Consider the following 144,179-nt stretch of genomic DNA (forward strand, 5'->3'; position numbering starts at 1 on the left):
GAAAAGAACCCGAACTCTGTAAAATAATTTAAAGAGGCCTATTCTGAGCCAAGTGTGAGTGACCGTGGCCCAGAGCCACACCCAGGAAGCCTTGAGCGAGTGGACTCGCTGTGGTTAGTTTGGTTTTACACATTTTAGGGAGACGGGAATTCACGTAAAGTCATAAATCAATCCATGGAAGTCAGACCCTGGTTTGGCTCAAAAAGATGGGACATCTTGAAGGGGAGAATTACAGATTATAGGAGGGTTTAAAGATTCTTTGATTTGAAATTGGTTAAAGAAACGAAGTTTTGTCTAAATGCTTGGAATGCTTTAAGTTTAGATAAAGAAGTCTGCTAATCAGAGCCAAGTCAGAGGACACAGACCCACAAGGTCTTTTGGGTAAATTGAGGGCTGCAGGTGTGGTTTGAGCCTTGTCTTGCATAGCCGTAGGCCTGTTAATGAGTGACAAAGGACATCCCCAAGAAGGGACGGGGCATGATGAGGCATGTCTGACCTCCCTTCTCAGGGCCAACAGCTCGGCTTTAGGGTGTTTCTGGGGTCCCCTTGGCCACGAGGGGGTCCACTGTGCTGCCACACGTGAATGTGCAATGAGTTTGCACGTGCGAGTGTGCGGGAGCGAGCATGCGCGTGTGCGCCAGCGTGTGCGGGAGCGAGCATGCGCGTGTGCGCCAGCGTGTGCGGGAGCGAGCATGCGCGTGTTCGCCAGCGTGCGCGCGCGCGCGTGCATGTGTGTTTTAGAAGACGAGGACTCTCACCAGCCTGGGTCGGGGAGTATGCGCTAGTCTGAATCCCTAAAGGCCAAACATGTGCTCTGTCCTCTCCCCAGCTCGGGGCCTCAGGCTAAAGTAGCCTATTTTATGGATGAGAAAAAAAGCCGGACGCAAATTTAAGAGGCCACCTGGAGAGTTGATTATGATTTTTAAGAGCTAATGCCGCCACCCACGACTCACTGTTTACGAACGGCCTTTGCTCGCCCTCACTGTCGTAAACTGTGTGTAGGACACTGTGCATTCACGGGCCACCCAGAGCACTGGCCGGCAGGGGCCGGCGGCACTGATCAAGGTGCGGGGAGCGGCGAGGGCCCCACGGCTCCGCTGGATGAGATGAGAGCTGAGGCCAAACAAAGGCAGAGAAGGCAGCTGCTCCCGCGCGCAGCTGTGCGGCGGCTATTGAAGGGGACAGATCCCGTTAAGTTATGCAGCCAGGCGCGCACAAGGAGCCAGGCCCCCCCGTAAATCAACAAGAGGCCCACATCTTTGGGAAGGTTCCCGCAGGCCTGGGGACCGGAACAGGCCCACAGGCTGGATGGAGAGGAAGGAAAAGGAGGAGGGGGGTGTGCGGTTATGCTACAAGGAAACACTGACAGCCACGCTCTGAGCGGCAGGTGTGGGGCAGGAACCCCAGGGACCCCCCACTTCCCCCTCTAGAGCCCCTGGGAGAACTTCTGGACCCCGAGGGCTGCCTGACTTGAGCCCAGCCTGGAGCGGGCAGCCCCGCCCCGCGCAGACTTGGCCCCACTGTCCTGTCCCGGCAGCCTGGAGGGAGGCAGGGGTGGGGCTCCCGCTCGCTGAGCGCCACCGTGGACTCATCTGTAAAATGGGGGCACCAGGTGAGCTCCCTCAGGTCCTTCCAGCTCGCCCGGTTCTCCGGTTCCAAAACCGTGCAGTGTGGACGTGAGATTCCTCCTGGGCAGAAGGGAGACAGGAAGGGCCCTCCACTCTGGGGCGGGAAGACAGCAGGCAGGGCGCGCCTCCTCCAGGCTGCAGACGGGGTTTCCGACAAGGCCCGGCCTGCCCAGGCTCACGATGAAGCTGAAAGCAGAGCCCAGGTCACCAGGCGCCCGCCCCGTGCCCGATGCGCAAGGCGACCAGGTCAGGTCCCCGCTTGGTGGCTGCAGAGTTTCTGAAATGGCACTTGCTCTCTGAAATGATGAGGGCAAAATAAAGCCTAACAGGTTCATAGCTTAAGACAGTGGTGGTTGGGTGAAAAAGAAAAAAGAAAATCAGGCCGTCAGCTGCAGCGCTTGAGGTTTGCCTTGGCCTCCCGCCCCCGCCCCCAGCACCCCTGCGCACAAAAGCAGGAATAATCACGCCATTCAGGAGCGGGCGCCTCCCCCGCCAGGACAGGCGACGCCCCCGCGCGAGGCGAACTCCGGGCTCTGGAAACGCGGCGGGGGGTGGAGGGGGGCGGGGACAGCGGCCTGGACGACCCGCCGCCTTTGCAATGCGGTGTCGACGCACGGAAGCCCTGGGAGCAGTCTGCTTCCTTGGGGTCAAAGTGGTTTTACTATTTAGAAAGGCAAATTCTCTTCTGACCGTAAATAAAGATCTTTGCAGAACTAACGGGACAGTCGCCCGACTGTGCGGACGCACTCACGCCACTGCGCTGTGTGGACACCTAAAAACGGTCAGTTTGATGTGATGTATATTTGAGTACAGTTTTTTTTAAAAAAGGAAAATTAAAACTAAAGGGAATAAAGAAAGAACTGTTCGATTGTTCCCAGAGGTGGCCCCTGGCGCCCACAGAGCGTGGGAAAGCGCTCGGCCCAGAGAGGGAGTCCCCCGAGTCCCCGCGCCCGAGTCCCCGCGCCCGAGTCCCCGCGCCGGCTCGCCTCGGCCCCGCCCCGCCCTCCGCCGTCCCTGGGCTCCGGGCAGCCCCGGACACGAGCTCCGCGGGGCCGGACACAGCTGAGCCCGGGCACTGAGGCCAGGCTGCTCCTGCACTGAGTCTTGTCGAAGAAGACACTGAGTCTCAGAAGCCACGTCTCGTGGCCACAAGCCCTGTAAGGACAAAGAGTAAAACGGCCATGCAAGCAAATGCAGCAAATGTCTACAGAGGCCTGCCTGCCGGGCCGCACCCTGCCGGCACCCCAGGGAGCTGCAGGCAGCAGGTCCGTGTGGTCGCGGGGTCGACCCGAGGGCACCCAGGAGGGACACTGTCTCAGGGCATCGGGTGTGAGTACCTCTGCCGAGAGGCGCCTGCGGCATACAGTGCATGCCCAAACGCGTTATTTCAAAACAATACATGGTGGGTTCTTCAGAAAGTTAACCACAGGACCACGTGACCCGGCGATCCCACCCCCAGATGCAAACGCACACTCGTGCGCCGATGCTGGTGGCCGCGGTATTCACAGTCGCCAAAAGGCAGAGGCGGCGCAGTGTCCATCGACAGACCAATGGGTGGACAAGGTGTGGCGTGTACACGCAATAGCGTATTATTTAGCCATAAAATAGAGTGAAACTTGGATACAATCTACAACATGGACGCACCCTGAACACATTACAGCGGGTGAAATAAGCCAGGCACTAAAGGACAGACGTGTGGTCGCGCTCACCCGAGGTGCCCAGAGCAGGCAAACGTACAGAGCAGACAGTGGACTAGAGGTCGCCAAGGGTGGGGACGAGGGGAGGGGAGTTATTGTTTGATGGGCACTGAGCCTCTGTTTGGGATGATGGAAAGTTCTGGAAATGGATGGTGGTGACGTTGCACAACATTGTGAATGTACTTAGTGCCACCGAAGTGTACACTTGAAAATAGTTAAAATGGCAAGTTCTATGTTATGTATATTTGATCACAATAAAAACATTCCTCCATTACTTAACTGCTCAGGGGGAGAAATACACATAATTTGTGTCCGTTTCCTCAGTCCCAGGTGAATGTGAGAAGACTGCCACAGGCTGGCAGAGGCGCGGTGAGCAAGCAGTTGGTGGCCTTTGGATTTCCGCCACGGCGTGCCAGACTCCCGGCCCAGGCCGCTCACTGAAAATAAACTCTTTCGAAGCACCAGTAAGCCGACTAGATAGCAGCCACCGGCTGGAATCTGCGGGGAAGGAGGAGCCCGGAGAGGGAGCGGGACCCCAAAGCACCCACGCTGCCGCGAGCCTGAGCGCTGCTGCGGAGGCGGGCGGGCTCGGGCTGCGGGTTTACCAGTCTCTCGGGTGAGAGACCGAGACCCAGGCCCGGGCCGAGACAGAGAACCTACCAAGACCCGCTCCCCACTGGAGGCCTATGTGTGCACGGATGAATCACAAGCAAACCCACTGGGAAGACCCCCTTGGCAGCAAGCAAGGCAGGGAAAAAGGAGAGGGACCACCACGTGCCTGGCCACCGGCCCTCCAAGGGACCAGCAACTTAGATTCACTGGCAAACTCAGGCTAAGCCCCTGGTCCGAGGCGGCCCCAGATGGGCCCAGCCCATTTGGCAAGCACTGCATCACGTGGTACTAGCAGCTGCCACCAAGATCGTCACCCCACCCACCACCGCCACGCTGCCTGCTTCCTTCTGTCCTGCCCGCCACTCTCCCTCGTGTCCCCCTGGGTCCTGAAGGAGCTGGGTCTGCCACCCTGGGCCTTTCCCAGGGGCTCTACGTTCCTCCGCGACCAGACAATTCCCACTCAGGCTTTGATCTCCGCCCCAGCGCATTTTCCCAGGGAAGCTTGCTCTGACCCCAGGTCTAAACCAGGTCCCTTTGTAAATTGACCTTTATAAACCTATATTCCTTGCTTTCAGAGTGCTTAAATCAGTTTTGAATTATACATTTATAAGTAGAACAACTTGATTAATATCTCTGTCCCGCACTTGACTATAAACCTCCTAATCACAGGAAATGATAATATATGTGGTCGTAGTACTTTGCCACTTATCTTGTGCTTTTTGGCAGGCGCTGAGCTTTCTGAAATTTAGTTATCTCTCTTGTGTAATAAAATAATAAGACCTATCCCAACTAACTCACAGGATTCTTATAAGAACCAGCTGAAACCCAATATATAAAAAATGTAAGGAGTTTTATTATAGGATTGTAGCTGCAGCAATATCAAATTTTGCTATGTGGTTAACCCTTATTGGGTACTTGCTATAAACCAGGCACCGTGCAAAGTGCTTAAAATACGTTTATCTCATTTCATCCTTATTAAGGGAGGGAACAGCAGACGTCCTCTTCTTTCCTTCCCAAATGCACTAGAATGAATTTAGAGTTCACCAGCACACAGCCTTCCCTAGTTCGAAGGCAGCTTGGCAAGAGCGTGGGTCTGCCGAGGAAGCCAGCTCTGCGAAGCACCCTCAGCCGCCGCGCAGGGCTTGTCCCCGCACCTTGGTGACGGCGCCTCTTGCCCCATCTGGCCCGAGATCTGCTTCGGTTCATGGTGGCCTCCACTCACAGGCACGCAGCGAAGCAGTCCTTGAGTGTCTCAAGGTCAGAGAAGGAGAAGCTGATACTAAAGGAAGTTCTTTTTCAATTAATGAAGCAATTTTTAGATGATCCATTAACCTTAAGACCAAAATCAGATTTAAAATTTTCACCACTGCCTCCAGATCCAAAAGTATTTGTTTCTTAAGTTTTTCAATAGAACTACACTGCTACTACGCTGGTAGTTATTTTGTCTTCTGTTTTGGGGGGGGTGCGGTTTGAGACAGGGTCTCAATGTGTCGTCCAGGCTAGAGTGCAGTAGCGTGTCATAGCTCACAGCAACCTCAAACTCCTGGACTCAAGCGATCCTCCTGCCTCAGCCTCCCGAGTAGCTGGGACTACAGGCGTGCGCCATGACGCCTGGCTAATTTTTTATTTTTTGTAAAGACAGGGTCCTTCTATTGCCCAGGCTGGTCTCAAACTCCTGGGCTCAAGGGGTGCTCCCATCTCAGCTTCCCAAGTAAGTGAGACTTACAGGCATGAGCCACCGTGCCCACATCACTTTGCTCTTTGAAAGGCCTGCGTGTGTTTATGGCGAAGTGGTTCTCAATTTCAGTCACCATGGAGCAGGTGTTCAGCCATACCAGTGATGCACGTAGGACGCCTCTAACATTCCTTCAGATGCTACAGAAGAAGAGTGACAATTAGAAGGGTTTTCACTATTGTCTTCTAGGACCCTAAGATTAATTACTATAAATAAGAAAAGTCAAACCAGAAAGAATTTGATGATTATTTTTGGAACATTTGACTAGGTTGTGAGTGGGTAGCTATTTTGTTTTGAATATATGCATACTAAGTTTACTTGCTGCAAAAGAGGCATTTCTACTCTTATCTTAAGCTCGAAAAAATCACAATTCACACACACAGACACGCACACACAACTGTCTTGGGGTCCTTTCACCAACGATAATGAACAGAGCAGACAAATCAATCTGACAGGTAATTTACCATCACGGCTTGATTTCATCAGTCTAGCTGCAATGCATTATGAAGCAGGAAAATTAGACAAGTCAAGAGGACGATAGTATCAGTGTTTAATGTTTATTTTCCATTACCTGGCAGCACAATTATTCTCAATGAAATATAACCATTCTCTAAGAGAAAAACTTGCAGCAGGTGAGCTAATAAAAACAGTGGTATTGAAGTTTCAAGCAGATTCAGCAACTTGGAGAAAAAGACCAGGTGCCTGTTGCTGATGATCGGTGTGAGCGCTGGGAAACCACTGCATTCAGGAGAAATAGGAGACAGGGCATCTCTGGACAGACAACTTCTGCATTTCCTAAATGAAAGATTTTTTTTCCTCCTTCCCTTTTGAATGTCATGCAAAATGTAGTCCTTTTAAACCGAGTTGACAGTTCTGGGTTGGTAATCCCAACCCAACACAGCGCAGGACAAAGCTGTGGAAAATCTCAGGTCAGTAGGGAATGTGTCAATAAATGTCACACGTACTCCGACGCCCTAAACCCAGAAACGAGTTTATCCAAAGACAACTGGGACAGAGTTTAATGGGTCCCACCAATCTCAGACTTTGCAGAAATTTAGTTTTCAAACACATGCAAGTTGTTTGACGTAAGCCTCAGATACAAATATTTCTTTCATACTGGGAAGTTTTTCTTCCCAGCGATCTGTTCTGAACGAATAGGAGAATATAACTCGGAGAAACAATTTAGATTCCTTATACTTCCAATGTGATTCGAATGTTCCTCAGTTTACCGTTCACCCAGCTACACACAAACCAGCTTCAGGTTTAAGATGCTTTCTCAGAAGTGGAAAAATAGTAAAGAAGGGGGTAAAATGCAGGTTCCCTGGCTTTCTGAGGTCGGTTCTGGCTCAGCCCGCCCGGAGGAGGCGAGGACGAGCTGAGGCGACCAGCGCGACCAGCAGCGACCGCAGTGCCAGTGACAAGGCCCCAGGGAGGGCCCAGTCCGCGGAAGCAAAGCCCCTCCGGGACGTGTCTTCATTCCGTGCTGTTGCCGGTGACACTCACTGAAGCACATTTAATTTCTCATCATACCCAGAGTCTGGGAACAATTTAGCTGAAACCAAAGCTTAACTACTCCAAATCTTCAAAAAATAGAGCTCGGCATTTGTATACACCGTGATCATCCGCAGGGCACCCGGGTGACAGAACGTCCCGGTCCCGAGAGCGGCCACCCGTGGGCAGAGCAGCGGCCAAACGGAGAACCGGGCCCTGCCAAGGAGCGGAGGACTCGGGCTTGTAGAATTTTTACATGGAATCGCATTGAATCCAAATTATAATAAACACTGCATTCCACTAATTTTACCCTCTGCTGCCGGATAGAAACAAATCACACAAGAACACACCCGCTGGCTGCCCGGGCCGCTGGCAGGAGCCGACGGGCCCTCCCTCCGCGCGCACGGCTGGTCGCAGCCCGGACGGGTGACCGCCCTTCTCTGCAGCCGCGCGGCCAGCAGCAAGGCCCGGCCTAGGAGCGAGGCCCAGGGACTAGGACAAAAGCCGGAGACGCTGATCCATAGGTGACCCTGAGTTCACATGAAAAAATGAACCAGTAAATCAAGAAAGTTATTAAAAGAATGAGTAATGGGAGAGAGGGAAAGACAAGCTCTACGAGCTGGTAAAACATACCACGAGGCCCCAGTAAACAGCCCAGCAAGAGCACACGCATGGGTAGGACAATGGTGTAATTAGAGAGTTCGAAGACGAACCAAAATACATATGGAAATTCAATTTATGATAAAGGTGTCATCTCAAGCCAAATGGAGTAAAAATGATTTTATGTTGGGATAAGAGGTAGGACAAATATTATATATACATATATATTCAGAAACATACAAAGTAAAAGATAAAATCATAAGAAAACACAGGGAAATTCCTTTATAACCTTGGAGTGGGGAAAGATCTAACTGTAAGTCAAGATGCAGAAATTTAAAAAAAAATAATAATAAATTCAACTATATAAAAATCAAAAATGTTTATATGACAAAAAGAAAAAGCAACAGACAAACGAAAAACTGGCAAAAAAAAAAAAAAAAATCTACAACTTGTATCATGGACCAGCAGTTCTCAAACATTTTCCTCTCAGGAACTGTTTGTACTCTTAAAAATTATTGAGGATTTTGAAAAATTTTGTTTATGTGGATTTTATCTATTGCTATTTACCATATTAGTAATTAAAAATGAGTATCAAAATTTTATTAATTAAAATAAATCTATTTTGTATTAACATAAATAACATTTTGTGAAAAATAGCTACATTTTTCAAGGCAAAAATATGTCTATTGTTTTATACTTTTTGCAAATTTCTTTAATAACTGGATTAATAGAAGATAGCAGGATTCTCCTGTTTCCATGTTCGATCTGTTGCTTTGGTTGAAGAATATGTGGGAAAATCCAGCTTCACAGGGATGTGTGGCTGGAAAAGGGAGGCGTAGGCCGGGCCTGGTGGCTCACACCTGTAATCCCAGCACTCTGGGAGGACCACTTGAGCTCAGGAGTTCAAGACCAGCCTGAGCAAGAGTGAGACCTCGTCTCTACTAAAAATATGAAAAATTAGCCAGGTGTGGTGGTGCATACCTGTAGTCCTGGCTACTGGGGAGGCTGAGGCAGGAGGATCACTTGAGCCCAGGAGTGTGAGGCTGCTGTGAGCTGTGATGTCTCCACTGCACTCCAGCTCCTGTGATAGAGACCCAGTCTCAAAACAATAAAATAAAATTCTAGTTTTCTCTTGAAAGCTTGAATTTTGCCACTAACAACAAATACTATTAGTCATTTTCTTTGAGGTGACAGAATCACTTCATTTGTTTTTGAGAAAGTGTCTGCCAAATATCCAAGACTGAACAACCACGGATTGTCGGTAGTTATTTCAAATAAAAATGAGGTTCCCTGAAAAAAGTGGCTGGTTCAGTTTGCAACTCAAAAAGTGTTTTTCCTCATGACAACTATCATACTATGGTAAAAATGTTCTCTGTGTATTTCACATTTCAGCACCCAGTCAAAATTTAACGAAATTAATAATTTTGTTGCTTCATCACGGACATTTTTAAATGAAATTGGTGCTTTTTTCCCCACAAGTGCATGGTGGTGAAGAAGACAATGACTGTTAATTTGATGCCATTTCTGCAACTCATGAAGGCACCAGCAGTTTTACCTACCGTTGCTTCTTTTATACCATCAGTGTCAATCTTAATTCAGCGAAAGGTAAATAATGTCTTACCTTTATTATGAAAGTAGTTTTCATCTTGTGGATGCTTTAAAAGGATCTTAGGAACCCTGAAAGGTCCACAGACAACATCTGGGGAGAGCCTGTCACAGACAAAGAGCTAATTGCCCTAAGACATAAAGATCCCTTAGGAATGAAGAAGTAAAAGGTCACCCAGTAGAAAAATGAACAAAGGAAGAAAGGGAATAGTGATCATCAGAATAATAAGTGATTTGGGCAAAAAAAAAAAAATCAATGGATGCTAAACTCATGAAAGTTGAGAAATGAGGTAGTTACATAGTCTCAAAGTATCTCCCCCTAAATTATTAGTGTGTCTGCTGTAGATCTTATTTTAATGTTCTATATATGATTAGGAAGTCCCATTCTGTTATTAGGCTGCTAAGAGTTTTTATGATGTCTGGTGTTTGATTATATTAAAAGTTATTTCTGCATCTACTAAGATGGTATGATTTATCTCTTTAATTATGTTAGTGTGGTAAGTTATATTCATTGGTTTTCAAAGATTAAGCCAAACATTATTTCTTAAATAAACCTAGCTTGGTTATGGTACATGATGCTTCTGATAAACAATGAGATTTGATTTGCTAATATTTTGTTTAGGATTATACCTATGTTTATGACAGAGACTGGACTATAATTTTCCCTTCTTGTAGTGTTTGTGTTGGGTGTCAAGTTTTGCTGGCCTCAAAAAATGAGCAACTGTTCCCTCTTTTTTAATTCTCTGCAAAAGTTTGTTCACAATTGGTGTTATTTCTTCCTTAAATGTTTGAAAGAATTCACCAGTGAAGCCGTCTGGGCCTGGAATTCTCTTTGTGAAAAATTGTTTAATTATGAAGCTGATTTTTATGATAAATATTGGTCAGATTTTCTATTTCTTTTGTGTCAGTCTTGCTAAGTGTTTTCCTGGAATTTTTTCATTTTATCTAAATTTTCATATTTATTGGCATAACTATTTCCATAAAGTCCTCTCACTACCTTTTAGATGTCTCTAGAGTTTGTGATGATATTCAGTCCTGTGTTTTCATTCTTAATATTGAATATTTGATATTTGTTCTCTCCCTCTCCAGAGATTTATCAATTTTATTATTATTTTTTTAATTTCAAAGCACCATCTTTGGCTTTACCAACCCCTTCTATTGTACATTTATTTTCTATTTAATTGTTTTTCTTTTTTAAACTTCATTATTTCCTTTCTTTCATTTATTTGGGTTTAATTTGCTGTTTATTTTCATGAGATAAACTGTCATATTTTTAATAACATTCATTTAAAATATTTTCTAATTTCCATTACAATTTCTTCTTGGACCTATGGGTTATTTAAAAGTGTGTTGCCTAATTTCCAAGCATTCGTGACCTTTATCGTTTTGACGCTGATTTCTTGCTGAGTCCCACCGCGACATGCTTCGGAGAGCACACTGCAGCCACTGAGATTGACCCAACATATGATCAGTTGGGTGAATGTCTCTTGTGCACTTAAATAAATAAATGAACATGTACTCTAATATTGCTGGGTGCAGTGTTCCACACATGTCAATTAGGGCAAATTAATCAGGTGGGTGGTGTTCAAATTTTTTATATCCTTGCTGATTTTTTTTCCAGTGCATTCAATTAATTATGTAGAGTGGTGTGTTAAAATTTGCCACCACGATTGTGCATTTGTCTATTTCTTCTTCTAGTTGGGTCATTTTTAGCTCTCATATTTTGAGGTTATGTAAATAAGTGCATATAATTTTTTTATTATTTAAAAAAAATTTTTTTGAGACAGCGTCTCACTCTGTTGCCCAGGCTAGAGTGCCGTGGCATCAGCACAGCTCACAGCAACCTCAAACTCCCGGGTTCAAGGGATCCTCTTGCCCCAGCCTCCCGAGTAGTTGGGACTACAGGTGCTTGCCACCAGGCCCAGCTAATGTTTCTATTTTTAGTACAGATGGGGTCTTGCTTTTGCTCAGGCTGGTCTCAAACTCCTGAGCTCAAGTAATTCTCCCACCTCAGCCTCCCAGAGTGCTAGGATTATAGACCTGAGTCACCACACCTGGCCCATACAATTTATTAATATTAATAGAAATTTTGTATCTTCCTGGTAGACTGGCCCTTTTATCAATATGAAATGTCCTTCTTTATCTCTTGCAACGCTTTTTGCCTTAAAGTCTAATTTGTAACTCCAACAGCTTCCTTTTGCCAAGGTTTACATGATTCATCTTTGCCATTCTTTTACTTTAAACCTTTCTGTATTTTGATATTTAGGGCATGATTCTTATAAGTCATGATTTTGTTTTGTCCAGTATGATAAACTTTTAAGTATTTAGCTTGTTTATATTTCATGTAGTTGTTTTAATGTTTGAACTTCTCACCTTACTATTTGTTTTCCTTTTTTCTCACCTATCATACATTACTGTTTTTCTTCCTCTTATTTTTTTGCCTTTTAATCTAGTGCTTTTTCAATATTTCATTCTTTAGTTTGTTAGCTATATGTTGTTTTATGATTGCCCTAGAGGTTATGTTTCTTGACTTACTAAATCTGATAGAAACCAGTGCTTTCATGACTCCCTATACAATGCCAGTACCTCGGAACATTTTGACTCTGCTTTCCTCTCGTCACGTGAATTGTTATTGTGACATATTGTAGCCACTGAGCGCACACACACGCATGCACATGCACACACACTCCATGGTTCTTACATATATACCCTCTTCAGTACTTCTCAGGTTTTCCTTGACTCCTCAGGCTTCCATCTAAGATCACTTTCCTTTTGCTTAATGAACTACAAATATTATTTCATTTATCAAGAAACTGCTAACTGGCATTTACATTGTATATCAGAAGAAAACTGCTAGTGATAACTTCTCTCCATTTTTATTCTGAAAATCATCTTTATTTTTTCTTACTCTGTGAAGGTTATTGTTGTTGAGTATAGAATTCTAAGTTGGCAGTTTACTTACAGCACTTTACTGTTTTTGCTGAAAAGGCAGTTGTGAATTTATTTTTTTGCTCATTTGAAAGTAACATGGCCTTTTTTTGGTCTTTATTTTTTGGGAGTTTCCCTGTGATGTGCCTAAGATGTGGTTTTCTCTGTCTTTATCCTGCTTTGGTTTGTAGAGCTTCCTCGATCTATGGCTTAATGCTTTTTGATCTATTTTGGAAAATTTTCAGCCAGTATCCTTCCAACAGTGCTTCTGTCGTATTCTCTCACCTTCCCAGAGCTGCCACCACACGTGCACTCAATTCTTTGTCACCATGTCCCGTATAACTCATGCTCATGTTTTCATTTGTATCCTTTCATCTCTGAGTTCAGGCTGGCTGTTTTCTTTTGCGTATCTTCTGGTTTAATTGTCTCTTTAGTTGTGTCTAATCTGCAAACTCATCTGTTGAGTTCTTAATTTCAGTCACTGTTTTTCAGTCTCAGAATTTCTATTTGAACCTTATAGTAATTTCTAGTTCTCTGCTGAAATTCTCAATATTTTCATTTAGTTTATTGAACATGTTAATCACAGCTTTTGCAAAGCCTGGTAACTCCAATACTTGGATCTCATGTGTAACTGTTTCTATTGCCTGTTTTTTCTCTTGCTTTTGGTTGATTATTGCTTTATTCTATGCGTGATTATTTTTCATTGCATGCAAACATTGTGTATGAAAAACTAAGTTGGTTTAGTGTTCTAGATAATGTGATAGTCCTCCAGAGAGGATAAACTTTAAAAAATTTTACATATATCTTCCCTTCTCTTTATTGTGGCCTAATTTACATCAGAGAAATGCACAGATCTGAAGTGTGTAATCTGACAAATGCATGTCCCACATCCCTCTCAAAATATGACATGTCTCACCAATCCGTGTCTTGTTCCAAATACATTCTCTACCCCGATGACGTAAGTATCAACTGATGAATGTGCAAACAGTTGTGGTGTAGACACACAGCGGACTACTACTCAGGGATTAAAAGGAAGAGACCATGATACAAATACCTGGATGAATCACAAAATGTTGTGCTGAGTCAAAGAGACTGCACAGAAGCTGTGCAAGCTGTGTGGTTACATTTCTATGAAACTCTAGAAAAGTCTACTCTAATCTGTACTTAAAGAAAGTCCATCAGTGGTTGTTTGGGACCAGGGACGGAGGATGGATATTGACTGAAAAGGGGCACGTGGGAGCTTTCGGGGGTGATGGAACGTCCTATGTAATCACGGTGGTTGTGGTTTACACAGACATACACATTTGTCAAAACCAATTGAACTGTAAAGTGGGTATATTTTATTGTATATAAGTTGTACCTCAGTAAAATTCATTTAAAAATGTTATCCAGCTTTTCTGCTCCTCAGTTGGAGGATCCATCTGATACAAGGTAATCTGCCACAGCCAGAAACATAAGTCTGTTATTATAATTTTGCATATTGATTATCAGGCATATTGCTTAATCCTCCCAGTTCTGTGTCATCTGCAGATTGGATGCTTTAAGTCACTAACAAAAACTTTTGAACAACATGGTATTAAGACAAAGTCTTGGGTCACTCGATTATTCTTGTAGTATAGTTTACCACCAAGCCACTTAACACTCTCAGTAGTTCTTAAACAGCTGCATATTTCTCCAAAAGTACCGGAAGCTAACTTATTTTTATGTCCTTATCCAAAGGACATTATGTGCAATTTCACCAAAGGCTTTGCTGAATCTAAGATTGTATTTACAGCATTCCTTTCACTGACCAACCTTGTTTTCCCCCTCAAATTGGGGGGAAAAATTGTTCATGTTGAGCCTAGTGAACATTTCTCTATTATTTAGCCAACATCATTGGCACATGTTCTGGGATTCCATTTACAAGTTCTTCAAAAATCAGAAGGATGCTGGAACACAGCGGGTCTAGTTTTAGTGATGGATTCGTTTAAAATGTTCATTTCTTTCCGTGGCTTTTCATGCTTTGTCGTCACATCTCTGCATTGTTTATTTCATCCCTGTTTGAAGCTGACTCTGCTTGCTGCGGATGCAGGTCTTTCCTATACTTCTTGATCTGAATATAGTTTAAAGGCACTTTTTGTTGACCAGCATGTTCTTAAATTCACTAGGAATTTTAACGTTCCTAATATTTTTATAAACTTGTAGTATTATCCGATTGTTTTGATTGTAAGCTTCACATAATCGACCTCAGTTCATCCTTTAGAACCTTAGTTCCTCAGAGGTCTTCCTGGGCAAGGAAGCTTATTTAGTTACCACTCTTCCCACCTGCCTCTCACTAACTGGATACAGTCATCCCTCAATACCTGTGGGGACTGGTTCCAGGCCCCGCTGGATACCAAAATCCGAAGATGCCCAAGGCCCTGATATAAAGTGGCACAGTATTTGCATATAATCTACGCACATCCTCCCATACATCTTAAATTATCTCTAGATCACTTATATTATGCATATAATAGTAAATGCTAATGGTTGTTATACTGTTTTTGCTTCCTTTTTTTAATGTTGTATTATGTTTTGAACATTTTCAATCCATGATTGGCTGAATTTGCAGATGCAGAACCCATGGCTACAAGGGGGTTATCTTTACTTTCCATATGCTCCCCAAGAATTCACAGGACTATTCGTTCTTAAACTCTCAAGCTTTAAGACCTCTCAAGCAGTCTCTCAGTTTGCTGAAATCAGACTCAGAGCATGGTTCACCAAACCCAGTATTCCGTTTCCTTGCTATTATGCACAGGGACAAAGGGGTCACTGTCTCCCGAGTGTCCTACCATTCCCAGACCACCAACTTGCTCTTCCTTATTTATTAAGATTATCCAAATTGCTGCTCCCTTCAAAAAGCGTCGGCAAGGTGGGACTCGATTCCAGACCTCTACCTGTAGCAGGTGTCAGGATGGTTGAAGGCCGTGACTTCTACAGGTCACTTCTGTGTATGTCGTATAATCTACATTAAGTAGACATGACCCAAACCTTCTAAATAGTTGAGTGGCATCATGTAATTATCCTAAACTAGCACATACTGCTTTCAGCATCACTTCAATGCTCATGATGCTTCCAACCCTTAGGCTCATGTATTTCTTTACAAGTGAACGTCTCATTTAGGTTATCACACAATCTGTCTTTCTTATTCAATCTAGTCCATTTGGACCTAATGCACCTATAACCATTTTATGGTTTTGAACTCTGCAAATCCTTTGTAAGCCTCTGCAATGTCTACAGGATATTTAGCTTATGACAAAACATGAAGTTTATTTGATTTTTTTGATGCTCTGTGTATCGTAAATACCTGAAAGCAAAATATTGGGCCAAACAGCCTTTATTGTAAAGATTATTTCTGTGTTTTGCTGCCACCGTGGTGCTTCTGTTACATGAATTCTTCCAACTTTCAATTCAGAGATTATAGATGGCTTTTCTTGTCATATATAATTTAATTTAAGTCATCTTGAAGTTTAAGTCATCTTTATCAGTTCAGTTTCTTGCCAAACATTCCTTCTGGTCTTTAAGAGAATCGGCCCCTCCCACGAACCATCATTGTGTTATTGCCACACTAACAATGACAACTAACACTCTTTACACACTTACCGTGGTCCCAGGGTTGTGCTGGTAAATGTTTAGTAACTGGCACAAAGTACACACACGTAAGTTTATAATAAATTTTACTAATATAAATAAAATATATAATACTCCTATTGCAAATTCTACATAACCAATTTATTCTCAAAGAATCTTTTTATTTTTTCCAAAGTTTTGTATATACAGCCTATGACTGCAATTAATGAGTGTAATCTGCCATGAATGTTGGCTGATGATTTTATTTACACTAATAAGACAAAAGAGAACAATCAACACATATGTCAGAATTTTCCTCATTTGTCAACGATGTATCTGGCTTCTCTGCTGAGTCAGATAATAGTTTCTGAATACTGGAAGCCTATTTCTCCATTTTTTGTGTGTTAGTCACAATATAATGGCTACCGACACATTTTTAATTTTCATCTGCATTAACAATTTTTCTGATCACTCTCTTAAGTCTAGACAAATCAACAAAACAATAAACCAATCCTTGATTTGGTTTAAACACTGCCACCATAAAACGGCCAGTTTCAAACTGCCATGTCGTCACTGAATGTAGAACTGAGAAAAGATGTGTAACATACACCATTGTACAGTACTTGTACCACACCAATACCAAGTAAGTTTAAGAGCACAGATAACCGTAAAAGGTAAAAAACAAAAAAAGGAAAATCTAAGTTTTGACTGTTGCCTTTGTCTTTAAACGATGCCCAAGTCTCAACTGAAACATAAAATGATAGGCAAATTTACAGGGTCCCGCTCCATCCCTTTCTTTTCCTTACAATGTTATTTGTTGAAGAAGCCAGATCCTTTGACCTATAGAGTTTCTCACAGTCTATTTTCTTGGTTTCATACTCATGATGGAGTTCTCTCTCCTTTATATTTCCTGGAAGCCAGATTCAGAGGCTGATTCAGGTTTGAGGTTCAAATCCTTTGACGAGACCACAGAGGTCTCGTTTTCCTCCACTTGGAAGCACGAAATGCCAAGTTCCCCTTTGATGATGCTAGTAGCCATTGACGCTTAACGCCTGCATTTATTAATTCAATGGGGTGGTATAAAATGGGTGATAATTATCACTTCTTTTTCAATTATTACTTGGGAACTTTTTCTTTTTTTTTTTGAGACAGAGTCTAGCTCTGTTGCCTGGGCTAGAGTGCCATGGTGCCAGCCTAGCTCACAGCAACCTCAGACTCCTGGGCTCAAGCAATCCTCCTGCCTCAGCCTCCCAAGTAGCTGGGACTACAGGCATGTGCCACTATGCCCGGCTAATTTTTTCTATATATTTTTAGTCGTACAGCTAATTTCTTTCTATTTTTAGTAGAGGCAGGGTCTCGCTCTTGCTCAGGCTGGCCTCAAACTCCTGAGCAATAACGATCCTCCTGCCTCGGCCTCCCAGAGTGCTAGGATTACAGACATGAGCCACCGCGTTGGCCGGAAACTTATCTATAGAGATACTTTCACACATCTGTCATTCCGTTACCACGTGGTCAAGTGCATACAGGAAAGGAAAGATAAAGGTTTGACTTGATTTACCAGGTTTCAAGAAGATATGAATTCCTTCCCTCTCATTCTCCTAAGGTAACCAATTCTCTTTTCAAATATCATTATGAATTCAGGGGTTTAAACATATTAATGGGTTTCAATTCATTGGAATTATTATTGAAGCTCAAACTATCCCATTTTTTGGCCAGCGGGATCCTCTACAAGTTGCCTCTAGAACCCTTTTGACAAGATTCTGGTAACGTTTGGTTGTTTCCTTGCTGTGCGAGATCTTCCAGGATTATCTTGTACATTTCCTGTCCCACACCTGGAATCAGTCGTATCTCTAAAAAGCCTTGGTTTCTTTTAATGAGAAATTGTATTTCAGGGTCAAAAAATAGGGTGCCAGGGATGGTCCCTCGGTTGGTCATTTTTTCTAGGTCTTTTTAGTGAACAAAGTTAATAAAAAAATTATATATATGAACACATAGATACATAGATAAAATGCCTCAAGTCACATTGATACTCCCAATTCAAATTAAAGACCACAAAAGTTTTACTTTCTCACAGCTCTAACTCTTGTCCCAGACTCAGATCCTGTTTGTCAAGGACTCAGGGGGTGATAATAACCCGCAAGTACTAATTTATTTGCATATTACACACACGCCAGGCAGACCACCACCAATACGATTGCTGGAAACATTAAATTTTTGCCTATGTTCTCATTTTTTCATTGTAAAAACAGTACTAAATCTTCATTTTTAAAGTATGCAGTCGTTATGGACTATGTTTTCTCCCTGGTGGGCCTCACTTCATGTTATTTCCATACGCAATTAAATAGTTAATGCTCAACCAGCAGATCCTATGTTGATCTCTAAGACATGTGGGGTCTGAAACTCTCCCTGTGATAGATTCTTAAAGAAGAGCTAACGGGAAGAGTCTTTCTTACACGCTGCTCAGGTGTTTGGGATAGACCCCAAATCCTCGGCTGATTCTTTCCTCGAGAATTTTAAATCCACTGCTCCATTTTCACTTTGTATAATGTGTTGCTGTTGAAAATTCTGGTGATAATCTAATATTTCTCCTTACAAATCACATGTCCTTTTCTAATAGATGGCCGAAAGATTCACTTCTATTTCTTTACAGTCCAGTAATTGTACTAGAATATGTCTTGGTACTGGCAAAGTCAATGTTGGTTATTTGGTGCTTTCAAAGTATAACTCTGTTAACTTCAGGAAAGTTTTCTTGAAGTATAGTTTTTAATATTTCTTTTGCTTGCTTTGTATTTTTAAAAAGCAATCCTATTTTCTTTGCTTTTCGTCAATGTCACTTTTTAATCTTTTAAATAAATATTAAATCTTTCAGTTTTGATTTTTAAACTTTTTGCACCATTTCTTTCAAAGCTTTATCTATTGTATTTATCTGCTCTTATGTTTTCTAGTCTACAATTCTGAAATATTCTTACTTCTCATAATTTCCTGAGGTCTGTCATCTTATTTCTTAGTTCTCTTAATTCTGATTTATGTTGTTCTTTCATGTCTCCTATCATTTCTTAAAGACTTTGAGGTCATTTTGTAATAGTACATTGAAATTGCAATTTTGTGTTCTTTTGTGGACATGTGTTTCTGACATTCTTCCCTTTTCCATAGGGATGCTATTCTGTTTCTTATTTTTTTAATATATGCTTTACATGGGATTTTACTTCAATATTATTTTGTTCGTTTTTATGTGCAATTAATTTTCCCACACTTTTGGAATGAGAAAGGGTTCAGGAAAGCATCATTAACTTCGCAGAACTCGTGCTTGTGCTGTGTGTTCACTGTGTTGAAAACTACGGCAGCTTGCTCTCTGGGCTTTCCTCGCTCTACTTCCCCTCCCAGTTTGATCTAGAGAGCCCCGTTCGTCTAGAGCCCGTATCCGCTTCGATTTTTATTTCACTCTCAGCAACTTTGCTTCCATGGAGGCCTCCTCCTGGGTGGGAGCTCTGGCAAGTGGGTTTGAGAATTCCCGGGCAAAGCTGTTGCAGCCACTTCAGACCTGATGGTCAGGCACTGAGGTCCCCCTGTTCTTGGGTGCGACCCCAACGCCGCCTTCTTCCTCTGCCCCAGAAACCAGTGCCGTGCAGATCTCAGAGCCGCCAGTGCTTTGCTCCCATTTGCTTGTATTGTGGGGTTTGTGAGGAGACCGTGTACCTGGCTTTGCCGTCAGGGCCATTCCGTTGCTGTTTTAACGTGGGAACTGAATAGTCACGCTGTCACCACCACCTTCCCAGACCCCTTCCCACGTACTTCGTTTGAACACAGCAAGCGTGGTGTGAATGACAGCGTGACCGCTGCTACCGTTAAAGCCCCCTTGCCTGACACCAGTGCAGAACGCACCACTTCACATCCGACTGTCCCGCCAGGTTGATGCGTCTGCTGCTTAGACCCAGGCCTCAACGACCGAACCTGCCTCACCAAAGCCTTCGACGTGTCTTGTATTTATCTGACAAACTTGTCTTCAACTCAGCAAGTACTCAAAAATTGTTACTCTCAACACGTTGCCCAACTGTGTAGCAATAAACCTTCGCTCAATCTCAGCACACTTGGCAAGACCACAACACTCGTATCTGATTTGGAAGGCAGCTAAACAACTGCGGAGACTGACCATTTTCAGTTCACCTACTTGTGTGTCCGAATTAAAGATACACCTTCCCAGTCTCTTACTCAGTGTGAGATGTTTCAATACTACCCGTTATTTAAAATCGCAATCTCATATTGTGTGATGCTCAGTACGAGCGGATAAGGAGGTCCACTCACAATCGATCTGGCCAGTAGCCACAGGTCAAGAGACAGGGACATGACCAGAAAGAGCTGTCACAGATGTTGCCATGTGTCAGAAATGTTACATCAGATCTGGCTCCCTAACATGAGGGCTGAATCCGGGAAATGTCATAGAACCACGTCATCCAAGGCTATCAGGATCCCCCTTACGACGGAAAAGGGTAGTTTCCTTCTCAGCATAGTGTTGGCTTCCCTGGAGGACTCTGATTCCTCTCAAGTCAATCCTCTCCAAGAAAACTGGACACTGTGGACACAGGGCCTCACTAGGTCCTGCCACAGATGCTGTGAGTAGCCACCCAACAGCTGTCTAAGGCCAACAGCAACTGCTGAAATGGGGGCAGAGGGAAAGGGACGGAGGAAGACAAGACAGAACGTGTTATGTTTCAATGAACTTACTGAGACCACGGGAGGAAGTTTGGTGAGTCGGTTTTACTAGAAGGTGAAGCTTCTACTCGCTATGATTTGCGTAAGTCTGAGCCCAAGCATTTTGTCAATGAGTTGGATGAGTCAGGGTAACTAACAAACTATTATGCTCCCTCCCTAGAAAGTTTAAGATGCTTATAATAGCAGCCCTTTACAAAAGGCTTGAAAATGTATCAGTAGCAGCTTTAAAGACAGCATTGTAAGTGTCTCCTATGTGTGAGTACCACCTCTGAAAGAGTTTGGCCTGGGACCCTTAAATCAAATAATCACTTCGATAAAAGCAAAAACAAAAAAATGCCAATTCACGTCTGTTCTATGGGATCTACATACCAAGTCATCTTCCACACTTTAGCAAGCATCTGGTGAAATCAAGTGTAGACTTCCTGAGCTACTTCCAAACTACCAACAGTTTCCTTGTATCCATGGCTAGATTTCAGCTCCAATTTAAAGAGAAGTTTTGTTATGTAGGTTCTTCAAGATCTTCATTACTTCATAAAGGGATTATTAAAAATCACAAGTAAATACAAGGGGAAGTAGCTTGAATCCCAAGGGAAAGCCCCAATTAGAACCATTTCTTTCATTCATTTAGAGATAATTTCTAAAATAAAGTTTTAGAAAATCTTTCACATAAATGTAAAAATTTCTAAAATTTAAATGTAAAACTACTGTGGCACAAACTCCTGAAATGTTAATTATCTCATAGCATTCCTAAATTTCCCAAAGAGAACAATGTCAATTGAGACTTCTAATTCATGGCTTCACACTGGTCTTCCCCAAACTGCAAGCATTTTGATGGCATTGTATTCAAAGTTAAATCACATTCACCTCCCTTTCAGCCCCAATATGAGAGAGAGCATATAATGGGACAAATATTCAAGTTTGGCAGACCTATGACAAAAATGCATTTCTCTCCTTAAACTTTTCTAGTGTCATGTACTTAAGAAACAAGCATGAGAACTATGAAATATTATATGCTTTAGATCATGTACTTTTGAAGGAATTTTGCAGAATGGGCACTTTGCAATTGCTTATCCGGCAACAACCAACCTTCCGGAACAGCACTGCCCAGCAGACTTTTCTGTGGGGGTGGGCATGTTCTCCATCTGCACCGTCCAATGCGGCGGCCACTTAACTCCACGTCATTACTGACCATTTGAAGTGTAGACATTGTGACTAAGTAACTAAATTTTTAAGTTCTACTTAATTTTAATTAAATTCTTTTGGGTATTTACCAAGAAGTGGAATTACTGCATCATATGGTAACTCTGATTTTAATTTTTTCTGTTTCTAATTTTTTTTTAATTTGTGGTAATTGTGTTAATTTTTTCTGTTTTTGTTTTTAATTTTTTGAGAAACTGTTTTCCACAGTGGTTGACCATTTTTACATTCCCACCAACAGTGGACAAGGTCTCCAATTTCTCCACATCCTCGCCAACATTTGTTATTTTCTGTTTTTTTGAACGTAGCCATCCTAACGGGTATGAGGTGATCCCTTAGCTTTGATATGAATTTCTGTAATAATCAGTGATGTTCGCACATTTTCACATGCTGGCAATTTGTCCAACTTCATTGGAGAAACATGTATCCAAGTCTTTCATCCACTTTTGAATCAGGCTTTTGCTGCTGAGTTGTAGTAGTTCCCTCTATATTCTGGACGTCATTCCCATACCACGTATGCGATTTGCAATATTTTCTCCCATTCTGTGGTTTGCCTTTTTATACTGTTGAGAATGTCTTTTGATATACAAATTTTTAAAATTTTCATGAAGTCCAATTTGTCTTTTGTTGTTGCCTTGCATTCAGTGTCATGCCCAATCCAACAGATCTCCGAGACGTGCGCGCACGCTCACAGCAGAATCATCACAGCAGCTGCAACATGGAGGCAACTCACCGTGCAGCAGCTGAGGAGCTGACGAGCAAAATGTGGGATGTTCATATCATATAATGGAGTGTCATTCAGCCTTAAAAAGGAAGGAAATTCTGCAATGTTTTCAACATAAGTGAACCACAGGACATTATGTTAAGTGAAATAAGCCAGTCACAAAGAGACAAATGCTGTCTGACTCCATTTGTATGAGGCAGTCAGAGCAGTCGACATCATAGAGACAGGAAGTAGAGCCGTGGTGTGTGGCTGTCAGGGGCTGGGAGGAATGGAGATTTAGTGTTTAATGGGCAGAGAGTTTGAGTTTTGCGAGATGAAAAGCGTCCTGAGGACGGATGGTGGTGGTGATTGCACAACAATATGAACGTACCTGATGCCACTGTTCACCTAAAAATGGTTAAGATGGCAAATTTTATGTATGCGGATTTCACCACAATAAAAAAAAATGTAATCGCCGTGCGTGGCTGGTGGCCGCGGTAATCACGCTGCTCTAGAACGTCCGCGGAAGCAGACATTCCTATCAAAAGAGATTAAGGGACACAACGGCCTGCCTGTCCGCGAGTGCCAGTGGGTAGGAGCAGACCCACTGCGTCCGCTCACTCGCCGGGGAGGGAGCGGGGTGCTGGTTTACTTTCTACACAACCAGGAGTAGGAGAGACCAGCAGAGAACAGAAGCCACTCTCTGCCACCTCTATACTCATAAGAGATGTCCATAATATATAAAAGGAGGAAAACAGGAGTTTTAATATGTCACATAAACAAAACTTAGCTTGAAAATAGATTACCCCAACAGCAAAGTTACTTGTTTCTTCCTCAAATGGTATCACTGGACATGCCAGAATGTGCTTCACATAAATGGATCACAAAGTTTAAATGGAAACAACATAACTAATCGAAACGTTACTTCCCTTCAGGCCTAGGCTTGTCATTCTGTGCCACTGGCTGAGCAGGACTTTAGACACGCACAATCTGGGCCTCGGCTCTTTAATCCATAAAATAATAAACTATGAATGAAAGGTCCCCACTGGTACTTTCCTGCTTTAGCAATTGATGAGACTGAGTTTTACCTGAGCATCTAAGAGTCCCGTTTTTCTTCTCTAAATACAGTCACGCACTGCATAGCGATGTTTCGGTTAAGGACAGACCGAATATACAATGGTGGTCCCGTAAGATTGTAACACCGTATTTTTCCTGTGCGTTTTCTATGCTTAGATACACAAATACTGATACTTCCCACCGTGTTACAAAGCTGCACCGCGCAGCCGAGGTGTGATGCCGGCTCCACCATCTGGGTTTGTGTGAGTGCACACTCCACGGTGCTCACGCAGCAATGAAACCACCTAAGGACTGTTTCTCAGAATGCACCCGTCATTAGTGACACAGGACTACATAAACAATCTCTCGGAATGCCCAGGAGGAAAGGGAGGCCTTGACCACTATGCTGAGTCTTCACGGGTCACCCTACCATGGCTTTATAGTGGCTTTTGTTTTTGTTGTTTGAGGCAGGGCCTTGCTCTGTCGCCCAGGCAGGAGCGCAGGGGCAAGATCACAGCTCACAGCAAATTCAAACTCCTGGGCTCAAGCAATTTTCCTGCCTCAGCCCCCCAAGTAGCTACGACTACTGGTGCGCACCGCCACGCCTGGCTAACTTTTTAAGAATTTATTTTGTAGAGATGAGGTCTCACTATGTTGACCGGGTTGGTCTCAAACTCCTGGACTCAAGTGATCCTCCCACCTCAGCCTCCCAAAGTGCTTAGGATTATAGGCGTGAGCCACCACATCCAGCCTGCAGTGGTTTTGATTTCAACCTCTGCAAAGACCCTGTTTATAATGGCCTCAACGGCATCATTTATCATTCGGATTTCACTATGGACTTCATCAACATTATAAGGTTTATGACAACATTGTAAGTTTCAAAGCTACTAGGCGCATAAGCCACAACTATCAGAACTACCTGAAAGATTTGGCTACTAGCATCAATAATTGAAATCTTTACCAAGGACTGTTTTTCTGAAAACGTTAAAAGAGAGGAAGTAAAATAAAGGGAGGGGAGGGTTGATGAGAAAAAGTAAGAAGCCAGACTTTTGCAAATACGTATTGTAGTGGTTTGTTAAACAGTTACCTTGTTCTACAAGTGCTCTGTTGATGAGAGCACTATGAAAGTGCTTTTTTCTTTCCTTTTTTTTCCTGTGGGAGAAGGGAAGCAATGAAGGAAATGAAAGAGTTCATTTAGGAGCCACAGTCACATAAGGCTAATTTGCAAAAGCTCAATCCAGCTGAATATACTTACAGCCACCACTGGTCCACAAGACTTCAGTTGAGCAGACTAATTGAGATTCTCCAGGAGAACGCCCTTGTCTTTAGCAGCTACAGAATGACTAATTAGGCATTCCGTACCTCCCCTTCTCCAGAATACGAGGTCTGACTCTGCTTGGCCTGCGTATGCAGCTTGTAAATTTCCAACAGATTCCAACGCACCATTATTGTAAGACTGTTGATTTTGTTTTGCACTCGTTTCTGCTTTTTTTTTTTTTGGTCTCAAACTGAAGTTGCAATTAATAGGACTATATGAGCTGTATTATAATACTGTTTAAAAAAATAAAAACAAAAAACTATGCCCCACCTCCAAGACTGTAACATACATGCTAAAGTCCCTATTAAACACCACCTCTAGTCTCACACTAGAGAAGTGCTTTCTATAAAAGAGGATCATTAGAGCTGATGGCTGGAGTTCAGAGAGAACAGGAAACTCCATAAAATCTTATTTTCTACCCATTTTCAATTCTCTATAGTGATGCAGGATTTGAACATTTGACTTTTACTAGACCAATGAGAGCCTGGCGCTTGTTTGACTATTTTTATTTTCATCTTTACTAAAATGACATGTTGTAGACTCCTCTGTGTATTTTTTTAATGCCTAAAGATTTTGAGGAATTAGCATCATGGGAAACTACATGTTTATTTAAGTATTTAATTAGAAGCCTCTCCCATGAGCTGGAAAGAATCTCTTGGCACGATTATGGAATAACTATTTTCTCCTCACTGCTATCCTAATATCCAATATTGTGAGCTTGCAAAGAAGCATGGGGTGAAACTAAAATAGTATAAAGGTCTCCATGTATCCACTATTATTATTGATAAGTTCTCACGTTATGTAACAATGGTATACACATTTACATACACACGTGCATGTGTGTATATATGTTATAAACACATATACAGCCCATCTACCCCTAAGCCCAAAATTTGGCTGAATTATTACATTTGTACTTTTCACATATGAAAAAAAAAATTTATAGATTTGTCTCTAAAATGTAACATCATTTTTTCAGAGATATTTCATTCTTTCTCCAGAGTAAAAGGTAAATTTCTCTGCCATAAAACTTAAGTAAGAGGTTTTCTTCTAATTGGAATGTGACAAGGTATTTGAATATACTTTTTCTTTCAATTTCCAAGTACCTTTTTAAATGATGCTATGCAGGAAGGCCTATAATGTAAATGAAATTCCACTGACAATTTATTTCAGCTTTTAATATATTTTCTACTACAAAATCAAGCTGTCAAGACAGGAAAATATTACTGGTTTTGTTATTACAAAAACAAGTGAGAATTTTTAATTCACAAAGGATGAAAACACAAGACATTGATCTCACTGTACATACAATATTACAATAAGCTAATTAGCTGTAGACTAGGAACACATTTAAGACTTCACATACACACACACGTACTTTGAAACAAGAAACACAGGACAATTTTAATCTTTGATATGTTCATGACCACCAAGAGAAAGAACATCACTGATTTGAGTCTAATTGTTTTGCTGGTATACAATCACAACATAAGCCAGCCTGAAAGCATTACTCTATTATTAAGGACATCTTTAGGCAAATAGAAGCATTCTGATTCGGGGCTTTGTCTCCCCACCCAAAACAACCTGCTTTAGCTATCAAGTAGTTTGGCTGTTATCAAGTTAACAAGATCGTAACAACAAACACAATATTTTTACCACAAAATTCAGGAGAGAGGATTTTAAGATAGATCATACAAAAAAATATTTGTTCCTAAGGAAGGCCACCTGTAAATTATAAACGCAATCCTAAGAAAAAGAATCTTGATCACAAACCATTCACTTTCAAATACTGATGAAGAAATAAAAGTGTGAACTGTGGGTGGAGAGGTGTTGGCATGGAAGGGAGGAGAAAGAGTGTGAAATGAGAAATTATATTTGCCACAGGAAATAGAGGATTCAGTTGATTTTTTTAAATGAGGTATAAGAGTATGCCAGTAAATGCAAAAACAAAAACATTAAAAACCAAAATGCACATTTCCAATGGAAAAATCTCTAAACCTCTTATAGTTTTCTTTATTAGACATTTCGTATACAGCAGTTAATCTAGAAAAATACATTTAAAAAAATCTTCAACAGACCATGCTCCCTGTAACAAAACCTTCCAAATCCTGTTTTATTATACAGATCAATCTACATTAGTATGTAAAAAGAAATCCTTAAATTTAGCAATGTCATTTTCCACCCGACATCCATCTAATTTACATATGGGTTTCCACTATTCATACTGGAGAGTTAGAATTCTATGATAAATTTTTTCTAACATTTTCTGTACATATTAAATAATCTAAAAAAGTTCCCCTTGTAGTGCATTTACCATTTAGTAAGTCTATTCGTATTTTTCCAGTACCATTTGCATTACAGTGATTTACCTGTAAATGTAATTAATATCTAAAAGTGCACACAGTTAACTTTCCCAAATAACGGCCTATTTCTGGAGGAAACCTAATATTCACAGGAAAGATTACCAATATCGTGATTAGAAATGCAGGGTTAGAATGTACTGTGAGACTATACAACACGATTATATACATAAGCTAAAGGACATTAAGTCTTTAGCCTATATTTACATCAAATAACGTCTGTTTCCACAGGGTCATACCAAAACTCAGTCTGGCACTAGATATAATTAGGATTGTTAGCTACAATTCAGTATAGCAAGACAGCCCAAAGTGCCCTGAGCTGACGTATGCTAACTGAACTCCAGTACCTCACAGTGTTTTAAGTCATGTTAGTGTGCTGCTCAAACAAGCAACTAGGGTGCCCAGGAAGGATGCTGTGCAAACGCAGGAAAGACAGCAAGCCTTCATCAGGGGGTCATTTGGGGTTACAGTGAACTTTAGCACTTAGACTGCCACTGCATGCAGACACCCTGAAAAACAAATACATAGGTTTCAAAACAAATATACTTCATTTTGTTTAAAACGCCCAGGAGCATTTTCAAAATAACTGATAGTAAGTGTTCTATCAAGTGATAAACCTATAGATGTTGAGAAGAAATTCTACGTTATCCAGTTTGAGGGAAAAAAAAAAAAAATGTAGTTTTCTTACCAAATCATCCAGTGTATATGACCGGTTAGAATCGTAAGTTTTGATTTTTACTGAAATTCAGAGTGTGAAATGCAAACATTCAGGATAGAATGAATTCAAAATTACGCACAGTTCTATCAACTCGCAACAAAGCAGCAAATATGAGGGCCTCTCCCCTTCCCTTCTGATCCCTCAAAAAAGTGCAAAATCAAAAGTCACTGCTTGGTCCAAAAAATAAAATACATTGTGTATAAAGATTTGAAATCTGATGGAATCCAGCTTCTATTCCGCAGATTTTCTTCAGTAAGAATCAACGTCCGAAGATGGAACTTAATTCCAGAAGAATTAATTCTACAATCTGATTTTGGTACACAGTATGAACTGCTATATTACCAGTCTCTTTCTCTGGCTTTAATAGAGTAGGACCAAAAACAATTGCTATACTCTGATAGGTCATTCGGTTTTTTTCTCCATTTTCTATAACTCTAAAGGGGGGAAAAAAAGTTGTTAAAAGAGAAAATAAAAAGTAGAGAAAATTCTTCAAATTGTATTATAAACCTGACAGTTTGCATTTGGAAAAAAGAAATCATGCTCATTTTCCCAAGGTGGCACATAAACTATTTAACCAAGTAGAATTCAGTCCAAATGCCATGTGCAGCTTTATTTTGGACAAACATAGCTGAAAGATATAATCATACATACTCTAACAAACTTTAAAAGTATAATATTTTAGCTCAGTTTTTAAAATACAACATAGATTTAAATGAATTATAATTCAGGTAACAATGATTACTAGGTTGATGGAAAAATTTCATTAGGGCACAGAGATTAAACTTTGAATTTTACTCATTTTATTTTTTTTAAACCTAACAGCAATCATTTATTTTCATATTCTAATGTTCTTTTTTATCAGATGAATAAAATCAGTTATTAAAGTGACTAAATACGATAGCACCCTAGAGCCATGATGACTTTATTTTAGGGTAATTTAATATACCTCAATAACCAATCTCATCTTCATATTAGCTTTAGCAACAACTTCTGAACACCTACTAGTGCGAAGCATTATATAAATGCTTCACATATAATATCTACTTTAATATATTCTTCATACCAAACCATTTTACCTATGAGGAACCGACACTGAAAGGAGCTGGGCACCTCTTTCGAGTCAGAGGGACAGCAGGTAGCACAGCTGGAACCCCAGTCTCAGTCTGAGTGGCCCTGATGCCGTGGCTGCCACCTCTATGCCCCGTCTCATCGCTGTGCGGTTCTCTTACCTTTTGAGATGTCTAAAAAGAATCTGCATCGTATCTTGGTTTGGCTTTGGCAACTGTCTGATCAGATCCTTAACAGCAGCAACTCGCTGTCTTGGTTCTTGTTCTGAAAAAAGATAATAACCAGATATTTTGCAGCAAATTCTTGTGAAACTGAAAGCAATGACCTATTTTAGAAGCTGATATTTGGTAATACACAGTGACACCTGGTGGTCACGTTTAAAATTTCTGGAGTAAAACAATCCACTGAAAAATCTTGTTTGAAGATAAAATCAAACAGAATGTGGTGCCTTAATCTGTGCAAAGGATTTTCAATAGCTAGAAAAAACTGAGTGGAATTACATACTTACTAATTGCATTCACAAAATCATTAAAATGATTAAATGTAAAAAGAGGTTCTGGTAATTCTCGAAAAAACATTTTGAGTGCTCCAGTGATAACATGAATATCTTCCCATTTACTATCATTCAAGTCCAATTTCTCATCTGAAAAACAGTAGGAATAGGGCATTTTAAAAGATTACTTTAAAAGCCAAATCTAACAGTTATGAGTGACGACTCTGGATACAGTAACAGGGAACAGCATCTCACCATGATTGACTGCAAATCGCAGCTTCTGGATCACTGCGAGGTTTCCACTCACTCTGTATATCCCATCCACGTCCAGACCTAGGAGACGGTGATAATGTTTTCATGTATAAAGTTCGTTCCTTTGAAGATGTTTGCATGCTTCAGAATTCTTATTCATTAGCATTAGATGAAAATCAAATGGGCAAATATTCTTTTTCTTTAAATGGCTTTTTATAGATGCTTGGCAGGGGACAGGGACAGAAATTTACTCTGAATTCTGTTTAATAAACAGCAGTAATTCTACTCTGTTTATCATGTAGACTGTGGATTTGCTCAAGGAAATCATCTCATTAAACTTGAATTACTAACAATTTAAGATAAACTTCTGCAAACACCTGGGAATAGTTCAAAAAAGCAAAGGAAGCCCGTAGGTAAAAATCAGCCCACCCATGTTCTTGCACACCATTTTATAATGTAAATGCATTAAAAAACTTTCTTAAAAGTGTTTTTCAAGACCAGCCTGAGCAAGAGCGAGACCTCGTCTCTCTCTAAAAGGAAAAAAAAGTGTTTGGCATATTAAGTGCTTATAATAAATAAACTTAACATAAGCTAACAACTAAACTAATGGTTCTACAGAAACAATAGATAATATGATGTCATTTATTATTTTCTCTGATACGTGGCACAGAATCATTTTAAATTCATACAGTTTAGCCTAAAAATTTCAGGTATTCATTAAGTGATAATGATATTCATATTTAACAAAGCACATTATGAAAACTTCAAATAAAGGCAAGTAGCGTGGTGTCTCTATTGTCATGTCAACAAAAAGAGCCAACGAAACAAGAGATCTGTAACTAGAAGAAATTACAAATTAAATTATCTTTTTTTTTTTTTTTTATGAGACAGTCTCGCTCTGTCGCCCTGGGTAGAGTGCAGTGGCGTCATCATAGCTCACTGCAACCTCAAACTCCTGGGCTCAAAGGATCTTCCTGCCTCAGCCTCCTGAGTAGCTGGGACTACAGGCGTGCACCACCATGCCCGGCTAAGTTTTCCTTTTTTTTTTTTTTGAGACATCATAGCTCACTGCAACCTCAAACTCCTGGGCTCAAGTGATCCTCTTGCCTAAGCCTCCCAAGTAGCTGGGACTAGAGGCATGTGCCACTACACCTGGCTAATTTTTTCTCTTTTTAGTAGAAACAGGGTCTCACTCTTGCTCAGGCTGGTCACGAACTCCTGAGCTCAAATGATCCTCCTGCCTCAGCCTCCCAGAGTGCTAGGATTACAGGTGTGAGCCACCGCACCTGGCCTACGTGTTTTAATTGTACAAAAATTTTTGATGATATACAGATACAAGTTAATGTGATTACAGTCAATGTACTGTTAGCTTATATAAAACTAGTATAAACATGATAGATGTTAAAATTAACCAAAAAAGAAATCAGTTTGTCTTACTTTACAGAAAACGACATATTAGTAAAAGGATGTCTATTTAGACATTTATAGTTGATTTAACAGTTTTAAAATGTCATCTCACTTTTACTATAACAAGGAACTTTCTCCTAGTAAGTAGACACAATATTCTCATACAATTTCAAATCATTTCTTAATAAACTCAGTTTCACAATTACTACCATCTTCATTTTACGCAAATGTCAACTCCAAATGGCTTCAAAGAATACCATACACTTAATTAACCTTGAGTACTAAACATTCAATAGCTCTCTGCAGAGGTCTTAATTTAAAACAGGTGCAAACATATAAGATCTTTGCAAACAAAATACTTTTCTTAACATCTTAAGGCTGTAAGGAACTTCTGGTTGCATCACTCAAAATCACAAAAATTCTAGGGATTTTGATGGCAAAACAATGGGCTGGTTTGCTTCATGTAAAAGAAAAATTAAAATCATTCTCTTACCATGTTCTTCAACATGTTCGATACATAACTTCACAAACTTTGGCACTGTGCTATTCTCTCTCTGACATAGACTAGCAAGATTGGATCCAAATACCTGATCTGAAAAAGATTTATTTTAAAAAATGAACCACTTTGCTAAAATTTAATTCATGAAAAGGCTAAATAAACCATTCAGAATGCAACAGAAAACACCCAGTGCATCCAGGCCCGTTTACCAGGACCTGTGCCCTGTATGGCCGGCACCCTGCCTGCTCTTCAGTTCCTCTGAACAGTTCTCCTTCTTCACTGAACTCCATCAGCACCCCAACTCGTTCTTGTCTAAGCAGCTTTGTGCTTTCTCTCCTTTTTACAGACAGCAATTGCCCCCCAAAGTTGGCTCCTTCTCATCACTCCTGGTCTCAACTAAAATGTCACCCACTTATATAACTCCTGTGATTCAGATAACCCAATTCCCGTCACTCTCTATTTTACTACCACGTTAGATTCTCAGTATTTGCCACTATTTGAAGTTACCTTGCTTGCCTCTCCCTGGAGTGTAAGTTTCACAGGGGCAGGGACTGTGTAGTTCCCGAACACCAATCGGTGTTTGCACCACCTCTAGTCTCATGCCCAGCACTTAGATATTTTTATAATTATTTAAACAAGCATATGCATGCCCATCATGTGCCAACATTTGATTTCACAAAATATATTTCAAAGGCTCTTCTATTAATCTTTCAACCCAACAGTTTTGAAATTCCACATTAGGGCTAAACATTCAGGAAAACAAACAAAATATTTGGAATGATGAATGAGGCTGTAAAGTGACAACAGTTTCTATTTCTCAATGAAAAGCTTGGTGAACAAATTAACAGTAGTTTAATTCATTTATTTTTCAGGCTTTTTTTTTTTTTTTTAATCAAAAAAAGGCTCTAAACGCGTGCAAACTTGTATGCTTTATTCAGGAGTACCTGCTTATCCATAACTCTTAAGGTTGCTAATTTGAATCACTTAATTAGCTAAACTCGTCCCAGAAGTCTTAAGTATCTTTTTAATGAAACTTAGCTATGGATTTTAACTTAGATCCTTTGCAAACAGATGTTCTGGTGATGGTCCCATAATCAGAGACATAATATATACATATTATATTACCTTTACCTTTATTTTTGAATAAATATCATCGTTTTGAGTCAGGTATTGGAAGATTTTACCTTTGAAATTAAATATGCTTTTAAGAGCATATACAAGTATACATGATTTTAAAGAATATTTTCCCATTAAGAAAAAATCTTGATAGTATATTATGGTGCTTATAAATGAAATAACAAATGTATAAATTAATTAGGAAAAAACACCCTATACTAATATAATAATTACCTTAAATGAGAGCCAAAGGCAAACAATCAAGAATTATTCATTTTTTTCTTTCTACTACTTTGTTAGTGATAGTTCATTCAAAATTTCTAATTTCTTCTGATCTTTGCATCTCAAAACTAAAACTCTTGTCACAAATTCTAAAACTCTGCCCCCCATGATATCCATGCAGCTCCTCTGATATAGGGAAAATTTAGTTTGTTATGTCTGTTCAATGCTTTAGTTAAAATAAACTTTACATGTGCATTAAAAAATCAATTTTAATTACTTACATGTCTTTTAATCACTGTACTTGAAAATTTTATGAATAAAGAATGAGAACATTTTTACTGTCTGAAAATTTTCTGATACTTAATTTGAAACGTCTTATTTCTGATTTTGGCCAACATTCATTATTATAAACATTACTTCTCCTACCAACCTTTAATATAACCTTTTTCACGAACAGCTTGCAAGGTAGGGCGTCGTGTAAGAAACTTCTTTAAGTTTTTCTTGGTTTTTTTCTGTTCCGAAGAATCTATGCTAGATACTTTCATTGCTTAAGACAAACAGACAGATATTAAGCATTTCATAAAATAAAAATTTCTTGATAAATGGTTCTCCACCTAGCATGCAAAACATATTAACCTCATGTCAAAATTACAGTACAAATTCAGTTATTTTTAACTGAAATGTGGTTTAACATGAAAAATCACACTAAAACAGACCCAATTTAAAAGTTATTATATAAACCAAACAAAACATTTCATTTTTATCACTAAAAATAGACTGCAACTGTATCTTCTTTGGTGTATGAGCCAAGATATCTCCAAGTTATATAAACACATTCATTATTTCATAAATAGTACTTACCTTTATTGACTCTCTATTAGTTTTAGAAGGCAAAAAATAAAAATCCATCAAACACAAACCAAATTAAAAAATCTCTACCCTTAATGAACTAGGAGTCTGGAGGTACATACGTATAGAGAGATATATAGCCACCAGAACTATTGGTGCTTTAAGCTAACTCAGTCTCATCATAATTATTTGTAGTCTGAGCTAAGACTGGGATCACCTGGAAAATGTTCTACATTGCCTTTAGTCCTTTCTTTTTTGGCTACAATATCAAAAATTCAAAAGGTATGTTGAAAATAACTATATTTGAGGAAAGTTGACAACACAAAGAATATATTAATAAAGAATAATCAAATTTTTATGTGTTGACATTGCTACAAGGTGACAGTGTCAGTAATAGGCCTAAACTTCATTGGAATGTAGGAGAACAAAACCAGAACTGATCAGCTAATCTGAGGGCCAAAAAGTTCTCAGTTAAACATGCGGGTTTGTTAAAATAGGTTGAACGAAGGGCAGAGTCACAGCTAATGGTCTATTTAAACAATAACTCACAAGGGGCCAACAATAGAAAATGCTTTTCTTAAAATTGCTGGCTCTAGCTCTGCTCCTTTCTGTACATATGATCGAGACATGAACGTACGCATCTACGCATAGGCACAGACGTATCCTAGTCCACAGACGCTGCCTCATGTCCAGTAGGAAATTATGGCAAATATCCCATGACTTTTGACTTCCTAATGTTTACCATTCTGTGTAGAATCTTCAACAGTAACTATATATTTTTAAAGCAAAAAAGTTCAGCTTCCTAGAGGCCTCATGAGAAGTGCACTACATTTTTTCTCTTGGAGTATCGTAAAATTAGTACCTTAAAATTAGTATGATGCCACAGGGATGCAGCCCATGAGGTTGAAAAGTGACAATAATGAGGTAACAAGAAGAAAGAGTACTGATACACTGAGATTGCGGTTAGTTAATCATATAACTTTTTTGTAACATTGGAGATTACACTCAGCTTTTCTATATTTATTTTAAATCTCTGAAAAGCTAAGAGAACAAGCTCGCTCAAACCACTAGCAAAGGAAGAACTTACAACGAAGCTTTTTAGGCTCCTTCTGGTCCTTTTCTTTATCATGCTTTTCTATTCCTGGGGAATCTGGTGTCTCCTCTTCAGCTGCTTCATCGGCTTCCACTGCCTAGTGATTAGACATTTCCCAAACACGTTACTCCTAGTATTACTTTAGATGGAACAGGATGAATTCTCACAATGACTGGAACCAATCTGTATACTGTATGTATCTTTCAGACATTTGATAAATCTTTTAAAATATCTTTTCCCCCCAGATAGCATTATATTTGATTTCCAAAAAAAAGAAATTATTGCTGAAAATTCACAGGATATTGAATTTACACGGATGATGGGGCGATCTTGCCTCATTTTAATCAACTGCATATTTGTGACACTAGTAACAGTTAAAAGGTGCAGCTATAATCAATGGTGATGAAACATGATGCAGCCACATTCTGTGACAACAGTCTCAGACTCCTACTCATGGAGGTGACAACAGTATTACACTGTAACAACAGCGTAAGACTTACACACCAGACTCATGGACGTTAGGAACTGAAAGAAATCCCAGAGCTCATCTACAGCCTAACGAAGTTCCCTCTTACAGGTTAAAAAACTGAACTGAGTTCTCAAAGATAAAAACTTTGTTTTGTTTTACATGTTGAGTCTTTAATCCACCTGGAATTTATTTTTGTATATGATGTTAAGAAGGGTTCCAGTTTCTCCTTGGATTTCCAGTTATACCAGCACCGTTTACTGAAAAGTTCATTCTTCCTCTACTGTGTTATATCTGGCATAAATTATCCATAGGTATTTAGTCTGTTTCTTGGTCTCTTTATTCTGTCACACAAGTCTGTATGTCTACCCTTGCATGGATACACACTGTATTAAGTAACATAGCTTTATAAAGTCTTGACGTATGACAGAGCGAGTCCTTTCACTTTCTTCTTCAAAAGTATCTTAGGTATTTTCAGCCCTTCGCGTTGCTGTGTGAATTTCAGAGTAAGTCTGTCAATTTCCACCAGAAAAACCACTGGGATTTTAACTGAGATTCAAAAATCTCAAATCTATCAATTCATAAATCATTTAGAAGAAATTTATATCTGACATTATTGAATCTATTAATTCATTATACTTCTCATTTAATTAGGTTTTCTTCAACGTCTACTAAATGCTACATTTAGTCCTCAGTATCTTTTGACACTCTGGAAACAGTATATATTTTAAAATTTCATAGCCAATAATAGGATCCTGTCTCTTCACTTGGCTTACTCCCTGATCCTGCAGACCTCAATTAAAAACCCAAACAAAACAAAAGACAACTTTCTTTGCAAGGCCTTCCCTGACCACTGCATCAGGTTAGCCCCTATGTAGTCTGTGTTTTTATAGTATGCTGTACACGCCCAGCATCGTAACATCCTTACATTTCATTATGTTAACTGTTCAGTTATCTGTCTTCAGGAATCTTCTGTCTTTGACTGTCACCTCCACTTGGACAGGTGCAGCATCTGACTGCGAGCTGCTGTGTCCCCGGCACACGGCACTCACAGATCAATATTTGTGAAATGAGTGCGTGCATACTTGCTTTCAAGAGACAGTGAACAGATTACTATGACTAGAGCTGAACGCCCATATTGGGTAGAATACAAGGCACATTTGAGAAAACAGATTGGGCTTCGGTTCTTGAATTTTAATGGGAGTCACAGAAGATTTCTAAGCAGTAGAAGATTATAAAATTGACATCAGGAAGTTTCATATAGCAATGGCATTAAGAAAGGATTGGTAGGAGATGAGATTAAATAAGGAAAACTGTTCAGGAGATTACTCTTATTTTGATATACAGATATAAAGGCCCGTGCATAGTTTCGGGAATAAATGGCAAAGAAGGAACAGAATTCAGAAATATCACACACTATCACAAACTGCAAAGGAAGAATTTATATATAGCTTCATAACTAATTTGCTAGAAGAGGTGAAGTTCCCTTTGCTTCTCCTAAGCATGATCTTTCATTTCTGTCACTGACAGCACATGAGCCTCACTGAGGAGCCACAGCCCCTGCGGTGAGAGGTGAGAGGACAGCGTGCAAGAAGCCAAGCCCCTGGCTGCTCACTGTTGTTCTTTCTAACACAGCTGCAGAATATAAACTTGAGATGCTTTTTAGTGGTTGTTATATAAATAAGAAATTTACCAGAAACACTGGTACTGAATACCTTTGGGACAGCGGTGAGGGTGGGAGTGGAGGGGTGGGAGAAAAACAAGAGAAGCGTCACTAGAAAAGTGCTCTTGAAGGGACTACAGCTTCACTCATTCCACAGTTTTGCACAGGGCCTCTTCTGCCAAACGTACTATTTCCAGCGCATTCAGTCCCTGAGTAAACGCTACGTACTAGGCACTGTTGTCCTTCATTTTGAAGTCTTTCTTTCTGCCCCATGCCTGATGTGAACATTATTTCAACCCACTGGCAGCCAACATTATATAACTGAGAATATAAAAACCATTTGCCAGACCCTGGGGATTTCTAAATTGACCACCATCTTTCCCATCTCTGTTAGAAAATATATAAAGTGTCTTTTCACATATAAATTGGAATCTGGATATGCAAAAAGCAATTAGAAAACCAAAACCAAACAAATAAAACAGCTCTGATGTAAAAATTTTACCTAAGTCAAATACATACCTGATTACTGATAGTACTACTAAGAACTTTAAACCAATCGTTAATAACAGTGTCATTGTCGGACTGAATCAGCAGTTCTGTTCCTTGACGAGTTTTCAGCTTTAGAGAAAACGGGGAAGAAAAAGAGTACAGTTTGTGCTTGCAACACAATAAATGAATACATTTAATTCAGAGTTTATAAAACCACCAGTAGAGTAGGTGTCACATATGATAAGAGATGAAAGGCTAAAGTACTAGACAGCTATGGAAAACCTTTATTTTAGCATAAAATAATACTAGTTATTTTATAAAACATGAAGTTGTTTCTCATAACAAATTCTCAGTAAAAATCTAATAATTTAAGACCCCAAAATTCCATCATACAAATGCCATGAAACTTGCTGAAACTAGTTTACCATTCTAAAAATCAGTTCAAGTATCAAAGCTGCACATTTGAAATTAGAATTGAAACAATGCATTTGTAAAGAAACAAAATCTATATTTTTACATATCCCAAAAAATTTGTTTCTGTCTCTCTGGTTAAAAAATAAATATGGAAAAAAGAGTACATAAAGGGTTAGACTGTCAATATTTCCTACTTGGTAGGTAAATATAATGGATTAGTACAAAGAGAGACACAGACAAATGTCAGAACCCTTTCAGGCAGAAGTATTACTAAATTAAGCATCAAATCATGAACTGAAGAATACTATGCATTATTCTATATGAAGGGAATAACTAATTAAGGTACAATATCTTTGGTTCAAAGTTTCTTACACTTGGTTTAGGAAGAATTTTGAGGCAGTTGTGGAAAGCATTTCTCCTATTTTCGGATAACTGATTTATTTCCCGAGAGGAACATATGGCAATGTTTCCCAAACAACACTTTGAGAGACATATGCCTCAAACATAGTTCCCCAAAGTTTTAAAAAGGTATTCCTCAAAAAATAAATTTAAAAAAAGTAGTATGACATTAATTTGGAAAATATTGGATTGAAGAAAATGTAACAAGACTCTCTCCTTCAAGACTTCTCAGGCTTTTTTGATATTCTAGGGTACACTGCGATTTCCTGAGATAGGAATAAAATACATACTGCTCCCCAGATTTATTTGACCACGGAACCCTTTTTATTCTGAACACCTACTGAAACTGCCAGGCTAATTCAGGAAACGGTGACTTCCTTTCATGCTCTTTCCAGAGCTGGTCAAGCCAGTCGGCCAATACTGAACGTTCACTGTACATGAGATACTCTCCTCTGTTAGAGGTTCTTATTAAAGGGAAAAACAACAAACACTGTAATGCCCTGGTGGGGAGAATCATTTACAAATGGTGATAACCCAGGTACACTGAAATAAATGCCGTTTCCAAAGTATAAACAGAGAAGCAGCATCATTGCTATGGCGATGTGATGTTTGCCGTGCGTCTTGGAAGAGTGACATTTGTGAAGCAGAGATAGGCACAGGTCAGTGCTCGAGGCAGAAGGATACAGAGTAAAATTCAGACAAGCAGGAAAACCTGGGCTCTGCCTGGAAACAGCGATTAAGCCAGTGTGCCTAGACAACGGGGCAGGAGAGACTTAGGCGTGAGGCTGCAACGGGAGGTTGGCATCTGGAAGACTGTTTCCAACCACACACCAAAAATTCCTCAGATCTCTGTGCACACACCCCTCTGCAATGGGACTTTGTTGCTCCTCCATCAACAGGTGGACTCTGTCCCCACAACCCTGAATACCTGGCTATAACCGACAGAACACACCGAAAGCAATGAGTGACTCCCAGGGCCAGGCCCCGAGAAGCCCTGCAGCGTCCACTTTCCCCCTCCGGAGTCCCGACACGGCTGTGCAGAGGCCTGGGGCAGCCTCCTGAGAATGAGAGAGCTTGTGGAGAAGGAGGCCGAGCCAACAACTGGCACCAACACCAGACACGCTGATCAGGTCCTCCTAGACCACTCAGCTCTAATCGAGCCACTGGGCCACTGAGGCCTCGTGAACGGTTCCAAGCGAGATCAGAAGCAGCACCCAGCTCAGTCCAGGCCAAACTGAGCAAACAAAATGGCTCCTTTGGCTAAGGCACTAAGTTTTGATGTAGTCTGTTATACAGCAATAAATAGCTGATACAGGATCATATGTTACTGTGGAGCAGTTTAAAGGACAAAATTAAAAAGTTTTAACTTTTTAAAAAAAGATTTGATTTTTTTAGACCAGTTTTAGGCTCCAGCAAAACTGAGGTACAGAGATATCCGTGTAATTCCTGCCTCATACATGCACAGCCTCCCTCATTATCCATGCTCCCTGGATTGATATTTCAATATCAGATTTGGTGAGCACAGGGAACCACGTCCCTTTCATTGCTGCTAGGAAAGGGCAAGATCTGTGGAGCGAAGGCTTGTAACACGGTCTGAATCCCAACGACTGGTGCACACACAGCTGGTTTTACACAGCAGCTTTTTCTTCTTATGATACAATCTGACTTCATCACCAACTCGCCTTAACTAGTCACAATGAAATTCTATTGCCCAAAATGACTCAAAAACAGAAATACAATTACTGCAGTTAAATATGTGAACTGTATTAGGAAAAAATTATTACCTCAAGTACATTCTTTTTGCTGGATTTCTCCTTCGAAGCCATCTCAATCGTCGCCCCCTTGAGGTCCACCGTGAACTCCGGTTTGGACTGATTACTCCCAAACTTCATTTTGGAAAAAGGGAAACACCTTTAACACGATATTCATGTATATGTGTGCGTTCACAGAGAATTAAGACCAATCTTATATCTCAACAATAAATCAAATAGGAGATTATCTTAAACTCCTGTTTCTCTATTGTAAAACAACAATTTCTACTTTAAAATTGAAAAATGTCTAGAAGATATGAATAGACAGTTCATAGAAAAGGAAATAAAATGGCTCAACTTCCATCATAATATATATAAAAGCTTTTTTTACCCATCAGAGTGGGGGCAAAAAAAAAAATTCAAAATCATGTTGGTGAGGCTATAGACTAATAGGCCCTCATGCAAGTGGGATATAAATTGGAACGACTCCTAGAAAGGGAAAATTGGTAATACTATATTTGTAAATTTACAAACATATGTATGCGTTGGCTTATCAGTTCTATTTCTTAGAATTTATCCTAGACTGCATATGAGTATGTAAAATGACATGTTCAAAAAAGCAAGGCAATATTCTTATATATGTATATAAAACATCGGGTAGATACCAAGTTCGCTTTCCATCTAATTAATAAACTCTCCGAATCTGATTTTGAGCTTTCAGAAGTTATTTCCTTATTGACTAGTTATGTTGTCAACAACTAACAATGACTTATGAAAACAGAAAACTCTAAGCCCCACATTCTTTTATTCAGCCTTTGTTAGAAATTACACCTAGAGCCAGATGCCACAAAGCCTCAGCCACCTAAAGAGGAACTACGGAAAGAATGGGAAGACAGCTAACGGCGGGACTGAGAAGAAAACAGCTGGCTGCTGTATTTTGTTAACTAGATAAGGAAAAGATTAGCAAACAGTAGAAAACTTATGTTCAATACATACTTACTCTGTATCTTGCCATCATTAACTTGAATTTGTTTAGTCTGTTAACTAAGGATATAAAATACTATTCCTACGGTATTGAAACATTTGGAGGTTTTAAATCTAAGGGCTGCTAAATTGTAATCTAAAGATCATGAAGATTTGTTATAAATATTTCCTGTATTTGATATAGGAAATTTTGTTTGCTAAAATATTTTCAAGTCAAATTATTCTTGTCATTAGAAATGGATCTCACCCACCAAGCTTGTGACAACTTACCCACTATTTGTAGTATCAGAAACTCTACTCAGCAGCTTCACATTTAAGAAAGTTTGCCTTAACCTGTTCCCTTTTAGGTCATCTTTTAAGCTAGCAGTGTGAATTTAAATAATGTACTTGTTATAACAAAATCAAACAAAACTTAGGAGTTATATGGAATTTATTAGTGAAATCAAAGCAAAATTTGGGATATTATATGGAATTTATTAGTAGAATAATAAAAATGACAATAAAAATTTTAACTGTATTCTACAAAGTCTTTGCCTTCTTAAGTACCTTTTGTTGTTCAAAAGGCAAATTAACCATAAAGCTACATGATGGGTGTAGATAACTTCCTGAGCAGAAATGGTATATCTCAAAAGTTATAAAACCTGAACGTACATTTAACAAAATGACAAAAATCAATGATTTGTTGTCATTATATGTTGTGTATATGGTTACCTATAAGCAAAGATACAAATAACCAACCAAATACGATATAGCAACTAAATATAAATACAATGATATGACATGGAATGCTAAAACAAAAAAAGCAATCAATATAGGTGGCAAAATTTTGTTCTTTATTCTTTTCCAAAATCTAGCCCCACTTTACTGTAATCACCTCCCTACCAATGTATTCATGGCAAAGAAAACAGAGTTATTGTGGCAAGGGACATGCAACAAGAACACATACAGTGACAGCTGAAACAGGATCAGACTTTACATGTGCAACAGCAGGCCGACGACGGATAGAGTTTTTCCAAGAAGAAAGCAGCGAAAGCAAGAAACCAGAGACTGAGCCCTGCTGGCAGAAGGACTTGATGGAAAAGGGAAGAAAATGATGATGTCATAACAATGCATAATGGCAAAATGATACATACAAGAAAAGTACAGCGGAACCAGACAGGACAAAAATGCAATTCTACAGGCAGACACACAACACAAACAAGGCTAAACTTACAAATATTTTTGCAAAGGCCCTAGAATTTAATGCAGAATACTTTTTGACTCTGCTATTACATAAATTCATGTTTTATTTTTAAGATGAATACTTTATAGAATTTATCTTAAACAGACTAGTCTTAGCCTATATTCCCAAGACCTAGAATTGAGAGGAGTCGCATCTGGCTCTCGGCCATTCTGCGCAGAAATCCCTGGGCTTCCTCCCGGGCAACGTCATCTGGTATCACTTTCCAAGTTATCACCTGGGAGTAGACTTACCATCTAGGTTGCCTTTCCCATCCTCTAGGACAGTGGCTCCTCCTCTAGGACAGAGGCAATTTTGTCCTCCAGGGGACATTTGGCAGTGTCTGGAGACATTTTTAGTTGTCACCACTAGAGGTGGGGTGTCAGCCACCTGCTAAAAACCCTACTATGCATAGGATAGCCCCCACAACAAATAATTATCTGGCCCCCAGAAGTGACTATTTTTTCAAATTTGAAAGCATGTAGAGATGAATGTTTGAATAACTAGCAATATTTGTGGGGTGGTTTTTAAAATACTCAAGGAGTATGACGAATGATAACTGGGAGTGAGCACAACCTCTCGTGTCACGTTGTAACTGTCCACTTGTCAGTCTTCCCCACCTCAACGCAAGCCTTAAAGTCAGGGACCATGCCATTCATTTCTAACCCCCAAGCTCAACACAATGCTCAGAACATAGCAGGCTTTTATGTCTGTTGAACAAACAAACATACACACGGACATTTCTGAGGTGAAATGAGGTGTGAGAAAACAACTGTAAGTTTATGTTACTGATAAAACAATGCAGAAGATAACTAGTATTTTCTAGAAAACAACTAGAAGGTATCTGTCCCAAAGGAGAAGGAAAGGCTCCTAGACTTTTGATGATATAGCATTTATGTAAAATTTATCTTATAAAGTAGAATTGCATGCAGCATGTGTGCATTTCAAAATAAAATATCCATTCTCTGCAAAAACAATAAATAAACACAAGCATGAATAATTAAAAAAATACAGAACTTCAAATACTGTGGGTGATTTGTGATTTTCCTCAACTTTCCATCAAATGAGTATATGCCCTGGAATGACTGTAAGATTTGAACCTATTATTTCTTAAGCAGATCTCTTAGGTTTTTGCACTAAGTGTGAATGTAATTTTTAAAGAACTATATATACTTCTCCTATAATGTGGCCCCTAACATAAACCATCCAAATTCAACTGAAGGAAAAGCTATCCCTTCCAACACCAAAGGAAAAAATTGGTTCTGTTAGAGATCGACTTCAATATAGCATCTTCCTAAGGAATACTCAAGAGCAGTTTTCATTATAAGTGATTTTCAGTTATTTGGCTTGTATTTTAGCCTTAGAATCTCATCCTCAGTTAAGATATAATTCCGCAGTATAAACAGGATACATTTTACCTACAATAGATCTAGTTGGTGACTGAACAGAGAAACAAAGCTAGAATTCTTCCAAATCCTTTTGAACAAACCTAATTCCAGAGTTAAGAATGATCTTATGTATTTCACCAAATTTTGATATTTATGAATAATGTCTATGCCAAAATACATTATACATACTCACTTTTTATTTAAATAATCTTACTTGCTTTTACTTAGGACACTTAAATTAGTTTTCACTCCCTTAAAATGTAGGAAGGGAAAAAGCAAGGCCGTCTGAGGCTTTAAAATTGTATAACCAAGCATTTTACCATACCATCAATCTGTTTAATCTTTTTCTTTTCTTTTTTCTTTTTTTGAGACAAAGTCTTGCTCTGTCACCCAAGTTGGAGTGCAGTGGCGTGATCATAGCTCACTGCAGCCTCAGCTCCTGGGAGCATGCAATCCGCCGGCCTTAGCCTGCCAAGTAGCCGGCACTACAGGGTGTGCCATCAGAGCCAGCCAATTTTTTCACTTTGTTTTTGGAGACGAGGTCTCACTACATTGCCCAGGCTGTTCTTGAACTCCTGGCTTCAGGCGACCCTCCTGCCTCAGCCTCCCAAAGTGCTGGGATTACAGACATGAGCCACCACGCCCAGCCTGTTTAGTTTTTACTGAGACTATAAAACACAGTGTGGCTGTGTTTTACTAAGTATGCCTATCTTAGATAATTATATTATTAATAATATAACAATATTAATAAAACGTCATTTAAAGGCAAAAACTCAAATAGCGAATCCCTAAAATAAAAAATTCATTAACAATTCAACAATTTCACAATTGGCTCACTCAGTGAATTTTAAACTATGTTTCCTCTGTTGCCAGATGGGAACACAGTAATACAATTGTAGCTGCTAGAAATAACACACATCCTTTGTCAGTTATTAGTTTTAATCATGAGTTCCCAATTATGTAAGATCTTCCAGAGAGAAAACAGTGAATAAAATGCAACCATCCTGTACGGATGATTACGCACTGGGGGTATTCGTTCACCACCTTCAATGGAAAAGGCGGTTCTCATTTTCCTCAAGGCACACACACACCCGCCTGTCCCACGCGCCTGTCTACCTGCTGGATCTGTACGTCCCACAACCTTCAGTCTGTAAGTACCAGTAATTATCACGTAAGTGACCATGACTCAGCTTTCTTCAGATACTTTTTTTATTGCTTATTAATCTCTAATTGCTTCTCCATCCCTCTTCTTTCATTTTCTTCACTCAATTTCAAATAAAAGTTGAGCCGTAAGTAGGAAGGAAGAAGTAATGACACAGTTCTCTCGAAATGCATAACAGAACCAAAAAGCACCACATGCTTTACCTCAGGGGGAAAAGGAGAAAGACATAATCCTCAATCTACTTTAAGAAAAGTCAAACCAAAATTTCAACCTTTTAATTTGAAAGCATATCACAGGTTATTTCCACTGCACTGGCTGAAGAGGGGGCAAATTAAAGGATTAGTAAAGCCAAACAGTAGAAATGTTCTAGAATGTTCACCTTCATTCTCAATTCGTGGGGACTTCTAGGTTGCCATGCCAGAGTAGCTGAGGACTGACACGTTCTGTGGCACTCCTGGTTCAGGGCAATGTCACATGGCTGCATTATAAAGGCAGGTGACTAAAATTTGCTTAAATTTTATAAACGGATTTCTCTTTCATCAAACATAAGATCCACAGGTTTTGTGTTAATTTTAAAGAAACTCAGTAATTTTAAGAAAATACTAGTTAAGGTAGAAAATGAAGTAGACCAAATACATTTAGAACAATTAATTCCACTTTAAATTTTATTCAAACATCAACACTTCAAACTCAACTACCAAAAATTTTTATAAATATCCAGAGTATGGACTCTGGAGCCAAAATGCCACAGTTCGAAACTCAGATCTACCACTGAAGTAGTGCAAGACCCTGAGCAGTCACTTAACTGTTTTATACCTCATTCTCTCATCTGTGACGGGCAGGGAGAAGAGCAGAGCTACCCCAGAGCTAAGGGAATAATACACACATAATTCTGCCCTTGGAACAGTACCTAATACATACGAAACATTCAAAAATGTTAGCTATTGCATGTCACAAATTATAATTTTAGTATTCGTATTACAAACTGAGGGAGCAATGACAGTAAGCACTAAAATATTCAAAAACCTTCACAATCCCACAAGCAATGATGACATTTCTTTTTCTTCTAAGAGCTGGGTGACATAATACATAGACATCGACCCATGAGTCACACTGACTAGCATCTAAGGATCAGATCACAATTCAAAGTGGGGCTTGCCACTTTACTGCTTATTTTCTAACTAAAAATCTGAAATAGCGGAGTCACAAACACAGAAAAGCTTTAACATCCTGAAAATCAATCAAGAAATGTATTTGTTCTATAATGCCCAAGTAATAAGCCCACCTTTCAGTTCAGTGGCTAAAACAGAATCTTTTGATTTTAATAATACAAATAACTAGACTTTTAATTAATCCTCTTTTTCTTTTATGAGTCAAAATGCATCTTTAAGAAAATTTTATCTATTTTTATTTGCACACTATAGCTGAAACTAGAAGCACCTTGAAAATTACTTCCCGAAATTCAAGAACAATGCCATCCACATAATTTAAATGTATAAATCCTCCAAAGAGAAGAAATACTTACCCAACTTGTGCTACTTCCTTGAGTTTTGGTAAAAAGTAAAGATGAACCCTGTAACACTGCCCAAGAAGATAACCAGTTCTTTCTGTAATTATAAAGATGTCTGATTAAAGCTCTGTTTATCCAGTTCTTCCAACCAAATTTTAAAAATTAGCTGCTATCAATGTTATCTACAATTTACAGTCATTATTGACATTGTAATTGTTTTTATTGGGGGATATGATACTAATGGAATTTATATTTTATGCTTCCAACCTGATCATGAAGGCCCTCAAAACAAATGGAGTTAATCAGAGACATGTTATCAGAATTATGAATGATATACCTAACAATGTTCACATGGAACTAATCCAGCACATGTGATCAAGGACACGAATGTATTTTAAAGTCATACAAATGAAACACTGTATGTGGCAAGAGTTCTTATCACAATTAAAAATTAGACAAACATGCTTACCTCACTCACATAATTCTTTATAGATACAGACTCTTTTATATTTCTTGGTTATCTCCCTTCCCCTAACAGGGCTGCACTAGACAGGCAATAGAACTAGGTACGTTATAAGTATACAATAAATTACATTCTGATTGACCACTGAGGTTACTAAGATGAGGCTTTAAAAAGAACTTAATAAATTACAAAAGCAACACATACACAGTATGTAAAAACCCTGAATATAGAAATGTGTAAAGGAAAAGGACTCCCATTTCTTTTCCTTCAATCCACACTCCAGAGGTAACCAATGTTAAGAGTTTGGTGTGATATGAAGCTTTTAAAGAAACTGTCCACTTACCTACTGTCCTATCTCTAGATACACAGCACATCAAATATGCCATTATCAATGTTCCTATTAGAAACCTTAAAGCTGATTAATGTTATACCTTGGCCAGATTCCACTCAGCTTCTCCCTTATCTTTACTTTTGTATTGATTTTATTTCAAAATATTATGAGGGTACAAGTGTTTTGGCTACATGAATTGCTTTTGTACAGCTCAAGTCAAAGTTGTAAGTGTGCCCATCACCAAATCGTGTGTATCGTACCCGTTAGTGTGATTTTACCATCCCTCCTCCCCGCTCCCACCCGCTTGATTTCTGTTGAGTTTTACTCCCACATGTGCACATGAGAATCGATCCATTAGCTCCCATTTAATAGTGAGCACATGTGGTGTTTGTTTTTTCCATTCTTGCGATGCTTCACTTAGGAGAATGGTCTCCAGTTCCATCCAGGTTGTTACAAAAGGTTTTAGAGTTCACTTTTTTTATGACTGAGTAGTACTCCATGACATATATATATATATATCACATTTTATTAATCTACTCATGCATGAGTTGATGGGCACTTGGGTTGATTGCTAGCAGGCATGAGGAGAGAAAGGAACACTTATACACTGCTGGTGGGACTGCAAACCAGTACAACCTCTATGAAAAGTAGTATGGAGATACGTTAAAGAACTAAAAGTAGACTTATCGTTTGATCCAGCAATCCCACTATTGGGTATTTACCCAAAGGAAAAAAAGCCATTTTATTGAAAAGACACTTGCTCTCGAATGTTTACTCTGCACAATTCACATATCGCAAAGATGTGGAATCAATCTAAGTGTCCATCAATTCATTACCTTTAATTTTATGCTTGAGATTTTTGCCTAAATGTTTCTCTCTCATTGGAGCTATAAATTATTTGAAGACAGAAACAGATTTCAGTTACTTTTGTATCTACCTCAGGCCTAGCAAACTACTTTTCAAACAACAGGTATAGCATCAGTGTTTGCAAAAAGGAAAATAAATTAAAATTATCTTATGAGAGGACTCAGTTGCCAGGAGGCTAAAATAAATGTCAAATCTCTCTATGCTGGAATTAATCAAGGCTCTCCTTCTAACCAAACATATGGCCTATTTTGTGAAAACTCCATAAGCACTCAAAAGGAGATTTATTTTCTGTTTTAAGAATGTAGAATTTAATACCCATCAATTAGGCCTGCCTTATTATTTTTATTACTTTTCATATCTACTTGAACTTCATGGAGTAAGAGAAGTGAAATAAAGAAAGTTAGCTACCACTATGTTTTTATTTTTTCATTTACTTCTCATCGCTTTTGTTTCTGTTGTTAATGCTACTTTATTTGGTGAATTCCTAATGATTAGAGCTTCCTTGAGAACGTAGCCACAACACCTTACCTTTTTAAAGTACCCAATCTTTGAGATGTTTAATGCTTTCACCCTATTGAACTTTGTCTACTATTAAGATTCCTATTCCTGTTTTGCTTTTTATACCTTTGACTCACCTTATTGCTTTTTAAAAAAGTTTTCTGAATCACTTTTAGGTGTTTCTTTTGCATATAATATTTAGTTGGTTTTTACTTTATGCTTCAGTCTGAGCACCTTTTTCTTTCAATAGATGAGTATAGTCCATTTACATTTACTGATATTGATATAGGTATGTTTGGTGTTTATTCTGTCACCATTTTGGCACATTTTTATTTTATTTTACTATTTTGTGTGGATCTTTTGAGATATTTTGGAAGTATTTATTTTTATTTGTAATTTATTTTATATTCTTAGTCTTCTATTTCTTTAGATATCATCTATTGACTATTATGAAAAATGCTTAAATTAGCATACATCTACTTAAACTTTTTAAGCTTTATTTTCAAAATCAGAAAAACTGTAGAGCTAGTAAATGTGTATCTGAGAACAAATACTGAATATTTAAACAGTGAAATAATGATCATGCCTCAAGGACTGAAGCACTTGTGTGACTTAGCTGCAAGGTGAATTAGTCACATTTTTTTCCTCACAGAACCCAATTTTCTTCCTGAAAAAAACAACTGAGGGACACACTATGGTTATTCAGACGTGAGTATTTGGCAGGCAGACACTATCTCAAAAATAAATGAAGTGAGCCTATTACCTCAAGAAAACAAATGATAGTATTTGTTGACAATAAAAAAGAGTTTGCAACAACATGAATGCATCTCAAGGACATTATGCTAAACAAAATAAACCGGTCACAAAATCATACAAATACTGTATCATTTCACTCATACAAAGTATCTAAAGTAGTGACAATCATAGAAACACAAAGTAGAAAGGTGGTTACCAAGAACTGGGGACTGCAGGAAGGGGGAATGTGTTTGGTGGGCACAGAGTCTCAGGGTTACAAGACAAAAAAGGTCCAGAGATCTGCTGCACAGTGTGAATACGCTTAACACTACTGAGCCGTACATTTAAAAATGGTTCAGACGGCAAACAGTGTTATGTGTTTTTTACCACAATAAAAAAAATTAAAGCTTTCAAAAAGAAAGTAGGATTTTAGAAAACCCGGCATCTGCTACTACTGTGAGTGTGACAATCTCCCAGTACTTCATGACTTTTCTAATATTGCTGATTTGTGATTTTTTGATGTTATAAAATAAAACACACAAACATTTGAAAAATGAGCAAAGCTAGTGAGCCAGTCTTTTCCAACTGACCTAAAGACACCAGGAAATTAGGCACAAGTAAAGATTCATTCAAGTGCAACACAAGCCAACGGCTTTTAACGTAGCTGAGTATGAACAATCAGTGACGGTTTTTTAGGGTCTTCACTGCAACCAAACTTTAACAAACTGCCCTTTGCAGAGTTCTGGAGTAGCAGAAAAATATGCACAATTATCTGAAAAGGCTATTACGACATTCCTCCCTTTTCCAATTTTAGCTGTGTAAGAGAGGATTTTTTTTTTCATATAATTCAGCTAAAATATTATGTCAAAACAGACTGACCACAAGCAGAGATGAGAATTTGTCTTCCATTAAACCAAATACTAAAGATTTGCAAAAATATAAAACAATGTCTCTCTTCTTGTGGAAATTTTTTTGTTTTAGAAAATATAAGGCTTTTTCTTCATAAAAATATCATTCATGCTAATTTGTAATAGGTTATTTTTAAAAGAATAAATATTCTTAAAATTTCTCAGGTTTTGATTTCTCATAGTAAGTACCTATAACCTACATGGACAAAAGCTCTTTCGAATACTCAATAATTTCTAAGAGTTTAAAGGAGTCATCAGACTAAAAACTTTAAGAACCACTAATATACAAGAAATTAAAAGACTATTTTGCTCAACTCCATATAAATAAATTTGAAGATGATCAAATGGATGATTTTCTTAGGAAAACATAAATTATAAAAAGTTTTCCAAAAGAAGTAGATAATCTAAAAGACAGGAAAAACACAGGAAAAACAACAATAAAAACAGAGGTGTTTTTATTTAGAGCTATCTGCACTACATATGCCCAAGATGGAGAAAGAGCAAAATAAAGACCCAATTCACAAGTGAATTCTACCAACAGTTTAAGGAATACACAATTGCAGTATTTGTAAAGCTACTTCAAAGCACATAAGAGAAAAACTTCTAAATACCCAAATCTGTTCAATTAAAGCAAACCTAAAAAACTCAACTACATGTAAATTTAAACCTCTTAAACAATAGATGGATCTCATTTTGACTATGAAATCACAGCATTTTAGGAGTTTTTAAAACTTGGGGTTAATGCAACTTGTCTTACAGAGAGTTAATTCCCCAATTCATCAGGAGGTTACACATTAGCCAAAAAATCCAACAATCTAATAGAAAAACAGACAAAGGATATAAACAATAAAGAAATATAAATAAATGGCTTATATACTGTACCCTACTAAAAAAGGGAGGCAAATAGAAATACCATTTTCTCTCTAATTTCTATTGGCAAAGACCAGACATTTTGACAACATACTGAACTGGCAAAAGGTGCAGAGAAGTGCACTGCTGCCGGAGGCAGGAACTGACTCGATACTTAGAGCATAATTTGAGCACAATCAAAACGATCCTGCATGAGGCCCAGCAATTCCACTTTGGTCAAATTTATTCCACAGGCATATTTATATATTTGTAAAATGAACTGTGCAAGATGCTAAGTTAATATCAGTTATGATAGCAAATATTGTAAATATCCTAAATGTCCACTAATACACAGGCGTAAATACTTGCAAATAAATAATGGTTAAGTAAACTGATATAGCCAGACAATACACAACTATGCAGCAGTTTAAAACAAGCTACAATGAAATGGAACCGTCTCCAAGATAAACTGTGAAAATACTGTGTTTAAAAAATGAAACCCTGTACATCTAAACATATACACATGATCTCCTATCTCTGGAAGAGAGCACTGGAACTCCTGAGACTTAGCCCTGGTTGCCTCTGCGGAGGGGACTGACGCCTGGAGGACTGACTGCCTTTTCACTCGGTACTTAGTGTGACTTTGTTTTTTACCATGTGCATCTATTGCTTACTGAAAAAAAAACATTAAAAGAAAGCTAATGCTTCCTCAGAACCTTCTCCCTTCCTACCTCTGAATTTAGTATTACTTAGGAAATATGTCGAGACAAAGGAAATTTCATAAATTTCATGACAATCTTACATTATCACATCAGAAAATAAATAATTAGAAATTAATTGTTCCTGCTAGAATATAATTATATTGATACTTTTTATTTCAATCAGATGAATCACATAAGAACATTAATGATTTGTGTACTTACCGAACCTTCTTCCCATTTTCAGTAATTTTTGTTACATTTAATAATCCATATTTCTCTTGACCCTATGGGAAAAAGTAATAGTGTTTAAATATCATTCATATAGGTCCCAGTTCTTACATATGACTGAACCAAAATGGTCTGGTACTCTAAAAGTTAGCTTAAAAAAAAAAGATTAGTCAAGTATGTAACATGCTTAGTTCTAGAATACTTTAAGAATATAATTTTCTTAATACTTTTGTAGAGTTATTTTCAGTAATTTACAATTAAACACTTCCACTTCTTAAGTCATAGCAGCCATCAGGTACTTTGCTACCAAATTAGATTTCCTTACATGAACAAGTCAGCACTGGAAAAATGATTTATGTCTTCCTGTTCAAAGAAAGTGATACAATGCTATAATGACAAATATTACAAAAAAGGAATGTTTACTTTGCTGTTATTTTACCACTATGTAATGTGAAAATTATTCAGTATACTGACACATTTGTCAGAATGTAAAAATAACTAGGTAGAACAAATGCAGTTGACTGTGTGTATTTAATAAATTACTCAAAAGTAACTGGTACTACGCAAGCAAAGAACTGGCCTTAATGTGGCATAAAAGAATTCAGTATGTGCTTCATTAAACATATTATCTGATGGTGAGTTGGACTCTAGGCAAACTAGATTTATTAGCCAGGTGATGTCAAAAATGGTGACACATGCTTTATCATCAAACCCTGTGAAGGCAAAAGCCATTGTACTAAAGTTAATGTTATTTTAAAATTCTTCCAGGTGGAAATAAGGAAGCACTTTGTCACTGCTTTAGCTTTCTATATTAAAATAAATTTAATCAAAATGAGTTGGTACCTATATTAATCATCAAGATTAGTAAGCATTGTATGTACACGAGACAATGGTCAATTTTAATTCAACTGAAACACACACATACACACAGACACATATGAAGAAAACATATCCCTAATTCAGGATTTATTTCTGACTGATTCCTCAGCTACGTGTTCTCAGTGTATTTCAATCAGAAAATATAAATCTTTTGGGTATAAGAGATAAACATAATGCTGAGTATTTTCTCAGTAACGTCTAAAAGTTTTGCCTGGTCTGATAAAAACTCACATCTGCAGACAAAGCTGACAAACTGTTATGCCAATTTACATTTCTGGGATACTGCAAACTTAGGAAATAGCTCATATGAAGTTTATTCTAATTTTTTCATAAAACATAGCTTAGACCTCCTTAGATATGCAAGTTTGATATTTTTCATAAGAACTCTGCTGCCTCTCAATAAAAACACCAATAACACAATTTTAAGCACACACAGGGTTTTTTTTCCTTTTTTGTTTTTCTTATAAATATGTTGAGGGCTGACTTTCAACAGATTGCAGCAAGGGAGCTGGACAAGATGTTAAATAAGAACATGCTCAATTTTCTCCTCCCACCATCAAAAGTAGAGAGAAAAATTTTTCAATGGTAAGAGAACTAAGGAACAGCATTAAGTGGATGAGCACTGGTTATATCAGCTAGGCAGCAAGGAATTGGACGGGCAGAGAGGTGAGAATTAAGCCCATTAAAAAATGCCACAGCTGGAATTATGTAAAAAAAGCAGAGGCAAGAGGGAAATGCAGGCACCAAAACAGGAAGAAAAATGGACAGAATAGCAGCAGTGACAGACAGCTTAAGCCTAAGGACGTGTGGGCTGGGGGGGAGGGGAGAGGGGAGGGGAGAGCAAGCCTCAATCAGGGATTCTTACCTGAGTGAACAGAAGGACTGACACTGTTGCACAATCATGCATGTATATACGTTGTTCAAGGAAAGGGTCCAGAACTTTCACCAAATTCTCACAGGGACCAAGACCCAAGTACTAACGCTCTAAGTATCAACCATTCTAACTTGAACATAAAATAAGAACACTTGCCATATCCAAAATGTACAAAAACGAAAAGCAATTACCATACAGTGTGAGAGCTGGGAGAGAAAGAAGGGCATCAGAGTCAGCTTGCCGGGGAACCTGACACTGGGGCTAAGGAACAGGCATTAATTAGTTAGACAGAAGCAGTAGGAGGTGAAAATAAGCAGGACAGAGGCACAGAAGCTAAGGAGAGCATGTCACAGTTGAGGCCTTGATGTTCCCTCAGAGTACTGGGTGAGGTGAAGAAATGGCAAGAAATGGTATCGTGGAAAGTACGAACCAAGCCAGAGTAGCACAGCTGGGAACCAACCAGAATACTAATCTAATGATTGCCGTAGGAGATGATGAAGGTCTGAGAGGTTCAGAAGACAAGACTGACAGGGACTGGACGTGAGGGTAAGAGGGACGATCTTGGGAAAACCGCCAAGCTTGAGCAACTAGGGAGATGGTGGTGTCTCCGCTTCCAGGTCACTTTTTTAGAGGTGTTTTCCTGGACCACTATTAAGAAGGGGCTCCTCCCCGGCAACCTCCCATATTTACTACTGTCTCAGTTTGTTTCTCTCGTCGTACTGTACTAGGGACTGAATGTGTGTGTCCCCCCAAATTTTCATGTTGAAACTAATCCCCAATGTGATGGGGCCTTTGGGAGGTGATTAGGTACTGAGGGTGGAGCCCTCATGAATGGGAACAGTGCCCTTAAAAGAGGGACCCCTTGTCCTTTCCGCCACAGCAGGACACAGTGAAAAGGCACCGTCTATGAACCAGGAAGAGGGCCCGCCCCAGACACCAGATCTGCCAGTGCCTTGATCTTGGACTGCCCAGCCTCTCCAGAACTGTGAGCAAACAATTTCTGTAGTTTCAAAGCCACTCAGTGTATGATATTTTTGTTACAGCAGCCTGAATAGACTATGACACACTTAATAAAAAGTGCAATTATATATTTTTTATTTATTTATTGTCTACTCCATTTGGCTATAAGTTGGGATCACATCTGTTATGTTGGTCAATGTATGATCAGTGCCTAGTACTGTACTAGCATGCAGCTGATGTTCAATACATACTTGTTGAAGTAATTTACCAACAAACCAATAGTGTTAATGAAACAGAAGAAGGTCTGCAACAGAGAAAATAAAGCTTTAACTTTTAAACACCAAAGTTTTTAATTTGACATAAAAGTGATGAAGAGGCACATGGATAAAACAGATTTGGATACACAGGTGAGAGATTTTGGGAAAACATTTAGACAAATTTTTATTTCATACTTTCTCAACATAATATGACTCGAAATCAAACAATGTTTTTGTGTTGCTTACTAAGATAAATTCACAAAAATTTAAGTCTATAAAATATGCCCAAATTCATGCATGAGTATTTGTTTAAATATATTTGATATTCCAAAGGAAACTTTATATTGAAAATAAGCAGAAATGCTTTCATGGAAACTAGCAAATTATGGTTAAATTTTGACCAAAAATATTATTATTCTATCCTAATAAGGCAAGAAAACAATTTGCATTCATAGTAAAATAGGCATTTCCCAGTTTAGCCTAACAATTATTTGTATACCAAAATAATGTAGTCAATGAAACCCTCATGTTCAATCACGTCAAAATCATGTAATAAGATTCTTTTTATTCAGAATAAGTAAACTTGCACAATGGTTCATAAAGTATTGAAAAAGAACCATGTGATGAAACATCTAGAACAGGCAGATCCAGAGGCAGAATGCAGACTACTGGGCCCTGGGGGCAAGAGAGGGGCAGGGGGAAGGGGAGTGACTGCTTACTGGGTGTGGGTTTCCTTCTGGGGTGATGCAAATGTCCTGTAAGTAGACAGGTGACAGTTGAACACACTGTAAATATGCTAAATGCCACTGAACTGTACACTTTAAAGTAGTTAATGGTTAATTTTATGTTAAGTAAATTTTTAAGAGCTAGTATCACAAAAAACAAATTGAACATTCATGTTTTTAAAAAGGCCTTAGAATTGGAAAACTCTATGAAAAAAATAAGCAAATTTGTCCACTAATATATTTTCTTTAATATTTATTAAAGTGTTGAAATGTCCTTTTCTCTCAAATTAATGCATTTTAATACCATAATTAGAAATATAAGATCAAAAGCTCAAGTTTCCAAATTACGTATTTTAAAATTTTATTCCCAAAAGTAATTGGGAATTTTAAAATGTATATTCTCATAGGCACTTGGGACAAATCCATAGTGTAGAAAAGCACATGATAGGTTTTTAAAAAATGTATATACTGCCTAATTTATACAGATTTGAAGGGACTATGAAAAATAACAATAACTCATTTGAAAATTAAAATGAAGCACGAGAAAAAATTAACATGCTTAAGATGTATATCAGGGAATGGAATTTTAAATCTGGTTTGATTAGAAGAGATTGAAGAGATGGGCAATTGGCAGAGATTATTAAGGTGACATCAGATATCTAACACTGGTGATGATATCATTGTCACTTCTAAATTTGTAGCTTCCTTTTCCTTATCACTAAGCCTTTACACCAACCAGTTTTTAACTCACAAAAAAGAGGGGGGAAACATCTCCTTGTAGTAGTAACTGGATGAGAGTGGAAAACAGAGGCCAAGACTAGGCAGAAGCCAGGCAAGTTTATTCATTCGGCAAATACTTGCTGAACAGCCGCCACACAGCACTGCAGTGCGGACGGGGTTAACAGTTTCTGCTCTAATGAAGCTTTTGTTTAGTGGGGAAGATGGACACCAATAGAGCTGGGGGTTCCTGTAAGAAGTAATGACAAGCATTACTCTATCTTAAGTAATCAAATAATACATAATTAAATACTATAAGCGTATGGTAAGAAAACTTCACCTAATCTAGAGGACTAGAATAAAATTCTCTGAAGAAACAAAGTTTGAACTAAGCCTCAGTGAAAACCGGGGCAGACACGTTCGGGGCAGAGGAAAGGACGTGTGCAAGGACCCTGGGCTGCAGAGCGGGCTCCCTGGAGGAGCCGGGACAGGGCAGTGCAGCCAAGGAAAGCAAGCAAGAAAAGCTGAGGATACGAGAAGTAGGAGATGAGGCTGGGAAGCAGTCAAGAGCCAAACTGAGCAGTCTCACAGTCCTCTTTAAAAATTGTGGACTTTGGTCTAAGAGAAGAGAGAAGCCACTGAAGGGGAACAGCATGATCAGCGATGGACAGGAAGAGAGTGCGTATAAACACAGAAATCAAGTAAAACCTCATCGCAGACAAGACGGCGTCTGAAGGTTTTCAGTTTGGGGAACTTACAGTTGAGTTCCATTATCTCCAGTATTCGTGTGGCATAGACGGGGCAACGCATTTTACACACAGAGCAAGGTGTCTGTGCTCATTAGGCAGAAGGGGGATGCTTCTTACCTTTGCACTGCTGGCCTGAGGAAAAAACGGTAGAGTATAATTTGATAGTACCGTGTGGGAATTTTAAATTTTATTTTTAAAAAAACAAATATAAATTCAACACTTAAAAATATGGCACGTATTTAATTAATCATGTAAGATACCATATTTTGCACAAATGGGGGTTCTTAAATCAGTACAATCTGATTCTTACTTTAAAGTTATTTTAATTATGGTTTTTTTTAAGAAAAACTAATGAAATTTAATAGAAAGAAGCCCAAGAAATATTTCAACATTACATTTAGAGAAAATCAATTTACTGAAACTGATTGAAATAACTGGACTATATTATACAGTATGCTTCTCTCATACTAACTGTATCTTGGTGCTTTGGAGAAGAGGGAGAAGACTCATTTTCAGGAAAGCAGGGTTTTGAGGCAGTTGGAGATTCCTACAAGAAATAAGTAATGAAAAAAGTTACTCTACTTTATATATTTCTGCCTCTACTCACAGTGGGAGAGTTTAATAAGGGAGACTAAGAAAATTTTTTTCCTTGTTATTTTCCTTCTATATTCAGCTCCAAAATTAATATGGTACTGATTTGAAAACTACAGATGTTATAAAAAGTTTATGAAATATGGCACATTTTTATAGCAATTACAGTTAAATTTAAATAATGCATACAAAATTACTCAAAAGAAATGATGCATGTTGCCTTAAAATCATGATGTTACATCAGTTTGAATTAACCATATTTAAAATAAGTAAAACCTAAACACTTAAAGACAAATATGTTATAGTCACAAAACTAACTTGCTCTTGGGATGATAGGTATGAATATCCAGGATTAGGCAAGAAAGAGCCACAGAAATAACTTGGTAACTGCCAGAATAAGAATTTCAGTCAAGAGCTATAGGAGAAATTAAATTGCTATTAATATTCAAGGTAATTTATAGCTAACTTTCCAATGGAAATAAGCAAGATTCTTTAAATGCAAGGAAGAAACCTAGGACTTAAAGATTAATGACTCAACAACAACAACAACAAAAAAAATGGTTTAACATCTAAGCCTTTAAGAATATCCTAAGAGCAAACCAGTAACATGTTTCTTAAGCTGTCTGCTTTGTCATTATTAAAACACTGCATATGATTTCTACTACACATGTTGCTAGCACCTATTTGTGGAGGATAAAACTGAAAAACATTTTTTTGGTAGCAACTGCCTAGCTCCATATAAATTTTCTCCATTCCCCTACATGCTCTGAATAATTTCAGGAAAAGAGAATTAGAAAAATCATATGCCATTACCTATTATTAATTTTTCTATCTAACCAAAAAATTCCTTTGAACATTCATTTCCATATCTACAGCATTCTGATTTTCCACGCTTATGAAACTGGAGAAGGTGCTGTTAACAACCCTGGGAATTTGTTTTAAGTAACAATGCAAAAATCGTTAACTCAACATTCATTCAACTGGAAGAAAGTCTTCAGGTTTACAGCCTATATAATTTGCAAACACAGAAACTGGGCAGCAATGAGAGTTACAGGAAAACCCTTGAAGGGACAGACTAACAAATCGAACATCAAAAAATCTCTACAAAAAAATTAAAAAGAAATTAAACTTAATGTCTAAATCTCAGTTTAGTCTCAAGTATTTTTCTGACAACTTCAGATCAATTTCTTGACTTCTGAAAGAGTGTCTAATATTAAAATAGTCTGAGAAAGAGGAAAGATTTAATAACCTATAAATTAGAAAATATGTAATTAAATAAAATGAATGGTAATTATGATTTATTTTTCATAGCCTTATCAGTCCTACAGAAATAAAAACCACAAATGGAGTACTAATGTATATATAACAATTATAAATATATAAGCCAAGAAATCATTTTACATGTGTAACTGAGGGGTAGTTTTAGTAAAAGCCATACATAAGCAAAAACAAATAAATGTACTCACGCATATACACACACAGAGACATACATACATACCTATCTCCAAAGTTATCTGCCAACTGACTTAGGACCTATGTCATCATGATGACATCTGCTATACAGTAAAAATGTTTCTGAACTTATAATTTTTCAACTTTACAATGGTGCAAAAGTGAAAGGCATTCAGTAGAAATCATACTTTAAATTTTGAATTTTGATCTTTCCCCAGGCTAGGGCAGTGCTGGGCAGAGGCAGCAAGCTGCAGCTCCCAGTCAGCCATGCAATTGTGAGGATGAAAACGGACACTCTACACTGGGCTGCATCACCACATGATTTTGCCCAACTGTAGGCTAGCGGAAGTGTTCTGAGAACATTTAAGGCAGGCCAGGCTAAGCTTTGAGGTTCAGAAGGTTAGATATATTAAATGCATTTTAAACTTATGATATCTTCAACTTACAATGAGTTTATTGGGGCATAGCCCCATCATAATTTAAGGAGCATCTGTATCAGGTTTCTTTGATTATACTTCAAGTTATGCACACGTCATCCCTTATCATATTCTCATAACTCTGGGACAATTAGATGGAAGAAGAAATGTAGTAAGAACTTCATCCAATTTATTTTAAGCAACCGATTGAAAATGAATCGAGAGATTAAAAAGGATTAAGAAATTTTAAGATACATCACCAAAATAATCATCCTTATTTGTTCAACTGTGAAGAGGCAGTGGAGTTGGTTCAACGATAGTTTTGCCCTAGAGTATTACATACAGCATTTAGGAGTTTTCTGCATATCCTGAATTGTAATCTGGTTCTGGGAGTTGAATGAATTTTTTTCTATTAAAACTCTCTAAGAATCTTACCTACCTAGGTTAATCTCAATGATCATGTTTTCAAGTATATATCTTCAATAGCACAGACTCCAGAGTATCATTCCTTTGAATATGCCCCTTATATCCAATCACACAACATCTTTACAAAATAGAAACCAGAAATTCATCTGCTTTCATTGTTTTCTATTAGTCCCTCTTATACACATAATATGTGTACTGTTTTTACAGTTCCACTAACTTTTAAATTCAACAAGGCCAATTTTATAGTCACTTGTAAGTACCAAAACATTACACTTGTTTTGACTCATCAACTGAGATAATTTATAAAGAGATTTAAGGTTGAAGGTATCCAAGCACAGATAAATATGCCTTAGGAGTGTTTATTCTATTTTCACTAAAAACACCAAAAAAAATGTAGGAAACCTGTAAATTATGTTACAAGAGAAGCCTGATGCTCAAAAAAAGAAAAAAAAGGTCCTCAATGACAAATATCTTTCTTTTTCCAGTGTTAGGATCATAGCTCACTGCAGCCTTGAATTCCTGGGCCCAAATGATCCTCCTGCCTCAGCCTCCCAAAACACTGGGATTACAGGCGTGAGCCAACACACCCAGCCTTTTTTAAATAATTCATTTAGTTTCGAGGTATTACTGCCACCTTCACATTTCAACATTAGTATGTCTCATGTTCTGCAAATTCATACTAAATTCCCAACCCATCCCAAAATGAAGCCACATTGTAAGGATGTAACTCCGAAGGAAGTTTTAAAAACATCCATTCTCATGTTTGCATCAAAATTCACCCCTACTCGAAACACAGAACATCACTTCTCAGATTGATAAAAGAAGCTTTGTGCAGACAGCATTTAGGGCAACAAAAATAGGATTCCAATGTTCCCTGGGATAGGGAAAATTAATTAAATGTCTTCAGTATGAATCCTCCTACAGGCTGAAGACGAAGAATAACAGAAATGTGACTTTAAGGTAAACAAAAAAAATCTGCCAACTACTAGGGTGGGGGTGTGTGTGTGTGTGTATCAGTAAGCCACAGATAAGTCAATACATCATATAAAAACCAAAACCGATTCCATGACAAATTGATGCTAAATACATAAAACAGTAGTCAGTATACAATTTAGTTAACGAAAAAGATAAATATTATAGTTACATTTCATCAAACATTCAGATCAAAAGCCTAAGTTGGTTCAAAAGAAATCAAATGTTTTAGCAAAGAATCAATTTACCAACAGAAACACTACATAAAATGAAATAAATTTAGTGCAAATGGTTACAATTCACTGTACTATAAAAAGCAAAAAGAACTTGCCAAATTATCAACAGATTCTCCCCTGAAAGTCCCACCTTCTCATTGGTGTCCAATACGATGGTGCTATGTCTCCACTTGGTTAATACTATTGGTTCTTGCAGCCGCCTGTCCAGGCTCCTACTTTTAATTATTTCTCTTTGCTGCTGGGATGAAGCATTATACTAAAGAAAACAAAATACACTTCATAAATAATAGAAACAAAAGCAGAAATCTAAACATCTTGGTTCCAAATGACACATGACCCATGACCATTAAGGCAAAGTTCATCACGTGACACCACCATGAATTTACTAGCCTCAGTTTTTCTCAACTTTGACCAGCACTTTGGCACAATTGAGAAGATCATAGATTTTGGTGCTGGAGAGACAAAATTAGTATTTTCTTTAGTAAAATATTTAATCTCCCTAAGTTTCCCCAACTGTAAAGCAGATATAACAGAAATACCATCTTATGCACAGAGTTGCTCTAAAGATAAAAGAACCAAATATTGCCCTGACAGTAGGTTCTTAATAAATATTAACTATCATCATTTATAAAATGAGGCCATTAAATTAATTTTTTAGGGTTCCTTCTATTCCTAAAATCTAAAATAAGCATTATTTTTAAAACTTAAACCAAAAATTAAATTCAAAATGCACTAGCAAGTTCTTTATATATTCTGGATGCTAAACCTTTCTAAGCTATGTGAGTTGAATGTATCTCCTAGTCTGCACCTCATCTTTCCCCCCTTGTTTACAGTATCTTCTACATGTAGAAGGTGTTTTAATTTTAATGTAGTCACATCTGTCAATCTTCCCTTTTACAGGAGGCTTTTGGGTCTTGTTTAAGAAATCTTTCCTCCTCTACGAAGATATTCCTCGATGTGTCCTTCTACCGTCCTTAAGGTTCTGCTCATTACATTTACATGTTTGACTGAAATTAATCATGGAGCTTGAAATAAGGTCAAGGATCTACTTTTATCGCATTTTTTTCATGTGAGCAACCAATAATGTTAGCAACATTTATCGTATAGTCTGTGCTTACCCCACTGATTTGCAATGCCACATCTGAGCTTTCCATTCTCTCCTGCTGGTCTGTTTCTTTAGACAAGTGCCCCTACTCCCCCAACTTAATCACCGTAACAGGATGCCACCCCTTTTCCCCCTCCTCCCCAATTCCACCTACTCAGGAACAATATTTTGACTCTTTATGAACCTTTGCCTGCAAACGTAAGTTTTAGGTTCAGTCCCAAGAAAGTTGTGTGGGGGAGGGGGGGTGTTGAACTTGCAGATTAATTTGGACAATTATTATAAAATTAACTCCCCCAATCCAAGACCATGGTGGAATACCACACCATTTATTCAGGTCTTCTTTTATTCTGCTCTAAAAATTTTTCTTCACTAAAATCTTATAGACCCTTATTGGGCATGTTCTTAGTTACAACGCTTTTTGCTGCTGCTAATGTAAATAGGATTTTGTTGCTATCACATTTGTAAACTGACTTTTTCCTAGACAAATGGGTAGTTTTTATGTTGACTATATATCCAGCAACTTTGCTGAACTCCCATCAGTTTTAAGTTTGTAGATTCTCTTGGATTTTCTAATAATCAAAAGAACAACTGTATCTCTTCCTTTTTAATTCCATTATTTCCTTTTCCTTTCCTATTTAATTGTTGAATAGAAGCAGTGACAGAAAAATTCGAGTCTAGTTCCCAACTCTAATGGAGAAGCTTCTGTAATCTCACCAGTAAGTATGAGATTTACTGTAGACTGTTTGATAAATAACCTTTAGCATCATGTGTCATTCATTACATTTGAAAGTGATTTTTCTCATAGAAGGATACTTGAGTCACAGTTTTTTATCCATTCTGAAATTCTTTTAAAAGAGGTGTTTAGACCATTTGTACTGAATGTAATTATTTATATATTAGGATTTAAGTCTGCCATTTTAGTATTTGTTTTCTACCATTCCTGTTTCTCCTTTCCTGCCTTCCTGTGGGCTGAGTAATTTTTACTATTATATTTTAATATATCTATAATTTCTTGATTCTCTCTTGTTACAGCTTTTAGTGCTCGTTCTCAGAACTACCATATACTTAATTTATCACAGTCTGCTAGTATCAGTATTTCACTACTTCAAGTAGACTACAGAAACCTTACCAACAATTACATCCCTTTACTCTCCCCACTTTATGATATGCTTGCCTTAAATTTCATCCCTGCATGTAAGTACTGCTTTAGAAATAATTTTTGTTTCACATGTCAAACATAATTTTAAACACTCAGGACAAAAGCCTCCTCAGATATTCACCCTTTCTATTGTTTTTATTCATTTCTGACATTCCAAGTTTTCTTCAGTAGCATTTCCCTTCTGTTTGAAGGACTTCCCTATTGCAGTTCCTTGAGAGCAAGACTGCTGGTGGTAAATCTCTTAGTTTACTTTCATGCTGAAAATGTCTTTATAGGCCAAGCACGTGTTTTATGCCTGTAATCCCAGCACTTTGGAAGGCCATAGCGGGAGGATCGCTTGAGCCCCAGGAGTTCAAGACCAGCCTGGGCAACACAGCGAGACCCCATCTCTACAAAAAAGTTTTTAAAAAATTAGCCAGGCATGGTGGCGTGTGACTGTACTCCCTAATCAAGAGGCTACGTGGGAAAGATGGCTTAAGCCCAGGAATTAGAGGCTGCCGTAAACTATGATTGCACCACTGCACTCCAGCCTGGGCAACAGAGTGAAACTCCATCTCTGAAAAAGCAAAAAAGTCTATTACTTTCATTCTTGAAGGATATTTTTGCTGGGTGTAGAATTATGGATTGACAGTTCTTTTCTTTCAGCATTTGAAAAATGTGTGCCATTTCCTTCTGGCTTCCATGGTTTCTGATAAGGAAGCCACTGCCATTCAAATTGTTATTTCCCTATAGGTCATGTGTCGTTTCAATGAGCTGCTTTCACGAATTTATTTTTTGGGGGGGAGATGTCTTTTCAGAAATTTGATTACATTGAGTCTCGATAGCAATTGCTTTGGGTTTATCTTGTTTGGTGTTTATTCAGCTTCTTAAATCTGTCGGTTTGTCTTCTGCCAAATTTGAGACATTTTTAAGTACTATTTCTTCAAATATTTTTCAGCCTCACACTCATTCCTTTCTCCTTCTGGAACTCCAACGTCAGATCTTTTGTATTTTTCTACAGGTCTCTGAGGCACTGTTCATTTTTTTAAACTCTACCTCTACTCTGCTATTTGAGCCAACCAGTATTTTATTTTGGTTCTAAGATTTCCATTTGCTTCTTCTTTATGGCTTCTATTTCTTTGCTGAGATTTCTGACTTTTTCACTTATCTTGAGTGTGTTCCTAAATGCTTGCCGTAGCATTTTTAGGACAGCTGCTTTAGAATCCTTATGGGATAACTCCCTCATCTGCATCATCTTGGTATTGTCACCTATAGATACTGTCTTCTCATTCAAGTTGAGATTTTCCCCTTTGTATGACAAGTAATCATAGGTTATAGTCTGACATTGAGTAATATAACACTTTATTTTCTATTTAAGCCTTCTATTAATATTTTAGCAGACTGTCAACCCGTTTAGGTTCAGAATACACATCTTGGCCTACGTTTACGACCAGTAGTTGAATGTCAATTCAGTTTTTAAAATCTTTTTAGTGCTGTCTGGTCTGCCCTGTTTGTGTGCTACCCAGAGGCTAACCTGAGACCCGGGCAGTATTCCACACCATGGTTCTGTTCTAAAAGGTTTTGCTATGTTAATTCTGGTTGTTTCCATGCATAGGCCACTCTGGAGTTGTGCCTAGGATCTCACACACGAAGTTTTAGAATCCCTTTCTCTAGCTTCCTCCTCTCTGTAATCCCCCTTCCGCTCTCTCCTTGGGATAGAGTGAGGAGCTGCCTCGTTGCTGCTGTAGCTAGTGAATGGGGAGGACAAATGACAGGGCTCCCTGCATGCCTCGCAGGGCTCCACCACGCAGTCTCCGCGGTGCCCAGGCAGGGAGCGGGACCGGCGCTGCTTCTTTAGTGCTGGTTAGGAACGGCTGACAGGGCTGCATTCACGAAACTGCCAAGACCTTCCCACACTTTACCCTAAGTGGCAAATGGTAGCAGAAAATGAAATAATACCACAAAACTGAGGGTTCAACGCTGGTCGTAATCAGTGCCCATTTCCACTGCTGTGGAATACTCTCTGAGGTCCTGATATAACTCAGTCCCTTGCCTCTCTTCTTTCTTTTACTCAAGCCATCTCCAGAAGCAAGTAGAAGATGAGCCTGGAGTTCTTCTAACCAAGGGACGTACAGGAGTTCATAAGAAACTAACAGGAATGTTTAGCCACCAGTAAAGTAAAGGCTCTAACCTGCTCCTGACGTAAGTTCATCCTGGGAGCCTCTCCCTGCTAAGACCCTGACCTGGGACAAATCACGCAAAGCAAGCCTTGGGATCGATCTCGTGACTCCAGGGAATCAGAAAGACGGAGAAAGATATAGGACCTAAGATTCCTCCGTATCTCAATATACCTTTGATATCTGAGGTACTGGCAGGAGCTACAGTTCAACTCTGTCAGGTGGAACAAAAAGTTTAATATCATATGTTTAAATTATTTAATTAATATTGTTAATAAAATATTCATCTTCTATAACCTTTTTTAGTAAACTAAACTTTCTGCAGATTTTTTTTCTGGTTTCTTCAAGTCAAAATCAGATTTTGTATTTATAAGGCTAACAGAACCAATCATTACTATATAGTTTTCAATACTGAATAATTATATCCCCAAAATATACTCTTATCCCAGCATATAAGTTATTACATAATTTGGCCATCATGATCCATAAAATTATTCTTTCCAAATTAATCACTAAATATGAGAAAATTATTTTTTATAAATGTACTGATTTTTAAAAGCAACATCTGAGGTATTCTATAACTTCTTCCCAGTACAGCTATAAAAAACTTGTTAATCATCTTATGTATACCTCTTTCTCTCTAAAAGTTGTAACAGTTCTATTAAGCTTGAGATATTATTTTACCACTTAAAAGTTTTATTGAGAGACAATTAAATTTGAAAAGTAAAATGTTGAGTCATTTCATATTCAACTTTTTATAAAATTCAACTAAAAAAATTGTTGCTAGAGTATTATCCAACTGCTGTGCTATAGTTCCTAAAACAAGAATATCACAGGGTTCTGAGTGCTTAGCACAACCTCAAAGTTTTAAAGGGTAAATATGGTTTTATCTTCAGAATCAGATGCTAAAAGTAAAATTAATAATGAGGAAAATGAAAAAATCCACAAATGTTTTATTGAATTGTGTTTCATAATTTTAAAGAATGATGAGATAAAAGCTCAACGCTGAAATATGTGAGGAATGATTTGTGGCACTTCTAGATATACTTTTATTTGGAACTTTCTTCATTCATGGTATTTCATTATTAATGAAGTAAAAACATAATAATATCTTCATATGGAAGCTTTTGTAATTAAAATATAAAAACTATCTCCACTAATATTAATGTTAAGCTGAAAATAGTATTTTTAAAAACAATTATATAAATGTAAATTTTAATGACTTCCAATTTAGAAAGTTATTAATTTAAACAAAATCATTAAAAATATGCAATAGTTTTTCTGCTGAGCTGAGCAAAAGAGAACGTACCTATATAAAATGTGTGATAAGGATCAAAAACTGCGTATTTGAAGATTTGACAAGGGTTTTTTTTAACTACAGAAAAAATTCTGGGGCTATACTTGATAGCCAGGTTAACCAAAAAGAACCACTATTTTCCTTATCCACCTCTGAACGCCAACACCCACCAAGTTTCCATCATAGCCATCCTACGTTGTTCTATGAGATCACAAAATTTTAAAAGCTGTCAGAGTTATAATGGACCTCTTCTGCTACTGCCTCAACTCGGACTCACAAGGGTGTTCTTAAAAATCGATTAATTACAGGCTGCATATCTTACCCTAACTAGTATCAAGGCTTATAATTTCACAAAATAATTAAAGGCCAGATAGCATTCACATAAAGAAGAAACCACTATTAGCAAAGCACTTGCTTATTAGATTAGTGTTTCTCAACCTTCAATAAGTTCAGTACCACCTAGTGATTTTTGTCTCTATCCATGTACCATTTATACTACTAATATTTTTCTTTAAATTGACTTACTTGGGGAAAAAGACAAATTTCTTTAAAAACTAAAGTATATGTAATAATTGACACCACAGATTTGTCTAATTATAGTTGTTTTCTAAACATTAAAATAATATACCAATTAAAATTTAAGTATTTGCCCAGATATCACTTAAAATTATCTCCAGTACCAACAAGGACATGTCTGTGACCACTTTGAGACCTGCTGCCTCGGTTACACTCAGCCCTGGGGGGCCTGTCTGGAGAAGAGATGCCCAGCTAAGCCCTAGGACGTGTTATCACCACATGCTACCTCTCTCGGCCAGTGAGCAACTCAATCGTAACACACATTTACACAGGCGATAAACTTAACTTTCACATTACTTTTTTTTCTTAAAAAAAGATTACATATAAGATGAACTTCATATAGAAAACTCAACATATTCAAGATAACCACATATAAGATGGCCTTACTAGCACGGAAGGGAATTCTTATTTCTGGGAATAATGAAAGACCAATTTCAAGTTAAACCAAAAGCATTTCTGAACGAGAACAGTCAGTATCACACGGTGCCGACCACTGTACACCTTAGAAAAATTTAGCCACTTGCAGGACTTTCAGTGAGTTCTGAGAAAACGAGTCTTGCTGCTTTTTAAAAGTTGAATAAAAATTTAAAAATAAATCTGCTGAAATCATCCTCATATATTACTTCATCTACTATTTTAAAGAGAAATTCAGCGGTAAGGTTTATTACCTTTGGCAATTCCCATTCCGACCGAGATCCATCTGCACTGTAGTAATACTGTCTACCTTGATCGTCAACATGCTTGAGCCACTATGAAAACAGAACAGGTGGTTCTTTTAAAATTTATATAAAAGTGAGTTTAAGCTGCTACAATTAGAGATATTATTAAATTTAATTCTTATGAATTGTATGGAACATTGCAAAAAAATTCAAATAAACCTATTATACTAATACACTTGCATTTTAAGTTTGGTAAGAATAAATATACCCAATATTAATTTATTATCAATTTATTTTCTCTCTCTTTCCTCCGATTTCTGGCTAGTGGTTCAAGCATCACTTAACAGCAAGAAACATATAACACAAAGACACACAGGTAAGTATGCAGTAGAACACAGGTACACGCCCCCATCTTGAAAACAAGTTTGAGAACTTAACAGTAGGGAATTGTTTCTCAATCATTCAGTATAAAACTAAATAATTTAAGCCCCATTTCATGCAAACCCTTCGGAATTACCTCTGTTAGCCAACATAATAAAATTTAAATAGCAGTAACAACAGAACTTCATGAAATATAATAAAAGGAATATGAGGGGAAAAAGGACTAAATATTGCTAATACAAACATATGATCTAGATTACAAAATAAAGGAAAACTACTCCTTCTTTATGTGCTAATATCAAAAAACTGAGGCAAGAAGGAGGGTAAAAGTCCATCCCTGTTTCTTCCTAAGGGTCTATTTTCTAAACTAGCATAAGCAATTAGGTACTTTCTCAAACAATACCAGATGTAGTACACACATAAAATTTCAATATTCATTCCCAAGCTAATTAATCATAAAATACTAGATTTGTGGTTTTTGTTTTATAGCAATTTGATTATGCTAGAATAAGGAGTTATATAGGCAGTAAGGCAGTGGACAATCATGGCATGTTGAGAAAACTATTTCCAAAAAACTCTTCCCCAAGAAAAATATGAAGAAATATGCTTATTGAAGAAATCTAAACAAAATGACAGTCAACAGATCTACTCTTAAAAGGTCTGTCTTAAATGGGTATCAACACCACGAAAATCACTATCACCGCAAGCAGTTTAAAACCATGAATTAGGAGTTATATTGCATTTCCATGTTGTCAACTGGCATGATTATAAAATTACAATGGAGAATATTTCCATGACTTTTTAATACTACTACAACTTCAGTACACAACTATTTTATGAGAAGATTCTGCCAAGAAACACTAGATGAGTAAAAAAGAATGTACCTTTTCATTAGTATAGTCACTGGTATACAAGGTATGCCCACGTTCATCCAACTCTTCTGACCAACCCCTTGGAGGAGAACCACACTGACTATCTGACTGGCTGTAACAAATGCTGTGGTAGTTTTCTTCTGATGAAAGCAGCTATAAATAGTCAGAAACATAAGGATTTTTCTTCTTTGAATATAAATACACAGCAGTTGAAAATCTAAGAAATTGACTTTACTTGACTATTATCTTGAATATTTAATTTCAAAATAAATTGATGTCTTTAAATGGTACATTGTAAGTAGTGAGGGTAAAATTCATAGTAGTTATTTTATCAATTAGTGCAACCCTGGAAAAATTTACCACAATAAAATTGAAAACAATGTTTTCAGACTAAAGAGACAAAATGCTATTTCATGCTGCTTCTGAACTGAAATCAAGTTAAAAAATGACGGTCAGTAAATGTACAGATGTCTATGTGCAGACAAAGGAGGGGATGAGGGATCTTCATTAGACGGAGCCCTTGGAAACTCCCTTCTGTGTGTCACAAGCACTGGCCAAATGCATGGCAAATAACAGTGCTCAACAGATATATCTGGAACTATTTTTTTTAATTGTGTGGGAGGAGAAGGTAGAGAAAAGACATTAGTTTTGTGACACTACATTTTGTGTTCTAATTTATCGGCAAGGTTTCCTAACTCACTCAATCAAACGCTTATTAAAGCTGTTGGAAACTGAACTTCAAAACAAGAAAAAACTAATATTGAGAAAATTCAAATCCACTATAGAGAGAAAAATCAGAAATTCAGTACGGAAATAGTATATAGGTATACATGATATAGGTATACATGATATAGGTATACATGATAAACTATATATACAATATAGGTATACAATATAGATATACAATATAGGTATACATGATAAACTCCAGATATATATGAGAAGCAAACTAGAAGATTGAGAAAATTTAACAATTTTTTATGCCTCTTAACAAACAAGAGGCACTATAATGTGACTAAGTAGCTATTTGCTTACCATACTTAAACTTCATTCAAGAACTATTAGGTTAATACTCATGTGCAAATGACCCTTCCTAGCACTTCAGTAAAATGGTTTCTACAATTAAATCTTATTCGGTCTGTATTTTCCATCACCATCATTTGCCCTGAAACACTAAGATGGGCAGACGCTCCACACGGCAGTTAAAGACATAAACAGCCTAATAATATGTTCACAAAAGCTCACAGGCAACTTTGCAGAAGCACTGCATAAAAGTGATCTGTATTATGTTTTGTAACATAATTAAAAAATTAAACACCTAATTTAAAAATCAAGAGTTTATTTTTAAGACAACTTAAAATGTAAGCTGATGTATGAGAAAAGGGCAATAAAATCTTCAAAAAGAAAAAAGGCAATCTAATCAGTAGAATTAATTTAAGAAATAATCTAAATCACTAAATCAGCGAAGTAAGCAAGATGTTCTCTTCTGCCATGAAAAGTAACCTCCAATATCTTGATATGTTTTATTACACTAAAGAACCAGGAATAGCTTTAAAATCTTGATACCTACTGCTAAAAAAGAGCTGTTTAATGGCCACTAAACAAAAATGAAGATTATTTTTGGTAAGCTTTCTCCAAAGGTTGACTATTCTATACTAGATAACCCCATTACGGAGGGTCCTGGCTCTGCAACTCCGGGTCTATCCTGCTACAAATGTATCCCAGTAGCAGTAGGAGGGGCTACAGCAGACGTTCCATGTATAGGAGAATGGCAGGGAGTTTCCCTAACTGATCATCTGGATGAAAACAGCTGAAAAATATTACATAAAAATTGTTTTAAAAAACCACAAATGAGGGGGGAAAAAAAGCGTTTGTTAAGAAATACTCAAAGGTCAAAAACTAAGTAGAAACAAGAATCCAGAGAGTTAGGTAGAATAAAAAGACCAGCTTTCTCTTAAAGGCATTTGCCAAACCCCAAACTAAAAGGTTAGTTTTCAAAGGTACGAAGAAGTGTTGCAGAACTGGACTCAGGACTGCCAAAGGCAGGGAGGCCGAAAGGACACCCACTATACAGAGCCAGGCTCTCCACAAAATCATACCCACAGGTTACGAGTGAACCACAAACAAATCTTGCCCCTTTGTTCCACACCAGGAAAATCACAAGAATCTTCCCCAGTAATCAGGGGAAATCAAGGCACTCTTCAGCCACTAGCCAGGGTTCACACAATCGAAATTACTACTACCCAGGTGGCCCATAAAAACTAAAGCTAAAGATTTAGTTTGAAATATTCACGGGATATTATTAATAGTTTTGCCAGCGACCTGGCAGAAGCAAAACCAACCCCTCTCTGAAGGAACCCACTTTTGACTTTAGCATTAAGGACTGCTACTTAAGAATTTCTAAGAGCTATAATCTCACATTAAAATACACATACACACATATAAAAGAGGAAAAACAAAACACCATGAGTTAGAATAAAAACAGAATAATCACTCCCAAAAACTTTACACATACTAGAATTAACAAAAACAAAATAAGGCTAAAGAGAGATATAACAAATAAATGCAATATATGATCCTTTACTGCATCCTTCATTGTAGGGGGGAAAAAACAATTAAGGATATTACTTGACAACTGAGAAACAATGAATTTTAACAATGTATAAAATAGTATGCCAATATTACATTTCTTGGGTGTGATAAATGTATTGTGGTTTTGATGGAAAAAAGTCTTACACTTAGGAAATAAAATGTTTTTATTTTATGCCTCAAATGGTTAAGAAAATAAATACACGTGTGTGGGGGTGTGTGTGTGTGTGTTTGTGTGAAGGGAGGGATAGAGAAAGCAAAGTGGCAAAATTTTAACAATTGGTAAATCTAAATGAAGGCTATATGATTTATTAATGTTCATTATACTATTCTTTCAACCTTTTTGTAGCTTTAAAACTTTTCAAAGTAATAATATGGGGGAAATTCTCCAAACAAATAAAAATAACACTTTTCTTAAAATTCAAGGATTGGTTTAACATCAAATGAAGATGTAGACAAAGAGAAAAATAGTGAACAGAAGCTAGATCTTGAAATATTTAGAATGATGCACAGACAGACACAGATGAACAGAGTGAGATTAATACTCATCTCATCGAAGTTCTAGAATAAGAGGAAAGAGAAAATGGGGGCAGGGTCTATATACAGGTAACAGCTAAAAATTTTCCAGACCTGATCAAAGACAAGACTCCTCAAATTCAGGAGTCCCAACAAAACCCTGACAGGAGATGAAAAAGATATCTTCACCCAGTCACATCCCAGTGGAAGTACAGACACAACATGTCAAAAAAGTTGCCAACAAGAAGAGAGAAATTATCGATAAAGAAAAGACAATGAGAATGACATCTGAATTTTCAGCATCAACAATGAAAGCCAGAAAATTAGAGTAAAATCTTCAATAAACTAGGAAAAAAATACTCACCTTAGGACTGCACACCCATTAAAAATATTCTTCAAAAATAAAAGCAAAATAAATAAATTTCCAGACAAATAAAATCTGAGATTCCCTAACACTCTCATGAGGAAATTTAAAAGCATGTACTCAAGACACAAGAAAATGTGAGAAAAGAAGGTGGTAAAATGAGGATTAATTTTCAGAGTCATGTACGACAACAACAAGGAGGCTAAAAACAGAAATATAGGACAACAATAGCACCACAGCACGTACAGCTCTTGCGTGGCTTTAAGAAGCAAGAGGGCACTGCTGAGCCCCAGCCTCTGCACAGACTGGCCACGCACACTGAGGTCGGCGTCGCGCTGCACAGCCGTAGTCTCAGCTACTCGGGAGGCTGAGGCAGGAGAGAGTCTCTTGAGCCCAGGAGTTCCAGGACATAATGTGCTTGTAAATAGCCACTGCAGTCCAACCTGAGCACACAATGAGACCCTGCCTCTAAAAAATTAAAAAAAAAAATTCCTAGGGCAGTGTCTCTCGAGAGCAGCGCAGTTGACATTTAGGGCCAGATCGTGCTTCGCTGTGGCGAGCTTGTGTATGGCTGGACGTTCAGCAGCATCTCTGGCCTCTACCCACTAGATGTCAGTAGCACTGCCCCCACTGTGACAATCAAACAGTCCCCAGACTTTGCCAATGTCCCTGGAAGGCAAAATCACTGCCAGTTAATCACCACTGTTCTAGGGTAACCACTAAAATAATAAGCTTCCGAGTGAAGATGGAAGAGTGAACACTTCCTCTCTCTCAAAACCCACTAAAATAACAGATGTGAAATATGCTTAAAATGATGTAAACTTACAAGAACAGGAAGAACACAAAGAGGGAAACAGTCAAGCAGATGAATAAAAAATTGAATTATCCACACAGAAGAAAGCAGAACCTAAGCTGGCGTGGTGGGGGCGGGGGAGACGTGAGGGGAGGATGAATCCCAGCAAGTTTACAGAGCAGAATCTGCAAATGGGTCAGGAACTGATGGTATTAGACACCTCTGGAACTGGGGGATGAAATCAGAGATACTAAGGAGAACTAAAATCACCAGGATACTCTTCTTCATGGCTGACTATTAGCAGAAATACGGGGATTTATTCCCTCTGAAGAAGGAACGACAGTAAGATTCTGAGCTGGGGGACAACAGACACAACTGGGACATGGGTACCAACGGAAACAGGGGAGTGTGAGGCACCATATGCAAACTGAATGCCAGCATTAAGACCGGGGCAGCCCTTACCTTCTAGGCAGAAGATCTAATAAAGACTTGTATGGAGACTGAAAAGACCTAAGGGTTTTAACACTGGAGACTCCCCAACAAGCAGGTGACACAGATCACCATTAAAGGCAAGTTCAAAATGGCTTGCAAGTGTGAGAAAATTATTTCCAGCCTAGAATTCTATATCCTGGCATGCTCTCAACTAAATATAAGAGAAGACTACAGATACTTTCATACACACACAGTCTCAACTTTACTTCCCATACACAACTTTTCTCAAGAAGTTACTGGAAGATGTGCTCCAGCCACTTTGGAAATATTCATTTCTATACAATTTTTGCAGAGACTAGTAGTGTAAGCTAAGGCATATATACAAATCATTCTTGTCTATTTATTAATATACAAAGCTAAGAAAATGTTAAAAGTTCTTGTGTGTACTTTAAATTCCTTTAAGTTAGGCTATAATTTAGTCTTTTTCTTAATTCTCCTAATAAATTATAAGACTTTATTATTGATACACAGGATAGTTTATTTTCAAATCTTCTGTATGTACAATTCAAATAAAATTTTCCTAACTTTCTTATTATAGTTAAACATGAACCATTTCTCTATTTTTGGTTCTCACTTGAACACTAAAAGTACAAGTTGCTACCTAACCAAAGCTGTAAATAACCAACTGAAAAATAGGATAAGAAGGGGGCCGGGGGTTATTAACTACAAAAACTTTTAGGGCCTGCTAAACTGATGTGTTACGTGATTTTTCCAGCTCCTATCTACCCGGAGCTCTGCTTTTATTTTGTACAAGGCAGCTGCTTTCTATAAAAGCAGGGTGTCCTATGCAGGTGGAGAGCCTCCAGTCTGCCAACAGCAGGAGTTTGCTCCCTTCCATCAATCGTACCTAAACTTCTCCTGCACATCTAAATAGCCCAAGGCCTCTCCAGACTACTGAGATGAGCGTTTCCCAAGGTATAGCTGGCCAATTCACTATACCACCTTGCAAGAGGTATGGAGGAAGGTGAAACTAGAGGGGTGAAGTAGTATTAATACTTGTTAGAGAAAATAATGATTTGGGTTTTTTTTTTTGTTTCTTTTTTTTGAGAGACAGTCTCCCTCCATTGCCCTGGATATAGTGCAGTGGCATCATCATAGCTCACAGCAACCTCAAACTCCTGGGCTCAAGGGATCCTCCTGCCTCAGCCTCCCGAGTAGCTGGGACTAACAGGGGTGCGCCACCATGTCTGGCTAATTTTTCTATTTTTAGTAGAGATCGGGGTCTTTCTCTTGCTCAGACTGGGCTCAAACTCCTGACCTCAAGCAATACTCCCACCTTGGCCTCCCAGAGTGCTAGGATTACAGGCATGGGCCACCTCGCCCAACCCAAAAATAACGATTTTAAAGTGAACTGTAAGATTTATAGAATGATACAATTATAGCAAAGAAATTATAATTGCTTCCCTTACATAGAAATAAAAAATTGATCTTGTATGTCTGACAGAGAGAAAAACTGAGAAGTAGCTTGGTAGCCATACTAAGCCAATAGAGAAAAGTATCTGTTTTAATTAGTTAAATAATATTGTTTCCATTTATTTGGCAAGGTCACATCATATATTTTCTTTCCTTCTTTTTCTAAAAGATGTCACTGGCTTGTGCAATAACAGTAATGGAATTAGCATCTTCTAATTCATAAGGAAACACGCTGGCACTAGACAACTTTAATACAGTTCTGGAACTAGTAAGCATACTACAAGGTCAGCTACTATTAATATAATAAAGCTAGCATTAATATAATAAAGCTTAGAAAGAACTTTTAGTACCTTAGAGATTCAAATATTCTACCATCCTGATACCAAGAAATAAACCTATTTGCCTCTTTTGCTTATGAATAATGAAAAGAGAAAATCTGGTAACTTGCAAGTTGATTCCTTAACTACTCATACCTCTTGATCTCCTGAACTTTGGAAATCTCCCAGACTTTGGAAATCTTTGCTTATGCTTGCATCCCGAGCCCAACGAGGTGGTTTCCAAGTTCTTTCCTGTGTTCCTCTGTTATAGTAGTAACAACGCCCTGAACTGTCTTTGTGAGTTTCCCATTCTCCATTAATCTGAATTGCTGGGCTCCCAGGAAGTGGGGGAAGAGCAGACTGGGATATTTTCAGTTCCTGTAGATTAGCATAGACTGGAGAATCTGGCCTTCCTTGATTTGGAGGTGTAGTTGCCTGTGAAATAAAAATTTTAAAACTTCATGTTTAAACTGGCATAACAGTTTTAAGTTAAAATTAAACAAAACAGGACAATTTATAAACATACATACTATTTTAAAACATTTATACAAGCATATACATTACGGAAATAATGATTTAACAGTTTTAATATTTATAGTTTGACTGAAAAATAACTTGAAAACTTCAAATAGAATTCAAAGCATGCTTAATACTTTCCTTTACTTGAAAGAGCACTTGACTAGAAGCAAGAGTTGTGGGTTCTAGTACAAGATCTGGTACTAACAAGTTGTATGATATTGGAAAAGATCACTCTACCTCTCTGAAATTGAAATTTTTAATCTCTGTAAATGCGGAAACTGAACTAAACCACAAAGGTGTTCTTTGGCTCTCAAATTCTACAATTTTAGGCATTTTTTAAAATATAAAAGTCTCACATGAGTGGTTGTGCTTTTATTCAGAAGACTATCAAAAGAAAGATTTTATATGCTAAGCTCTAATATTAAAATGAAGAATATAAGTGAAACATAAAAGAGAAATCATACTTATGCTAAGATTTTACTATATTCTATTTCTTCAGGAAGTAAATTCTTAGCTTAAGTAGTCTTTTTTGGTGGCTATAAACAAATCATTATAATAGCTCAAATATAATTTCTCATGGCTACAAATTGTTTAATCACTTCCTAGTTTCCTTATTTGTGAATTTTCTAACAGTGGGGAAAAAAAATTAGCAGTAACTCTGATTTACATATTTAATCTTAAACTACAGCTTTACTTTTATTTTTAAATGTCTCACTAGATGTCAGTCAAGAGCAGACACTTCACATCCTTTCCATAAGGACACTGTAAACTGTATTGAGTTACACAGAATTCCAGTTTCTGAAGAAAAAAGCACACATCTGAAAACACCTGTTTATATTACGGATTCATATTTGTTTATCTATCTTCCTTTTACAACAGAGTTTCTCAAGCTTGGCTCAACTGGCGTTTTGAGACAGCTAATCCTTGTTGTGAGAGCTACCCTGTGCACAGCGGGATGGCCACCAGCTTCCCTGGCCACCACCCACTGGATGACAGTGCCACACACGCTTGTACATGCACAGCCACCTCCATGACGACGACCAAAAAGTCTCTGGATGTTATCAAATGCCTCCTGGGAGCAAAACTGTCCCTTGTTCAGAAACACTGCTTTATCATATAAATCCTAGTTATATCCAGATGTTCAATTACTTTTGTAATGTATCCAGAGTTTTATGAATGCTTAAAAATATCAAATTAAAAAAGGGGAATGTGAACGGAAACAAATTAAAGTACTTCAAGCTTTAAAAACAGTATTTGCCTAAACACTAATTTGAATGAGTCTAAATCACAGAATACACTTTAAAAGAGAAAATGGTAAAAATAACCCAAAACATGAATACATTTGTAAAAATGGTTACCTTTGGTCTTTTTACACATGGTAGCTATGCAAGTACTTGTATTCAATAATGCAAATTATACTATTTTCCTAAAACTGTTAGCTTCAAATTTATTTATTTATTTTATTTTTTTTGAGACAGTGTCTTGTTCTGTTGCTTGGTCTAGAGTGCCATGGCATCAGCCCAGCTCACCGCAACCTCAAACTCCTGCGCTCAAGTGATTCTCCTGCCTCAGCCTCCCAAGTAGCTGGGACTACAGGCCTGTGCCACCACGCCCAGCTAATTTTTTCTATTTTTAGCAGAGACGGGGTCTCACTCTTGCTCAGGCTGGTCTCAAACTCCTGAGCTCAAGCGATCCTCTCACCTCGGCCTCCCAGAGTGCTAAGAATACAGGTGTGAGCCACTGCATCCGGCCTGTTAGCTTCCAATTTAGACTACCTCCAAGCAACATTTTTCTATGAAGAAAATCTATCCATGAAGACAAATATCCATTTATTTCTCCTACAGACTAATTCCACATCCTAGTGAATTAGCCATAGTAACGCTTCTCTGACAAAAAACAAATAACAAACAATTCTATGTAGTAATTCTTAGAACGCTGTCTAGAGAATATTTATTCCACAAGTATTAAAGAAGGTCTTATTTACACCTACTTGACTAGAATTTGGGGAAATAAAGATACCAAGAAATAGCTATTTTCTAAATCATGTTTGTGAACAAATTCTACTAAATATGTAAGAAACAACTAATTTTTATTGTTTAAACAGCTCAAATTTAAAGTTTTTTCAACTGAAAAAAAAATTGAAATACTTCAGCCTTCAGCACAGTCTGTAAGGCTAGCATAATTCTGAAACAAAAGCAGAGAAGAATTAAATGAAAGAACACTATGAACATATCTCACTTATAATTATAGACAAAAATATCCTTTATAAAACATTAGCAATCAAATCCAGTGCTACATTAAATAAATCAGGGAAAAGATGTGATGTTAAGAAAATCTATCTTTACGAAATCTCATTCTGTAATTCTTTAGATTTACAGATTAATATGATCATCTCTACAGACACCAAGAAGCATTTGATAAAATTCAACACAGATTGAGGATAAAGCTCTTAGCAAGTTAGGAATAGGTGATGCTTCCTATTTAAAAATTTCACTTTTTAAAATTATTAATATTTAAACATTCACAGTTAACAAGACAGATGAAAAGCACTTTCATTAAAGTCAAGAATAAATACTAAGATGTCAACTATCAGTGCTTCTACTCAACATTGTATTGGAGGCCCTAACCAATGTACTAAGACATGAAAAATAAACATAAATACAAAGAAGGAAAAAAACCCTGCTATTTGAAATAACCAATAGTTAAAAACCCAAGTTCATGAAAGCTACTGAGAGATTAATAAATTGGCCAGATACATGATCATCTAATCCACTTCCCATACATGAGCATCAACAAATTAGAAGATATAACAGAAAAAAAAATCTTATTCATAATAAGAAAAGAACTGCTAAACATTTACAAATAAGCCTTAAAAGAAATGTACAAAATCGGCCGGGCGCGGTGGCTCACGCCTGTAATCCTAGCACTCTGGGAGGCCGAGGTGGGCGGATCGTTTGAGCTCAGGAGTTCGAGACCAGCCTGAGCAAGAGCGAGACCCCATCTCTACTAAAAATAGAAAGAAATTATATGGACAGCTAAAAAATATATATAGAAAAAATTAGCCGGGCATGGTGGTGCATGCCTGTAGTCCCAGCCACTCGGGAGGCTGAGACAGGAGGATCGCTTGAGCTCAGGAGTTTGAGGTTGCTGTGAGCTAGGCTGACGCCACGGCACTCACTCTAGCCTGGGCAACAGAGTGAGACTCTGTCTCAAAAAAAAAAAAAAAAAAAAAAAAAAAAGAAATGTACAAAATCAAACGAGAATATCTGTAAAACTTTCCTTGGGTACCTAAAATGAAACTTAATAAACCTTTGTTCCTAAATGAAAAAACTTTTATAAGCATGTTAATTCTCTAAAAATTAACATATAAATTTAATGCAATATTCAGCAGGCAGTATAACTAGTACACATAGTAGCACTTCATGACATTTGTTGAAGGAATGAACAAACATGAACAAAGTATGCAAACACAAACCCCTGAATAAAAGCAAAATTAAGGACTTGAAACTGGTTAGATGCGACAGAGAGAGAAAACACTAGGAAAACATCCGTGTTTCCAGTTTGGAAAAAAGGATGGACAGCTGTGTTCCTACTTAAAATAGAAACTATCTACAAATGAGTTGAGCACTGTGTACTCAGCTAGGTGCTTAGGTTACAAATACAAATTTTTAAAAATTCATCTCTTCTAGGACCTCAGAATACAGTAAAGAAAAGTGAAACAAACAGATCATTTAAATGCATAACAGACATAATACTAGAGCTACATGTGCACAGGACACTATGGGAGCAAAAGGAAGAGACCTAGAAACAAGGGACTAAGCCCTAGAAACAAGTAAGAAAGAGTCAGCCATACAAGCTGGGGAGACAGGAGGCAGCAAGAACAGAGCTGGGCAACAGTGTGGTTCTGTCTGTGATGCTGACTCAGAGTAGGCACAAGGAGCAGAAAGAGAAAGACCCAAGGAGAAGCAAATGACAGAACAAAGAGACTTGTTAAAGAGAACAGATGTTATCCAGTAGCATTTAGGGAACTACTGAAGACTTGAAGCCAGAAAGTACATTCTGATTTAAATTTTTAAAATATTATAGATTTTAGAGGGACACAACTAGGAGGCTGGTACAATTGTACAGACAGAAGATGAGGAGAGCTGTGACAGGACAAGGCCGTAGGAACGGAGAAGCACGGACAGACTCAGGAAACAATCAGGTTAATGTGCAGACTGATGCTTATTTATAAAGCATAGCTTGCTTTTGTTGTGTGTATGTTTTTACTACAGATCAATGTCAAGATGAAAAAAAGGACAGAAAGAGGGGCAAAAAGGAGGTCCACTTCAATTGTATTAGGCTGATAAGCCTTTTGAAAATCCAAGTGGCAATCAATACTAATAGAGTGTTGGATATGTAGATTGAGAACTCAGTCCAGAAATAAAGGCTAAAAATACAAATGTTAAAGATGTCAGTATACAGGTGGGGCCAATAACTTAAAGTATACACAGTAAGAGGAGGAAGAAAGAAAATCCTGAAAAATACTGAGCAGTTGCTTTATGAATTAAAATGAGAATATAGGTTTAAAGTTAGCATATGGTCTAGCAATGGTGACTTCTATTGCTATTATAATTATTATTGCAAATAATATGATTAAAGGACCAGACTAAGTGAACGAAAGGAAAGTCAGAAATAGTAGGTCTACCAGGAAAAGGTGGTAGCTGAAAGTCAAGAAGAAAATTTTCGGCTGGGTGCGGTGGCTCACGCCTGTAATCCCAGCACTCTGGGAGGCCGAGGTGGGAGGATCGCTCAAGGTCAGGAGTTTGAGACCAGCCTGAGCAAGAGTGAGACCCCATCTCTACTGAAAAATAGAAAGAAATTATCTGGATAACTAAAAATATACAGAAAAAATTAGCCGGGCATGGTGGTGCATGCCTGTAGTCCCAGCTACTCGGGAGGCTGAGGCAGAGGATCGCTTGAGCCCAGCCAGGAGTTTGAGGTTGCTGTGAGCTAGGCTGACGCCACGGCACTCTAGCCTGGGCAACAGAGCGAGACTCTGTCTCAAAAAACAAAAAAAAAAAGGAAGAAAATTTTCAAGCGAAAGGGAACTTAGTATCAAATCCAAAGACTTCAATATAGGGGCTCTGAAGCAATCCATTCACTTCAGCAATTAAGAAGTTATTTAAGAACTTCACCTATCAGCCATGAGGATCTGAGATTACCTTCCTGCCATAAACAACTAGAAAAGTGAATAAAACACAGGAAATAAGTATTTTGAGGCACTGTACAACAAGCAGTGCTGTAATCCACCAGAGAAGGGAAACAAAGAAGCTGGATCCTACCGCTATCCTTTGTGCCTGGAGGCAGCTTGCAGAAATCAGTCCAGCAAGGGGAACAGGAGAGTCTAGCGAGCTCAGTGAGTGGGCAGGACAAAGGTTTGTGTTTATTATTTAAACTAACACTGGGAATAATACAAAAAATGAAAATAATTGTAAATATCAAACACTGAGAAGAGAGAGGAGAAGCGAATTGTTTCTTAATTTTTTTTGAATCAGGGAATCTTCAAAGTTGGATGGCATTCTTCAAAATTCATAAACCTAGAAATAGAGGTATGAGTTATGTCTGAAATCTAGAGATTTACCAGTAATTCCAATTAGAAGCACAGAGAGTTAGAAGAGGTTTATTGACAATGAAAGGTAAAACTTTAGTTTGAAGTAGAAATAAGAACCTTGTGTTTTGGTTTTTTTTTTTTTTTTTTGAGACAGAGTCTCGCTCTGTTGCCCAGGCTAGAGTGCTGTGGCATCAGCCTAGCTCACAGCAACCTCAAACTCCTGGGCTCAAGCGATCCTCCTGCCTCAGCCTCCTGAGTAGCTGGGACTACAGGTATGCGCTACCACGCCCAGGTAATTTTTTTTTTCTATACATATTTTTAGCTGTCCAGATAATTTCTTTCTATTTTTAGTAGAGATAGGGTTTCGCTCTTGCTCAGGCTGGTCTTGAACTCCTGACCTAGAGCGATCCTCCGGTCTCGGCCTCCCAGAGTGCTAGGATTTACAGGCGTGAGCCACCATGCCCGGCCTAGAACCTTGTTTTTTATAAATAAATTAACTCCATACTTAAAATCAGCTTAAATCTCCAATTTCCAAAGTATGTGGAGAGAGGACATAAAAGGACTCAATATTTATGAAATACTCTGATCTGTGGCAAAAACAAACTATATGTTTACTATTAACTGCCCCAACAACTGGGAAAATTCAAGGGAATTACCATTCATGGATTATCAAAAATTTTCCTCAAGAACTCTTAAAAATATAAGTTCTTAGTATTAAAAAAAAGGTATAAAATACCAAACTAATTTTTACATATACAGAAAATACATATTAACTATAACAAGGGATGGTTAAGTAATATGCATCATTTTGTCTAGTGAAGCAAAAATTGTTTGTTTTAAACAAATACACTCAATGCTGGTGAAGGTGGGCTGTAACAACGCAAGTTTACTGCCGGTAACTTTGATTAGCAGAACCTTTATGGAAAACAGTTTAGCAATATGTTTCAAGAGCTTTTAAAAATGTTTTTAGGGCCCTTAGCAAAGGAGGAAAAGGTCCTAGATACGGAAAAACACTTTCCTAACAAAGATGTTCATTCCAGTGTTATTTATCAGAAACAATCTTTAAACATCTAACAACAAAGGGAAGGTTAAGTAAATTATGATCCAATAGATGCGGCAATACTATACGAACACTGAAAATGCTACGAATGATTTCTCAACAACACGATAAAAAATTTATATAGGGTTAAGAGTAAGAAAAGTAGAAGAAAAATCTATACAGTAAAATTCCAATTAAAATGTTAAAAGCCTAAAGAAAACAACTAAAACATTATCGGTTTTCTCTGGATAATACTATTAGGTATGTTTTTTTCTATGTACTTTATTTCCCAATTTCATTATAATACAAATTATCACCTTTAAAGTTTGAGGACAAGAATCTGGGGCAAGATAGGTTCGTGCCTAGCCACTGGACCCATTAAAAGTGACAACAATAGCATTAACACTATATAAACTAGTATTTCTTCAAGGGTGGTCAAGGATTCATCTATGTCAGAATAGTCTGATGGTGTTTATAAAAATTCTTGGGCCTTATCCCAGAGTTACTGGGGGTGGAGAGTAGTAAGTATCGTATCGTATGTGGTATTTATGTACACTATTATTCAAAAGGCACTGATAAAAAACTCAGTCTTCCTTAGTGGACGTAGGGCAAACTAGTTCCCCTGGTCCAATAAATTTGTATTATAAAAAACATAAATACTTAAAGACAATTCTTAAAGTCCACACCACCAGTTACTTCTTACTCTGCAGATGAGTCAAAGAAGGAAGAGTTAAATAAGCAACAAAAAATATTTCCAATATATGAATCAAATAAAAGTTAGTTTTCTAATATTTGTAAGAACAACCTTGCTCATGAATTATCACCAGCAAAAATAAATGGGTTTTTCATACCACAAAAAAAAAAACTCTCTAAAAGGAGAACAAAAAAACAAAGTTAATTTTATGGGCTATATCTGTTATTAATTAACAACCGAATTGGGATCGGTACCTCTGCACATGACCCAATTTTATTTTTAAAAAAAGACTTGCCCTGTTCTACTTTATCTATAGACAGACTAAAATAATCCTCCCATTATCCACTGAAGGGAAAAACTGGGGAACCATATATATAAAAAGATATAGGTATATTTAGATTCTACCTGCATCCTTACTTTACTAATACCAAAAATATTGACATTTGTCCTCTTTTTACTTTTAACATTAGTTTAAGAATTGCTTTTATAATAAACTTCAGAGAATGGCAGAATCCATATTAACAAAGGAGCTACACCTCTTGCTTCTTAATTAGTTATCTACCTCACTATAAAGACAGGATTACATTTATATTACTGAATAGTATAAATTCAGTGTATAATCATACCTTTGATTTAGATTTATGGGAGAAAAAATGTACTGAAGTATCAGGGTCCAAAACTGAATTTAAATTATTTTTTTAAATCTACTTTAATTCATACAGAAAAAAAACATTTACGTGCCCTTATAATTTAGCTGCTTAAATAAACTCTGCTTTACCATAATTGTTTATCATTAGAATATTGGGCCAGTTAACATAGTAGAGGATAAAAAGAAAAAATTGGTCAACAAACTAATACTTGGCTAAAATGGGACTCTGATTTGTTTAGTTTCATAACTAAAAGTTGCATATCAATTTTAACTGGAAACTGTAACTTTCTAAAGTTGTCTTTTCACTTAAAGACAAATTTTAGAAAAACCATACTATCCTTTGTTTAATAATTTTGAAATGTAAAAACTTACAAATGCTAATGTTCGTATCTTAAAAGCATTAAATGCATTGTGATTCCAAGCTCTACAGAGTATTCTGATATCTCCAATGGTATACTGAGTAGGTTATTAAGTATGAACTGTCTGATTTCCTTAAGTACCAAGTTTGAGAGTTAGTATCTCCTAACATTTCACTTTGACACTTCTTGTTTTATTTTTATTGTGAAAGTACATTCTCAGTCTTTCAAACACATGTTTTGGCTTGTGATTTATCTTTCATTTTTTTTTTTAGAGCAATTTTTGTGAAACCATGGATAAGTCAAAAATTCGTGTTATTTTCTAATATGAGTTCCGTCATGGCACAGACAGCCCGAAATAGCAACGAAGTGTTTGGGAAGGATGTGGCTAATGAATGCACAGTACGTTGATGGTTTGAGAGGTTCTGTTCTGGTGATTTTAACCTTGAAAATGAGCCAGGGTGACCCGAGACCAAGGTGAATAACGATGAGCTGAAAGCTGTAGGGAAAGCGAATCCTTCGCAACCTACGCGAGAATTAGCAGCTAGGTTTCACGTTACTGTTCCAACACTATTGAAACAAATGGGCAAGGTAAAGAAGCTGGACAGATGGGCACCGCATGAATTACACAAGCGTCAGAGGAGAAATCATCTCGAAGCTTGCCTTTCTTTGTTGTCATGATATAAAGTTCAACCATTTCTACACTGTATTGTTACATGTGAAGAAAATGGATCCTTGACAATTGCAAGCGTTCAGCACAATGGTTGGATAAAGATGAAGTGCTGAAATACAGTCCCAAACCAAATATTCATCAAAAAAAAGCTAACGGTGTCTGTTTGGTGGTCCAGGGCTGGTATTATCCACTACAGCTTCATGAAACCTGGTCAAATTGATTACAGTGGATACCCAATTTGTTGCAACCAATTGGATGAAATGATGAGGATGCTTGCAATTAGGCACCCGAGACTGGTCACTAGAGACAGGCCAATCCTCTTGTGAGACAACACTCGACCACATGTCACACAAACAATGCCGCTCAAACTACAGAGGCTGGACTTGGAAACTCTCTGTCATCCATCGTATTCACCAGACCTTGTACCCACTGACTACCACTTCTTCCAGGCTTTGGACCACCACTAGCAGGGAAAAATATTCAATTCTCAACAAGCTGTAGAAAACAGTTTTTCACAATTTCATCGCCACTCACTCTCTAGGCTTCTTTGCTGCTGGCATAAACAAGCTACCATTAAGATGGCAAAACTGTGTCAATAGTTTAGGTGCATACTTTGATTAATTGTACTGCTTGTTTGAGATATAATAAACTACACTTTTGATTCACAATCAGACATTTCATATTTAATGACCCAGTATTTACTAAAATTTAAGTAATAATCATGATCGAGGCGTGAGATGGAAATAGGACAGTCCCCGTCCTAAGGAGCCAACAGCCTAGTAGAGAGGAGGAGACCAGCACAGCTAAGTGCAACGGAGAGAAGTGTGTACGGAATGCTCTGGGGGCACAAAAAATCCCAGCACTGAAGAGGGAGAAGAGGTGAGACCCTTCAAGAAAAGGTTCACAACAGACGTTTAACTGGGTCTTGAAAGGAAAGTAGGAGTAAGCCAAGACAAGTACACGCAATACCTGTTTTTCCTGACATAACACAAAGTGGAAAGCAGCCTTTCAATAAGGAAACATAACTGGTAACCGAGTGAACTCAGTATTGTGGTATCTTTAATAAGTATCAGTTTTCACAGTGAAACACACGCTTTTCCTTAGTGATTTTTTTTGAGATGGTTTTATAGTTACTGTAACTCAAGGCTGCTCAACTACTATAAGGTTGGATACCTTATTCAAACACTAAAACCTGTTAGCCCCCACCTTGCAACAGCTTGTTTCTGTCCTCTCCCTTTCATCCCCTCAGCCACGGCCTGAACCCCCTAGACACCATCACAGGTCCGTGGTCATTTCTCCCTCCTTCCCTGACACAGACAATAAAAAAGCAGGTCTCAAGTGGAAAAGCTGTGAGGTCTGACAAACGCTTATTTCTAGAAAGCCACACACAAACATTCCGATGAAGCCAGTGACGGTGTTGCCAACGCTCGTGACAGCTGCAGACCGATGGCAGCGCCGCGGTGCCACCCCATAAACTGCTGATACAACCACTGGGGGTTAGTCACTCTCTACGCCCAGAGGGTGGACAGGTAAGAGCTGACAGACAGCACAGTGAAAAGCCCTGGGTAACGGGCCTGGGAGTGCACAACTAGGAGTGTATCACAGGTAAAAGATTTGCCAAAAAGGAGCAAAAGACAAATTTCTCCTTCAAGATCAAGCCCACACCTCCCCAATCTGATTTTTTTTCGTGCCCTCACATGCATCCTCTCCTCAGCCTTGCTACTCCGTCGCTCATATGACGCTGCACTCTAATCCCAGATTTACTTGTGTGCTTTTCCTTCTAGAACTCAGTTCTCTTTCAGGCAGAAATGCCTGTCTTGTTTGTCTCTCCATCTTCAGAGCCTGCACAAATAAGCACTCAGTATGTTCCTGCGTGAAAATTACTTTTATACAACCAAAGGAGTTATCATGAACTGCATGTGCTAAAGTTAATTCTCTACTCGTGTTTTGAGTCTCCTGGGAAATTTTACCTAATTCTATTGCTTCAGTAAAACCCAGATTTCTCCCTCAAACATCCACCTCTCTCCCTGAGCTGCAGACATGCATTCTGAAAGCCTGACCAGCATGGATACTCAACACAGACCTCAAACTCAGTACATCCTCTGCCCCAACCTTCATCCATTATAAACTTACATAGTCACCGGTTCAAATAGCAGCACCACTGAGATACTACTCAATCAGGTATCTCAAAGTCATCTGTGTCTCCTCTCCATGCCCCAACAAAGTACTAGTAATTCTCCATCCTACAATATCTTGAACTCCTTCCTCCTATCCCAAGATGACTACTTTAGTCTAGGTGCTCTTACTTTCTTTTCTTTTTTATTTTCCCCCCAGACAGAGTCTCCGTGGCCCGGACCGGAGTGCAGTAGCCTCCTCACAGCTCACAGCAGCCTCACACTCCTGGGCTCAAGCGATCCCCCTGCCTCAGCCTCCCCAGTAGCTGGGAGTACAGGCGTGCGCCACCATGCCCGCCTCTTCCTTTCTTTTGCTTCATGGCTGAAATCGACTGTGAGGAACTACTGTCTCCTCACTCCCATTTCTCTGCCTCGTCCAACTGACCTTCCGTAGCACCAGTAGTTACTCTCTAAAAGCACAAGTCTGATCTTGTTACTCATCTGCTTAAAAACATCAATGAAAATTTCATTAACTATAAAAGAAAGTCTAAATATCTTAACAGAATTTAAGGCCCTTAAACACTCCGGACCCAAGCAATCTTCTCTGCCTCATCTGTTGCCATTCCCCCATGTTCTGTGCTCCAAAAACCCCACATGCTACTCAACAGTTCTACTGTTTCATGTCATCCTATTTTTCTACCACACCTTCAACTCTTTACATTATCCCTCCATCCCAAATATCCCATCTACAACCACCAATCAGCAAACCACACGCAAACCACAAAGAGCTGACAAACTCTCTGAAACGCTCCCCTATTCCCCAAAGGCAGAATTCATAGGATGCCTGTGCATCTAGAGCAGCACTGTTCAACCAAAATATGAGCCAGGTGTGTAATTTAAAATTTAAATTTTCTTTGAGGTTTCTAGTAGCCACATTAAAAGGTAAAAAGAAAAAAAAGGATAAAAATGACTTCTCATAATATATTTAACCCAATATATCCAAATTATCATTTCACCATATAATCAACATGAACATTATTGACACATTTTATATTTTTGGACTATTTTCAAAATCCAATGTATATTTTATAGCACATCTCAATTCAGATCCTAAATTTTCATCATAAATACTTTATCTGTATTTAGATTTCTTAAAATTTACAGTTTAGAAAGTAATTCACATACCCAAATTATTCCAAACATTCTCAAAAGTTTCCCAATAAATGAATCCATTTGTTAGTTTTAAAATTTTAACTTATATTAATTAAATAAAATGAAAAATTGAGTTCTTCAGTCTCACTAGCCTCACCCAAGTGCTCAAGCCCACACAGGGGTGGCGGCCAGCGGCCACGGGAACGGACAGCACCAACCTGCAGCACTTTGTACTCACCGGCACGGCTGCCTCCATCACACTACGATATCATTAATGGCTATTTTTCTGTCTCACTCACTGAACTGTAAGCCCCTTAAGAGTTAAGAACAAGACTATGTCTTAATCATCATGCATTCTCAAAGTCTAGAAACAAATGATAAAGATCCCTTCTCCAGCCCTCAAGCAAACTCTGACGATTCTTTTCTTTTCTTCTCAGGAACTGCTTTCCCAATCCACAGCCTAGTTCAAGAAGTAGAAAGGTAAATGAGACAGCTGCTCATCATGCATTGATGAAAACTCACTATTAATCTGTGTTAAAAGTGTTCATCCAGATATGGTTGTCCCTTTTGGTCAGTAAAGCAAACAAAATTCTTCAATAGGCCATTATGCCGAGATAGCAAGACTTAGTTACCATTTTATGCTGAGGAAGCAACACGCAATGACCTGGTACCCCTGCCATTCATCATAACAAATCTCCCTCCCTGGGGACTTGAATGGTAACTCTATCATCAGCATTCAGAGAATGACTAAAGAATACTGTGTCACTGAAATTTCTAGAGATTAAAAAGTTAATGATACAATTACAAATGAAAAAAATACATGTGTGTTCACTTGTTGAAAGCATACACAACGGGAACAAGTCTAAGCTTAGAAGAAGCTGAGGTTTCAGGTGGCAGCAAAAAATTATGAATTTCAAAAAGATACAAAATTAAACCATAGTTTTATGGTACACATTTAAGTGGCTACTATACCATCCTTTCTCTCTCTCATTTTCTGGTAACTAAGTATTCATTATTTGTTTTTTTTTTTTAATTTCAGAAGAGTCTGAAATAAAAATTACCACCCAAGGTAAAGAATTTATAAATTGTCACTTCAAATGAACACAGTACAATGGGTTTCTAGCTTACCCCACATACCAATTCATTAACAAGTCTACATGAGAACAACATAACACAGCTGCTTGGGTGATCTATTATTATATTAAATCCAATCTCAGTATATAGTTACAAGTTTTCAAGCATTATTCCTTTAAAACTGTCTTGAAAACCTTATGTCTATTACAAAAAAAATAAAAAATAGATGATTTTCCATCATTTTAATGGTCATTTTACACCAAAGCAAGAAAAGCCTTGAATTCCTTAAACAAAAGACATTTAAAATAGGTATTTTGACATATATAGTATGAATCTACAATTGTAAAAAATAGGCCGGGCGCGGTGGCTCACGCCTGTAATCCTAGCACTCTGGGAGGCCGAGGTGGGCGGATCGTTTGAGCTCAGGAGTTCGAGACCAGCCTGAGCAAGAGCGAGACCCCACCTCTACTAAAAATAGAAAGAAATCATATGGACAGCTAAAAATATATATAGAAAAAATTAGCCGGGCATGGTGGCGCATGCCTGTAGTCCCAGCTACTCGGGAGGCTGAGACAGGAGGATCGCTTGAGCTCAGGAGTTTGAGGTTGCTGTGAGCTAGGCTGACGCCACGGCACTCACTCTAGCCTGGGCAACAGAGTGAGACTCTGTCTCAAAAAAAAAAAAAAAAAAAAAAAAAAAAAAAAAAATATATACACAATTACATACATGTGTGAAAAATAACAGAAGATATGTAATCTTCAGTAACTTATTTCTGAGTCATGGAATTATGGCAGGGTGTTTTTTTGTCTGTTTATCTGTACTTTCTAATTTATTCTACAAAGAACACATTTATTTTGAAACGAGATTTAAAAGAAAAAAGACAACTATTTGTGGAAGAGAAAGTGCCATTAGTTTTAAACCCACGTAACAATGCTGGAGTATCTTGACGAAATTCTACAGCCGAGCTATAAAGGCACAGACCACTTATGATATCCACGGAGGTCAATATTTAAAACTTCAAGTTTACCCAGAAGATACAGAGTAGCCAAGGAGGAAGGGCTCACCCCAGGTCATAGATATTCTGGCTTCATTCTAAGCCAGATATGTAGGCACTGAGATAAGAATCATTAATCTAATCCCCATAACAAGCCACAATACAGAGGATATAGTTCCCATGAGCAGGTTTTCCCAACTGCTATGGGTGAGACAAGGCAGGGCAGGGCAGGACGGGTGAGGTAGGACAGGATTGTTCTACAGTAACAGTGGTCAAGAGTCTACCACCCTTTTGATGACTGAGCAGCTCATCCTAAAGTTCTATAAACTAAGGCCTGTCCAGGCACTAATCATTCCCAGCCCTTCTCTTAAAAAAAAAACTAGTGACAAAATATACATAAAATTTACCATTTTAGTCACTTTTACATGTACAACTCAGTGGCATTAAGCACACTCTTACTGCGGTCAACCATCACCACCATCCATCGCCAGTGCTTATGGGATCTTACAAAACTCAAAGTCCATGTTCACTAAACAGTAACTACCCCTCCCCCTCCCTCCAGCCCCTGGCAACCACCATTCTACTGTCTGTCTCTATGAATTTGGTTACTCTGGGTGCCTCATAAGTGGAATCACACAGTATTGATCCTTTTATGACTAGCTTGTTTCACTTAGCATGATGTTCTCACGATTCACCCATGTTGTATATCATGTGTCAGAATTTCCTTTTTAAGGCTGAGTAATATTCCATTCCACATTTTATTAATGTACTCATCTGTTGATGGATATCTGGGTTGCTTCCACCTTTTGGCCATAGTGAATAGTACTCTTATGAACATGGGTGTACAAATATCTCTTTGACTTCCTGCTTTCAGTTCTTTTGGGTATATACCCCAGAGCCCTTCTCTTTTTAAACTCAAATAAAATTTACCCTTAGCTTTAAAGGTCATCATTTAAAAATAAGTGGAAAATAACACGTTTTCTAACTTCCCGACATCTCATACATGCACTGAAGACCATTAATCCAAAAGAAAAGGGGGGAAAAAAAATCAATGAGCAGTTAAGTTTAAGCAATCTAATTTAGTTCATTTATACCTCTTTATATATTCCCATCCTCAGGAGAGAAATACATAATATTTCAAAGTGCAGGAAACAAAAATCCACTCAATAACATACTCTGGCTCTATACACAGTTAGTGCTAGTCAAATCTGCAGTTGGTTTTCCCAGGTCTTTAGTCTCCTTTTTAGGGCACTTTGAACCTCTCTTCCTAAACCAGCTCTTAGTTCAGAATTTTTAGAAAGGTTCTAAAATGCCAAAAGACATGTGCTCCATAAGTTAAATTAACTCCTGATCTTCATCTAAAGACTCACTATCCTGTTCCAAGGATCACCTGAGACAAGTGTGGGCTCCTTTCGGTTCCAAAATCAGTTATTTTATATGCTTGTTCCTTTTTATCAGGTATCTGAACATTCACAGAAATCAAATAGACAAATGAGAAAATCTGTGGCAGAGATCTAAATTCAGTGAAGATTCACTGACTTCTTGCCCAGCATTTCCTTGAGGGACACTGCTGATCTTTTGAATGAGACATACTGAAAGTGCTTCCTCTTAATAGAATAAAGTGATACTCACAGGAAGGAACTAGTCTGGTTGTCAGTTTTCAGTCTTCATACTCTATTTTAGTGAATACACTAACATAAAAACAGTATACATACCAATACTATGTGACAACAAGTAATTATTATAAAAGTATCTGTAACATTTTTCTAATTATATATAGTTACTAGAGGAAGGCTGACGTTTATCGATTCCCATTTTAAGTCTTTAAATCTGAAGCTGAAAAGTTAAGAAGATCCCACTCCTTCCCACTTGGCTGTGTCTAAAGAACAGCTGTATAGTAAGTTACTGCAACTGATAAACAATTGTTTTCTCCACAATTCATTTTAATTGCGTGAGCAAAATTGTCAATGAAGAGAAAATTACTTTAACTGAACAATAGATGGTTTTTCTATAAAAACAACAAATTCTAATTCCTACACATATGTTACATTACTTGAACGTTGAGCAATACCATTCACATGATGTGGGTGCTTAACAATGCTGTTCAAAATAAGCATGATAAAATAAAGAAAATCTGATATACTTAAATTTTAAAACCATATTTTCCTGACTAGAAGTGATTAAGCTGCACAAAATGATAATAAATTGTGAAATATAGATACAAAAGGCAAAAATGTAACATTTAAAAAAAACTGTGAAGTAGAGAATAGGATTAAAAAGAAAAAGAAAAAAAAAAAAAAAACCACCACCACTAAAGTATAATTTTCATTGATGCCCTGAATGAAGCTGTGACCCTAACCGGTAGAGGCGGTGACCCTTTACACTGAATTCTCCACTTTCAAATATGTTGTACTTCCATATTTCATGCTGAAACTCCTAAACCTCCTTTAATAAATAAAATCTGAACTGTTTTATACCAGCTAATCAACTTTGTGAGCAATCACATAATGGACATTTCTGTTTCAGAAGCTTCAGATATTATCTGTATAGCAGTGCTTCTGCAATTTTGTATTTGAGTATTTTATTGTATTCTACACTTTATTAAAATGAGGCAAAAAGTGAAAAACTTTTAAAAGTACAGCAGTTCCCTATCTTCCCTTGTACTATAAAGATAAGCAAACTATGGTCCAAATCCAGCCTGCTGCCTGTTTTTGCACATAAAGTTTTATGGAAACACAGCCATGCTCCTTTGTTTCCATATTGGCTGTGGCTGCTCCAATGCTACGATGGCAGAGGTTGAATACTTGCAACAGAGACCACATGGCTCACAGAGCCTAACATATTTAGTATGTGGTTGTTCAGAAAAAATGTTTGCCAACTTCTGTGAAAAAGCTCTCCCCATTTTAAGCTAGATTTTGTTAAAACCAAGTACCTAAGAATTAGATGAGTATGTACAGTACTTTGTTCTTCCCAAGTAATTGCTTCAAGTAATTACAAAATTTCCATCCTTTCAACATTCCCACTCTATTAATATAACCTCAGAAAGGATGAGGAGAAAATGAAATCTTCTTCAGCTATGCAAAAACAGAATTTAGGCCAGGCATGGTGGCTCACACCTGTAATCCCAGCACTTTGGGAGGCTGAGGTGGGAGCATCACTTGAGCCCAGAAATTCAAGACCAGCCTGAGCAACATAGCAAGACCCTACCTCTACAAAAAATAAAAAAAAAATAGCGAGGCCTGGCAGCGCACAGCTACAGTCCCAGCTACTCAGCAGGCTGAGGCAAGAGGACTGCTCGAGCCCCTGAGGCTGCAGTGAACTATCCATCATTGTACTACAGCCTAGGAGACAGCCTTTGAGACTCCGGCTCAAAACACAAAAAATTAAAAAACAGAACTTGGGTTAAAATGTCACTTTTATAATAACAGTGAGTTTCAACTGTTTCGATTTACATGTAAGTTTTATTATCTATTTAAAAGACAATAAATTTCTCTTGTTTAACTATAGAAATTGGCTGGGCATGGTGTCTCATGCCTGTAATCCTAGGACTTTGGGAGGCCAAGGCAGGAGGACTGCTTGAGACCAGGAGTTTGAAACCAGCCTGAGCAAGAATGAGATCCCGTCTCTATAAAAAATAGAAATATTAGCCAGGTATGGTGGAGCGTACCTGTAGTCTCAGCTACTTGGGAGGCTGAGGCAGGAGGATCACTTGAGCCCAGGAGTTTGAGGTTGCAGTGAGCTGTGATGAGGCCACTGCACTATAGCTCAGGGGACAAAGAAAGAAGACCTTATCTCAAAAAAAAAAAAAAAAAGAAAGAAAGAAAGAAAAAGAAAACTATAGAAACAATTATCACAAACAACTCGAGTGGTTTTCTTTAAAAAAGGAAAATTTTATTTTAAAAAATATAACTTTATTAGTAACTGGCTCAGGTCAAATAGACACAAAAATTAAATGTAAAATTTTTACCTTTAATAACTGTTTAACTTATTTAACGTAATCTTCCCCAAACATTTGTGCTCTGACCTTAAATTTTACATCATTTATTGCCTCATCCTACTAATTAACTACATCCCAACAAATCACCTAATATGCTCACACTTGGCTCCAGTTTAAAAAAAAAAAAAAAGTCAATACTATCCAGTGGTCCCCAACCTTTTTGTCACCAGGGACCATTTTCATGGAAGACAATTTTTCCACAGACCAGGGACAGGGGGGGTGGTTTCAGGATGATTCAAGCACATTACATTTATTGTGTACTTTATTTCTATTACTACATTGTAAATTTTATGCAATAATTATACAACTCACTATAGGTTGGGGATACCTGCATAGACTTTCAGGCTGGCCCTAAGCTGGCAATTTTTAAATTAGATAAATCCCGTAACTAATATCATCACTACCTACACTGCTAGAATCCTGTTGGAATATCCTACATATTCCAAGTTCCTTGATGGTTATAGTGATGGGTCCTACACACTTTACAAGGTTTCTGGCCATTCTCTGCAGGTACTTTTAACCAGCCCCAGCAGTCAGAGAATGTCCAGTTAAATTAAAATTTTTTCTTATAGGAAATAATAAGGAAGCAACAGAAATAATACACTGCTCTGTCTAGGGATGTGGTATTCAGTCCTAAGCATGGCTCTGCTAAGATAAACTCTTTGTTCATCATCATATTCCTAGACTCTTACACAATACAAGGTACACAGCTGCTGCTCAATATTGATTTAATGAATACATGAATAAATTAATTATTCAAATAAGCCTGAGGTCATAGTTTTTGCTTTATTTTGTTTTTTTCCACTGGTGTTTTTCTTCTCCTTTCCAAATAAAAAAATGATTAAAATATTTAACAAATATGTCTGAAAAAAATATACAATGGTTCTCTGAAAGTCCCTAGTTCAAATTGGGTATTCAAAAACTTTTGTTTAATTTGATGGGTTCAAACTTTTCTGAAATAAAGGGAAGACACTGTAGATTCTATTTTCAAACACCCTGTCTTGTTATGGTCTCAGAAAAATGCTTACCTAGGATACATAGCCTTATATCACTTCATGTAAAATAATCATTCATATATATATATATATATATATATATAAAAAACATGTTTGTACCTGTATCAAACTATCCCCAGTAATTAAGCTCCACCTTCAATACTTCAGTCAGGTCAATAATTGTATTTCTGTAATTTTTATATTTATACATTCACTTGCTAAGTAAATCATACTTCCTAAGTAAATAATAAAACAGGTTTTAGCTATTTTTACTTTCTCTTATTTTTAATTAAAGTATCAAAAAATAAATAGCTCTATCTGCAAGTCTGAGATCAAGTAACAAGAGTACATCTATACCTAACAATAGTAACCACTTACGTAGAATATTTTGTGGACCAGGCACTATTCTTAGCACTTCTATTAATTCATTTAATCTTCATCAAAACCATATGACATAGGTATTACTACTTTTCCCATTTTACAGATGAGAAGATAGTTCCAGAAACATTCAGTTGCTTGTCTAGGCTCAGACAACTAGAATTGATCAATCTTGACTCTGAACAGAGGCAACCAGAATCCTTGCTCTTTGCCTCCTTTATACTATGCTACCTCTACACTTTATATAAAATTTGATATTTAACATTCAATTTTTAGAGAAAGATACCAATGATAAGCTATAGAAAGTAAACCATGCCAAAATTCAAGTCTTCTTTGGATGTGCATTACAGACTGAACTAGAAAAAAGGACTTGAGCTAGTGAATAAAATAATGTTCCTGCTGGAGCATGTAGAGATTAATTAGGGAAGTAAAACTGAGAAGTCCTAATCTTTAATGTCCAGGTCTTTTGATTCCACTAGTCGCCACTTATTCATTCGAGTAATGTTCACTGTGTCCCTGATGGGATAGGAAACAGTAACAGACACAATCTCTGTTCTTGAGACGCTTTGCAACCCACACGTGGAAAGCAATACCCAAACAGTCAAGTATACTTCCCAAACTTTACATCATGAGTTCCAAAAAAAAAAAAAAAAAAAAAAAAAAGAAAACCGAAAACCTGTATCATATCAGTTTTCCATAAGAATATTAAAATTGACCAAGGGCTAACCATCAAATATAACATAAATGTAATGATCAATATCATGTTAAAAAAATAAAAACTTGCCTAAAGCAGTAACATTGTACCTATGGGCTGAAAAACAGGAATAAGTCCTGGGCCTACCTATGTTTAAAAGGCCCAACACAGCATGCAAAATACATAAAGCATACACCCAAACAAATCAATTCTAAACCAATATGCAAACTATACATTTATTTTCAGACTTTTTGCTCGCTACCTCAAAAGTTAAGAAAATCTCTTTTGCGTGGTCTCAAATATAAATCCACAAAGTTTTGAACTTCTCCTTTCAATGAAATTTCCTTTAGCAATAACAGAACAGTTAATATTTATTAAGCATTTACTCCAAGGCACTTAACTAACTTATCCTGCAAATCGTCTCAATGCCCAGGAATTAATTTATTCCTCTTCGTGAGGAAGTTGTTAACCACGGCTGAAAACCACGTCTATTTGATTCCAAAGTCCAGGCTATTACACACCACCTATATTGTCCCTACCAAATACTAAAAGCATTAGTAATCATTTGTTAGAGCTGTGTTTTAAAAATACTTTTGTTACCACGGTATAAAATATTTTCATAACTGGTACATTAAGAATACTTTAAGAGTTTACAGAATAGGAGAAATAAGTGTTTCAAACTCAGAGAGTAGGAAAAACAAAATTTTTGTTTAGATGTATTTTTTTAATCAGATGAAAAGAAACCAAGAATAAACATCTACATTTAAAATATTATACTTGCCAGAGCCTACCTACCCAAAACTGATACCTGGAATTTTTCAGTATTTCCATTATAGACAAATTAGGCAAATGACAGCTAACAGTATAATTATTTTTCTTCTCCGAAAGTAACATTGAGCATGTCCTGAAGACACTACAAACTAGCAAATATAATACTGTAGAGACAAGTAACAGTAAAAATAATGACTATAAAAGTCTGATTTTTCAAAGAAAGGGTCAATAATCTTTCATGTGCTACTTCTGCTAACACTGGAGAGTGGACTAAAATACACAAAACTATGTGCTCCTCAAGCATAAAAACTATGTGAGACTTTGCATTTTATCTAGCACACACCCTTTCATAAGTGACAAACAAAAAATAAATATTGGATATCCCTGTCTTATCAAGGGAAATTCAACTAGGCAAAAAATTCTTTCCCCCAGGAAAAATGATTGAGGTTTCACTACATTAAGAAATATTTACTCTCTTAAGACTTACATTAATTATCCCCTTGCCAAAACTTGCTTCAAATTTTAGTTCAACAAGCTAAATAGATAAAAGGAAAGAAATAGTGTCAATTCACCTAATATCGAAGTATTGAAAACAGTTCTCTAATTAAGTTATACCTCACACTGCATGTTATGCCTGAAGAACAACCAATACAGTAGGATAGACTTTTTTTTTTCAAGCTTTCCATTTTCCAAATTGAGCACAAAAAAAAAAGTCTGACCAGAAACTACGGAAGATCCTTCCTTCCTCTTTCCATCCTTACTAGAAATGTAAGTCTTTCACTTCTTGTCATTCCTATTTCTGCGTAGTCAAGGTTTTCACACACTGAAACTATGTTTGCATTGTGCTTTCCTTGCAAGCATGTGACTTTATGTATAATTTTAAAAATATGTATAAACTAATTCTAAGCTGAAAATTTTCTAGTACTCAAATATTACTATAGTTTATAATATTGCACATATGTTTACACCAAAAATTTGAATTAAATTCTACGTATAATTAAAAGACCACTACTGGCTGGGCACGGTGTCTTACACCTATAATCCCAGCACTCTGGGAGACTGAGGTGGGAGGATCACTTGAGCTCAGGAGTTCAAGACCAGCCTAAGCAAGAGCAAGACCTCCATCTCTACTAAAAATAGAAAAATCAGCCAGGCACCATGACATGTGCCTGCAGTCCCAGCTACTTGGGAGCTGAGGCAGGAGGACTGCTTGAACCCAGGAGTCTGCGGTTAGAGTGAGCTATGACGATGCCACTGCACTCTACCTGGGGCAACGGAGGGAGACAGTCTAAAAAAAAAATTAAATTAAAATAAAAAAGACCACTACTATCCAAATTAACTGACAAAGATACAACAAAGAATTCATCTACAAGTTGCCTCTGTAAGAGTTTACATTTAATTAAATTTAAAAGTATTTGATCGAATTTTAAAACATTTTATCATAATTTTTATTATCATCAATTAACATTTACTCTGAATCTACTACATGAAAGTATTAAATTCTAAGGAGAATAATCTTGCAAGGCCCCAATCAAATGCCCTTTTCACCTAGCCAAATGTAGATCCTGTCATCAAAACAGCAATTCTTAAACTTTTTTGTCTCAGAGCCCCTTTACGCTCTTAAAAATTGCTTAGGACTGCAAAGAACTTTTGTCTACGTGGATTATATCTACTGATATTTAGTATTAGAAATTAAAACCAGGCCGGGCGCGGTGGCAACCAGGCCGGGCGTGGTGGCTCACGCCTGTAACCCTAGCACTCTGGGAGGCCGAGGTGGGCGGATCGTTTGAGCTCAGGAGTTCGAGACCAGCCTGAGCAAGAGCGAGACCCCATCTCTACTAAAAATAGAAAGAAATTATACAGACAGCTAAAAATATATATATATAGAAAAAATTAGCCGGGCATGGTGGCACATGCCTGTAGTCCCAGCTACTTGGGAGGCTGAGGCAGGAGGATCGCCTGAGCCCAGGAGTTTGAGGTTGCTGTGAGCTAGGCTGACGCCACGGCACTCACTCTAGCCTGGGAAACAGAAAAAGAAATTAAAACCAAAAATTTTTTTAATTATTAATTCATTTAAAAATAATAAACCCTTTACATGTTAACATACATACGTATCTATGAAAAAGTGATTAATCTCCCCCCACCCAAAAAAAATCAGTGAGAAAAATGCCACTGTTTTACATTTTTACAAATCTCTTTATTGTGTGTATCCTCACACCTGCTCTATATTCAGTCTGCTACAATATGCTGTTTTGGTTCCAGTACATAAGAGTGGCCTTATACAGACATACAGATGGAAAAGGGCGAAGTACTTTAATGGCCTTTTAATATAAATGTGAACCTTCTTCTCTGACACTCCACCAAAATTCTACAGTGGTAGTTTCTTAAAGATTAGTTGCAATGTGGAATCTAAAAATCGTATCAATTAACTATTCATACTTTGTCCCATTAAAATCCACTGGTCTATCTTGCACTTTGAATGCCTCTCTTACCCATCATACACTGATCATTTGAAAAATATTCCTTCACTGAGTTATGTTTTATCAACCAAATGTCGACACATTTCATTACACCAGATCAAAAAATGAAAAACAAAACAAAAACCTTTATATCTCCACTGCTTTCCTCAGGAACGTCTTGAGATTAAGAAGCTGTAAGCTCACAATAGCAAATACAAGTTTTCAAAATTCCAATTTTCACAAGAAATCTTGAATTTTATCATTTGCAACAAAAACCAACTGTTTTCTTTAAAGTGATGGGCTTACTTTGTTCATTTTTGAGAAAATGTCTAATGTCCTAATAAGAATAGTCAGTTTTTCAAGGAAAACTTATGAAAAAAGTGAGGCAACTCACAACTCAATCAAACAAGAGTGTCAGAATTTTACTGTAATTGTTTTTAAGTAGGCTTTAAAGTTATAAGTACTCCTCTGACTTCTTAAATTAGGAATATGAAACTCTCTCTTCAATGTTAAGAAGAAAGTATCACTACCTACATCACGAAGCAGCTGTGAGGCGACAGCACATGCAAGTACCGATTCCAGGGCTGGACATGCGGAAGATGCTTAACCATGAGTGAAGATGCCTCACGCTCCACTATGATATGTTACTTTAGTGAATCCCCTCTAGTTTTTTTATTTTTCTACCTCCTCATTAAAAGCCAAGTTGTACCTCCTGCTTCACCTACTTTTCAACAACTTTTAAGTTACCGAATTCCACTCTGTTATGTTGTAGAAAACAGGTAAGTGAATTCCACTCTGTTATGCTGTAGAAAACAGGTAAGTAAGTAGCATTCAACCATAGGTTACAAAAAGAGGGCTTCAGAAGTCGAGAATCTTTCGCAGATTCTAAGACACCCATCTTTCTGATTTAGAAGCCTATTCCTATACCTCTTTAACCAACCTACATTCATAATTTTTCAAAAATCTGATCTTCAGTGTTATTATACCAGGCTACAAAATAATTCTTGTGGTAAAATTATTTGAGCAGTCATTCTGAATTTAAACCATCTGTCTGGCATTTGCTGAAGCAATTGCTAAAGATATTCTATGCATACAGATGAGATTTTTCTCAACAAAAATGCAAAAATGTTTCCACATCTGTTGTTTTTGTTGATATGTCACCTAGATTAGCAAATTCTTCCCTAGAAAGAAAACAGGGTGAAAACACAGAACATTTTTAATGTACACATTTTTTAATGACTCTATTAAGATTATGCCAGCTTTTCAACCATATTTTCTACTGGCTACTCTCCTGTGTATATATATACACACATGCGGAGAAAGAGAACTTCTGATACTCCAATCAACTGACATTCTGACTTCAGTCTTTAAAATAAAAGATTTTTTTTAAATCATAGATTTAAGTACATGAATATTCCAGTTTATCAGATTCTGTCTACAGATGTGAAAGAAATTTCTACACAGTATCCAAGAATTTTAAAGCACAGAAAATATATTCACTCCATATTCCAAAAGATAGCTACATCCCAATGTACAGCAAGTAATTATGCCATATGCACACTGGTTGGTTCTGACTGCCTAGCAGTCCCCTTTTTGGGTACCAGCACACCACCATTACTTTCTTTGGTGATCTGGTCTCCCCTCCAAATGCTGTGATGGAACTGCCAAACATACTACCCTGCACACCTCATAGCTTTGTTAAGGGACTGGCACAAAATGCAGTTCTAACAAATCAGAGTGGTCAACCTCGCTACCAGAATAATTGGCCCAGAGATGAGCACAAGACCTGACTAAGCTGGGTGGAAAAGTCCCTGCAAAAAATTTTTACATTTAACCTTCAGGCTTTTCTCTTGGATATGCAATTATGATGATAAATCATAGAGCAGTCAGTGGCTATACCCTGTGTATCAGAATTCTCCAGAGAAACAGACCCAACAGGATATTGGGTCTATTTCTAGACCCAACACACATATTATATATACGGGGGGAGAGAGAATGATTTATTTTTGAGATATACTTATTTCAAGGAATTGGCATACACAATCATGGAGGCTTAGCAAATCCAAAATCTGCAGGAAGATCCAGGGAAGAGCTGCAGTTCAAGTCCAAGGGTGGTCAGCTGGCAGAATTCCTTCTTGATCAAGAGGTCAGTCTTTGTTCTACCAAGGCTTTAAACCAAACTGGATGAGGCTCACCCACATTATGAAGGGTAATCTGCTTTATGCAAAGTCCACTAACTTCCACATTAATCTCATACAAAAAACATCTTCACAGAAACATCTGGAATAATGTTTGACCAACATTGGCACCATGGCCCAGCCAAGTTGACACATAAAATTAACCATCACGAGCTCAACCCTTGTCAACTGTAGACCTATCCAATCAGTATAAACAATAGGTTATTTGCTATATTATTTGTTGTCAAGAGGCTGTTGGCAGAGATAGATACATAATCTTTGGCATTAATGACTTTATAACCTGAAGAGAGAAAGACATGTACAAACTCTCATTCAAAGACAATATTTTACTCTTTCTATTTTATAGCACATAGAATTTCTCTCTACCTGAAATCTGGATCTTCAAAACTTCCTATGCTGAACCAGAATAAGTTTGGGCACTCTATTCCCTGCCACCTCCCTCCCTGGAATTCACAGCAGTTGGTGCCAGTGACTGTCCTGATACAGAATAGGTACAATGTGAGAAGACCTAGAGACCCAAAGTCAGAAAAAGAGGAAATGGCAGACAACTACTATTTTGTCTGCCTGGCACCTCTCCCTAATTCTGGGAATAACAGCATGCCTACCACTTCTTTGGGGGAACTGTTTCTCCTCAGATTTCAACTAGGCAGTTTGGGTGGGATCCAATCTGCCCCTGGCCATAAATAATCATGGGCCAAGCCAAGCCAAGCCAAGCCAGACTCCTCCTCTGAGATTTTCTCAATTAGAACTATAGAAAGAAAAATAGATACTCTAATAAGAAAAACTAAAAGGCTATGATCCTGGAAGTTGCAACTTGTCTACAGCCATGTGGAAGAAATGCATTTGCGAGAATGACATAATCATGGAGACAGAATCAAGAGATGAGAGACGGGAGAGATAAGAAGAAATCCTGACAGCCAACAAGGCCCCGGTTCCAATCGCTCCTAATGTCTGAATGAGTGAACCCTTCCTATGCTTTGGACTCATGAGCCAGTACATCCCCTTGTGTCTAAGCTACTCTCAGCTGGGTTTCTAGCACTTAAAACTCAGAGTTCTGACTAACACACAGGGACTACAGCGGAAAAAAGATGAATGTAAACTAAAATGAAGCCAAATGCATCTAGCAATCATGAGGTAGAAGGATAGGTAGAGTTCAGAAGAAAGGTTAAAAAAAAAAAAAAGAGAGAGGGAGAACAACTTGTCTTAAAAAAGGAAAAGGAGAGAAAAAGGTCAAAGAAGAGATTCTTGACCTGATTTGAAGAAGAGGTAAAAGAATGCAAACGTAAGAGGACTTTACCTGGGCTGTGAGCCAAGGAACTGTATGTATAAATATAAATATACACGTAGGCATGTTCTTGGAAAGACAGTCTTTTGCTAGAGTCTCATAAAGTCACAACCAGTAACAATTAACGAGGGAGGAGCCTGATGAGATCATCTACGTTAAAAATAAAGCAGGTTTTTCGTTCTAGGAGAAAGCTAGTTATAATGAAGTATTTACTTTTACTAATAATATGAGCAGTTTCTGAGAAAAGACCCCCCGCCATTAGAACCAGGTGTTCTTTTCCTGGACAGGAGAAAGTGGGGAGTAAGTCGAGTCGTTCTAACAGGTCTCAATCAATTTTACCTGTAGATTTGACCTAAATGTAATTTCAGGCTAGTCTAGCTCCTCTCTCAAATCTCCTTCTACTTGGTCATTTATAACTAAATTGCCTTTAAAAAGTTTTATCAATTTTTTCCTGCCTAAAACTCTCTAAGACAAGTTGGGTTTCTGGATACCTTGAAATTATAGCAAAATTTGGTGCAAGTGTACATTTCTTAAGAAAAAGGTTCACAGTTTTCATCAAATTCTGAGAGTTCTGTGAATTTCTAAATACCTGTCTAGTCAATCAAATAAAAATAAATTTAAAAACTATTATTCTTTTCTATTTAGATTAAGTAGAGAGATTTGATAAAAAGATGACCTTAGGAAGCAGAAACAGAAGGTAGAGATTTCAAGATGTTATTCAGGGGAGGAAAATACAAAGAAAGGGAAGTTCAAGGACACTACATAGTTTAAATACGTCACAATTTTGCCTAAATGTGGCTTTCTTTTTTCACAATCGTGTTTTAATTTAAGTTGATTTATAAACCAAAAACAGTCAAACTACTGCCACCAAAAAAAAGCATTGTTGATTTTGTCACTCCCACGGATTTCACTAAGATACTACTGAAATAAAATTCAATTTTAATACAAATAACTCTCCATTATGTGGAGATGGTGATCATTTTGGTGGATTTTTAGAATCCTTTTTCTCTCCTTCTTACTCACCTTTAGTACATGCTATGCTCAAAGCAAAGGATAATCAAGAGAACGGAATGGAACTAAAATGCTAATCAATCCATATTACTACTTATTAGGGTAAGGTTACAGACTGAGGAAAAGATTAATGAGGGAAGTGATAGAAACTAACAGCTCTGTCATTATTCAATCTGCAGATTTCACGCTAATACATTACCTGTACATAGGCAACATTTATTAAGGGCTTACTGCAAATATATTCAATTTCTTACAAATCTATTTTTATATTGAGTCTTTTTTCCTTTTAGTCATTTAAATTAAATGTCAGTTCTGGTTTACCAGCTTTTTCATTTTTGTTGTCTGAAGTCACCAGATACACCTACTTTGGCTGTCTCAAAATAGTCAATTCTTTTAAATGATTTTTTCAAGAGTCAAGTACTTTTAATACGAGGTTATGCACTCTGGGGCAGGGAGGTCTTGAAAACCCAGAATCTGGCAGTAATTTACCCAGCCAGCCTTTAAAGTAAAGCCACTGAATATCGGTCGGTTCCTTTGATTAAGCAGTGTTCTGTCGGCCACATCTGAATGATCCTACATCAGTTTCTGTGCAAAAAATACATCTTACCCTCTCAGACAGAGGGGATGTGAAGAAAAAATTATACCACAAATTCTACTAATTAATAAAAAGTGTAACACAAAGCTCACCTTTGCACTCAAATAAGTAAAGGAGTTGCTTTATAATTTCTAAAAACATTTTTAATAACTTTGAAAAGTGTTTAAAAATCCAGTAACCACTTAAAAATTTTATATCCTGTGACTAATGGATATAAGAAGCATTTTAGAATACCTTTTAATATATATAAACTAAAACATCGAATCGAAAAAACTATGGGATCTCACAGAGCAGTAAGAGCCTTACAAACACTGTGCTTGCTCACTAATCTCTAAGATGACCTGTATCTACGTGACTCAGCTGTGAACAGAACCAATGTAGTGCCAAGTGCCTCCTTCTGTGCCACGGACACACACAAAAACGATTTCATTTAAACCTAACGACTCTAAGTTCCATTTCTAGAGGTGAAACGACCGAGGCTCAGAGATCAAGTGGCTTGCCCAAGGACCAGCAAAGCAGTGGCACACCCAAAATCTGAAAATCTACTTTGGTCCTAATACGAGTTCGGTACCCGCATTGTCCTAAATCAAAAAAAAAAAAAAAGGTAAAATAAACAACAATTATACTAGTGGTCAAAAGAAAATAATTCCAACCTACAAACAGGTTGCTTTCTAAGGCAAGTGAACATCAACCATACTTTACCAAAGAAAATTATGAGTACTGAGAATTAGGTTTTCAGACAAAAATCACCAAAACTTATTCAAGCCATTATATAGCAGAAATCACAAGTACTAAACAAACAAACAAAAAAAGACTGAAAAATCTCCTAAGATTCCTAACCTGAGAAATGTTCTAAACAACAAAAGAATTAAGTAGGGAGTTTATGGTGAGGCTGGGAAGTGACAAAGCAGCATTTTAGAAAATTTTAAGAAAGCTAAATAATGACTCCACGGGTTCCAAGAGTCTTGGGTGGGGGGTGGGGAAGACTTAACAGAAAGATCTGTGGGCAGTGGGCAAGGGTCTGGATGAAGGGGTATTACCAGCTGCTGCTATACAAAGCCAATGTATACTTGTTTTAGATTCAGCATCATCTATGTGGAAACAGACTTAGGAAAATCTCTAACAAACATTAAAACAAAAAGGACATTATACCTAATCCTGAATTAGCCAGAAAATCCAATTAGTCTAAAAAAATCACACTCCTCAAGCATTCTTCGTGACTGAAATTCTATTTTATAACAGATTTTTTCAATATTCCCTATAGTGAAATATGATCTCAACTTTGTAAATACATGAATGTATATGTACTTAAAATTTATATTTTTAAATACAATAAATGTCTATATTAGCAGTCCACACAATTTAGGAATAAAGACTAAAAAGAAATACTTAAATGATTTTCAATGAGAAATAAAGCTTAAGTCTATAACAAATTCAAGAACTGGTTTTGTGAACCCATTACATTTGATAGTAACACCCTGAAATGTAGGTTGATGAGTTGTTTCACACATAAAATTTTCCAAATTAATTTAAGATTAGGCTTCAAATGCCAGAAATGCATTAGTTTATCACTGTCAATGAAGAAACTCTTTCTACAAATATATCTGCCCATATAAAAAGCTAATGCAGAACATAATTTAAATATTTCTAGATTCATGGTCATCATAAAGCTCCTCAGTGGCCAGGCACTCGCGCCTGTAATCATGGTGCTTTGGGAGGTCTAGGTGGGAGGATCACTTGAGGCAATATGAAATAGGAGTATCTGGATAGCCTAATGAAAGAAAGCAAACTTGTGATTTAAAAACTTCTCAAAAAGAAATCTCCAGGCCCAGAAAGATTCATTGGAAAACAATACTAAATGTTTAAAGAATTACCGCAAACTCTACATATTCTCTCACACAAAACAGGAGGGAACACCACCTCATTCATTTTATGAAGCTAGTATCCTGATATCAACAGCAGATAAAGTACAAAAAACAAAACTACAGACCAATATAACTCATGGATACAAAATTTAACAGACAGAATTCAACACTATATAAAAAGAATACCCAAATGAGATCATTCATTTGACCAAGACAAATGAGGTATATTCCAGGAAAGCAAGTTCAGCGTTTGAAAATTAATCAGTATAATCCACTATATTAATAGGCTAAAAAAGAAAACTCACATGATCCTATCAATTGATGCAGAAAAACATTTGACAAAATTCAGCATCCACTCATGATTGAAAAAAAAAAACGCTCAAAAAAACAATAAAAGAAGAAAACTTCCCCAACTTGATGAAAAACATCTACAAAAAACATCCACTTAAAAGTATACTTGATGGTGAAGTATCAAGGCAGACGCTGAGGCTGGTCCACACTGAGAGAGAGAGAGAGAGAGAGAGAAGGCACGGCGGGCCGGGACGGCCCAGTGTGTGCAGACCCCTTTTCACCAGGTACTGCATTTACTCCCACCGTAAGAGACTAAGGGACCCCAACGTCCACCACCAGCGTCCCAGATGCTTCTGACTAAGCTCCCGACAACCAGGCAGAGAGTTTTAAGTGCTCAGGGCTTAGCTGAAGATGATGTGCTCTGACAAACAAATGTCAACATAATAAAATCTCAGTTAAAAATATTCTTAAAATTCTTAACTCAGAAGTTAAGCAGCTCTGGGGGAATAAGGGCAAATGTGCTTGTTATGGGCTACCCTACACTGAAATCTACCAAAGTTAATGTTTATATAGATCCATTTGTCTGTTTTATTTATTTTTCCCAGTGAAAAGTATATTTTCATAGAGAGCTTTCTATTTTATAAATACACTATGAGTTACTAAAAAAAAGGGGGGAGGGGGCTGAATAAACTGAAAATCAATAATTTCTTGGACCCATCAGAGAGAACCGAGGTCGCATAGCAAATTACTGCCCCAAAATTTGGAGAAGAGGCAAACCCAGAGTCACTGAGGAGATCTGCTTACCTGGAACAGAAGCTGCTGGAGCTACAAACTGGTAGGAACACGGAAATAATAATTCTAATGAATTGACAGGGGGGAGCAACAGTCTTGAGAGGGACCCTACACTTTTCGTGGGTTTTACTTCCCAAAACACCACTAGCTTCTCCGTAAAGAACCAAGACCCATGGCTCTGACGGGGAGGGAAAAAGTAATCACTGTGAAATAAGCCCAGATTGTTTTCAAAGACTTACTTTCTAGGGTAGAAGACCTTACCAGAGCCCTATCCAATCTGGGGAAAGGACAATTCCCAGACTCCACCCACCTCTAGCCTTCCTGTCTTACTCAAGGGAAGCCAAGAAACACTTGTGAATTGCACAGCTCAATGACATAGACACACTAAAAGACTGAGATTTAATCTTAAGATTACAGAACACTACCTCTTCCTCCACACCTTCCCACCACACCAACAGGGTTCCAGCACACTAACGGTGGATTACCAGGGAAAAAGCTGCAAGCAGCAGATGTAAAGAAGGGGCTCTTAGGCCCCAAAACAAGAGACAAAAACGCTGATACTGGAAGAATTTAAAACATCTGGTACCTACAACACACAAAACATTAAAGACGGTCCAGTTTCTAGCCAGATTAACCTAATACCTCATGGTAGAGGTCTATTTATTTCAGTCCTATTACTTGATACAACATGTCTGGTTTTCAACCAAAAATTACAAGGCAAGTCAAACGGCAAGGAGAAAACACAGTCTGAAGAAACAAAGAAAGCATCAGAATCAAACTCAGATATGGCACAGGTGTTAGAATTATCAGAGAATTTAAAATAACTACTATTAATATGTTAAGGGTCATAAAGGAAAAAGTAGATATTAATAACATACAAAAACAAATGAGTAATGTAAGCAGAGAGATAAAAAAAATCTTAAGAATCAAAATGAAATGCCAAAAGTTAAAACATTGTAACAGAACAGAAAATGCCTGTGATGGTATGATCAATAGACTGGAGGTGGCTGGGGAAAGAATCAGTGATCCTGAAGATATGCCAAGAGAAACTTCCCAAACCAAAAGTGAGATAAATACTAAAACACCTACACACAGACATACCATACTCAAATTTCAGAAAACTAAATAGGAAAGAAAATCTTGAAAGAAGCCAGAGGAAAAAAACACCTTAACTACATAGGAACAAGGACATAAGAATTATAGACTACTTCTCATCAGAAATCACACAAATAAGGTGAGAGTGGGGTGAAATATTTCAGGTGTTGAAAAACAAATCACCAACTAGATTTTTATACCCAAAGAAATTATGCAGCAAAATAAAGCAGAAATAAACACTTTCTTGATCAAATAAAACTGAGGGAAAGGGAATTCAGGACCACCATACCTTCCCTGCAAATGTTAACGTTGTGAAGATGGCATTACTCCCCAAATTGATCTACAGACACAAAGCAAGCCTTGTAAGGACCTCAGGTGGTTTCTCTGTAGAAATTGACAGGCTGATTCTAAAACTCATATGGAATTGCAAAGGGCCCAGAATAAGCAAAACACTCTTGAAAAAGAACAATAAAGTAGGAGAACTAACACTTTCCAATTTTAGAACTCACTACATAGCAAGAGTAACCAAGAGTCTGATACATGCATAAGCACAGATATATAGATCAATAGACTAGAACTGAGAGTCCAGAAATGAATCAATGTGTCAATGTGTCTATGGTCAACTAATTTTCAACAAGTGTCAAGACCATTCAATGAGGTAAAGTCTTTTCAACAAATGGTTCTGGGAAGGAGGGAGGAAGGAAGGATGGAAGGGGGAGAGGAGGGAGGGGAGGGGAGGAGAGGGAGGAAGGAGGGGAGGGGAGAGGAGGGGAGAGGAGGGAGGGGAGGGGAGGGAGGAAGGAGGGGAGAGGAGAAAGTAATGTTGGGCCCTTACTTCACACCATACATAAAAAGTAACTCAAAATGGATCAAAAACTTAAATGTTAAGAGCTAAAACTGTGTAACTGTTAGGAGAAAGCATGAGAGTAAATCTTTATGATGTCAGATTTGAAAATGGCTTCTTAGATATGACACCAAAAGCATAACTAACAAACAAACAAAAAGTAAATTGGAGCTCATCAAAATTAAAAACTTCTATGAATAAAAGGGTGTTATCAACCCAGGCATGGTGGCAGACACCTGTAGTCCCAGCTGCTCAGGAGGCTGAGGTGGAAGAATTGCTGAGCCAAAGAGTTTGAGGCTGTAGCGTGTGGTAACTGCATCTGTGAACAGCCACTGCATTCCAGACTGGGCAACAAAGCAAGACCTTGTCTTTATAAAAAAAAAAAAAAAGGGGGGGAGGGGAGAGGGGCATTATCACAAAATTGAAAAGACAACTACTGAATGGGATATAAAGGAAATATTTGCAAATCATATATGTGATAAGGGACTTATATAAAGAACTCTTACAACTCAGTAATAAAAAGACAAATAACCAAACTTGAAAATGGGCCAAAGATTTGAATAAACATTTCTCCAAGGAACACACACAAATAGCCAATGAACATACGGAAGATGCTCAACTTTATTATAGTGAGGCAAATGCAAATCCAAGCCACAATCAGACACTTCACCCCACTAGGATAACTATAATCAAAAAGTCAGGTGGTAGCAAGCACTGCTGAGGATGTGGAGAAACTGGAACCTCACGCACTGCTGATGGGAGTGTAAAACAGTGTAGCCACTTTGGAAAACAGTCTGGCAGTTCCTCAAACAGTTAAACATCAATTTACCCTGTGACTCCGCAATTGCACTTCTCGGTATCTACCCAAGAGAAATAAAAACATATGTCCACACAAAAATGTGCACACAAATGTTTATAGCAGGATTATTCATACTAGCCAAAAGGTGGAAACAACCAAAATGTTCAAAAAGTGACAGATGGATAAATAATAGAATATTACTCTACCATGAAAAGGAACAGAGCACTGACACATGCTACAACATGGATGAACCTTGAAAACATTAGGCTAAGTGAAAGAAGTCAGTCACAGAAAACTACGTATACTATGATTCCACTGAAATAAAAGGTCCAGAAAAGGAAAATCTGTAGAGACAGAGAGTAGATTAATGGTTCCCTGGGGCAGGGGAACATAGCGGGATAGTGTGGTAACACCTAAAGGGTACAGAAAACTGTAAAACTCTAATGAACAAATCGAAGCAGTCTACATAATACATAGTCTTTGACCATGGATTAGAAGACTCAACAGTGTTAGGATGTCAGTTCTTCCGAACTTGATCTATAGATTCAATCCTATTCCAATCAAACTCCCAACAAACTATTTGGTAGGTTTGAACAAACTGAATTTAAACTTTATATGGAAAGGCAAAAGGCCTAGAATTGCCAACACAATACTGAAGTAGAACAAAGTAGGAAGACATATACTACCTAATTTCAACACTTACTGTAAAGCTACAGTAACCCAGACCACATGGTATCAGCAAAAGAATGACACATGGATCAATGGAACAGAGTAAAGAGCCCAGAAATGCACCCACACAAATACAGCCAACTGATCTTTGACAAAGGCAATTTAGTGGAGAAAGAAAATTTTTTTCAACAAACGGGGGGCGGGGGGGGGGGGTGGAACAATTAGATGGAAATATGCAAAAAGAAAAAAAAAATGAACCTAGACAAAGACCTTACACCTTTCACAGAAATTAACTAAAAATGAATCACAGACCTACATTTAAAATGCAAAACTATAAAAACTCTGGAAATGAAACAGAAAAATCTAGGTGACCTAGGGTTCAGCATTAAGTTTTTAGATACAAGAGTAAAAACATGATCCATAAGGGAAATAATTAAGCTTTGGACTTTATTAAAATTAAAAACTTCTGCTCTGCAAGAGACACTGTCAAGAGAATGAAAAGACAAGCTACAGACCGGGAGAAAATATCAGTAAAGCATATATTGTCCAATAAAGGATTTTTATCCAAAATAGACAAGGAACTGTTAAAACTCAACAATAAGGGAAAAAAACCCTTAACTCAGCAAAATATCTGAACAGGCACTTCACCGAAGAAGATATAAATATGGTATAAATAAACCTATGAAAAGATGTTCAACATCATTTGTTATCAGGGAATGTAAATTAAAACAATGAGATCCTACACAACCATTAGAATGGGTAAACCCTCCCCCCGAAAATACACAACATCACATGCTGGTAAAGATGTGGGGTAACAGAAACTCTCGCTCATTGCCAAAGGGAATGCGGAAATAGTAAAGCCACTCTGAAAGACGGCAGTTCTGATCTGAAATTTATGTCTAGAGAAAACACCTGCAGATGAATGTTTTAGCAGTTTTATTAATAACTGACAAAAACTGGAAGCAATCAAGAGATCACTCAACAGATGAATGAATAAACAAACTGGTACATCCATACAAAGCATTACTCAGCAATAAAAACAAATGAGCTATCAGGCCATGAGAAGGCATGGATGAATCTTAAGTACATACTCCTAAGAAGCCAATCTGAAAAAGCTACCTACTGTGTGATTCCAATTAAAAAACATTCTGGAAAAGACAAAACTACAGTGAGAGTAAAAGGGTGAGTGGCTGCCAGAGGTCGGAAGGGAGGGGAGGGAGGATGAACGGCTGAAGTACAGGGGATCTGTCAGGGTAGTGAAACTATTCTGCCTGGTATCGTAACTGTGATACACAATACTGTGCATTTGTCAGGACCCACTGAACTTTACGACACAAAGAATGAACCTCAATGTACGCAATTTTTTCTTGAATGTAGGTGTTCTGAGGTGGAGTGGGAATCCCAGAATGAAATGCAGAACATGACAAAACCACCTAACTTTACTACAAATATATGAAACTACCTCCCTAAACCAGGTTGGGGGAAAACGTGCTAATCCTACAAACTTTGAAAATGAGTGGAGTCTGGAAAACTGAAGTACTATCTTCTAATACTGTAGGTACTATATTGTAGTTAAGAAAGTTGTTTTCCACAGGGATACAAGTTAACCACTCTGACATTCCTATATATGTATGCCAGAGGCTCCAGGGCAGAATTCTTTCTTTGTCTCTTCCAGCTGCTGGTGGCTGCTGGCATTCCTTGGCTTGTGGTCACATTGCATTTATTTTCAGCCAGCGTCTTCAAATCTCTCTCTGTTTCATCTTCACATAGCCGCCTTCTTCTGCGTGTGTGGTGCCTTCTGCCTGTCTCTTATAAAGACATCTGTGATGCTAGGCCTAGTACAATCCCCTCATCTCAAGATCCTTAACTTAATTACATCTGCAAAAACCCCTTTTCCAAATATAGTAACATTTACAGGTTCCAGGGATTAGGTCCTGACATCTTTGGTGGATATTATTCAGCCTATTGCAATAGTTAAAACCATTTTGAAAAAGACTAAACTGGGAGGAATCTGCTTTCCTGACTGAGACTTCCTACATAGCTGTAGTAAACAAGGCTGCACCGTACTAGAGAGTAAAACAGAATGGAAGACCCAAAAATAGACCCACACAAATATGCCCAATTGATTTTTGACAATTGATTTTGTATCCACAGGCAACAAAAAAACCTTGACCTAAGTCTCACATCTTACACAAAAATTAAACTTAATCTTGGGCACCATAGCCATAACCCCATTTCTACAAAAAATTAAAAAAAAAAATTAGCCAGGTATGATGTGCACCTGTAGTGCTAGCTACTTGGGAGGCCGAGGCAGGAGGATTGCCGGAGCACAGGAGGTCGACACCAGCCTGGGCAACATAGCAAGACTCCGTCTCAGGAAAAATAAATAAATAAACAAACATATTTAAACATAGAAAAGATAAAGTAAAAACACAGTATTATAATCTTATGGGACCACTATTATATACGCAGTCCGTCACTGACCAAAATGTTATGCAGTGCACGACTGCACACACACATACCCCCTGTTGGTTCTGTTTCTCTGGAAAAGCCTAAAACAGCTACAAGTCCTCAGACTTGACCAAAAAACATGATCCATAAAGGAAAAAATAAGTTAGACTTCGTCAAAATTAAAAACTTTTGCTCTGCAAAAGACCCTATTAAGAGCATGAAAAGACAAGCTACACACTGGGAGGAAATATTTACAAACTATGTATCTGACAAATGACTATACATACATAAACTACATAAAGAACTCTCAAAACTCAACAGTAAAGCAACAAGCCAATTACAAAACAGCCAAAAGACATGATGAAACATTTCAAAGAAGAGGACATAGTGAGGGCAAATAAATGCATGAAAAAATGTTCAACATCATTAGCCATTAGGGAAATGCAAATTAAAATCAAAATGAGATATGTATCACTATACACCTAGCAGATGGCTAAATATATAGTGACAACACCAATTGCTGGTGAGGATGCAGAGAAAATGGATCACTCATAATTGCTGGTGAAATGTAAAATGGTACAGTCATGCTCTGTAAAACACTTTGGGAATTTCCTAAACAATTAAACATGCAACTAGTTTATGACCAGCATTATACTTGTAGGCATTTATTCCAAAGAAATGAAAAGTTATGTTCACACAAAAACCTATATAGAAACGTTTACAGCAACTTCATTTGCAGTAGCCAAAAACTGGAAACAACACAGACGCCCTTCAGTGGATGAATGGTTAAATACACTGTGGTACATCCATACCATAGAATACCCCTCAGCAAAAAAAAGAACCAACTACCGATACACACAGCAACCTGGATCAATCTCCAGAGAATCATGCTGAATGAAAAAGCCAATCCCCAAAGGTATGATTCCATTTATGTAATATTCTTGAAATGACAAAATTACAACAATGGAGAACAGACCAGTGGTGGCCAGGGTGAGGGGATGGGCGGGAGGGGAGTGGGGATGGCCATAAAAGGGCAACAGGAGAGATCCTTGTGATGACGGAAATGCTCAGAGTATTGACTGTACCAATATCAAAATCCTGATTGTGATATTACAGTATAGTTTTGCAAGATGTTACCACTAAAGGTAACTGGATAGAGGGTGCAGGAGATCACTCCATATTATTTCTTACAACTACATATGAATCTAGAATCACCTCAAAACGAAAAGTTTAATTAAACAAGGCTGATCAAATAGTGATGTAAGTCAGAAAAATTAAAATCTGGCAGGGACACAGGAGCTAGAGGTGTGACTACTGACTGGGAAGGGGCTCGAGGTTGGCTACAGAGTGTATACATAAGTAAAAATTCATCAAGCCACACGCTGATGATTAGTACAGTTTACACAATTACATCATATGCCTCAGTAAAAAATTATATTTGATTATTAATCTTGTTGACTGTGATAATGGTATTAATTACATATAAAAATTTTTAATTGCTTGTAAGTTTATCAACAATGAAATCATGAGTGTCTTTTAGCAGATGCAGTTTGGGTGGCACGGTGAAGCCAGAAGTCACACCAGAAAAGGTTACAGCGTGGGAGGGAAGTGAGGAAATGCAGAGAGGCAAATACAATTCTTCCAGAAGATGCCAACAAAGGAAAAGGCCAACAAACTGATACTCACAGGGGAAGGCAGGGCTGACGAAGAGCTTTACTAAGATGGGAAAACGTAAGCAACTTTAGATGCTGATGGAAAAGACTTGGCATCAAATCCAAAGCCATATGAGCACAATACTGTAACTGTGAGCACAGGGTTCACGAAATGTGGCAAAAGTACAAAACGCGGGGCGCTTGCGTCGCACCGGAGGAAAAGGTGATTGCTGACACAGATGTACTTACAGATTTGGAAATAATAGAAATAACAATAATGGCAGCTACATTTTATGGAATATGTATGTGATGGCCAGCCCCCAACGTGGCCTCAAAGACCCTCAAACCCTGATATTCACAGCCTGTGTAGTCTCCACCCACACAGAAGTGGGCTGAGATGCAGAGTCAATAGGATGTGGCAGTGTGACTTCCAAGGCCATGTTTTCCCTTTGATTGTTCCGCCTGGGGAAAGCGAGCCACAGCACTCAGGCAGCCACGAAGAGGCCCAGCTGACACCACGGGAGTGGGCCGTCTTCAGAAGCAGCTCCTCCTGCCCCGGCCTTCACAGGACTGTGACCTCATGAGGGACCTCAAGCCTTCAGAACCACCCAACGAAGCTGCTTCTGATTTACTGACCCACAGAACCCGAGAGATAGTAAGTGGTCACTGTTTTAAGCCACTAAATTTGGGGGTAATTTATTAAGCAGCAATAGATACCTAATGCACTTAATATGTGCCTCAGCAACCTGTGGCCCCCCCTTGTAAGATGCAGAAACCGAAACGTATGGGGATTAAACAATCCGCCCCAATTAACACACAGCTGGCAAGTGACAGGGAACCAGATTCAAATCTAGAGCCAGCACTATTGACCACTGTGCGGTACATGCTCCCCAAAGTGCCCATCCATGGCTTTAATTTTTGCTATAAAGTGGAAAGCAAGGTCATCTTACAAGAGCAGGGGAAAGCAAGTGAATCAGAGAACTGAAGAAAATGGAAAAGATCTGAAACAGTTGCCATGGAGAGCCAGCTGGAGAGAGGGCTGGCTGGAGAAATCTAATAGGATTTCTAAACAGTGTTACAGCCCCAGGACAGGCACCATCAACCTCCGGAGTGCAGTGAACTTAATTTAAGATGACCATAATGAAGAGAACACAGGATCACTTGTATACATAAACATAAAATGTAATCTGAAGTGTGAAATAATGGTGATGGCTGGATGGAATAGAAAACATACATCTTTCCAAGGCCCACCAGTTCCCTGAGGAGCCATGCACAGCACAATTCCAGGAAACACTATATAGCCTATGTCACAGTATCACACAAAGACTGAAGAACAGCCTACTGAGACACACAATGATAAGCTGATGGTGCTACTTCATGTAACGGCCTCAATCTCAAACACCAGATATTTTTCTAGAGAATCTTCCTTTTTTCCTATTTCCATTCTACAATGTTACAAGAAAAATTACAACCTACAGAAAGAATGTACTTCCATGACAATCAGACCACACCTAAGAGCAGCCTCAAAATAATACACAGATTTAACCTGATGAATAACCCTACAACACAAGTTTAGGACAAAAATGTATTAATTAGACTTTTCAACTACATTCCAGTTTCAATTTCACACATGTGCTTTTAAAATGACTTCACTTGAGAAATATACTGGCAAACACCTAATCTCTAAAGAAAGTTATATTTTAAAAAAAAATTAAAGCATAGGGACACAAAATTTTTTCCAGGCTAACATTCAATGCAATCAAGTGTGGATACTTTTAGACACTTAACAGACAAAAGTATATGAATGGAGGTAAAGATTTGCGAGCTGTATATTTTTTTTGTTATTCAAGGTTAATAAACAAGTTTAAAAGAATAAAAGTTAGCAATTAATATCCCAGTGACATCTTTCAACATAATTAATATATCCTAAAGACTTCTTGGAAACAAGTCAAAATGAGTACAACTAGAAAACAGTAACACTTTTTCTACAGAAGAAATATCATCATTCTTCTGCCTTATGCATAATCTATAGAGAGAAAAAAAAATTTCCACATTTAAAGTATGTTTACTCCTACAAAAAATTATGAAAACAGGCTGGGCACGGTGGCTCACGCGTGTAATCCTAGCACTCCGGGAGGCCGAGGTGGGTGGATCGCTCGAGGTCAGGAGTTCGAGACCAGCCTGAGCAAGAATGAGACCCCATCTCTACCAAAAATAGAGAGAAGTTATCTGGTCAACTAAAAACATATATAGAAAAAATTAGCTGGGCATGGTGGCACGTGCCTGTAGTCCCAGCTACCCGGGAGGCTGAGGCAGGAGGATCACTTAAGCCCAGGAGTTTGAGGTTGATGTGAGCTAGGCTGACGCCACGGCACTCACTCTCTAGCCCAGGCAACAAAGCGAGACTCTGACTCAAAAAAACAAAAAAAAGAATTATGAAAACCATAAAGTAACCCTTTATGAACTCCACAAGTTATTTCACATATATTCTAGCTCTTTAAATCAGGATAGGACTCATCTATTCTGAACACATAAGGCAAAACAAACAAGTCTTAACTTTCATAAAGATTTTAAAGAAAATCTATAATTAATATTTTTATTAAGGTGGCGTAAGTCTTTCCTCATCCTAGCTTTAATCTTACCCTTATCTGTTCCGTGGAGCTGCTGCTCAGTTCATCGCCGGATTCCGAATCCTGGTGAACCCTTTCCGAGCCTTCTCCCGCTGAATCACAAGACTGTTCCTGGGAGAAGCTAGTTTTCTCTACGTCCAAGAACTCTGGGCCGGGAAAATGACCAAATAAGCGTGTCCTATTCTGGCTGGAAACTTTAGGAGAATGTGAGTCATTGTTAAATTTTCCGTTATTATGGGTCAGGTCCAGGCTTAGGTTGAGAGTCTGACCCGGATTATAACTGGGTCCAAAATTCTGATTTGCATCACGAATAAGACCTGGTCCTTGAACAGACGACGATGGCTTTCCAAAACTTGAAAGCTCAGGCAATTTGTTCACATTTTCTGTTGATCTCTGAAGATGCAGACTCTGTACCACTTTCGCAGAATTATTTGGCAGCCCAGCTGCGGGCTTGGCAGGCGGCATCAGGGCCTTGCGGGTTACCTCCTTCACGTACTGGGCTGGCACATAGAACGCTTTGGAATTCTCCTCCGGCTTGACTTGCCACCAATCATCATTTGTCTTTTTCACCAAGATGTACCGCTCCCCTTGTTTTATGACAATCTTTCTGTCCTTTGCTTCGTACTCATAATCGTATTCTACTTCAATATACACTTGTCCTGGAACAATCCTTCCGCTTCTGTCAGCCATTTTTCTCAGTAACATTCACCTCTCAAAAAGGATGGTATGCCACATTATGGCCTTATGGCTTGTTGGATTAACACAGCTATTTCATTTAAATGGAAGAAGAGAATGAAGAAAAAAGTTAATGTAATCTGGATTTTATATTTACTCGCAAATATAAAATTTAAAGGCCATTTAAAGAATATTACTTCAAATCTCAAACCCCAGAAAGTAAACATGCGTCTGTCTAATACCATATGTGCTGTCCTAGATTAATAACACTTTCATTCTAATTATAACCTGCATTTTTCAGTCATTTATGAGCAAAACTAAAACCAATGACTGGAACAGTAAATACAGTAACCAGCCGGACATAAAACTACTAAAATACGAGTTGGGAAGAACTTTGCTTCCTTTCATGACTACCTCAAACCCTCTTCACCTTCTGAGAAAGGCTCACCAGTGCTAACAAGGAAACTGAGGGCCAGGCACTGAGGGCCAGGCAGTCAGCTGGGTTCACTCTACGTACTATCTAAGGCCCTTTTTGAGCTGAACTTCAGTCACCATGTATTAATATTTTACTCCTTAGTTTCCAAAAAGAACAAGGGCATTAGTGAACTTTTAAAAAAAAGCTAAAATTACTCAACTGTGTAAGTTTAATAATACTTAATGCAAATGATAAAAAGACCAATATTATAATTGAGCAAAACACAAACACACATAAAGAAAAACCACTAGTTTACTTGATTTCCCTCTCACCTCTACTCAGGAGGGCCACAATCCCTTTTAGGTTGAATCTCATAAATTCCAACAAATAATTAGTCTTTTTATTCGTACATGTTAAAAAATCCACCCTACTCCCCAATTCAAAGGCTGTTAGAAATAGAGCTAGGCCAGCATGGTGGCTCATGCATGTAATCCCAGCACTTTGGGAGGCTGAAACAGGAGGATTGCTTTGAGGCCAGGAGTTCGAGACCAGCCTGAGCAAGAGTGAGACCACCTCTCTACAAAAAATAGAAAAATTAGCCAGACATGGTGGCTCACACCTGTAGTCCCAGATACTTGGGAGGCTGAGGCATGAGGATCACTTGAGCCCAGGAGTCTGAGGTTGCTGTGAGCTAGGCTGATGCCACTGCACTCTAGCCTGGGCAACAGAGTGAGACCCTTTGGGAAAGGGGAAAGGACGGAGGAGGGAAGGGAAAGGGAAAGGAAAGGAAGAAAGAGAAGAAGGGCAGAAAAAAGGAAAGGAAGAAAGAAAGAAAGGAAAGGAAGAAAAAAGAAAGAAAACTGGCTTGAGTAATCTAGCATTCACTTTTATTTCTATACCAATTACAAAATATTTTAGTACTTTATAGAACACAGCACTACAGATTCAAAATGATCACAGCATCTTAACATTGCTACAACTTGAACAGCCTCCAGCTGTTGTGGGACAAACGTGTTTCACAAAAACGCACGATCGAGTCCTAACCCCAGGACCTGTGACTGTGACCTTGCTTGGAAACAGGGTCTCTGTAGATGCAATCAAGGTAAGACAAGGTCCTATTTGATTTTGGGCCCCAAAATCCAATAACTAGTGTCTCTATAAGGACAGGGAGATTTAGAGACACAAAGGAGACATACAGAGGAAGAAGACAGTGGTAAGACAGAGGCAGAAATTAGAGTGAAGCAGCTACAAGCCAAGGGGCACCAAGGACTGCCAGCAACCAGAAGCTGGAAGAGGCAAGGAAGGCTTCTCCCCTGGAGACCCAGAGGGAGCACAGCTCTGCCAACACTGATTTTGGACTTCTAGACCCCAGACCTGTGAGAGTCTGCTTAAGCCACCCAGCTTGTGGCACTGTTACAGCAGCCCTAGGAAACCAACACACTCAACCCGACACTCAGGCACACCAAAGCAAACTGAGATACACCAAAAATGTGCAAGCCCCAAGTCGCAGGACAACATACCAGCTTTCATCGGCACACACGTACTGAGCACGCTACGCTGCACTGCAGGGACAGCAGCAATCTTCCCCGAGGACAACATTCCTCTCTGCGATGCACAGAGCCCATACGCCAAATGGCAAAGATGTTGCTGATAAAATTTCAGTAGCTAAACTTTACTTTCTAAACAAACTATTTGACTAAAAGGTTTAACAGAGTAATATTATGTCAAAAAAATAAAAATAAAAACTTACCTTAAAAGAAGATCTAAATATCCAGCATTACATTTAAACCTATAAAAAAAAAAAAAGTTCATTAACTCTAACCAGGATTGCTTAAAGAAGGCCAAGAATATAATGTTGCTTACATTTTTGGAAGCAAAACATTTTTATAACAGCTATAAGGAACACAGGACAGTTTGATACATCCTGACTGTTGGCAGCTCCATCCTCCAAACACGAACAAACACAATCAGCAAAAGCCACTGCGGTCTGTGTTACACTGCTCTCTCCTAATTCATGTCTACATTGTTACAACTTCATTCTGCCCCTTATTTTCTTTATTCTGACAGAAATACCTTTCTAACTTCTGATTATATGAGAAACAACTTTTGTGAAATTGTTAAGATGACAGAACTGTTTTTCAAGTTTATGGTGTTGAGCGGGTAAAGAGAATAAAAACATACATTAAAAGTTTATTGGGAGGCCGGGCGTGGTGTATCCTAGCACTCTGGGAGGCCGAGGCGGGCGGATCATTTGAGTTCAGGAGTTCGAGACCAGCCTGAGCAAGAGCGAGACCTCGTCTCTACTAAAAATAGAAAGAAATTATATGGACAACTAAAAATATATACAGAAAAATTAGATGCCTGTAGTCCCAGCTACTCCGGAGGCTGAGGCAGGAGGATCGCTTGAGCCCAGGAGTCTGAGGTTGCTGTGAGCTAGGCTGACGCCACGGCACTCTAGCCCGGGCAACAGAGTGAGACTCTGTCTCAAAAAAAAAAAAAAAAAAAAAAGTTATTGGGAGTCCTAGCCAGGCACGGTGGCTCACACTTGTAATCAATCCTAGCACTTTGGAAGGACAAGGTGGGAGGATCGATTGAGGCCAGGAGTTCAAGACCAGCCTGAGCAACACAGTGAGACCCCATCTCTACAAAATATAAAAATGAAATTAGCCAGGCATGGTGGCACACGCTATAGTCCCAGCGACTCAGGAGGCTGAAGCAGGAGGATCGCTTGAGCCCAGGAGTTTAAGGCTGCACCTGAGTTACGACGATGCCACTGCACTCTAGCTCAGGCAAAACAGTGAGCCTGTATCTCAAAAAAGAAAAGTCATTGGGAGTCGTAGCACATTTCCCCACAGATGATTTTCTAATTTTTAAATAGGAACATGTACCTTTACAATGGAGAGATCTGGCACCCGCGAGTTTAAATGATCAAACTTAACAACCAGTAAGACAAGTGACAAGAAATGCCCCTAATGTGGGCAGTAAAACATACACAATGTCACCTACATTGTATTCTTGCCAAAAGTATGTTTCACCTCAAGCAGTTATTAGGAAGCAATCAAACAAATCCAGAACGTGAGACACTCTATTAGACAACAGACCTGAACTCTTGAAAAAAGTCCATGTTAAAAAAAAATGAAAAAAGGAAGGGAGATTCTTCTAGATTAAAAAGGACTATTGACAAATAACCAGCAAATCTACTTGGTGGTCTAGTAAGTACCTAAAGCTTATCATATCCAAAATCGACTTCCTATCTCTACCCTACCCCAGCCCTGCCAAATCTGCTCATCCTGTGGTCTCTCCCATCACAGGAAACAGAAATTCTAACCTTCCGATTGTTCGGCCTTTACTTTTGTGCATTACCAGGACATTAGTCACTATGTGCTTTAATCCCTTACCGACATAAATTTTTCACTACAGCTATCCAAAATTTCACACTGAAATACTTATCCTTGGATGATTTATTTCCCCCTCCCAGGGGAGTAATACATTAACTTAAGAAGTACCTTTGGCTATACGGAGGTGAGCGAGGGAACATGCAGCTACTTTCCAGCAGGTTACAGGAGCGCAGACACTGGGTAATTGGTTAGACATGTATTCAGAGGGACAGAGGACAGAAAAGTATGACGAATAACAAGTAAGCTGCATGATTTCAGGCCAGTGGAGAGGACTGTGGGCTGGGAAACAGCGTGTTAAAGGCCAATCCACACTGCCAGGCCTCAGGACCGCACCTTTCCCAGTGACTGTGAGGATCAGTATGAGGGAGGAGTCAGGGAGACAGATAAGGAAGTCACAAGACGTCTACACAGAGAGGGTAGTTAGACACCAAAGCAGATGAAACAAGCAAGCGTGGACACAATGGGCCAAGAGAATAGGAGCCTAGAAGGATTTCTAGTTGACGCTGGGGTGAAGGGTGGGGAAAGCAGCTGGGAAGCCCCTAAGAGAAACTCTTAAAATTATGGATGTATAGAAAGCCATGTAGCAAGAATTACGTATTATAATCCAAGGTCTAGGAAAAGTTAGATAAAATAAAAATGAAAGGAAAAGACTTATAAATTATGAATTCAAAAAGAATAAAAATATTAACCCTCTGTTAGATGTATAGCTTGCAGATATGTTCTCCCATTCTGTGGGCTGTCTCTTCACTCTGCTGACTCTCCTTTGCTATGCACTGGTGCTTTAGTTTGATACGATCCCAGGTGTCAGCAGTACACTGAGCTCCACAGAGACAGTGGGGGCAATGGCAACCCTGCCTGGCTGAGGAAAAATAAGTAAACACCGGCAGAGGAGAGCCTAAAAAGCCAAAAGGCAAAATGGCATCATAGTCTTCTTTGTGCAAACTTGTCGGGAGGAACACAAGAAGCAGTAGCAGATGCTTCATCAACTTCTCCGCATTTTCTAAGACGCGCTCAGAGAAGTGAAAGATCATGTCTGCTAAAGAGAAAGGAAAATCTGAAGACATGGCAAAGCCAGACAAAGCTTGCTATGAAAGAGAAGTGCAAACCTTTATATCCCCCGGAAAGGGGAAACAAACAAGAAGTTCAAGGACCCCAATGCACCCAAAAGACCTCCTTCGGCCTTTTTCTTGTTTATTGCTCAAAACTCAAAGTAAAACATACTGGCCCATCCACTGGTGATGCTGCAAAGACACCAGGAGAGACTTGGCATAAGGAAAACCTGAAGCAGCAGAACGTTGTCAAGGCTGAAAAAGGGAAGAAAAAGAAGGAAGATGAGGCAGGTGAAGAGAATGAGGAGGAAGATTAAAAAAAGATGTGATGACAAATTAAGTAGGTTCTAGGCCGGGCGAGGTGGCTCACGCCTATAATCCTAGCACTCTGGGAGGCCAAGGCCAGAGGATCATTTGAGGTCAGGAGTTCAAGACCAGCCTGAGCAAGAGCGAGACCTGTTTCTACTAAAAATAGTAAAAATTAGCCGGGCGTGGTTATTGGTGTGTGCCTGTTGTTCCAGCTACTCGGAAGGCTAAGGCAGGAGGATCACTTAAGCCTGGAAGTTTGAGGTTGCTGTGAGCTAGGCTGATGCCACAGCACTCACTTTAGCCTGGGCAACAAAGCGAGACTGCCTCAAAAAAAAATAATAATAATAATAATAATCCCATTTGTGTTTGCTTTTGAGGTCTTATCAAAAAATTCCTTGCCCAGACCAATGTCATGAAGCATTTCCCCTATGTTTTTTCTATAGTAGTTGCACAGTTTTATGTCTTACATTTAATTCTTTAATCCCTTTTGAGTTGGTTTTTCTGTACAGTGAGAGATAAGGGCCTAGTTTCATTCTTCTCCATGGGGCTATACATCTGATAAGGAGTTAATACACAAAAAGTGTTAGGAAACCGATAGCAAAAAAAATAAAAAATGGGCAAAAGATCTGAATACATACTTCTCAAAAGAAGACATACAAATGGCCAACAGGTATATGAAAAAATGTTCACTATCACTAATCATCAGGGAAATGCAAACCAAACCCACAATGAAAGATCACCTCACCCCAGTTAGAATGGCTATTATCAAAAAGACAGGAAGTGTTAGTGAGGATGTGGAGACAGAGGAACCCTTAAACACTGTGGGTGGCAATGTAATTAGTACAGCCATTATGAGAAACACTATGGAGGTGCCTCAAAAATTTGAAAATAGAACTACCATATGATCTAGCAATTCCACTACAGGGCATATTTCCAAATGAAACCAGTATGTCGAAGAGACATTTGCACTCCCATGTTTATTGTATACTATTCACAATAGCCAAGATGTCGACCGAGGTGTCCATCAAAGGATGAATGGATAAAGAAAACATGGCATGTATATACACAGTGGAATACTACTCAGTCATTAAAAAGGTGGCAATCCTGCCATTTGCCACAACATGGATGAACCTGGAGGACATTATGTTAAGTGAAATAAGCCAGGTGCAGAAAGACAAAGGACTGTAAAACAAAGTTGATCTAATAGTACAGAGTATAATGGTGGTTACCGGGGGCTGCAGTAGTTGAGGGGTAAATGAGGAGATGTTGATTAAAGGATATATAATTACAATTGCATCAGAGGAATTAATTTCAAGAGATCTATTGTACAGCAAGGTGACTACAGTCAATGACAAATTACTGTATTCTTGAAAACTGTAAAGAGAGTGGATGTTATATGTTCTTACCACAAAAATGGCAACTAGGTGAGGTAATTCATCTGTTAATTAGCTAGATTTAACCATTCCACAATGTATATATCCTTCAAAACATTATGTCGCACGTGAGAAAAACATACAGTATTATCTGTCAGTTTAAAATGAATGTGTTGAGAACGCAGGGATGGAATAATGAAACAATTTACATTTACAAAGTAGAAATTTAAACTTCCTAAAAATGATACAAAAAATAAAGGTAAATCCTCTAAAAACAGAGAATTAAAATGATTATGGAGTAGCACTAAAAACTTAGATCTAAGTAAAATTATCTACAAATGTGTGAATAATCTGTGCCATTTTTATTTAAAAACATAAGCTGTATTAAATGAAAGGTTTATAGTTCTGATTTTGGTTTAACTGTCCCTTCCTCTATTCCCCAAACCTGTGGATTCTTCTCTTTAGAGAAGGATGATTTGTTGTTTATCCTGTTACCCTCTCAAGTTATGCTCATTCAACTCCGACGCTCTCCAAGCACAAATACCTCTAATGAAACACACCGTCCACTTAACCACCACATGCCTCCATCCATACTCATCCCACATACTTACAGCGGTTTAAATGTAAATTATTTCATTATTCCATGCTGCATTCTCAACTTACAACTACCAGGTCCCCAGCCACCAGCACACGGGAGGTTCTGCGTATCTACTACCTGGCACCCCCTGCTGCTGCTCTTAGCAGTCTCAAAAATGCCCACGCGGCTTCTCACGCCTCTTACCAGTCTTCTTCCTGCTTCATGTTTCAACAATACACACACACACACACACACACACACACGCCTGCTTACATCTTTTACTTCTCTGCCTCCAAGTCAGATTCAGAACTTTTTATCATGCCATTTTATAATCTAATACCCTCCTCCTTTCCATCTGCCAATTTTTAAATTTTCTTTCCCACGTAAACTACTAAGAAGCCTAGCACAAATTACACCACTCAGCAAATGTTATTTTCCTCCCCCAGGACATCTGTTTGAACTGACTAATCTCTCAGTACGATACCCTTACTAAGTATACCGAAAAAAGTAAATAAACAAAATCTTAAATATAGTAAATGTATCCATAATTAACGAGTTTACAATTTAAGTTCAATCCAGATATGTACAACCTATTTAGCAATTCTAATACCTTGAAAAAATATTAATATAGCCTCAAACACAAAATATTAAGCAACTTAAAAATACCACAGTTTACAAAGGACATTTGTAGTAAAAAAATTAATTAAAAATAAAAACAACTCCACAGTTTAAGCATTGATGCTTGGCATTAAATCCTCCAACTAGTTTTTAAAAGTACCTGTTTAAAATTAATACTTCCTAAACAGATCCTACTAAAGAAATCAATTAATCTTAATGAGCACAACAAAAAAGTAAGAAACAATTCCACTGTAAGCTCCAGAGAAGAAATTATTCCACCAAATAATTCTGTGATTGTACACTTAACAAAAATCATAGGCCACTATTAGGCATTTAAAATTTTTCCTTAGGCCAACTGCGGTGGCTCAGGCCTATAATCCTAGCACTCTGGGAGGCTGAGTAGAGAGGATTGCTTGAAATCAGGAGTTCAAGACCAAACTGAGCAAGAGCAAGACCCCGTCTCTACTGACAAGAAGAAAAGAAAAAGAAATAAATTTAAAAAAACAAAATTTTTCCTTAATGCATGATCCCTGTTTTCTAAGAACGAACAGACATAAAATAAAAGATACGTGTCACCTGAACTTAAGTAGGCTACCAAAAGAGGGAAAGAAAAATACAGTGATTAATATTACAAACTGCTCTGGCCATAAAAAATGGCAAAATTAGGAACAGCAGAAAGCATATAGGAATTAACTGAGTAACTGGAAAGCAGTAGGAAACACAATCGACGATAAGATGATAAAGCAAATTCAAAACCAAGATTTAAATCTGAGACAAAAATTAGGAAATAACAAAGGAAGCATTTGGAGAAGTAAGCAGGTTTTAATAAAAATGACATTTGCATGTGGTATTTTAAAGATCTGTGTCATGAAATGGGACAGACTTACTAACTTTTTCTTGGTTTGTTATAAGAATGTAGAAAGTGCTCCAATTCAAAAAGTTAGAAATATGACCTTGGGTTTGGCAATGAGTTTCTGGATACACTACACCATCCATGAGAGAAAAAATTAATTTGTATTTTATTAAAGTTAAAAATTTGTCCTCCATGAAAAAGACTGTTAAGAGAATCAAAACACAAACTATAATGAGAAAATATTTCCAAAATACCTATCTGATTAAGGACTTGTATCTAAAGTATACGAAGAACTATTGGAGCTCAATAATAAAAACCCAAATTAAAAAATGGGCTAAGGAGCCAGGCGTGGTAGCTCACGCCTATAATCCCAGCACCTTGGGAGGCTGAGGCAGAAGGATCACTTGAGCCCAAGAGATCAAGACCAGCCTAGGTGACATAGCAAGACCCTGTCTCTATTAACTAAAACAAAACAAAAAGGGCCAGGCATGGTGGCTTATATCTATAATCCTAGCACTTTGGGAGGCCGAGGTGGGAGGATTGTTTGAGGTCAGGAGTTCAAGACCAGCTTGAGCAAGAGTCAGACCTCATCTCTACTAAAAATAGAAAAATTAGCCAGACGTGGTGGCAAGCACCTATAGTCTCAGCTACTTGGCAGGCTGAGGCAGGAGGATCACCTGAGCCCAGAAGTTTGAGGCTGCAGTGAGCTAAGATTGTGCCACTGCACTCCAGCCTTGAGACCCAGTCTCTAAAAAAAAAAAAAAGAAAGAAAGAAAGAAAGAAATGAGTTATCAAACCACAAAGAATCTTAAATATATATTGCTAGTGAAAGAAAGTCAGTCTGAAAAAGCCACATACTGAATGATTTCAATTTATGGAATTCTGGAAAAGTCAAAACCATAGAGACAGGGCTGGCTGCAGTGACTTACGCCTGTAACCCCAGCATGCTGGGAGGCCAAGGTAGGAGGATCGCTTGAGGTCAAGAGTTTGACACCAGCCTGAGCAAGAGCGAGACCCCGTCTCTACTAAAAATAGAAAAATTAGCCAGGCATCATGGCACGTGCCTGTAGTCCCAGCTACTTAGGAGGCTGAGGCAGGAGGATCACTTGAGCTTGGGAGTTTCAGGTTGCTGTGAGCTAGGCTGACGCCCCGGCACTCTACTCAGGGCAACAAAGTAAGACTGTCTCAAAACAAAAACAAAAAAGAACAAGAGACAATGATTGCCTGGGGTGGAAGCGGGGTAGGGGGTGGGGGGGTCCCATAGATGAAGCACAGGGGATTGTTTTGGGTCAAATGATTTTGTATAGAGTAATACTATAACGGTGGACATTATGCCCTTGTCAAAACCCACTGGTCTTTATAACACAAAGCATGAACTTCAATATATACAAATTTTTAAAAATCTTTGGAGAGGAAGGGCAATTCCAGGATAGAAAGCATATGTGCACTAGAGCCTAAAGTATTAAAAATACACACATGAAACAACCTCACTAAATGGAGTCAGAGAAAAAAACGCTGACGTGTTACTTTGTACATAAGTGGAATCTCTAAGAATATAGGCAAAAGGAACTGCACAAAAGTATTACGTTCTAGTTTATAAAGTTGTTTCCCTGGGGGTATGAGTTAGAAATTCTGATACTGCTCTACATGTATCCTGGAGCGCAACATTTAAGGAAATGCATGCTGGGAGCCAGGTTTCTCAACGCTGGAGTGGGAATATATAGACAGACAAGGGGAGGAGGCTAGAATGGTGTGAGTAACAATGGATTAGACTTGGGAGACATCAATACGAACTCATTTTTGGCTTACCACAGATACAGATGGTTATATACAGAAATATTACAGATATGCGTATACACACCGCTTGGTATACACACACATATTTTCTTGCTGTCAATAAAAATGACACCCTAGCAGCAACAAGCAGACCTAGCACTCAGATTTGGTTTCTAATACATCCTCAAATAAAGGAACTAGGCTCTTTCGAGAAATGGCTGATTCCAGGAAGAGGCAGAAAATAGGTAAGACGAGCAGAGTACCCTGTACTGACATGTTGAGTTTCCCCCCACTCTGGATTTAAACGCTTATTACTGAACTACTATATTCTGAAACTATAACTCAAATTAAAATTGATACTACGCATATCTAGCTGATATTCATATTAACATCTTACATTATGCTGCCCCATGTTTAAATAATTTAAATCAACTTATATTTCTTTTGTTCTTCACTTTTAAACACTGCATTGATGGCCAAAGTGCCTGTTTTTCTCTTCAAAACATAAAGCACAATTATTGAAGAGGTACTAGTGTTCTCCATTAGGGTTCTCAATTATGAATGGTTGTTTGTAAAGTGATCTCTAACACATGCAGACGCAAATACTGACCCAGGTAGACACACAGGAGAGCAGACAGCGAGGCGCTCGCTATCTTCAAAAAGATTTCACAAACTCAATACTTTAGTAAACAGCCCTGATCAATCCCTTTCAGATCAAAAAACACTAAAGATTAAGCTGGGTTTTAACTCCTTCAGATCTACTTGCACACAATAAGAGAGTGGTAATGTGACAATGTGACATACCAAGAAGATAGCCTATAAAAAACTCACGCATGGCTGGACGCAGGAGCTCATTCCTATAATCCTAGCACTCTGGGAGGCTGAGGCGGACGGATCGTTTGAGCTCAGGAGTTCGAGACCAGCCTGAGCAAGAGCAAGATCCCATCTCTACTAAAAATAGAAAGAAATTAGCTGGACAACTAAAAATATAGAAGAAATTAGCCGGGCATGGTGGTGCATGCCTGTAGTCCCAGCTACTGGGGAGGCTGAGGCAGGAGGATTGCTTGAGCCCAGGAGTTTGAGGTTGCTGTGAGCTAGGCTGACGCCACGGCACTCTAGCCCGGGCAAAGACTCTGTCTTCAAAAAAAATAAGTAAATAAATAAATAATAAAATAAAAAACTCATTCATAATTAGTAAAAAGTCTAAGGAACAAAAACAATTTTTTCTTGCGCCAATAGGTTAATGTCCTTTTCCCTTCACACTCTATTATTTCATCAAAAGCTACCTATTAATATATCCAAAATAGCTCCGCATTACTAACCCTTAAAACCATGCTTCTGTGATGACCATTCTGCTTTACATTTCTCAGAGTTCTCTTTGCACGCTTTTAAACATACTCCAATCAATGGATTCTTCCTTCTACACCACTCAATAGCACAAAGTCCCATATTTCAATTTCTTAATAAGAACGTTCTAAAATAATCAGTTTTTTAAATACCAAGAAGAAATTAACTTTTTGTTAATTTTGATCTTGCTTTTCACAAGCATAATTTTGATCTTGCTTCTGTGACATCTCATCCAGCCCCTTTTATAGTAACACCACCTTGACTTTCCTTTGGGAAGGCACCCACACCCACGGTTTCAGTCTATGCAGGTACACAAGTTGTTTATTAATAAGAAATCATTACCCTGGTCTTCATAAAAGTTCAGTAGAACTTCCAAGCCTCTACTAATTTGTTCCAGCAGAAAACTTCATTCACTCAAGCTCTACTGCGGCCCTAGGCATCTTTCCCTCACCAACTCATTCAGGTATTTTTCTGAAACTATACACATTACCCTCTTAGAAAAAAATCTTTTAAATGGTTACTTAGATTCAACTACTTTCAAAGTTCACCAAAATCATTCCATGCTTTAAAAAAATATAACCCAATAATTAAAACCAAAACAAGATATCATTGTATACTAACTACAATAAAGTTATTTAAAAAAAAAAAAAAAAAAAGACAATACAAAGTGCTAGCAAGGATACCAGCAACTGGAAACATTAGCTAGTGCTACTGGGAATGCTAAATTGTACAGTCAGTGCAGTAGTTTCTTATAACTTCCTACAGACCACATTCTGGGCCATGAAACATGTCTCAACAAATTTAAAAGAATTGAAATCATACAAAGTTTTCTGACCATAATAAAATTAAACTATAAACTCATAAAAAATACACAGTAAAAACCCCAAAATTATTGTTGGAATCTAAACACCACACTTATATTTAAAAAACACTCAGGAGTTAAAAAGGAAATCAAATAAGAAATCTGAACTGAATGAAAATGAAAATATGAAATCTCAAATTTTGTGGAACGCAGCCAAAGTAGTGCTCAGTGAAAATTTATAGCACTGAATGTCAATATTAGAAAAAAGGCCTCAACTCAGTGGCATAAACTTCAACTCTAAGAAACTAAAAAGAAAAGTAAATTAAATCCTAAGTTAATAGAAGAAAGGATATGATAAAGATCAGAGCAGAAATCCATAAAATAGAAAACAGAAAGATGTCAGAGGAAATTAATAAAAGCAGAAGCTGGTTATCCAGGAAGATCAGTAAAACTGATAATCCTCTAGCCAAACTGATCAGGAACAAAAGAGAAAAGAAATAAATTATCAATATCAAGAAGGGACCAAAGACACATCTATAGACCCTAAAAACATCAGAAGGAAAATGAGACAATATTATGAACTTTATGCCAATAAACTGAAAATAAGATAAAATGGACAAATTTCTTAAAAGACACAAATAACCAAAGCTTGCTTACAAAGAAACAGATAACTTGAATATTACCATATCTATTAGAAGAACTGAATTTGTCTTTAAAAGCTTCCCACAGGCCAGACACAGCGGCTTATGTCTGTAATCCTAGCACTCTGAGAGGCCAAGGTGGGAGGATCACTTTAGGTCAGGAGTTCAGGACCACCCTGAGCAAGAATGAGACCCCCATCTCTACTATAATAAAAATAGAAAAATTAGCCAGGTGTCCTCTGCCTGTTATTCCAGCTACTTAGGAGGCTGAGGCAGGAGGATTGCTTGAGCCCAAGAGTTTGAGGTTGCAGTGAGCTACGATGATGCCACCACACTCTAGCCCAGTGAGACAGAGACTCTCTCAAAAAAAAAAAGGAAAAGAAAAAAATGCATCACTGGTGAATTTTATCCAAAATGTAAAGACCTTAATATTAATTCTGCACAAACCTCTTAAAGAAAACATCCCGGCCAGGCGCGGTGGCTCACGCCTGTAATCCTAGCACTCTGGAGGGCAGAGGTGGGCGGATCGTTTGAGCTCAGGAGTTCGAGACCAGCCTGAGCAAGAGCGAGACCCCATCTCTACTAAAAACAGAAAGAAATTATATGGACAGCTAAAAATATATATAGAAAAAAATTAGCCGGGCATGGTGGCGCATGCCTGTAGTCCCAGCTACTCGGGAGGCTGAGACAGGAGGATCGCTTGAGCTCAGGAGTTTGAGGTTGCTGTGAGCTAGGCTGATGCCACGGCACTCACTCTAGCCTGGGCAACAGAGTGAGACTCTGTCTCAAAAAAAAAAAAAAAAAAGAAAAGAAAACATCCCAACTCATACTATGATGTCAGCATTATCCTCACACCAAAACCAAAGACTTTATAAAAAAAAAATTTTACAAACCAATATCCCTCATGAACACAAATGCAAAAGTTCCTAATTCAACTGTAGCAAACTGAATTCAACAATATTTTTAAATTGTAATGTATTATTAATACGACCAAGAGCAGTACAATGTCAAACATTCAAAAATCAATCCTTTCAATAGTAAGAAAATGAACAACCTGATTTTTAAAAAATGGCCCAAAGACCTTCACAGACACCTCATCAAAGATGATATACAGATGCCAAGTAAGCACATGAAAAGATACTCCGTATCACGTCATGAGGGAAGTGCAAACTAAAACAATGAGATACCCTAGACACCTATCAGAAGGCTTAAATCCAGAACACTGACAACACCAAGCGTTTGCGAGGATGTGGAGCAACAGAACTGCTGCTCACTGCTGATGGGAATGCAAACGCCACCTCAGAAGACATTTCAGCAGTGTCTTAGAAAACCAAACGTACTCTTACCACACACTCCAGAAATTGTGATCACTGATATTTACTCAAAGGAGCTGAAAACTTATGTCCACACAAAAACCTGCACAGGGATGTTTACAGAAGCTTTATTCATAATGGCTAAAACTTGGAAGCAACCCCCAGACGCAGTGCCTCGGGCCTGTAATCCCTTGCGCGGTCAAAGCAGGAGGATTGTTTGAGCCCAGGAGATGAGACCAGCCTGGGCAACCCTGTCTCTACAAAATAAAAATAAAAATTAGCCAATTGTGGTGGCGCATACCTGCAGTCCCAGCTAGTTGGGAGGCTGAGACAGGAGGATTGCTTGAGCCCAGGAGTTTGAGGTTGCAGTGAGCTATGATGATGCCACTGCACTCCAGCCTGAGAGACAGAGTGAGATCCTATCTCAAAAAAACATAACAAATTTGGAATCAACCAAGATGCCCTTCAATAGGTGAATGGATAAACAAACATCCATACAATGGAATGTTATTCAGCCCTAAAGAGAAATGAGGTTCAAGCCACAAAAGACGTGGATGAAATTTTAATGCATATTATACTAAGAAGCCAATCTGAAAAGCCTACATACTGAAGGACTGCAACTATGTGACATTCTGGAACTCCCAACCTTGAGCGATCCATCCATCTCGGCCTCCCAGAGTGCTAGGATTACAGGCGTGAGCCACCGCACCCGGCCTACTATGTGACATTATGGAAAACATAAAACTCTGAAGAATCAGTGGATTTCAGCTGTTGGGCAAGAGTGATGACTAGGTGCAACACAGGATTTTTAGGATGGTGAAAATACTATGTATGATACTGTAACAATGGATACAGCTCATTACCCAGTGTCCAACTCACAGAATGTGTAGCACCAAGAGTGAATACTAAAGCAAATTATGGACTTTCAATGATAACGATGTGTCAATGTAGGCTCCCCAATTGTTATTAATATACCACTCTGGTGTGGGATATTGATAATGGAGAAAGCTATACACATGCGGACAAAAGGGGCATATGGAATACCACTGTATCTTCCTCTCAATTTTGTTGTGAACCTAAAACTGCTCAAAAAATACTCTTTAAAAAACATCAATCCATGTGACTCAGCATCAACAGATTTTTTAAATATCTATGTCATCTCAATAGTCAGAAAAAGCATTTGATAAAGTCCAATATCTATTACTGATAAACGTAACTAAGAATTAAACAAAAAGTTCCTCAACCTGACAAAGGACATCAAGAACTAACATCATACTTCGTGGTGAAAAACTGAATGCTTTCTCACTAAGACCAGGAAGAAGGGAAGAAGTCAGTTCTCTCCACTTCTTTCCACACTGGACTGGAGATTCTGGCCAGTGCAAGACGACAAAAAAGGAGAGTGATGTATACAACATAGAAAATACGTAAAACTTTTTGTGTTCACAGATAACATGATCACTTATGTAGAAAACCCTACAAAAAAGCTACTAGAACCAATAAGTGAGCTTAGAAAACTGCATTACATATAACGTAAACATACAAAAATCAAGTGTATTTCTACATACTAGGCACAAGAAGTCAGAAATTGAAATTTTAAAATACGATACACAACAGTATCAAATACAATGGAACAGGACAAAAGACATGCAAGACCTGTATAGTGAAAATGGCAAAACATTACAGAGAGAAATTTTAAAAGACCTAAATAAATGGGAGGATATATTGTGATCACAGATCAAAACACTCAATATTGTTAAGATATCAATTCTCCCACAATTCACTTATAAATTCATTGCAATCCAACTCAACATTCCAGAAGACTTTTGTTTAAAGAAACTGAGAGGCTTAGTTTTGAATTCTTTGGGATTAAAAGAAAAAAAAAAAAAAAGCAAGAAATTTACACGCTGATTCTAAAATTTACACGCTGATTCTAAAATTTACATACAAAAACAAAAGACCTAAAATAACCAAAACAACTTTTTTTTTTTTTTAAGAGACAAAGTCTTGCTCTGTCACCCTGGCTAGAGTGCAGTGGCATCATCATAGCTCACCGCAGCCTCAAACTCCTAGGCTCAAGTGATCCTCCTGTCTCAGCCTCCCAAGTAGCTGGGAATACAGGCATGTGCCGCTCAAGCCCAACTAATATTTCTATGTTTAGTAGAGACTGGGTCTTGCTCTTGCTCAGGCTGGTCTCAAACTCCTGACCTCAAGCAATACCCCCACCTTGGCCTCTCAGAGTGGTAGGATTACAGGCATGAGCCACCGCACCCGACCCCAAACAGCTTTTAAAAAGAATAACAAAGTTGGGAGACTTACATTATCTAATACCAAGAATTACTATAAGACTACAGTAATCAAGACAATGTAGAAACTGGCATACAAATATATACATAGATTAATAAAATAAAATTCAGAGTCCAGAAATAGGCCATGCATGTGTGTTCAATTAATTTTCAACAAAGGTGACAAAGCAGTTCAATTGGACAAGCATAATCTTTTCAACAAATTGTAAATGAACAAACGTACAGTCGTTATGTAGAGGGGAAGGGAAACTTCATTACTGCATATCATACAAAAAAATTAACTCAAAATGGATCACAGACTTAAATATAAGAGCTAAAACTACATAACTTCTTTTAAATAAACATAGGGAAAATATTAGTGGCTACTGATTTAGCAATGATTTCTTTTAAAAGAACACAAGCATGAAAAAAATCAAACTGGAATTCATCAAAATGAAAAACTTCTGCTCTTCAAAAGACATCATTAAGAAACAGACAAGACTGAGACTTGGAGAACATATTTGCAAAACACATCTCAACAAAGAACTCACATCTAGAATATTACATAAAGAACTCTTACAAACCAGTATGACAAATAGCCCGATAAAAACCAGGCAAAAGATTTAAACAGTTTGATCCGAAGATGATCTACAGATGGTAAATAAACTCATGAAAAGATGCTCAACATATTCAGTCACCAGGGAAATGCAAATTAAAACCAAAGAAATACCACCACACATCTGTTAGAATGGCTAAGACTGACCATACCAGTGTTTTTGAGAATGTGGAGCCACAAAACGCACACACAAAGCTGGTGGGGATGCAGCATAGTACAACCACTTGGAATAACTTTAGCAGATGCTTAAAAATCTAAATACCCATCCACCACATGCTCCAGGGATTTTACACTTAAGTATTTACCCAAGAAAAATGAAGGAATATGTCCACACAAAGCAGCTTTATTTGTAATAACTAGAAACTCAAATCAATCAACAAGCGAATGGATAAATTGTGGTATATCTACACAATGGAATATCACTCAGCAATAAAAAGGAACAAACTACTGATACACAAAACAAACTGGGTGAATCTCAAAGTAATTTTGCTGAGTGAAAAAAATCCAGACAAGAAAGAATACACACTGTATGTGCCCATCTGCATAAAATTCTAATTTCTAGTGACAGAAAACAGATCAGTGTCTGCTAAGGAACAAGAAGAATGAATTACAAAGAAGCTCAAAGAAATTCTGGGGGGGGATAAAAGAAATCTTGATAACGGTGACGGTTTCACAGGTATGTACATATGTTAAAATTCTTCAAATTGCACACTTAAAATATGTGCAGCTTCTTAAACAGGAATTATACCTCAATAAAACTGGTTAGCAAAACCCTAATAATGCAAATTAAAACAACCTGGTAACACTACCCACCTACCAGAATGGCTTTTAAAAAATACAAAGACTATTTTGTACGGTAAGGACACCAGCAAGTGGAACTCTCATTCACTGCTGCAGGGAACGCAGAATGGTACAGCCACCTCAGATGACAATTTGGTAGTTCCTAATGAAGTTACACATACACTTACTGTAAGATCAAACAATCCCTCTTCTAAGTATTTACCCAAGAGAAAAGAAAACGTAAGTCCATACAAAGGTCTTACATGAACATTCATGATAATCAGAAATTGAAAACTGCTCAAAAAGGCTATTGACCAGTGAATGCCTAAACAAATTGTGGTAATCTACCTGTAAAAGAGGAAACAATACAAACCTCAAAAGATTCTTGTGAAAATGGAAAGAAAAGATGTGAAGAACTTACATAGTAAATTATAAAGCATGACAGAGTATCGCATTAATCACTGCTTACTCAAGAAAGCAAAAGTTGTGGTAACAGAAAAATACTCACAAATCATACAGTATGTAGCCTCTGTGTCCAGCATGTTTCACTTAGAATACTGCTTTTGAGTCATCCATGTTGTTGTATGTACCTATAGTTCATTCTTTTTTATTGCTGAGTGTTAGTGTATTTTAATGTGTGTATGTTATACCTCAATAAAACCAAATTTTTTTTAAACTCAATATTAATATATAGCAAAATATAGGTCATTTTCAGCCAACTTTCAAAGAGCTATCACTCCTAACTTCATAACATATTCTAAATACTGCTGTGGTACAGGAAAAGAGCACAGACCTCAGTCAGAGGCCTGAAGTTTAAATCTAGGCTTTGTCATTTAACAGCTCTCAGACCCCTGAGCCCCTTAACTGATCTGTAAAACAAAGGAAACAATGCAAACCTCAAAAAATCGTTGAGAATGGAAAGAGAAAAAGAACTTTGTAAATTTAAGGCATGATCCAGAGTATCCATATTAATCACTGCTTACTCAAGGAAGCAAAAGTTGTGAGAGTAGAAAAATACTCACAAACATACTAATCACTTATAAAACATCCTGTCTCTGACTCTTGCTAGCTGAGTGACCTAGGACAAGTTATTTAACCTCTCTGAGCCTCAGTTTTTTCCATCTATGAAATGGAGCTTATTAATAATGCATACCACATATTGGGAGAATTAAATAAGTATGTGTAAAGCACTTGACATAGTGCCTGGCACATGACAAGTGCATAAATTTTAGCTCTTGTTACAAAAATACTAGAATTATTGCCCTAGCAGACCCAATCCTAGCCTCCATCCTGCCCACCCAAACTCCAGTAGTATAAGTCACTAATGATCTGAATCACTGATTCTCAAACCTTCAGTGAGCAATGGAATCATCTGAAAAGCTTCTTTTTAATAAACTTTTTATTCTAGAAGGGTTTTAGATTTACACAATTTCTGCAAAGATAGTACAGAGCGGTCCCATATAGCCTGGACTCAGTTCCCCCTAGTATTAACATCTTACATCACACATTAGTATGGTGCATTTGTCATAGTCAACAAACCAATGCTGATACATAATAATGTTCATATCTTATTCAGATTTCCTTAGTTTTCCCCTAATGTCCTTTTTCTGTGCCAGGATCCCATCCAGAATACCACACATACTTTTTGTAGCCATATCCTGGAGAGCTTTTAAACCACAGATTACTGGGTCCCAGCCCTAGATATTCTAATGACAGTAGGTATGAGGTGGGGGTCCTAAAATTTATATTTCTAACAAGTTCCTAAGATTTGCTGATGGGGCTAATCTGAAAATACACTTAGAATAGCACAGGTCTCAATTTTAGACTGCAGAACTCCTGTTCAATACAGTATCCACTAGCCAAAAGTGGGTCATGTAAATTACAATATGCTATAAATGTAAAATACACATGATAACGCAAAAACTTTGTGCAATATAAAGGTGGTAAAATATCTTACTAATAATTTTCATACTGATTATACATCAAAATGATATTTTGGATATACTGAGTTAAATAAATTTATTTTTCACTTGTTTACTTTTTATAATGTGAGTACTAGAAACTTTAAAATTACATTATATTTCCATTGGACAGCAGCAGTCTCGGGTCTGGGCAGAACAGCACCCATACAACCTGAAGTACAGGTGATTCCTATGCTCATTAAAGTTTGAGAAACACTAGATTATCAACAGGGGAGGGGGGCTTAGAGATAGCAGCATTTGGCAGTTCGGTTCCAATAAAAAACTAATCAATTGCAAAATAAAACTGCAGGATATTCATTAAATCAACGAAGTCAATGAAAGTAACAGAGAAATGGCTGAATCATAGCAAAGCCATTGAGGCACAATCAGACCAGGTAGCCAAAGAGAAAAACCAGAAGGATGATGGCCAACTTGGTTCCTCAAAAGAGGATGATCTGAAAAGCACAATTCAAAGTACAACATTGCTATGTGGTACCATTATATCTTTCACACCTGATTCATTCTGCAAAATAGTGCATATTTACAATTATAACAAAAACTGTTAAATACAAGATAAAATAAAAGTTTAATTTCACTTTTCTCTCTCATAATTTACTACAGAAGTGCAACGCCCATTTTCTCAGGTAATAGCATCACTATTTTGATGATTTTACAGATGACCACGATTCAGTTTTTAGTCCATTTAAAAGTTTTATCACCCTTTTATTCTTAGTAATGTCAAAGTACTTAAATCTCTAAAGTTCACTTTCTATCAGCCTATTTTAAAAAAACCCCTGAGGAGATACTTTCTAATTAATCAAAGAAAAGCCAAATAATTAACTACAATGTCCTGTTTTTCTACAGCATCTACATATTTTCGTTTGCACCTCACAACTGGTGTACTAGTATAAACCTAAAAATAGGTAAAGTGTTGATGATTATATACGAATAAATAATCTATACCGATGGTATTATTTTAAGAATCAATGAATGACCAATCTTTTCCAACTTCTGTGGTTGACAAAGTACAAACAGAAATCTAGCAACAAATACGGGGGCGCATACACACACACACGCACACACGCACACACACACACTGTTACACTTGTATTTATTTTTTCCCAACTAACAAACATCTTCAGAGCAGTCTGGCTCTTCAGGTGGTCTCGCTTTCACTGCCTGCTCTCGGGCACTGCTACGGGTTCCCAGAGCCCCCCCTCCCCCCGCTCTAAAACGTTGCCACGGCAATTTTAAAACAAAGAAAAATACTGCGCCAGGAGCCAGTCCGTCTACTAAGCCCAGACCGGTCCACAAAGATGACCCGTCCTGCAGCACGCCCTCCTAGAGGTCAGGTAAGAAACACTGGATGTGGACAAATAAATACATCTCTAGGCCACTGTTTCCTGACTCTTAAGTATGAAGGAGGCGTGGCTAGAGACTGGATACTTAACACTTTCACTGCCGCATCCCGAGTCTGGATGGGGAACCCGGCCCCACCTGACCTTGCAAGACGCACGCCTGCACGGTCGCCGACACCTCCCGCCGTGTCACCACCCAGCGCACCTCGCCACACCGGCACTGGGCTGGCGCCAGGACTTCCGCCGAGGGCGCACTCCAGCCGCCCGCGCGCCGGCCCTCGCTGGCGGGTGCGGCCGCCGCGGTGCGGGGCGTGCCTGCTTCTCCGACCGCGGCCGTGCGGCCAGTCCCGCAGCTCTGCGGGGACTTCGGCCCACACGGGCAGGACGGCCGCCACCCGGGCGCGCTGCTGAGGGCGGTGCGATTCGAGCACTCCGAGGAGACACCCGGAGAAGGCGGGGCGGGCGCCTGCGAAGCCCGCAGGGAGCAGAAGGCCCGCGTGCGGTCCGCGGCGCGGGGAGGCCTGGGGCTCGGGGGGTCCGCAGCCCACGCGGGCGGGGGGCAGCCCGCGCCGGCCTCTCACGCGCGTCCCGCCGCCTCCCGCCGGGGGCGCTGCCCCGCACAGGAACTCCGGAAGCTGGCGGCAGAGGAGCCGCAACTTCGGGCCATTTAAACCCCCTCGCCCGCGTCAGCCAATGGGCGGCAACGGCCGCCCCGCCCCACGCCCGACCCCCCCCAGCCCCGCCGCCCTCGCGGGCGCGGCCGGCCCCAAGCGCCTTTGTGCGGCGCCTCGCCCACCTGCCTGCGTCCGCGCCGACCCGCGCCCGCCTCCTTCCTGCCCGCGGCGGCTTCGCGGCGGGCAGCTCCCCTTCGCGTCGCACCGCGGCCGCGCGACGCCAAGGCCGGCCGGGAGAGCGCCTGCACGGCAGCCGGCGGCCAGTCCCGCAGGCGAGTCTCCGCGGCAGGGTAAGTTCCCGGGCGCGTCGGAGCGCGCCGGCGCGGGGGCGGGGGCGGGGCGCGCGTGGGGGCGGGGCCCACGTGATGGACGGGGGCGGGGCGGAGGCTCACGTGACGGCCCGGGGGCTGGGGGCGGGGCCGGGCGCGGAGGGGCTCGGGTGACCGCCGGGCGCGCGCGGGGGGCGGGGTACGGGGCCGGGCGCGCGCGCGGGCGCCAGGGGGCGGGGCCGGGCTCGGGTGACCGACGGTTGCGGGGGGCGGCGGCGCTTCTTGAACCCGAGCGGGAAGCGTCAGGCGACGCTGGGGGGGAAACCCGGGAGGGCGGCGGCGCGGGTGGAGCGCGGGAAGACGCCGGGGGGAGCTGCTGCCGGGCCTAGGGCGGTCGGTCAGGGGCCTGGAAATCCCACTGGGACTCGGAAAAGTGTCACCACTGCCTCGGGGGGCGAGACTGGACTCTGGGGACGGAGCCCGTGAGCGGGTCTGCGCGGAGCTGCCCTTCGCCGGCCGCCGCGCCTGCTGTTTGCGGGCCCCGCGGGCCGCGGCCGGGTCGCCCGGGGCAGTGGGCAGCCCGGAAGCCACAGCGTCGCAGGTCCTTGGCGACGAGCCTGCGGCGGAGGAACTGATGGGCGGGAATCGGAGAGACCTGGCTCCTGCCCTTGGTTGTCCCTTCACCCTTTGGAACGTCAGCTACCCAATAAGAGCGTTGACTTAAAAAGCCTCCTGGCCCTAAAGTGCAATGGCTGTGACAGACTGCTCCTTCACGGACTGAGTGTTGTGTCTATCATGGTGCCAGGCTGAAATAATAATACACACCAGAAAAAAAAAAACACAAGGATGTGCTTCAAGAGCCACTCTCTGGAGTTGGGGTTTTTTTTCATACTTGAAGATGCCACAGTATCTGGCTTCCTGATCACAAGCTGAACTTCCAGTTGTTCTTTAAAGGATACAAAGAATCTATTGGCAAGATTTTAACAGCTGTCGTTTACAACCTTCTTATTAAATTAACTCTACTGGGGGGCTAAGTTTTAAGATACTCACCTTTTAGAAAGGAAAGATGCTTAAAATGAGGATTTGCAAAAATAAGCCTACTGTCTTTGTCCTTTCATTTGCTACTCCCCTTCCTTGGCACCCACCTTCTTTTCTGTCTCCCTCAAGGTTCTAACATGCTCCCTTTTCCATGCCTGTGTTCAGCACCAGGAGAATTGCTGTCTGTCTCTGCAGCTACTTTCCATGGAATCCCCTTGTTATCTCTTTCTAAAACCAAAACAAGGACAGACTGCAAAAAGGAAACTGCCCTGATAGGAATGTGCTGATAACCTTATCTCCTCTCTTCCCCAAACCTGAATTGGGCACCCTTGGTTTCAGCAAGAGACAGAACTCAACAGTTTGCACACACTTAGTAATCTGCCTGTAACTCCACTTCCTATTTCACAACCTAATCTCAGATGACGCCACAGTGCCCACAGTATGCTGATCACTACCAACAAGCAGATGGAATCAGATAAAAAGAACTCTCCTGCTAGTGTGTGGTTTTGAAAGAACCTAATGGAGAGCTATGAAATCACATGCAAACTTGCCTCTAGTTAGTTTTTAAATAACACTTGTAGCGTATGTCTGGTGCCTGTGCTCAGGATCTCAACAGAATTTTCAGAATTTTGACATTTAACTGGCTTCTTATAAAGTAGCAGAATTCCAACATGTAGAATTCAAATGTCAGCTACACAGACACACGCAGAGATTTTAGTCTGATTTGTTTGTGTGTGTATCCCAAGTGCCTAAAAGCACTTGGCATGTGGTAGATGCACGAGAAATTCCTGTTGAATGTATTTTGGAGTGAAAATGTGCTCTGTAAATTGCTGCATAAACTTGTCCTACTTCTTTAATAAGTAACCTACTTTTCATTGTGTATTTCTAAATAAAAAAGCATAAAATTATACCTGGCATCACTACTTTGGCGAGGCTATAGAGAAATGGGACTTTGGCAATATCTATCAAAATTACAAATGCATATATACTTGGAACCTCCAATTTCACTTCTAGAGATTTATCCCACAGATATATTTCCACACATGAAAAATGATAAAGTATTTTTTATTGTTAAGAATAGCAAAAGTTTGGGAGCAACCTAAATATCGACAGGACACTAGTTAAATTATGATATACTCACGCATTTTTAACATGCAGCTGTTAACCAAAAAAAGATAAAAGTTTTTCATATTTTAATATTAAGATCTCCAATGTTTTTTATTGTTAAGTGAAAAAAGCAGAAAATGGTGCAGAATAAGGTATTAGCTTGTGTGTGCATTAAACTAGGACAAACTAACTTGGGGAATGAGAACTCACTGGAGGGAAGATGCAGGAGACAGACTTTTCACTGTATTCTTACTTAAATTTTTTGATATTTGAACCATGAGAATGTTCTATCTATTCAAATAGTTAATGTTTGAAATTTCTCTGGCATCTTTATTTTGTTATTAAAACACCCAGGCTTCCCTTGTTTTATAAAAGTTTACCTGATTAGAATTAACATATCAAGTAAACTAGTACTCGTAGGCAAACTTTTCAAAAACTCAGAGTTGTTTTCATTAAGTTCAGATTCCTGAACAATATCTGTTCCTTATTGTGATCATTTAAGATCCAGATAGTTCATTTAGTTTGAGGCTTAGTATACCTCTCATCAAATGTATGTAAATTTTAAAAAATACTTTATTTTTCTTAAGATCTTCACTTAAATGAGCTTTAACAAATTGGATCTTCTGTTTTAAACAAGTTAGATTTTCATGGATCATTTGTCTGCTAATTAAGGTAAGAAAAAATATATTTTGGGAAAAACACCAAGG

The 144,179-nt window shown here is 38.4% G+C and overlaps 1 protein-coding gene across 8 annotated transcripts; it reads right to left on the reverse strand.

Moving 5' to 3' along the window:
- Positions 1-25,981: 25,981 nt before the first annotated feature.
- ARHGAP12 (Rho GTPase activating protein 12) lies at positions 25,982-119,007 on the reverse strand. Of its 8 annotated transcripts, XM_069458653.1 has the most exons (18): positions 118,254-119,007; positions 76,070-76,348; positions 69,442-69,582; positions 68,186-68,266; positions 61,355-61,480; positions 57,604-57,678; positions 57,249-57,263; positions 51,965-52,026; positions 46,406-46,487; positions 40,161-40,262; positions 37,594-37,692; positions 34,940-35,042; positions 33,434-33,550; positions 31,660-31,758; positions 29,763-29,840; positions 29,523-29,657; positions 29,176-29,278; positions 25,982-28,380 (listed from the first exon to the last, which is right to left on the reverse strand). In XM_069458653.1, exons 1-18 carry the CDS (start codon positions 118,944-118,946, stop codon positions 28,206-28,208), a joined length of 2,565 nt encoding a protein of 854 aa, XP_069314754.1. In that variant the 5' UTR covers positions 118,947-119,007; the 3' UTR covers positions 25,982-28,205. The 8 variants fall into 8 exon arrangements, with proteins under 8 accessions (XP_069314754.1, XP_069314760.1, XP_069314758.1 ...); XM_069458658.1 differs by lacking the exon at positions 69,442-69,582 and having other exon boundaries at positions 26,862-28,380; positions 118,254-119,002; XM_069458655.1 differs by lacking the exon at positions 57,249-57,263 and having other exon boundaries at positions 26,862-28,380; positions 34,940-35,038; positions 37,590-37,692; positions 118,254-119,002.
- Positions 119,008-144,179: the final 25,172 nt, after the last annotated feature.

This window comes from Eulemur rufifrons, chromosome 25 (genome assembly GCF_041146395.1).
Source record: "Eulemur rufifrons isolate Redbay chromosome 25, OSU_ERuf_1, whole genome shotgun sequence".
NCBI lineage: Eukaryota > Metazoa > Chordata > Mammalia > Primates > Lemuridae > Eulemur > Eulemur rufifrons.

What these genes read in the sequence shown, in the direction of transcription:
- ARHGAP12 (XM_069458653.1), bottom strand. Translation starts at nt 118,946, where the DNA reads ATGTTACTGAGAAAAATGGCTGACAGAAGCGGAAGGATTGTTCCAGGA. An exon ending in CGAACATGTTGAAGAACATG is followed by an intron (nt 29,841 to 31,659) that starts GTAAGAGAATGA and finishes ACCGTCTCCTAG; the next exon opens with GTCTGGACGTGGATGGGATA. An exon ending in TGATTTTGTGAATGCAATTA is followed by an intron (nt 29,279 to 29,522) that starts GTAAGTATGTAA and finishes ATCTTTTTTCAG; the next exon opens with AACAAGAACCAAGACAGCGA.